At 37.1% G+C, this 144,179-nt stretch overlaps 1 protein-coding gene and 1 long non-coding RNA gene across 2 annotated transcripts; one reads left to right on the top strand and one right to left on the bottom strand.

Moving 5' to 3' along the window:
- The first annotated feature begins 25,484 nt into the window (after positions 1-25,484).
- On the top strand, positions 25,485-98,287 carry LOC131433033 (zinc finger protein Elbow). The gene is made up of 2 exons (XM_058599760.1): positions 25,485-26,885; positions 96,784-98,287. Exons 1-2 carry the CDS (start codon positions 26,826-26,828, stop codon positions 98,104-98,106), a joined length of 1,383 nt encoding a protein of 460 aa, XP_058455743.1. The 5' UTR covers positions 25,485-26,825; the 3' UTR covers positions 98,107-98,287.
- Positions 98,288-109,516: 11,229 nt separating this feature from the next.
- Positions 109,517-115,804, bottom strand: LOC131433029 (uncharacterized). Its single transcript, XR_009230011.1, has 3 exons — positions 115,475-115,804; positions 114,932-115,416; positions 109,517-114,860 (listed from the first exon to the last, which is right to left on the bottom strand). It is a non-coding gene; the product is annotated as an uncharacterized LOC131433029 (long non-coding RNA).
- Positions 115,805-144,179: the final 28,375 nt, after the last annotated feature.

Raw genomic sequence — 144,179 nt, 5'->3', positions numbered from 1 at the left:
CGCTATTGAATGGTTTTGAGATCGGATGTTAACTTTTTGAGTTTTATGTCAAAATTTTTAGTTTTTTTACAGTATCTGTCACACTTGACCTTGAAAACAGAATATGTTTCTATACTTAGATTCCAGACGGTAATAGCTATCCAACAAGCCATAGATTGTTCAAATCCGTCCATTTTCAACGGAGATACCGACATTTTTGTATAAGCGACTTTTTCCCCTATTCCAACAGTAGGAGTTTTGAGCGCTGTATGACAAAGCAATGCTTGGGAGCAACGTGAAACACGATTTTTTATACTGTTACATACAATTGTTTCTAAGTACCAAAAAACTGTGTACAGCATCCTTTTTCATGACAATTTGCCTCGGACCGATTTTAGCACGGTTCGTTTTTGGCAACATAATCGTTCGAATATGGCATATGTAAGCCAGATGATATCAGTATAATCGAGTTGAAAGCAATTCCATAATTATATCGATTTAAACTACTTACAGCAATGAATGCTGGAGGAACATAACTTCCATATACCATACCACTCAGTTCGTCGAGATCAGCAAATGCGTGTGTGACAAATACTTTCACTCAATTTTCTCGGAGATGGCTAAACCGTTTCTTACAAACTCAGATTCATATGAAAAGTACTATACTCCCAAACAAGGTTTCTGAATTACGTTTGGATCCGACTTCTGATTGCGGAACCACAGGATTATATATGAAACGAAATCAAAATGATGCATTTAATTTATCTCGAAGATCTATCTATGATCAAATGAGAGGTCTTAAAATCCTATAAAACATCTTACTATTTAGTCAGATCCGACTTCTGGTTTTGGAGATACAGAGTGATTAGTATAAAAATGTTCATATCACATAAATTAATCAGGTATTTCGGGATGGCAGATTTGGAGAGTCGATTACCCAAAAAATTTATTTCAGTTTAAGCGGTATTCGTTTTTGGATTCGGAATGTACCCCCAAATTTTAATTCGCACTACAATTTCTCAAAGATGTCTACACACTCCTCTGGTGAATTTGACTGATTTCGGCTACACAGATTTTAGAATTCCGATTCTAGTATCGAATCGTTTTTCAAAGCTCAATCATTTTCTCAAAAAGACCAAATCGAACTTCAAAAATAAAAGTTTAAATTAAACGACTTAAGTTCCCATACAAAATTGGTGAATTTTATCCGATCCTGTAATTACAGATGATGAGTTTTTAAAATTCATACCGATATAGAAGATGTAAATTGTGTGGCGTATTAATTTATGGCCATTCGAATCATTTTGGGTTATGCTAGCTCCTGAATACCAGCTCTGGAAGTATCATAAATAATGACGAAAAACTCTAAAGTGAAACTTACTTCGACATCTCATGGAATGTTCAATCGATTGTCACACGTTAAGATTGAAATTCGATACGATTTGCAGTTTAGACATTACGGGGTAATATGTGATTAAAATCTCAGTTTGCCGTTTAAAACGACGATAATTCAAATAATGTCATGAGAACTAAAACACTTAAGAATATCCATGAAAAAACACACGCGGATTGATAAAAAAAAGGTATCATCTCACTGCTGCTTTTTGTATTAAAAAATACTTAACAAAGTTTCCCAAACTTAGTTGCACTTGGTGCATTCAGTCATTCACATGTGTCTTTGTGAGCTTGGGACAGTTATGTAACATTACACTATATTATTTATTCCTGTACTATCAATTCAACCAAACCATTTTCGATCAGTGAGTATGCGCCTTGTCCCACGATCGTCTTATTTGACACAGGATTTGCATTATGAGTACGATTTCAGTCCGCAATACTTTGTTTTCCCATTGTAATTACTATTTAATGGCACACGATAGCACCATGAATACAGAATTCGAGTTTTAGCACCATACGGATAATAGATGTATGTACCAAAATGCCACCCTCTTTTCGGCACCGAGAATAAGTGACTAACGAGGGTAAGAAATAATACATTCTACACAAAGACCATTATTTACTACCCACCAATCATCTTACCGCAATGAAATAAAAAAAAAAGCATGAGGAGAGTATGGGGAAATTATAGTTTATTGCCTCTTTTTCGAAGAGGGAGTTTTTATTACACTAAATGGCACAGGAAACGTTAAAGATTTTGATTTATGGTGCCAATAAATCCAACAGTTTTCCTTCTGACTTGTGAATTTAGGGCCGAGCCACATGTGAAAACGGCAACGCCAATGGCAAACGGTGCTTTTCGTATTATCGGGTCAAGTCCTTCTCCAGAGGTTCTTGGTATGATTTATAGCATATGTCTGCGGTAATTTGAGACTATATGATTGTTTTCTGTCGCGAAACCGGACAAGCAAACATTCATTATTTCGGTTAGAAGGAACTGATAAACTAATTGAATGTTTCGTATCAACCTCGAGACAGGTAGGGACCATTTGTTGGGCTGCTAGATAATAGGAACTTCTAAAACCACGAATATAGTATTAAGATTATGTGCTGAAGGGGTACCGCGTTGGCGGTTCAATGCATAGGACGCTGGTCTCACAAGCAAGTCTCGTATGTTCGAGCCCCGACCAGGAAGGATTCTTAGTGTCAGTACTATCGTAGTACTAGCCATGCAATGATTATGTATGCTAAGAATCGGCTGCGAAGTCTGTTGAAACAGAAAAGCCAAATTCGACAAAAGGAATGCAATGCCAAGACTTTGCTTTTCTGAAGGGGTTGGGAACTTTTTAGCTTGGGAAATTTAAAAAAAAAACACTATTCATAAAACAATAGAGCAATATTTTTTTTATCGTCTCGAACCATTTAATTCACCTATGTAAAACTCCCTATGCTAGTTTCCCTTGCCGCAGTATCCAGAAGACCGCTTGTGGCTTACGAGTCGTACGCTCCCGACGCCTGACCTATTGATGTAATGATGCCTTTCTCATTATCAATATACAGGGTTGCGCAAAGAAATCTGACACATTTTGTTCTCCACTTACACTGGATCCAAACAAATATGTTTCCCTTACTTATACTCATGTCATATACCAGTTCGTACGCAAATTGTCTGTATGTGTGTATGTACGTATGTAACATTTTTTTTGCACTCACTTTTCTCGGAGATGGCTGAATCGATTTTCACGAGCTTAGATTCAAATGAAAGGTCTTATAACTTCACACAAAGTTCCAAAATTTTATTCAAATCCAACTTCCGGTTTCAGGATTACAGGGTGATATGAGCAAACAAATGAAAATAATTACTAACTATTCTCAGAGACGGCTGACCGGTTCTTACAAACTTAAATTTAAATGAAAGGTACAATCGTACCATAAAAAGTTCCTGAATTTTATTTTAATCCGACTTCCGGTTCCGGAATTACAGGGTGGTCAGTGAAAAAAATCTTACAAATTACAAATTACTTCAAATTACCGATTTCAAGAAACTCGGGTTGAAATGAAAGGTCCCATACAAAACTTCCAAATTTCATTCGGATCGGAAGGTTCCGAAATTATAGGGTGCTAAAAATTTTGATACGATCACTTAAAGCGGCGAAACAAAGCACATAAAAAATGCTAAACTGGCCTACTATTGCAATCGGTAGCCGTTGTCATTAGACAGCTAAAGATTAATTTGGATTTCCTTGTTTCCGGTTTTCGATTAACGACCGAAGATTATAGCCATAGACTCAAAAATGGATCCGAGTCACTTTTCTCGAACCAACTGCGATTATAACGGTTCCCGGATTCCGGTTTCGGAAGTACCTGCAATAGTGGAACTTACTCCGTTTCCTCAAAGATGGCCTAACCGACCTGAGTACTTTTTCACTCTGTAGGTTATACCAGTTTATGGATGAACAGTTATTTTTCAAGAATCAAAGAGAATTATTTTGAAGAATATCACACATTTATATATGAGAATAAGATATATATGAGAAAGGCATAATTAAAACTGGTTTATAAACTCGCGAATGGTTGTAACGTACGACTGATTTTGAATTTTTGAATAAGAAATAATCTCTCCATATCATCTCAAAGATAGGGCATTGTTAACTTTCTTTTCATCCTTCAATACAAAATATATGGCGCAATGTTGAGTTTTGCGACTAGAGTTCTGAGGGCAGTCACTGTTCAATAATATTCGATATTACTGCTTTTTTTCTCTACTTTTCAGAAGTCACTAGGCGATCCTGCACATTTCTGCACCTCAAAATTTATTTTCAATTGTTTGCGGGATCGACAATAAGAATCACAGAAACAAAGGTTAGAGTTTTGTAAATGAAGTCGGTGTGAATAAAATTTAAATAAACGGCTATTTGACAAATAAATGCAGAATAATGTTAGCATACATAACATCAAACACCTGTATAAATGTCGTTATATAAATATTTTAATTATATATCAGGCGTTGTAATAAATTAGTACCTTTTTTTCTGCTAAGATTTTTTGTGAGAGCAGACGCGGCAACAATGGGGGAGGGAACCACTTTTTGAACCCCATCAACCCCCTCCACCAAACCCAAAATTTATTGCAGTGGCCATGCCCCACCACCGTAATTTTTTCCGTCATTTTTTCAGTTTAACAGATCGGCTGAAAAGTTCGTATCGTTTCTATGAGAGGGCGCCATTAGAATTAAATCCATACCATTTTCAGTTAGTACCAACCTTCAAAAGGTAGGTGTATAAATTTGACAGCTGTCTGATTATTAGTTTGTGAGATATTGCATTTTGAGTGAAGCTACTTTTGTTATGGTGAAAAAAATGGAAAAAAGGAATTTCGTGTGTTGATGAAACACTACTTTTTGATGAAAAAAAGTGCCGCCGATACCAAAAAATGGCTTGATGAGTGTTATCCAGACTCTGCACCGGGCGAAGCAACAATTCGTAAATGGTTTGCAAAATTTCGTACTGGTCATATGAGCACCGAAGACGATGAACGCAGTGGACGTCCAAAAGAGGCTGTTACCGATGAAAACGTGAAAAAAATCCACAAAATGATTTTCAATGACCGTAAAGTGAAGTTGATCGAGATTCCCCTGAACATATTCACATCTAGTCTTCTTCAGGGCCCGTGAATAAATGTTTCGTGCATTGGTATAATTACGCCAGTGACATTCATTATTAGTTCTACAGAACCTCTTGTACTGTTTATCTCTCTCTCGTTTTAATCGTAAGAGGTCCATTGAGTACCAGCTACTTGAGCTGTTCAAACTAACGTACTTTTCAGTGACTAATTTATTAGTACACTTTTTTAATACGTCCGTAAGAATAGATGCCCTGCGATCCAAATTTCCAGTCAACTGCGTACAATACAAGCTACTTGATACAAGTCGAGACATGGCTTGCTTTGAATATTTTTTCCAACATTTAATTTTCACTGTGTTTTTGCAATCTCTAGGGGTACTCGCTATGGAAATTGCAATTGTCTCATGATCTGAAATCTTGCAATCGGTCTCCACACACGAATAAACTCCGTCAAAATTGGAATATACGTGATCTATCAAAGTTCTGCTATGTCTCGAAATTCTTATAAATTCATTCACAGTTTGTTTGAAACTGAAGAATTCTGCTAACTGTTTCAAGTGATTCGAACTCTGATCACTGAGCCAATCAACGTTGAAATCTCCCGCAATAATATTAAGTTTACTAAAATCTACAAAATTTTCCCACCAGTTTTCTAGAATTTCCAGAAACTGGCAATCGCTTGAACTAGGGGAATGATATACAACTCCATAGTTTCCCATCTGCATGCCTCTCTCAACTGATATACCCAAGAACCAATTATTTCCAACTACTTCGTTTGATAGAATGCTGAACTTAATCGATTCTCTGGCGTAAATGACCAACCCACCCGTGTGTCTGGAATGTGACAAGCAAAACGCAATAGTGTAACCCGGAATACTGAACTGATCGAAAGCATCAGAATCAACTATATGTGTTTCTGAGAGCAAAACTAACAAAAGACAGTTATTCTCCACAAGATGCCGCAATGCGACAAAATTAGTAGATAAACCGGCTTTATTTAAGTACAATATTTCCGATAATCTCCCCTTCGTTAGTTGCTATTCACTTATGTTGTTCTTTCTCGATTCAAGCAGTCTCAAATATACCGGACACTGCTTGCTAAATGCTGGATGGTTGATGTCCAAATTCATTTTACGTACAGTGTTCATTTTCAGACAATTAACGCATTTAACAGTTGAAGTACACTCAGATGTTCTATGTGCAGCATTGCATTTGGAACAATTTTCTTTATTCGAACATTCGGTGCTCTTGTGACCAAACTCACCACACCTGAAACAGCGCAATACGTAGAACGACTCGAAAACCGAACACCTATCCCAGCCGACGCACACCTTGCCAGCGGCCATCAAGCTAGAATAAGTGTTCTTATTTACCTCAATTATAACACTATATTTGTTATATTTGAAGCGAGGATTCTCAAAGTCAGTTACAACTTTTACGTCTTCAATCACAATTTCCTGATTTTGACTTTTCAAAAGATCAATAAATACATCAGCGGAATATCGATCACTCATCCCCACTATTTTCAGTTTTGGTTTACCAGGCGTGGGTACAACAGCATTGTAATTAACTCCCAAATTGCTTTCGATGTTATTTTTTAAAGTCTGAATGTCTTCTCCTGTTGCACACTCAACAATAATCGAACCATTTTTACCATTTTTAAAGTTACTAATCTTGTGTGCCCTTGGATCCAACTTGTCTTTCAAAAATTTTCTTGTATCATCGCTCGTTTGTGACGACTCGATCGGTTTTATCACAATAACCGGGCGAGTCTTACGATTTTTGATGCTAACTTTTCTAATTTTAGATTTCCCTGATAAAATATCTGCGTATGAAATGTCCTTTTTAGCAAAAACTTATTATTTTCGTCATTATCATTGTCAACAAGCATCGTTTCTTCATCATTATTCGACAATAATTTTCGTTTTCGGCAGGGATTTTTGTCAGACTCCGAATGAGTCTTCCTCTCAACAATAATTTTTTTTCTGTTTTTTACAGCCAATTCATTGTAATTTTGCATATTATTTGAAATCGGTAAACTTTTCAAATCTTCCAACTTTTTGGCAACACTGTTTACCAAGCATGCCATCTTTCTCTCGAAAGCTTCATTGGAAGACCTGATCAGTCTCTCGATTCCACTCTCTATTGCGACATTAATCTGTTTTTCGATGCTCTCCCGCAAACCAGCGAACGATTCAGAAATGGATGTTAGTTTCTCCATCTCCTTCTTCATACAGCTAATGAACGAATGAACATCGTTATCGACAATACTAGATACAACGTTACCTTCTAAGCATTCTGCACATTTAAACAATAGCGCCGGTAAATCCGCTACCCAATTAGCAATAGCTCGGGTAAGGCCAGAACAGCTCTGGTGAAATACATTCTCACAAACCAAACATTTAATTCCAACATCTGATATGGCTATGTTCTCCCCACACTTCTTGCATTCCCCCATGCTTCATGAACAAACCAAGCGGCCCGACACACACAAGAGGAGAACAAATCACAGAACAAAAAACGGTGCAAAAACAATACCATAATCATTCAATAAATTACGGAACGACGCCGCTTCTTTGGGCGAACGTCGCACGGTAATTTCGATACTTTTATCAATACAAATAGAAGCATGCACAGAACACACTACTTATCTGTATTTAACACAATTCAAGCACTAATTCAGCACACAATTTTTCACGAATAGGAAATTATTTCACACAATTTTTGCAATTTGATTCTGCACTAAAGACGCACAAGTTGTCATGTTCGCCATTAACAGAACAATCGGCCGGTAAGGTTATGGCGTCTGTATTTTGGGATTCGCATGGTATAATTTTCATTGACTACCTTGAAAAGGGAAAAACCATCAACAGTGACTATTATATAGCGTTATTAGAGCGTTTGAAGAACGAAATTTCAAAAAATCAGCCTCATTTGAAAAAGAAAAAAGTTTTGTTTCATCAAGACAATGCACCGTGTCACAAGTCGATGAAAACCATGCTGAAATTGAACGAATTGGGCTTCGAATTGCTCCCTCATCCACCGTATTCTCCAGATTTGGCCCCCAGTGACTTTTTCCTGTTCTCAGACCTCAAGAGAATGCTCGCTGGTAAAAAATTTAGAAGCAATGAAGAGGTAATCGCTGAAACTGAGGCCTATTTTGAGGCAAAGGACAAATCGTACTACAAAAATGGTATCGAAAAGTTGAAAGATCGCTATAATCGCTGTATCGCCTCTGATGGCAATTATGTTGAATGATAAAAACGAATTTTGGCAAAAAAATGTGTGTTTCTATTCAACGATACGAACTATTCAGCTGAACTGTTACATAGTTTGAGAAGATACTTTCACATAATAAAGACTGTCCGAAAATATGAACGCAACCAAAAACCGCTGCCATTTCGCAGTGGTTCAAAATCTGTTAATTTTTATGGCTGCGTCCAGTTGTTTACACTCTTCTCTAACCACTTGTGCAGTTGTTTTTTCGTTTTCATTAGTTTGAATCTTCGAACCTATAAGAAGCAGAAACAACCAAAACGTAGTCCGAAACAAGAAGCATCGATCAGGCCGAGGGTTCGAAAGCTGTACAATACGATTCTTGCTGGAAATTTGAATTGCATAATCATGAACGACGAAACCTACGTGAAACTCGATTACAAATCCTTGCCGGAACCACAATATTATACGGTGCGAGAAGGGCAAGTGTTAAACCAGTCCGAGAGATCGATTGAAGTCGAAAAATTTGGTAAGAAAGCTATGGTCTGGCAAGCAATTTGTAGCTACGGTACACTTTCGAAACCCTTCATCACCACTGCTTCAATGAACAATGAAATGTACATCAGGAATGTTCACAAAAATGACTTCTACCCATGATACGAAGCCACAAGGATCCTGTTGTCTTCTGGCAAGATCTTGCTTCTTGCCACTACTCGAAATCAAGGGTAGAATGATATACTACCAAAATTATCACTTTCGTCCCAAAAGACATGAATCCACCAAATTGCCCACAACTTCGACCAATTGAGGAATTTTGGGCATTAACGAAGGCACATCTCAGGAAACATCCAAATCAATCGCGAAATAAAAAAGATACACAAGTTGATTAATTAAAAAAAATCGTCATTTTCTGGTCCGTAGCGAACGATGCATCACGTCACTTTTAGGGGGATCGAATATTTTTTCATATATTATCAAGATAGAAATATATTCAGAGACCTCAAATTGTTCATAAAATTCCAGCTGACGTTTATCGACATATTTAGGATTTTTACCAACTTTTGTATGGAGAGGCATCACTGTGCAGTGGCAGAGCCAGAAAAGTGGTGAAATGCAACCCCATGAAAGCAAGTAAATTGTAGAATTACTTCAATCCGAAGAACGTAAATTCTTCTGTCTAGTTCGTTCAGTGGATGATGAAGCGGACCGAACTGCATGTCTTCGAGTTAAGAAGGACACCTAACCGAACCGATAAACAAAATACGGGGACCGAATCCCGCGCTAGAAAGATGATCTATATTCTCCACACAAACAGGAGTTTTGAAACCAGTTTTACGATTTAATAAATTTATTCAGATGTAATGAATTTCGAAATGAATGAACTGCCATTTTGATAATATTATTATGTTTGTGTTATGTCGGCTTTTGCGAAAGTCTCCATGATATCGAAAATAAATTTGTGATTTCTTGCAATTTTTGTATAAATCTGTTTCAATGTTTCAAAACTTGTACATGCATTCTGAAAATGAATCATAAAAGTTCATAATATTTCCTCATTTTTGTAATCGAAGTTTATTTGATGTCAATAAATGGTACATTAAAGAACATCAAAATGGCGGTCATTAAAGTTTTCTTAATGCAAATTACGCTTTACCTAAGAAGTAATAAATAAAAAAAAGCCCACAACAAATGTGTCATGAATGTACTTTAGAACCATCAGATTTGCTCTGAGTGAAACTGTCATCCAATAATAATGCACACACAAAAAACTGGATTTATGAAAGAATTGAGCTGACAATAATGTTTTAAAGAGAATGTCTGAAAGCAATATTTAGGGGGTATGCATGGTTTTATTCTAGTACAAGTTAATCCGATATTTAAAAAAAAAATTTCTAGGTTACATGAAATCTCGACATTTCATGCTATTCTAAGACATTTGGCATTAAAAAAATGTCGATTTCAAAAACTTCATTGCCATTGTTAAAAAGTTTCAAGCTTTCTATTCACAAAACAATTACATCTACATCATCATCTATATAAATATTTCCGAAGTGAAATCAGAGATTTTCCACGATGTCTCATTAATTGAAATCAAAGATGGTCAATGGCTATAAAATTTGTTAAGGAATTGCTGGAAAGTTCGAAAGTAGACAGCCAATATTCTCAAATATTTATCGTTAACAGATAAATAGATTATAAGATGACTAGCCAAACAATTTTTCAGCGAATCGTTTAAACAGATCTAAATAAAACACATGAATCGCCGCCAATTCACTCCTAATTTTGCTCATATCAATATATTTTCGTAACCGTAACAGTTGTTAGATGCGGACACCTAAGAACTGAATTCAGAACCAGAAGACAGCATTTGATGTGTGACTGGAACAGTAACGTATAGTTCGCCCCGAAGAACATAAAACATAACGTAAAGATATCCTCCTTTCAGCGGCAAACACGTAAGATGAATGGGTAGCCAGTCCCCTCACACCGGGCTTAAAAAGGCAAGACCACTAGCTTGGTGCTGTGCGAAAAACAGTAGAGTATTTGTGTATCATTTTATGAATGATTTATTGTATCCTGTCTAACCCTCGTCCTTTCGACAGATTCACTGATTCATCCGGTCGTTTGTTTTGTGTGCTACTTTTTTGGTTAGTCGCTGCCAGGATTCTCTGTTTCTCTCTCTCATGCATGTGAGTTTAGGGAAAACCATCTCGAAGTGGTTCTGACAGTGGCTAAAAGTTGCTACAACCGACAACCGGTGGGTGGTGGAAGATCCGACAGAGAGATTACTGATTTCGAAAGTGCTGCTCCCGGGACTAGCAGGCAGTCAAGGGCGAAAAATTGTTTGCCACAGGAGGTGAACTTTTCCAAGCTCTTCATGTGCGCGGACGATGACGACAGGATGAATGATTTTGCTGATTTCACACAATCACTGAGGTGTTTCTGAAAATGGATAGCATAGCATTTGTTAGCATGATGATAGCATATCTCAAAAGCGGACCTTCCGTATTGGGGGAATGAATCATGCACTGTCATCTCTGGCACCGTTTCAACTTGTGCTACGTAATATGAATTATTAATAGAAAAAAAGGTATGGTCATCCTATCAGTAAACTTTATGGCTATAATTATTTAGAATCAGAAAGTTTCGTATGCTAGCACTCGATTCTAGGCGGAGAATAAAGATAAAGCCATCATTAGTTTCTTTTCATCCGGATGAAACTTTACCGCTACATCACGACTAGTGCCCCGATGTGTAACCGAAAAACCATTAAAATTTTGCAGTTATACAATTGAGCATACTTTCTAGTATTCACGTAAAAGTAAAATTTTTCGATGGTATGAGTTAAATTACATAACCTGTAAATTGAAAACTTTTTTTTTTTATATCTTTTTTTTACCCTGGCTTTAACATCACGGAACGGGCCACATACAACAGTGCAGTTCCGAAAAATTAAACAATCAAGGTAGCAAAGACAGGATCAAGTTTCTTCAATTTATATAAAGCATTGTAAAACTTTGTACACGTCTTCAGTGAAAATTTTCGAGACCGATTCGACTCAAGACTAAATTTAAAAATAAAAAAGGATTGCATTTCTTGCATGAGCTTTTGTTGAATCGTTGTAACTCGAAAACTGTTACTTGAACAAAAAATGATCTTCAAGAAGAAGCAGTAGGAATGTTCTAAATTTGGAACTAAAATAGGTTTATCCATTACAGTAATTATAAAATTAACAAAAAAAGAAACAAAAGTAAAACAGCTACAGTAGAAACGGGACTCGAATCCGTAGCTAACTTTTATCCGGGGAAATCGTTTTGTCAATTAAACTACCCTGTATGTGAAACCCACGAAGAAACAGTCTAACTGAGCTGAGCTGAAATTGATCACCCGTAGTTGCATTTCGTGATTGACCGAATGAGCCGCAATGCACAATGAACCAAGAAAATGAAGCTTGGGAGAAGCAAATCATTTTCACTGTACATATCCGCTCACTCCTAACTTTTCTTTAAATGATCAATAACGACACCGGTACGACCAAAAGGTTGTGCTTCTGAAGGAAAAAGAAGGAATGTTAGTCCGATACTCGTTGTTTCTGGAGACCGCGGGTACAACTGTATCTACACGAGCTTCACGGGATAGGAGATGTATTATTAGGAAGGGAAAGAGAGCCGAATATGTTTTGGTAAACAATATGATCTTAACAAAAGCTGATTTACAATACACAGGAGAAATATAATAAGGTATTATTAGTAAGAAAAACCAGTGTTAATCCACCTTGTGGTGTAATGATGTCTTTCTCATGTATAATATTGTGGTATTCTATTCAAAAATTTTGTCTTCGTTTTTTGAAAGAAACCAAAAGATTGCTTGTGCATTAACTAGTATAACATACAGAATAAAACAGTGCTTTGATTGCGTAGGTCATTCTTAAAAAAATGAAGTGGGTTCACTATTATATGCACTTTCGGCACCGGAACCCGAGAACCGGTATAATCAAAGTTAAATGTTTGTCGCATCCGAAAATATGCAGTATGTCTTGGTAGGACCATAAGACCTTTCAACTGAGCCTAAGATTGGGAATAACGGTTTAGAGTCCAGTTTATAACATTTTGTACGGTTTTTGTTCCGCCAGTTTAAATGACGGAGTACAATATTGAACACACTTTACCCTATAACTCCGGAACCGGAAGTCTGATCCGGATGGAATTCAGGAATTCCGTATGGAACCGGAAGACATCTCATTTGAATCTAAGTTTGTGGAAATCGGTTAAACCGTTGCTGAGAAAAGTGAGTGAGATCCATTTTGGTATATATGACCACTATTTCCGGTACTTCCGGAACCGGATACCGGGAACCAGGATAGCCGGAATCGGTTTGTGTAGTTGCCTACTGATCATGACTATCGATTTGTGTTGTTTTAAGACCAGTTTAGAAATTTTTTTACGTATTTTGTTTCGTCGGTTTACGTGACGGTGTACAATATTGAACACACATACCCTATAACTCCGGAACCGGAAGTCGGATCCGGATGAAATTCAGGAATTCCGTATGGGACCACGAGACCTTTCATATGAATCCAAGTTTGTCAAAATCGGTTAAGCCATCTCCGAGAAAACCTAGTGAGATTATTTGACACATATACACACACACAGACGAACACATACATACACATACACATACACACACATACACACACACATACACACACACATACCACACATACACACACACACACACACACACACACACACACACACACACACACACACACACACACACACACACACACACACACACACACACACACACACACACACACACACACACACACACACACACAGAGACAGAGAGACAGACAGACATTGCTCAGCTCGATGAACTGAGTCGAATGGTATCTGACACTTGGCCTTCCGGACCAATTTTCACTAGTCGGTTTTTCAAGTGATTGCATAACCTTTCTATATGAGAAAGGCAAAAATATAAAATATCTCTAATGCCCCGTTTACACTTCTGCCGCCCGTCAGCACCCTGGGCCCTCCAACACGCTATCAGCATAATGTGAAGGCTTCCAGTTGCTGGTTGTTGCCAGTATGGAATTTTCTGATCGTTCTGAATTTCATGCTGGCGAAGGAATTCAAGATGGCGACGGAATGAAAATAATGTACTTCTCGATCGTATTTCATGTTTTTCGCAGTTAAAAACATTTGTTCGCCTAAAGTGGATCGATATAAAAAATGATACTGATTATTTATTTATATTTATATATTTATTCATATTTATTTGATTTATAATTTTCACAAATTTTCCAGCAAGAAATGGTCAGCAATAACGTAAACATTGCCAGCTGCTGGCGTGCCAGTATACTGGCACCAGCACGAGGGCAACAGTGTAAACGCTACATAAAGAACGATCTCACAAGTATCGTTTCTCTCCCATTCGCATTGCTGTTAACAACGCGAGATGAAACACGACCACTGAAAAATTAATATAAAACAAACACTCGCAATTGGGCCTGCTGCAGACCAATCCTAGACCCTCAGCCTGAATAACACGATTGACTTGTAAACCTTCACACATTCCATAGAAGTCTGATAACACCGATAATGATATGCAGACGGTGCCTCGATCGGTTAATATCGTTGAATTTTGGGGCGGTAAATTCTCAGTCTCCGCCGCTTGAGTAGTTTCAATTTCGCAAAACAACTCTTTTCAATAAATAGCACTCTCACTACTAAACACATACTTGGCACACCCGTACTACTGCTCAAAATAACTGCTTCAACCAAATGTTTAACTATACGTATTAAACAACACATTGAAAACAGACTTTTTTTGAGAGCAGCACTTAGACACCCCATAGTACTCCAAGTGATGCTAACTCCTTTCCCTCCCCACGAAGATAAAGTCTAATTGAACCTAAGAACCGATCATGTTCAGCTTAACTCGAGTGCCACGCAGTACAGTTGTAGTCATATCTCTATGGCAACCCCTCCGCCAACAATCACTACACGTCGAATCGCAATTCTCCGCTTTGCCTTTCATATGCTGAATTGAGATTTTTGTTTGTCTCTTTCGCTACCTTTGGGTTTCACATGCAGGGTAGTTTAACTGGTAAATTGATTTCCCCGGATAGGAGTTAGCTACGGGATCGAGTCCTGTCTTTGCTGTAGCTTTTTCGCAGTTTTCATTTCATAGTTGTATTTGCATGTAATTAGTTCAATTTGTTTTTCTCGTTAGATACTGATCAAATTTAAAACTAGCTCAAGTCGACTCTACGTCTTAACAAAACTTAAATAAATCGACCAAAGTAGGATTCTACAGATAAAAAGAAATAAGTAGACTTTATTCTGGATGAATCAGTTCTCGAAATATTTAGACATGAAATTTAAAAAATAAACTCAAATATCCATAAAAAAAACTAAATGGACACTGCATAATCAGGTCTGGATTACCAATATCAAAATAACTAGAGATTATAAGAATAAAGAATGAGGAAACTATCAATCCAGGGTACTCAAAAACAGCATAACTAAACTTTACATTCCACCACGAAAAGAAGCAATGCGGTGGATCGTCAACTATAAGGAGGCAACCCTATCACGAGGTTGGTAACCCTATCACGAGGTTATGACATAACAGACAGCATACCGAAATATAGACACATAACCAAAATCATCGAAAATTAAAATACAGTACGGATCATTTGCCTCTTCGGTCAGAAAAACTTTCTTACTATATGTACCTAAATTTTTATGTATAACTCTTATGTAGTCGGCTGGGCGTGCACCCAGATTGATTCCTGTACCGTTCTCTGTATCTTGTGCTTCGCTTTCAGATGCTCGTCGTAGTACTGCTTCCACCTGTCGATCGCCTCACGTTCGTTCGTGAGAAGGTTACCACTGGTATCTCTGCACATTTCGGCCTGTGGCGTGTAGCCTTTACGTGAGCGGTTCACCTTTTCATAGAACTTCCGTGTGTCATTTGCGCGGTACAGCTGTTCCATCGCTTCGCGATCTTGGTCTTCCTGGTGGCGTTTTTCCTCCGGGAAACAGTGTTCTTTTATGGTCTGCTTATTTGGTGATAATGAGAGTACATCTCCGACTACAACCCTGGAATAACTTTGGCTGACTTCCTTACAGAGGAGTAGAAAAAATCTCAGTACAGGTTTTATGTTTTATAGAAACAAATAAACGAGTGAGCTTTCGAATGTTTTTCAGTCGGGAACCTTCTCTCGTTTTTTTCTGAGATTTTGGGGACTAACAATATTATGTCGCAGATTGACGGAGCACACGAATTGCTGCCTTAGCGCGTTTACCTCTTCTACAAGTGTTATTATAAGTTTCCATCATTTGCGTTCTTCGATAAGCTTCGGCTTTGTCATAAGCTCCCTCGACAATCACCAGTATGATGGCTTGAAATGAGAGTGGGCTTGACGAAGCTTTTGCTATTTCAAGAATCAGTTATTGTATCCTGGATTATCATAGTAAAGTTTTCATGAGTGATCTTTTCGTTGCAAACACCAACCACGAAATTCGGTTATTAGATAATTTTACTGAGTCGGATGATATTTGAAATTGGAATGAAAGAGGTACTCCACAGATGTTGTATGGGAGACTGGGATTGGTTGGTAAGGTTTCGTTTCCGGAATTCCTGTACTCATTCTGGTTAGACATTTTGATAAACGGTTTGCGCTGCCATGAAGATACAACTTTTGATTGTAAATGTGAATTTGGCAAGGGGAGAGTCACTCAACACAAACTATATTGTGCCTTCAAACAAAACACGTGATATACTGTGAGCCTAAGTGTGCCACTCTGTGCCCCATGAAACAACTGGAAACACTGTTTTTACACAGCTATTTTATGTTAAGATATTGAAATGGAAAAATTTACCTTATCCATTGAAAACTTAACAGCAAGAAGAGATAAAAATTTTAAGTCACTTGTGTTTATTTTACCGTTGGCATAACAATGATTAGCAGTGCAGGCAATACGATGGAAATAGCTACTTGTCAAAAGTGAACCCTTTGTGTGCCGAAACTTGTGCTACTGAATGAAAACGAAAGTGCCAATATCGAGAAATGCACCAATGCATTGAGTTAATGTGTGATTGGCACACTGCTCTAAGCGACCCGCCCCTTGGAACTTGGTCACTACCGAAGAAAAATTATGAATGGGTCAATTCAATCATTTTACCTGGTTTTCTAAGTATAACGATGTGGATTTTGGGCTGAACTTTAGCCAAAACGTACAATTCACCATTTATTCTAAGACTAACCGGATCCCTTTGTATAAAGAATAATAATCAAAAGCGCGGAAAATTTCAAAAGCGCTGGAATTGCGAAGCTGCGACCAAAAATGAAAACAAAAAATGCACACATTATCGTAAACGTCACTAGAACTCAACAGCGCCGATGGAATTTTTTAACAAATCAAAGGCCATAAATCTTTACCACTTCCACAACATGCTCTCTTTCTGTCGGCACCGCCGAATCAACATAATGTCCATCTCGTGATTTGTGTGGCTTGACGGTTGCTTGTGGTAACAAAAGCGATTCGGTCAGAACAGATTTTTTTTCTTAGAAATCCTCGTTTTTCGAAAAGAATCTCATTCTTCGTTCCAAGAAAGCAAACTAAATAACGGTGTATAGGAAATTGATGAGATTTTGTCGGTCATTAAATATTCCCAAATTTAGTAGAGTGTACGCTCTAGTATATAAGATCGTCTGTGGAAGTTCTTGTACATCTAAAACCTTCATGGAATATAGACTATTAGTGAGTTTATTTGTTATGGTACTCACTCGTGGTATCACGGTTTTAACTAATGGGATTATTGTGTTGAATTATTAGGAAATGCTTGTACATCCCAAAACTACCTGTAGTATAGGCCTTACCAGCGTAACCAAGTGAACTAATAAGATCCTTGAACATGGTCCATGCTCATGACACCACATTGACTTATTGTGAATGTTCTTTGGACATCCAAAAACTACCTGGAGTTCATCCCTTAAAACAATAAAGTGCATTTACAACCTTAATATTAACGCTCCATACTCGTGATGCACTGTAGTCCTTGAATGACTGAAAATATTCCTGAAACAGATCAAATATTCCAAGTAGTTCTTGGACCTTAGTATATCTCTTACGGATTTTATTATTTGATTATTATAATTCGAAGCTCTGAAACTCCACATCGAAACAACTGGTATTCTTATTTTAACAACGGGGTGCATGTAGTTCTAGATTTTCATATAAATTCATCGAAAAAACATTTTTTCTAATGCTAAATTGTTATTTTAAGCAGATCGGCGGCACTGCAAAAAAAGTCGGTTTCATTGAAAAACCCTATGTTCTATTTCATACATTCTAATTAGCGAAGATAGATTATGAAGTGTCCAAGAGGCAAACCCCCACTGATTCAAAAACTATAAAAGTTTGCGTTGGTGACTGTTTGATCTGTTTGCGAATGAAATAACAATAAGAACAATGCGAAAACGACTGCTACAGAGTGTCATAAAACGCAATCATAACTTATACTGATTACAACCAAAAACAATATGTATTCTAACATCATATATTAAAAAATGTATATCATCCAAAGTTTGCAAAAATAGAACAAACATAACACTCAGCATCTTTGCGAAGAAAAACGGTCTGAAAATGTCAACGCGACGCAAAATGAATAATGATGAGAAAAAAAATATTTCCATTTCCACGACATGCATGTGCTAGCTGAGTCATGAAGCAGATTCCACGACGTGATAATTGAAATTGTGATACATGGCACCTCATGTGAATGTGAGCGCGGAAGAAAAGGGCCACCAAGCGGAAATTTAGAGGTGCATGTTGGTTCACAGCTTAAACAACATGACAGCAGCAGAATGGTACTCACCACAGTCGTCCGCCTGCTGTCTCTTTCACTCTCGCTCGATCGGAGTCGGCCTCCGCTGATGTGCTGAGCTGTCTAGATAAATAGCAAGCAAACGAACACATGTCATGCCAAACATCGCGCGTGACTTGACATGCCTGACGACAGTGACATGTTACGAGTTTCAACCACGCACCAGCAAAAAAATACGATAGCAAGTAGGACACAGGGTTGACATCGAGTTTGGCTCACATGCAAATTCCTTCGAAGTGCTGGCAGGACTAATATTTATTTTAGGACTAGATGGATTACAATAACTAATGAATCATTGTTGAAAAATAGGGTTACAGTTGACATGAAAACCTTCTGAGTGAAATGTTACTGAAGTTTACTATCAAACTTTACATCAATCTTTTTTTCCGATTTAACAATATAAAGGGTGATTTTTTAAGAGCTTGAGAACTTTTTTAAACAATAAAACGCATAAAATTTGCAAAATCTCATCGGTTCTTTATTTTAAACGTTAGATTGGTACATGACATTTACTTTTTGAAGATAATTTCATTTAAATGTTGACCGCGGCTGCGTCTTAGGTGGTCCATTCGGAAAGTCCAATTTTGGGCAACTTTTTCGAGCATTTCGGCCGGAATAGCCCGAATTTCTTCGGAAATGTTGTCTTCCAAAGCTGGAATAGTTACTGGCTTATTTCTGTAGACTTTAGACTTGACGTAGCCCCACAAAAAATAGTCTAAAGGCGTCAAATCGCATGATCTTGGTGGCCAACTTACCGGTCCATTTCTTGAGATGAATTGTTCTCCGAAGTTTTCCCTCAAAATGGCCATAGAATCGCGAGCTGTGTGGCATGTAGCGCCATCTTGTTGAAACCACATGTCAACCAAGTTCAGTTCTTCCATTTTTGGCAACAAAAAGTTTGTTAGCATCGAACGATAGCGATCGCCATTCACTGTAACGTTGCGTCCAACAGCATCTTTGAAAAAATACGGTCCAATGATTCCACCAGCGTACAAACCACACCAAACAGTGCATTTTTCGGGATGCATGGGCAGTTCTTGAACGGCTTCTGGTTGCTCTTCACTCCAAATGCGGCAATTTTGCTTATTTACGTAGCCATTCAACCAGAAATGAGCCTCATCGCTGAACAAAATTTGTCGAATTTGACACATTTCGAACCGAACACTGATTTTGGTAATAAAATTCAATGATTTGCAAGCGTTGCTCGTTAGTAAGTCTATTCATGATGAAATGTCAAAGCATACTGAGCAAATAATAATGCATGAAAATCATAACCTCAAAAAATCTGAGCAAATACTAATGCATGAAAATCCTAACCTCAAAAAAATCACCTTTTATTTAGTAAGGCACACTGCTTTAGCTTTAAGATCCCGAGGGCAATTTACATGAACCATGTTTCCGATTTAAAACTTTGCATAGTTTTTTTTAAGTGTAACCTAACCATCTAATGCTGGTGATATGAATTCATGTGCATCCAGGTTCGAAAGCATGTGAAAATATCATACACAGCTTTATATTATTACCCATAAATTTTTTGGGTTTAGTATAACTTTCTTCGTTCTTAAAACAGCGTTTGCGAACTTCACATAAGGCTTGTTCGCAACAACAGGGGTGTATATACGTATATCTCTGGAAATACTTCCTCAACAAATAATTTTTTGGCAAAATTATGCGGTTTTTTTAATTGCAACTTTACGAAGCTATGCGGTTCTTTTTATGTGATATATGCGATTTTTTTTGCGTTTTTCCGCGTTTTTCGCTGCATGTATCCCTCGCATGGTAAAAGACTTCATTCAGTCTAATCTAATTTAAACATTTGTAAGATCCCGAGGATAGGATCTACACTGAAAATAATTTGCACGCTAGTATCATGTGCAAGGCATTTGAAATATCACTACTTGTAGAACACATGGAATTCATGAAGATATACACTTAACTCATAAAATGAGTGTAAAAACTGTTGATATTTGGTGGAAATCATACTACATTTATCTGAAATGCACATCAAAACGATAAGATATATCGTTACTTCTAGATTTTATATGAATTTCATATGAGTGTCACATTGTTTTCCACAAAGATTTCAATTGAAACACACTTGACCGAATCAAGTGTTTTGCACATACATTTGTGCTGTACTTATTTTCACTAGAAAACGAAGTGCTTAACACATGTAGTTCGATTCGATAGCAGAACACATCACATCTAAAGGAAAAACACATCAAAGCTAAGTGAAAAATGATCAAATATGGCCTCTTAGTGAATTTGCACATAAAATCTTAAAACAAATCGCTTTGGTTATGTATTGAAATGGAAAAGCATATTAAATAGAAGTGCTATTTACATATGAATCGATCGTACAAATTTTTATCAGTGTAGTATTATATGCAGGCGCGTAGCCAGAGAAAATTTTCGGGGGGGGTTTTAGAACATGGTGATAAATCAACACATGTACAATTTATATCACAATGTTTCCCATGGGCTATAATTTTTTGTTTCGGGGGGGGGTTTGAACCCCTAAACCCCCCCCCCCCCCCCCACTGTATACGCGCCTGATTATATGCATATAAAAAAATCAAATAGTAGCTTTCAAACGAGTCTAAGTCTTTAAAAATCGATTCTTTCATCTGCGAGAAATTTTAGTGCATTAAAAATTTGCCAAGATACGACACATATGAGATTACATATCTCAATCCGGAAATGTTGACCATAACCCTTCCAAATTCGATTGGCATTGCTAGCTTTAAAATAAGTTTCAGTTTATCGAAATTCGTTGAGTTATCGTCGAGAAAATGCAGTCGATGAGAAATACGCGGTCAATCTAACCATTTGATCTTCAAACTTGACCAATGTCATTAGTAGCTTTCAAAAGAGCCTAGATTTGTTAAAATCGGCCAAGCCATCTCTGAGAAAATTGAGCGGCAAAAACATCGTCATAATCCACCTAGTGGTGCGATAATGCCTTTCTCTTGGACAATGCCTTTCTTTTGACTTAGCCAAAGTTCAGCAAATCATTTATGGAATTATCAATGGATTATTTGGTTACTGACTCTCATGGTCTGCAAACTAGTAAAATTAACTAGACAACAAAGATGGCATTTCACTAGAGTGATACACCAGGGCGTAGGTTTCAATTAAACACTGCGGATACATTTGCTACGCTCCACACAACGAGAAAAGCGCACTTCTTCTCAGTGTCCAGACAGACAGACTTTGAGTGCGTGCTTGTGTTGAAAGAAGCTGGTGCGAGAGAATAACATTCTCTTCGCACGAATCGCTCACACGTGCTTTCGCCTAAATACACCCAAGTGATCACTGGCGCGTGATGGTGAGCGAACACTTCTGTGAACTTCAATTAATAGAGAGTAGATCTGGCCTTGCTATGAAAAATTTGCAATGAAAACCGAAAATTTAACGATAAATTGTTTTATTTTGCTGATTTTGCCCACGCTTCTTCTACGCGAACCATACACCAAAGTGCTAACCGGCGAGTACACTTCTGTGAAAGTATCTGCATCCACCTCAGAGAATTTATTAGCTCTGTTCTAGCACTTTGGTGCGATTCAGTGGAGGAGGTAAAAGAAAATAAACAAACGCACTCATGATGCGTGCACACTTTATACAACAGTGGTGAGTATATGTGAAAGAGAAGAGCTCTCGTTGAAGTTGTCAGTGCGAGGGAAGAAATTTCGCTTGCTCTTCGTCACACAGAGGAGATGGACATCTCTGCTAGACAATATAAAGAGGTAGTTTATGAAAAACTAATCTTGAAATTGACATCTACCTCCAGAATCAGAGGTTTGAATATTGGAATATTCGTATGGCATCTTAAAACCTTTCAGTTGAGGCTAAGTTTGTGAAAATCGGTTTAGTCATCTCCGAGAAAAGTGAGTGACATTGTTTTCGCTTTTTTTGGTGCATATTACCCTGTAATTCCGGAACCGGAAGTCGGATGCAAATGAAACTCAGAAACTTCGTATGAGATCCGTAGTGAACCGTAAGAATAAACAGAATGTGACGGCTAAAACCAGGGTTCCAAAGATATTACGCGAATATTTGACGTACGATGATACTTATGTGCAGGATAACTTTACGCAACTTCCGAAATATTTTATTATACTGTCATGCAACGGAACGGCCAAAAGGTATATTTCAGGACAAAGAAAAAGGGTAATTTTCTCAAAAGATTTTTGCCAAAAGAGGTATATAATATAATAAGATAGGTAAAAATATAGGTTTAGCTGTGGTCGATTAAGATTCATCACGAAACGGTAAACAAGGTAAACTCAAAAGTTCGTAGTTTCATCATGCAACCTAATTCAGTAACTGTAATTAGTTTTAATGGATTGCAACGGATGAAGGATGTTAGGATGTTAGGAGATTTTTAATGGAATGTAACGGTCGTTTCGTAAAACGTATTTTTTTCGGAAAGTGCCACAAGTAGGTTTTAGATTCCTTGGGTCGTGCTGGGAAATTGGACGCCTGGTAGTTCTTTCGTCAACGTTGTAATTACTTCGTTTACATCAGATGGGTTACATGTAACACTTCGCACTACTATAGGAAAATTCAATGATGTTTTAAATTTATTTTTCGGGATGGCTGCCCTGATTGGCTTACTTGAAGATATTGGTACAAAAGCGGAGTTCATAATAGTTTTTCTTCGCGCTATACGTTTTTTGTTTTATATCCAAGCGGTCGATATATTATGGATATTTAATTCCCCTTTCCATTTTTGTCTTTACGATAAATAAGTGTATTTGTCTTGGAAACAAAAGTGGAAAAATTAACTTACAAATGATGCGACGGATCTATAGGCAGCCGGCTGTCTTGGATTATACGAGTTTCAGAGGTTTATTTCGTGCACCGCACTTTCTGTTGAGATCGCATTGATTACCAACACATATCCCAGATCTTCTCCCATCCTCAATAACACAAATCCTCGCCAGTGGTACTCGTGGAGATGCAGTGGTACCCGCGATCTCTAGAAACAACGAGTATCGGACTAACATTGCTTCCTTTCCTCAGTAGCACAGCCTCTGATCGTTGGCGGCATCGTTATTGGCCATTTCATGAAAAGTTTTGAGTGAAAATGAATAACCACTCCCAAGCATCATTTTCTCGGTTCATTGTGTATTTTCACTTGCTCGGTCAATCACGAAGTGCAACTACGGGTAGTCTAGTTCAGCTTAGCACAGTAGCCTTATTAAGAGGACAATTAATAAAACATCAATGAACCGAATGGCATGAAATTTTGACAGATGATGGTTACTGACACTGAAAATCTTTCCAGGCCGGGACTCGAACATACGACAAGTAGCTTGTAAGAATCGGTTGATCCAAATATCAATAAACATCTCAAACGAATTATGCAATCCCGCGTACTACAACCTTTTCTCGTATTTTTACCTAAATCAGTCATTTTTCTCATTGGTGCTCACGCAAATCTTTATGTATTACATCTAATCTTTTTTATGTCATCAAACTAGACACATTCAGTATGCATACCCAACGACATGGGTGAAAATATCGAGAACACAAGTAAAACTCCAACGAAAATGGAGCGTGTATATTATAAACGAAATTAACATGACATATTGCTATTTTTTATATGTCACCTTTCGTTGCAAAAACTGTCACTTAATATAAATGATACTCTACTGCTGACATTTTCTCCCTTTGCCGGTCTCGCTTGACAACTTTCTCCCTCCTCAATGACACCTCAGTACAAACCCAACAGTCCTCTACGATGGCGATACAGTGTCACTGATATGCCCGTTGGCTGAGAATGGAGTTCTCGGTCCGTTGGAACCAACAAGCCAGCATGAGAGCAGTTGAAAGAAGAAAAAAAATAGCAAACAGTGCTCGTTGTCAGAACGTAGAACCAGTTCGTGACATGAGTTTTTCCCATAATGACACCGTCAACACATTTTTCAGGAACCGATAGATTGCCAACAGTTCAAAAAGTTCCATGATCCAGATATTAGATATTTAACGATGTTATAGGGTTGAATTAATCAATAAACGATAAATAGAGAAAGTTTCGATGAATCAACACTCAATTAAACCCTCAATAGAACAACTTCATAAATTATTACTGTTTCGCTTCCCAGCAAAAGTCATTTGCCAACATCGAGAACAATAGAGACCAGAAAAGGGCAATCATCACTTAACCTCTTGGCCCAGCACGCTTGTAAAAATGTACATTTCCCAAACCACCAGCCACGACCCGACGTCGGATGCTTGTTTGTGTGAATGAAACGAGGTGTAAAACCGCCAACAACAAAGAGATAACAGCAGCGGCCATAATAAATTTGACGTCACATACATCAACACGTTGCAATCATGGCGAACCGTAAAAGCGCATGTTCCAATCGAAATTTACCAGCTGTGAAATAATCCATTTATGCGAGCGAGTCTCACTCTCGCGAAGACGACACTAACCATAAACATTGCATAGCTCGGTAGAGCCGAGCAATGTTGCTGTGTGCTCTAAGCATCGACAGCCATGTGCTTCGTCGTTGCAACACAAGTGCACTCAACAATCTCAGTTCTAACAAACACTGCTACAAACACAGGCAACAGCGAAGAAGGGGCCGTTTTTGGGTGGGCTCCAGACTATACCCCATACCCCACCCAAACGACTCTTGAGGTGTGATGGAGCAGATTACAATTCGCGTTAGCATCGGTATGTCTTGAGAGCGTGAGCGAAACGATGGATGGTACCCCTCAAACGAGAATGTGTTTGTGAACATTCGATTTGAGAGAATATTCTCTCCATCTCTAGCTCACACAGATACAAGAAAACGTGTAGCTGTAAGGTTTTCCACGAGCGACCGGAGAGTGAGAGGAAAAACTAGTAGTCGAATGTTTTTGTTAGTCGCTGTCAGTTATTGTGATCGTTTAGAGCAGCACAAATGTTATTAATCACTTTTGCATGAAGTCTGCCACACCGGTCGTTGTGGTACGCGTTAGCTCAATACGCTAAGCCCGTTCCGTCTGTCGAGTTGAGTTTCGTTGACTGGCCGCGAGTTCAAAAATCTGCGACAAAAACATTCACCCTATCTCTGTCACACTCGCGACGGGTCCGCGCGATTACCGCCACCGTGCGATGGATGATGCGATAGTATAATGTAATCCTTGGTGATAGCACAATAGACAATGCGGCCCTAATGATTGTCTTTTGAATTCCTATTCACAACCGAGTGTGTATGTGATGGGTTGTTGAATTTATCACCGCATGTTCCCCCTTCTATGGGTGTAATTGGTACTGATTTAGGTTGATTGTTTTTATTGTCATCAGCTAATCGTTGCGCTTGTACCGTTGATCCTATTGTTGTACTACATCAATACAATTCAAATTACAGTAACAAGAATAGTTGTGAATAAGTCCAGTGAAAACCATTAACCTTCGTTATCGCACTGCAATAAAACACAGAGAATATGGTTGCAGCAATTGCTCAGTGGAAATAAAATGTAGACAAAAATGGATTAATTTACATAACTTCAACTAAATGTGGATTTATTGCATCTAAATGGATATAAATCTAGCTCAGGGGATTATAATTTAGTGATTTATGTAGTTTTTATTCCATGTTTTGCTTTGTTTTCGACGACCTCACTCTCTCTATCCCTCTCTCTCACTCGCTGGATACCGACCTGAATACAATGAGAAAAAACGGATTCCACTGGAAAATATTACCCTCTGCAGTGTGAATAAAATTATGGCCGTGATTACTGCTGTAGATAAATTTATGTATTTTTCCTTGAGTCAGAGCACGCAGTGGTTTTATTTACGTGCCACATATCATAAAGCTGTGTGAAAATATTGGGTCGTCACTTAACTGGGGCCCTCGTCAACAACGTTCAGCGCAATTGTGTACATCATGAAATACGGAGCAATAAAAGTGAAGTGAAAGCAAAAGTGACAAATAAACGTAAACCAAAGGAAGTTGGATTTATTACGACTTGATTAATGAGAATTACTTCAACCATGTGGCACAGTGTTAACACTCGAGTTCCCTGATAAGCAGATTCACTTCAATTATATGGTACCAAAAGCCATTGGAAAACAAGTTTCATTATAAAATAAATCCGTAGTCAACGGTGAGAAACATCCGAAAGAAAAACGACATCTTTACTAGTTGAGGAATAACCTTGGAGCGACCAAAATACACCGGAAAAGTTGTTTTGCCAACACCAGTCAAAACAATGTTGACTTCAAGTAATCAGTACATACGGCCGGAATATGTGTCCCCTCTACCAAACACGGTGAGTAACTCAAATGTGTATTTAATGATAAATTTGTATTTATAATGAACAACAAATAATTCAATTAACCAAAAAAAAATTAGGCGGTTGGTGCCCGTTCCTGCTTTCGCATTATCATAGTTTACCAAAGATTAATTATTTTTCCAACGCAAAATGCTCAGTAGTTTGTCTTTTGCTCGAAGTAAATGTTATCATTTAATTGCAGCCATCAAAATAAAGTCAATAACATTAGTATAAACAAAGTCGTATTGCGATTGGCTAGTTCGTATAAGCAAACTAGTCCGCTTGAGTCAATCTAAACATCAAACAACAAGCGCCGTCTTAGTTGAAATAGAATTCCAGAAATGGACTGCACAAGGAACAGTTCTCCTAATAAGGGAAACGAAGCACTTGAACCAATTTGTTCTGATTCTTGATAAACAGCAAATTCAGATACTCATACTACTTTATTATTATTTTGCCGATTATTCGGCTTTCAATCAACGAATTGTGATAAAATACTGGAACCGTTACCCTACACTTTGAACTTAAGCTCAAAACCAGCTCCTGGCGACAATGTGTGTGTTGAAACGTCGACTTCCGGACTAATAACGACGACGTTTTTTCTCGATTTAAGCTATTTAATTCGACTATATCATTACCAACTATAAAACGGTACTATGCTGAATTTTATAATTGGAGACCTTAGGGCATATTCTGTAGTGTTCTAGTTCCAGATGCATAATTTATGTCAGTTGCAAAATTTAAATCTGAATTTTAAAACAAGATAAACTGGCAGCCCCAGCCGTGTTTTACTCGTGTTTCAAATATACAAAAAATAAGAACGGCATCGTAGACCAGTTTTGAATTTGACAGAAGAACTGGTCGAATAAATAAAACTACTAAATAAAACGGTTTGCTGGGGATACGTTTGTTTCAGTTTCAGTTATATTATAGACCACCCATACGAATCTTGCAGCTGCTGAATTTGCTCTTATATTGTTTAATTTGACATTGTTTTTGACTTTCTGGTATATGTCTCAGTTCGTCTATATAACAAAATGTCAAAAAGTTAATGCAGATCCGACTTTCGGTTCCGGTATTACAGTGCGCTTAGTGAAAATTTTCGATTTATTAGTATTTTTGCACAAGCGATGGCGAAATGAGGTGCAAATTTTTATACAACTCACTCTAAGTCCATCTAGTTGGCTGATGTTAATTATTGAATATATAAAACTACATTGAGACTACTAGTCCCCGATTTCCGCTTTCAAAAGCACCGAAAAGATCCAAAAACGGAACTCACTTCGATTTCTCAGCAAATCACGATTTTCACAAATCATGATCTAAATCAAAACTTTTATTGTCTTAAAAAATACGGTGCAATTTTATTTGTATTCGACTTCCGGTTCCGAAACTATAGGCCGATGATAGTAAAAACATTCAAATCGTCATTCAAAATGACGATGCAAAACTGGTACGCGTTGGTACGTGAGTTACGGAAGAAGAAAACACCACCGGCTTTGATCCGTTCGCAGCGTGCTTTGTTCAATTTCGTATAGCGTGCAGGGTTACTCCATTCAATTCTATATTTTTCAGATAAAAAATATGCCACTCTGTAAATCAACTTGTTAATATTATCAAAAAAAAAATGATGACGATGCTTTTCTATAAAAATATACTTATTGCCTTTCTCTTATAGAAAGTTTATGCAATTTCTTGAAAAATAATGTGGGCTAATTGTTCTATATCATTCGACACAGTTCATCGAGTTGAGCAACGTCTGTGTGTGTATGTATGTGTGTATGTGTCAAAAAATGTCACTCATGAAATAAAAAAAAATAGTCACATAGGTTGCTATTGAATTTCATCATGCTTTCATAGGGTAAAGTGTGTGTTAAAATTGCACACCGTCATTTAGAGCGACCATGCAAAAAAGGAATTTGTTTTTCTAGATTTGGCTAAAACCTGATTTAATTTGTAGACTATATTAGTTACTACCTAACGACACGACTTCGGCTATACCGGTTCCCAGTTCCTGGTTCCAGATGTACCGGAAATAGTGGTCAAAAACTTTAAAACGAAACTCACTCCATTTTTTCAATCGATTTTCACAAACTTAGGCTCAAATGAATGTTCCTATAGTCTCATAGGTTAATGTTTAATATCATCCAGGTCCAATTTCCGATATAGAGTAAAGTGTGTTTAATCATTCAGTGCGACGATGCAAAACGAAGAAAAATTCCTATTAACTTGAAATAACTTTTAACAAATTGAAAAGGTTATGTTAGTTCATACCCAAAATAGTTTATTTAATTCAAGATTGAAAAAAAAATTTCTTGGCAGAATCTGTGATATTCTAGTGATATTTTTTTAAAATATAAGTAATATGAGGATGGCATCATTACACCACTAGGTGTATTAAAAAAGGTTTTTAAAAACAGTCTTGAAACCAATCCGTTTCTCTATGGTGTAAAACGAAAGGTTATACTAAAGATATGTGCAAAGTTGAATCAAGTCTATCCTGATTTAACCACATTATCTACTGTTAATTTCTTGAACTGTTCTGGTTCAGGTTCAGCTTGGGTAATAAATTCAAAGGTATTCTTATTTCTTTTAACATCTTTTCATCTGATTCACTTCTGTTTGAATCAGTTTTTGATCGACGGAATGCAAGCAGCATACAAATTATGGAATATTTCTTGTTTAGCTTACTCAATGCTTATCATTCCTCTATTTTACTTATTATTATTGCGAAGGCATACCTAACATGTATCCAAAAATGGATGAGTTTGTGAAGATTAAACACCTGCCCACTATTTTATAGCTTTGCGGAAATCAACGACTAAATACCGTCGGTGACATTCTGTTGTAACAGATTTTATTCAATGTACAGTTTTGAACGTTCAAATAAATTATTATTTCTCCAACGCATGAATTCATGAACGTTTCTTGATGACACAAATAATCATACTTTAAAAATGCCTAAAATAAAAGCGATTTTTCCGGAAATCTACGGATGTAGATCTCCTTAACGTTTTTGGTGTTCTGGTTATAGAAACCATTGCCTACGAAAGCAAGTTTTTTTATAGTAGCTCATTTTTGAGTTAGTTACAATTTTCAACCATACTTACGTTATTCATAAAAGCATGGAGTTTTGCTACTTTATGTTAAAAACCTTTATGCTACTTTTCCTTGTTATACCAACATGATATACAACCTTTCTAGCTGGAAAGAAAAACAACGTCTAACAAACAATGGCTTTCAGAAGAAGCTTTTTTTTTAAATTACTACTTATTGGAATATGAGTTAAAATTAAATTATTAAGATTTAAATTGGGTGTTCAACCAAAAGTGGTGACATTTCAGCCCTATTATATACATGATTTGGTTATTACCATGAAGACATCATTTGCTTCCACAATTCTGAGATTTTTGTGTAGGGAAAGCTTCTTTGTAGGCGACTGCAGATCACTCTTAGATTTCTACCTGTGGCTAACAGACTTGTGTCGTCACGGAATAGCGATTTCTGACAACCAACGGGTAGATTTGGAAGATCAGAAGTGAAAATATTATACAAGATTGGAGCTACGCTGGAATATTGTATAATATTTTAACTTCTGGTTCGAAACACCTGCTCGTACGGGTAGCAATTCAGATTTACAATTCTGATAGCTATCCTGAGAGTACGATCAATTAAATAATTTTGAATCATTTTGATCAAATAAATAGGAAACTGGAAATCAAACATTTTTGCTATTAAACCTTTGTGCCAAACACTGTCGAATGCTTTTTCTATGCCTAGAAGAGCAACTCCAGTGGATAACCGAGAAGATTTATTTGCTTTTATCATGTTCGTTACTCTTACAAGTTGATGAGTAGTTGAATGTTCATGACGAAATCCAAACTGCTCTGGTAAAAAAATTGAATTCTCATTTATATGAGACATCATTCTCAACAAGATAATTTTTTCGAAAAGTTTACTGATAGAAGAAAGTAAACTAATTGTTCGATAACTTAATTTTTCCTCTGGGTTTTTATCAGGTTTGAGGATAAGAATTACTTTAGCGTTTTTCCATCTCTTTGGGAAGTAAGCTGATGATGTGTCAGTTTTGCTTTTTTTTTCGCGAAATGTGTTGTTAAGGGTTCTTATAATTAACAATTCAAATACCATATTCAGGAGTACGCACAATCCATCGGATCCATCAGAAACTGTTTCCATAATTATGACGCTTCTTCATCACCATCAAAACTTGGATCGATTATTTTAGATGTATTGATTGAAGCATCAGTCATTAATAGCAAATATTTAGAAAATATTGGCATCACCAATCACTCTCGTGAGTAATTGACGAGTTGTTTAACGAAAACATTCTCGCAAAATGCAAACAATTATCTTTGTCTATGACAGCTTTGCTGACGATGAAATGTAGTTGATTGATGCACGTCTATAAATTTACAAGCACAACTGATAGGGAAGGTATCAGAAACACTGGCAATTTTGATTTGATATGAAATGTATTCACATAAACAGATGCGTGCAGCTATTATCAAGGATTGAAGGTTTTGCATGCGGGAGAGATAAAAGCAGGTACTTACACGGAATCATCCGCGATCGCAATCCAACTCAAATGTTAGTTTTTATTGTTTTTCAGGTTTTTTGCCTTTCTTTATAGAAAGGTATTAGAATTGCTGGAAAAACCGACTTTCGAACGGGTCTCGGAGACCCATTGGTTATATACCATTCGACTCAGTTCGACGAGATCGGAAAATGACTCTGTGTGTGTATGTGTGTGCGCTTTTCTTAGATATTTGAACGCGCTCAATTTTCTCAGAGATGGCTGAACCGAATTCAACAAAGTTATGCTCGTTTAAAAGCTACTATTCATCAAGTTCAAAGATCAAATGGATGTGACTTTTGGTTCCGGAGATATGATTGTATAACTGACGTAACCGACAAAACGCGTTGTATTTTTACGCGCTCAATTTTCTCAGAGATGGCTGAACCGATTTTAACTTGGGCTCGTTTGAAAGCCACTATCGGGCCATTGATCAAGTTCAAAGATCAAATGGCTGTGACTTTTAGTTCCGAAGATATGATTGTAAAAGTGACCTAACCGACAAAATACGTTGATTTTTACCGCTCTTATATATAAGGGTGCCAATATTTTGGGATCACCTCTGATTTCGTAAAGCGCTAATGCTTGAAGCACCTCTAAAAATGTCCTCATACAAAATTTGAGCTAAATCGGACATGCGTAAGGGGTGCTGCCCGGCGGTAAAGGTTTGAAAATTTTCGATCTTGAAAAAGCACCATAAGGGGGAGTACATGAAATGTCCAAAATCGAAACTGCATGAAACGTCGAGATTTAGTGTCATCACAAAAAAAATTTGTTTGGAAAAAATCAACTTTCTGGGACTTTTGATTTTTTTTTCTAAGTCCCAAAAGGTCGACTTTTTTAAAAAACACTAAATCTCGACGTTTCATGCAATTCTAAGCCTTTTGGTATCAAACTTTTTTTTTCGTTTTCGGAAATTCCATTTTTATTCCGATTGACTACTAAAATTTAGAACGACTGATAGATTTTTGTTTGATTGATTGTAAGTTTATTTGACCACTTGTTTAAAAAAAAATCGACGTTTTTCAATCAGGTGCAAGAATTCTGGTATTCAGTGATGGTTTGGAACTATATGCCTGCATTCGATGTAGGAAAGTTGGTAGTTATCAATGGAATCATGAAGAAGGAGCAATATTTGAACGTTTTAAGACAAAAAAAAGTAATGAAAATAAAGGGTAGGGATCGGCTCTTATTCCGAACAAAACAAAATACATCGCAGAAGTCGTACGTTCTTGGCTTCTGTCAAATAACTCCCCAACAACTTCAAATATTCCCTCAATCACCAGACATGAATCCAATTGCTTGATCCGTTTCGCAAAAACAGCTAAGGTAAACTATTCTTGTAGAGTGGTATGAAATAATTGTTTAAATAATTGTTCAGTTGTATTTGGAGCCACGGCTAATGTTCTCTTAACAATGTCCGTTATGATTCATATAAGTGATATTTAGGAAAGATATTGCGAAATACCCATAGTGGTTTTTTCTGAACGATGTACATTCGAACTATTTCGTAGCGTTTTTGCCTTACTCATATAGCAAGGTTATGAAATCACTTTGAAAGCCGACTTTTGTACGAAAAATGTCTCTATGGGTGAATGCGTGTTTGTAAATATGTATGTAACATTTTTGTGCACCCAATTTTCTCAGAGACGGTTGGACCTATTTTTAAATACTTAGATTCAAATGAAACGTCTTGTAGTCCCATACAAAGTTCCTGGATATCTTATATAAATCTGACTTCCGGTTGAGGAAGTGTAAGTGTGATTAGTTTAATACCACTAGGTTTTTTACGTTTGTTTGCTTCGCCTTTTTAGGTGATGGTCTAAAATCGGATCCAGATGAAGTTCAGAAGTTTAGTATAACTATAAGAATTTTCTAAGTTTGTAAAAATCTAAATTTGTAAAATCGGTCACGTCATCTCTGAGAAAAATTAGCACGCATATTTTATTTTTTAGTACATTTTACCCCACAACTCTGGCACCGGAAGTCAGATCCAAACAAAATTCAAGAATTTTGTATTGCATCTTAAGACTTTTTATTTGAATCTAAGTTCGTGAAAATCGGTCCAGCCAACTACGAATGACCGTCACTTATGATTCCGCAAATTTAATGATATAATTTGAGTAACCGACATAACGCGTTGTTTTTACCGCTTAATTGAATGCTACAATTAAGTTGTAAATCGTCCGAAAATCAAATCATTGCCAATTCCGAAGATATAATAGTACGAGGGGCTTAACCGACTGATCGCACATTTTGCATTGGTTGAATTTATTCAAAGATGACTCAACGAATTTCGATAAACTTTAATTTATTAGAATGCTAACAATGTTGGTTTAATTTGAAAGGATTAAGGCGAAGTTTTTCGGTTCGAGAGATGTAATAATATATGTGACGTACCCGACAATTTTCGGTGTTTTTTAATGATCAAAACTTCTCGGAGATAAAAGAATCTATTTCGCAACTCTTATGACCGAGGATAGAATCTTATAAATTTATCAAACTACTAGGTTTGATAATGCCACTAGTTCAATATTTGGACATTTCGCAGTTTTCAAAGTGCTGCCCTTATAATCCTTGCGCCATGAATTGGAACAATCGGTAATCGAATGGTGCAATATTCGATGAATAGGGCGTGTGGAGCAAAGCGTACCATTTCAGCGTATTCAAATAAATTTGTAGGACTGTCGAAAAATGGGGTCATGCATTGTCATGAAGCCAAACGACTCTGTCGTGAAGATCTTCATTTTGGGGTCGCTTTTCCTGTAATACTCTGTTCAAACGAATCAATTGTCGTCTGTATACTAAGGAGTGTTTGGCACGGGTTTTTATCGAGTCACCAAATTTTCATCTCAGAACCTTTTCGGTTGTCCGGGAAGTTCCGGGATGAACTTGTGTCCTTCAGATTTTGGGTAACGGAGGTACTTTGGTCACTCTATCAAAAGGAAGTACATCGTGACTCATAATTTTGAAGAATTTCCCATTCTTTAACATATAAGGTATAAATATGTACTTCATGTTGATTACAACCAGAATTATAAGCGGCGGGTCAAAATACCTCCGTTACCCTATCTCATGAAAGTAGAATTCCAGTGGATCTATTCTTAGCGTACACGGAAAGAAATCCGTTACTGCTGTCATGATTAGAAAATCATGAAACCAATCATTTTAACTTCTCTTGAAACCATAAGCAAAAAGTCTTCTCCCATGAAAATTAATCATGGTCCGAAAGTGTGTTACTTGAGGAATGTATTTCTTTTAAAGCTCGTAACTCTAATTTTCTATCCGGATATCACTTTGAACCCTCTGCCTCAAGCGATGTGATGGATTGTTTAATATATTAATGGTAAGACAAAAAGCAGACATTGAAAAGCATGAACTACTTAAAATTTTTGCTTGATCCTGAGGCATATTTATTTTATAATTGTGTTGGTTTACCCACCAGCTGACAGAGAATTGACAACATAAAGATAATTAACCGAAGATTGACATCATAAGTTTTAAATTTGGTATGAATATATCTGAATGTATTCTTACATATTCGATGTGACTGTTGTTGTTAAAATTATATTCCGAAAGATAACGTAAACCGAAAAATAATTTCGACTGTAAATTAGAAACACCATCTAACGAAAATTAGATTTTTTTTGTTCAACAAGTTTGATTAATTTGTTTCATAGATATAAGAACACAAGCTGTATTGATTCACCTAAATATTTCAAATAAGACGATTCTTCAAACGATGTTTTGAAAACAAAAAAGGAAAATTCGATCCGCGGTATTTGCAAAAATTGAATATAGAGTATCTTTTTAAGAGGTTTGATTCACACGTGTATTTTCGTGCAGTTCGTTTATGTTTTTCAAATTATGAAACAAAAAATCAAATCTGGAGCAATGAACGCAAGTAAACACGTTATTTTAGGTTTCGTGGATGTTCAAAAATATATTTAAAATGTTTATGCTTCAGATTAGAAGAAATTCGTTGCGCTTTTCACTTTTTTGCTATTCAAATGTACATTATTTGAGACATTAGTTGAAATCGTATAAACAATACGCCACACACTTTCACATCATTCCATTTAATTCATATTTAAAATCTTCATATTTTAAAACATAACGCCTGAGTTTATGTTGCAAAGATTACAATCGTAGCAGAAACACGCCTGAAGTTATACCCAACAACGTCAAATGCGTTACGCTAAATTTCAACGAAATCAGTACAAATGGATCATGATCCGAGAACTTTTAATCATGGTGTATTATCATAACATGAAAATATACTATTTTCCCCAAATCATGACTCGACTTGCTCATTCCTTGAATCGGAATTTTGCCCGTGTAGCTTTTTTTACCTCCAGAACTAACACGGCCTCTAGGCTGGTCCTGTCGGGAGAAAGAATGGTAGGAACTAAAAATCTCCCGGTGGATGCGGGTATACACTTGCTTCCTACGAATCAACAATATAACTTTGCACATCTTAACTTAAAAACTAAGTTGAAATATTAAAAATATCTTGACATCAATTCTCATATACGAGAATAGCTTGCCAGTAAAGAAATTATGTAGAGCAATCCATACATCTTCAATAGATTTGTAATAAATGGATTCTCATGTTATGCATGGTGTACGTGAAACACCAATAATAATTGATTAGCTCATGGGAATGGTTTATAAAACCACTTATTGGATAGCTACCGCTTCGACTCGAGTCTATTCAATCTATTTAGTAACAGCGTAATCTATCGCCATCCACGCTGTGGCACAATTTTTAATGACACATTACACTACTCTTGTTATTACTGACTATAGTAACCAGTCCCGGGTCCTGAACGAGTGAGCCTAACGAAATACCCGGACTGGAAGTGAGGAACAACTGTCTGTCAGATGGCAGTTGTAGTGATTTATGGGATCGTTACAGCACATTTATTCCCGGAATCATTTGTTATCATCCATCACGCACGGTGACAGGAGAATAGCGAACAACAACGTGGGCCATCCGTTTCACTTTTCGTTTGTTTGAGACTCTAACGGTAAAGCTTAGCATTCGAACATAGTCACATAGTGCCTGCGGCAAATACGCACTTAGTTTTTGTCCAGCTAGCTTAGCTTTGGAGAATACATGAAGTACTGATGGTTAAAAATATTTGCCTTTGTCCGAAATGGAACCGGGTGTCTAAAATAGCTATTAATCATTCAAACTTTAATCGCACTGTTTACACTTAGCAGACTGCTCTCGATAATGAAAGACAGAATAAACATTTTTGACTGCTTTAATTACCCGAAAATGATAAAAAAAATCTTGCCACTCATCATAATCATAGCTGTGGTAATTACAGTTCCATCATAGAAAAAAGAATAAGCAAAGAAACTGAAATACGACGCGTTATCAATAATGTTTCACATTTGTTCTACATCAGTTAGAGGTCAAGATTTAAAATTTCAAATTGAGTAATAAATCAACATTTGTTGATTTAAACAGCTATCAGGTTTTATTTTGTTTCGGAATCTTCTAATTACTTGTAAATCTTTCAAATTTTGACAGCAATCGAATGAAACGACCTTCCAGAATAGTTGCGTTACTGATAATGCAATCTAAATTTATTGTTTTATTTTCTTTATATTATACGTCAATCCATACGGATTCATTCACTGAAAGCATGCTGGCGAACACTGAAATTACTTCAGTAGATACGATTTGTCTTCGTTTCATCAGATGTTCCAGGATACATTAAGGTGCTTTTTGCTGTCCGTGGACAAGTTTCCAATGATGGCAGTACAGTTGCTAATACCTTGGAATACAAAAGAGAACTTAACATACTAAAACACAGAAGTACTAAAACATATGTGACATAATGACAAGATTGTAATCCCTACAATAATGTTGTTGAATAACATTAAAATTTATGTAATCCAATGAACAACGAACACTTCGTCGACAATTATTGATAAATGTTGACTTGAGTTCATTTGTAAGTTTTCAATTGATGACACTTGCATTATTTTTAAATGGTGATTGCCCGGCGAACGACCGCAACTTGGTTAAAGCCGGGTATAAATAAACGATATAAAAAAAAAATGGTGATTTGAAATTTTTTTGAATTAAAAAAATAAAAATTTTTATTAACACGAACTGGAACCCTGGCAGGGCATATCTGTATCTCTATTCTATGCAGAAGTGTGCATACTAATGGTGCCATGGGTTTAAGAAAAAAGCAAAACAATGTACAAGAAAACGTTCCTAATTCACCTAACAGTGGGATGATAACTTTTTTTTATAAATTCGCGTGTGTTTTTTGCATGAATATTCTTTGGTGAAAGTTTGAAATTTCAATCACTCATCAATTTGTAATTACAGACCAGTAAATCTGATCGAAAAGAAAATTGTACGAAATCATAAAATCGTTCTTTTCTCTCCAAACGTGCGACAATCGATTAAGCATTCCATGAGATGTCGATGTGAGTTTCAGTTTAGAGTTTTGGATCATTTTTTGCAGTACTTCTGGAACTGGTATTCAAGGACCCAAAACGATTCCTATGGCCATGAATTAACATGACGAATAAATGGTTAAAGCCGGGGTGAAATACATGATAAAAAAACGAATGAATGGAAAATGTTTTGAGCTTAGTTTTGAATCTTCTATAACGATTTGAATTTAAGAAACTCATCACCCTGTAATTCTAGAACCTGAAGCCGAAATCGGATAAAATTCATCATTAATTTATTCACTTGAATTTTTGTTTATGAAATTCTTTTAGGCCATTTTTGGGGAAACAATTGAGCTCCTCTATTATCCGAAAGTATCGGAACCGGAATTCGGAGACCGGTGTAGCCGATGTCAGTTAAATTCTAATAAGGGATTGGAAACCATTTCACTTGATTTCAGATTTTAGAAAATCAGTGTAGCGTTCCTGATAAACTTTTGGGTTCCTTCCGGTTTCGAAAAACGAATACCGGTATAACTGATCGATAATCCTGATTAATTCATATGACATTTACATTTTCACACCAATCACCCTGTTTCTCCTAAACCGGAAATCGGATCTGATTTAAAACAACTTTTAACTGTTCAGCTATCGACGAGAAAAAGGAGCTGTTTCAACTGTTTCGACTGTAACTTGCGTTTTCTTAGCAGGTGCGACTGTTTGAATTTAAATGCACCTTTTACCAGCCAAGGAGATGTGTGCTTCTGTGGCTCAGTCGATTAACAGACGTACTTTGGGATTCCTTGTCGACTACAAAAGTTTTGACTGTGTCAGCATATTTGATTTCTTTCGTTCAAATGACTAGAGGATGTGCATTTCAAATTCTTAGTACTACTTTTAACCATCTCAGTTCTATTTACAGTATAGTTCTATGTTCTTATTGCAAATCAACGCGTCACCAAAAGATTATAGAAAGTACGATCACACGTGCGACCAAAAAGCGTAAATGTTCTCTAGAGCAAACGCAATAACATTTGTGAGCTAGAGTCAAAGTCAAAGTCCTGGCATTACATTCCTTTTGTGGAATTTGGCCTTTCTGTTTCAACAGACTTCGCAGTCGATTCTTAGTGTACAGAATCATTGCATGGCTAGTACTATGGATCCTACTGACACTAAGAATCCTTCCAGGTCGGGGCTCGAACATACGACAACTGGCTTGTAAGACCAGCGTCCTATGCATTGAACCGCCAACCCGGGACAAGAATACAGTCTTAATCAAGAATACGAGTACTTCGGGATTCCAATCGGTATGTTAAAATATTACAAGGAATTACTTAGCTAGCAGCTATAGACCTGGGGTATCCTTTACTATACCAACTAACTCGGACCATAGCTGCTCATCGCCAGTCACTTGATGCACAAATACTTCGTAGATCTTTATCCACTTGATCGCTGCTTCACCTTATTATTCTTTTTGTTCCAATAAGACCAGATCCAAAAACCATTTTCATCGGATTATCGTTCAGCATTCTACTGACATGCCCAGACCATCGCAGACAACTACAGCTGTAACTCTGATTAATAAGTCGTCTCCACGTCCCGTCTTACATAGATTGTTGGCTGGATAGATCGGAGTTGAAGGCGTATATTTTCTTCTCTAGCACTACAGCCAGTACCTCTCCTCCATATTTGAACAACTCGCTTTACAATTGGTCATCCCAGATAGATTAGGTACTGTGGACTTTCCCACTGTCCTCTCGGCAGATGTCAACCTATGACGTTTGGCATCTCGTAAGACCTTCTTGTACAGCTGTTCCATTAGTTCTCGATCATATTGTTCCTGGTGACGCTTTTTTTCTCTCCGGAAAACCAATTTTTGTCTGTTTTGCGCTTATTTGTATCGTTTTTCGATCGCTTCCGTTTCCCTTTCCAAGTATAAAACACTGTTCTTGAACTGTATTTCTCAACTCTTCTCGCATCAATTGTGCAATTGAAAAAACGCACTATGCTTGTATGATGTGAAAAACGTTTCTTGTTGACTTGTTTCACTGCAGTAATAGCCGGAAATGAAACTGCTTAACTTATTATACAGTCAGATGCAAAAGCCGATTTGGAACTTCGCTCTTTACATTCCCAGTCTCACCATCGTGCTCATGATGAAGCTTCGCTGACCCGATCATAGACCTGCACATGACGGCGTCCTTGTCGCTGATGACCAGTTTCACATATCGCCATCGATAGCTATCGCTGATCTGTGCCAACTATGAGTAGAATGCACATTGACAAAGCTGTAATTGAAGAAACAGCCTTTAATCTTCAATACACTCATCTTATTGGTGATGGGGTCTTATTCAATCCCGCGATGGTGCATCTTGTCCAGCGCTTTAAAATCTTTATCTAGTGTACAAGATACAGTCCTAACTCCTAATCAACTGTGATTTGTTGCGTCCACTACCACTGATCTCCCAGTCTTTATTCAGTATGTATAATTGTGTGTGTGTATGGTCACGATTAAAGATAAATATCAAACACTCTACTTGCAATATTTCAAAGAATCGTCGTCATATCCTCGAACGATTTAATCGCACACGATGATGAATTATAAGGTGCCGCATCCCGAGGCGTACTCATACTCATACTCACACTCACCATACATTGTGGAACAAAATGTTATTGACACAAATTAGCACCACCATCAAGAGCCCATTGGCATCAGCATCGGTCTGCCGGTTTCGGTCGGATCCCAGGAAAGGAGATCAAATCTGGCCGCCGCCGGTAAATTATGGCCCATTAGAAACGTCTTTATAGGCACTAAGAGGATTAAATAAATTTCATATTCATAATCAGCGCGCATATATACGATTCATAAATTGCTAGATTTTCAATCGCCCGTCTTTTGCTGATTGGAATGGGCCCTAGGTTCGGTCTCTAAGAAATATGCGTCGTATTAAATGTGGTACATAGTCAAGGCTTGGGTGAACTAGCGTTGCCAAGGTACCAGGCCCTAAGGATTGGATTCTGCAACGTATCAGAAGCGGTTTGCACTTGCATGCAGCACAACGAATAATAAACGGTTAGACTATTTCACACTGTTTTTGTGTGCTGTTGTGTAGCAAAATTGCCGCTCCTTGAACGATGTCTCTCAAAACGCGGATTAATTGACGTGTTGACGTTGTTTGGGACGTAGAATTAACGTCCAATCAAACACTAATCGCTGACAGTATTCGGTCATGAGCAATAAATCATGAGAACTGGAGATATTGTGGGGTCAGCAGCGGTGCCACCTTGACTTCGTTTGTCAGACCAATTAAGTGAGTTGACATTCAACGGGTCCCGCCGGTTTAGAAACTCAGTCAACCGACCGATGAACACAGTGGGGAGCACGCCTCAATAATTCAATCATATTTCCTCAGTCAGTTTGCGCTGTTCGAAATGCGAGAGACCGTTTCTCAATTGACGGTAAAAAGTGATGATATCTTTGTTTGGATTGCACCGACGCGGCTGTGCCGAAAGGAAGACATTCATTAAATGCTAAAAATGACATGAAACGTGCAATTTCGAGCCACGACTGGAGAAGCAGCATACCATAAATAACGCAAATAAAATTAATAAATAAATAAATTCAAGAAACGAGTCGTTGGTGCGGTGCTTTTTGCGGGGCTCAACTGAAGGCATAAAATAATAAAATGAAGGAGAAAAACTCCGAACCGTGGTTCATCCGCCGAGCACCTCCATGCAATCATCAAGGTTGACTTTAAAAGAGACCATAAATTAGCAGATTACGGGGTAAAATATGTGAAAGCGTGTTTATAAATTATAATCACAATATCGGGTAGGCACAAAACGGGCTCACGCGAAAGCCCGGTCCGGGCGGTCAGCGGCAAGCCAGAAGAGAACGAAATGAGCCTTAACACGTGCACATGCAGAGAACGATCGGAAAAGGAAACACTGCCGAGCTGAAGTACACATATGAGCAGTAGTTAGAATTCCACCCCATGGGTCTTTTTTGTCAGCACCACAAATGGGATCAGTGTTGTACACTTGTACATCGCTAGCATGATTTTACAAATCCACACGATGGATCAATGTCATGTACACTAGGAGATTTGTGAACGAACATTTCCATTCCGCTAATCATGATCCGTTTAAGTTCCAGTTGTTTTTGTGGCTTGTCAAATAGTTGACACCTGATAGCGAATAGCGAATCGAGTATATACACTTCCGTAAATATGTTTAGTAATGAAAGCGAAAGGTACGCACATTTTGTTGTGAGAAGCTTTTTAAGCGGCAGTGTTAAAACAGTAAACCATATATATTATTTTCTTGAGCACTCAGAAAAAAAAAGAATTTTACAGGTGACATAATTCTACAAACGATACAATTTTTAACTACTTAACTTATCAAATGACGCAATTTGACAGGATCCGAGTGTTATTTGCAATTACCGCTTCATGGATTTATAAGTATCAATCACTCATCATTCAGATATGCGCCTCGGTGGCTCAATCAATTAACGTGCTTTGTGATCTACTGTTTCTCGGTTCAAGTCAAGCTGTTGGTTAAGGTCTTTTGTTTTTTATTTCATTCGATTTTCAGCCATGTAATTTTTAAATCACCCAATTTTACACATGTTCTTGAATATAAATTAGTGTGAAATACGACGCTCCATTTATGTGCATTTTATAAGATGTAAAATCACAACACTTTTTCGATCTGTGCACTTATTATCCCACATCCTAAGGGGTAACCAATTCATAACATGGTCAGATGCACCTATCAAAATGTAACATGCAGTCTGCTCGCATGAAAAACACCAATTAAAGAAAGTAACGCTTGGAGAAGTAAAGGCAACTCATGAGCAAGTAAATCTATTTAGAAATTTGGAATTTTAAAATTTGTTTATAATCGCTGTAGTGTAAGAAAAGATACAAAACAAAAAAGATAAAAAAATATTCTCGCAATGGTGCGTAGAACGCTTCGTTCTCTTCATCGGGCCACGTTTTGTTTAAGCAGAGTGTATTGATAATGCTGTAATAAAAAAAAACAGCCTTTGATCGTTAATAAACACATCCCATAACTAATTATTTCCAGTTCAATAACCTTCTGCAGTATTGCTAATATAGTGAGAACCCAGCACATTCTCGAGTGAGTGCGAGGCGTATTCTATCTTACTCGCACTCCTCCGCGCACGCTTATGAGTCACTCACAAAAAGGTGCATTTTAAATACGAGTGGTGTTTTCTTTTGGGTACGATGAGTGAGAGTCAGCAGGAGTAATAAATATATTTCAAATTAGGTCTGATCGCTCGCCGAACGTCTGAAATGTTGGCTACAATAGCACTTGGCAGGACACTCTATTCTTGCCACCGGAATGGTTTTAAAGCTTGTTGGTGTTCTCTCTGGCCGAGTACTGCACTCCTGTTGTTTCTGTGTATGAAATTCAAGGTATGTTTTTTTATTATCATTATAATTGCTTCTACTCACAGCATGATCGAACTTGATCAGATTACATATTGATCCTCCGCGCATACAAAAAGCGGTATAAGAGTACGAGTGGGAGCAAAATTGTGACTGAGAGCTAGAGTGCGAGTATTTATGAGGAACAGCGTCAGTAAGAATGTGCACGCCGACGAGTTGACCAACGAAAGAATGAGAGGTAGAATATGCACGATAGGAGTATTCGGTATTTCATCGTCACTCACCGAAGAGCACTGCGATAACGAAATAATGGATGGAAATAACCATGGGGAGCACACTTACACGGGAGTTTTAGATGTAATGATGGCACACGAGAGAGAGTTATCTGCATAATATGAGCGAGCTTAGCAATACTGACCTTTTGGAGTATCTTGTCCTGCACTATAAAACGAGTTCCCAGAACACCAGAACAGCTCTGGTAAATGGTAACTTGTTACGATTCATATTGCTTGCTATTCTCAGGGCTTCTTTGTTGTCCGCCACCTCACATGAGACACAGCTGCCATAGTTATTTATTTCTATCAAGGGTAAGGCTATCGCGCCCTTTCTCGCTTACATCCTCTCAATCTGCTACTACCGAGGGAGGCGATAGCACCCAGATGACACCGGTCAGCAACTAAATACTCTTGAACATAACCGCTCGCGTTCGGGACGGCAGAAGCCAAGTACAGTATTGTGTAGTGAACAATAGAACGATCTCGAAATGAGTGAATCAAACGAACAAAAACTACCGCAGCCAATACAACAGAATACAATTATTGTTGACTTCAAGTAGTGCAAAATTCGATCTTCGATACGAGAGCTTGAAGGTTTGCTTAAGGAGCAAATGCATCTTGATATTGAACGTATGCATTCACTTCAATGCAACAAGACAAATAATTTTGCTTACATCCAGTTTTATAAAGAGTTGGAAGTAATTCAATACACTGAACATAATTATAATGTGCACTACGTGAAGCATGAAAACATAAATTACCAGTGTATGTAGAAGATATTGCTATAGAAGTGCGTTTGCCTCTACCCTTAAGCGTCTCCGATCCTTATATTCCCAAAATCATGTCCCAGTACAGAGAGATATTTTCCATTGAAAAAGAAGTGTGGAAGAACTTTTTCCCCGGTATTCCTAACAACTTACGTTTGCTCGTATGCTCTTGAAGAAGGCCTTACCTTCTTATGTGGTTTTCGACCAGGATACAAAATTTCCGTGTAAATCACTTGTTACCTATGACAATCAGATAAATACATGTCAATATTTCCAAGAAGCCGTTCATTATGGTAATTTATTCTTTCATAGATACGTTTATTTCTTAAGGCAATATACATTAGTTTTTCTTCGCCGTAGTATTCGCCATATATAGCACTTTAAACCTAATATATTACGAGTGGAACGTTAGTATTTAATAAACATACGTAGGTTGCTACTTCCGTATTTAGCCTTGGCAACACCAAGTGTTGCCTGGTGGATTTCACGTTGCCATAATAAAATTTGACATTTTTAACCATTATCATCTTCAGAACATTCTGTCATTTGAGCACTACAGTGAGCTGAAAATTTTATCTCAGCAAAAAAATGTACGAATTCAATTGTGGTCATAGTTCGCTTACCGATGAATTCAAAGAAGTTCTAATATTAGTTGTTTTGATGTGAAAATCTGATATTGGAAGATCGTCATGTGACGCACCGTGAAATGGAGGCAGACTTGGGCATTAGTGTGAAAAGCTTATATGTCATTTTGAATGAACATTTATTCGTGAAAAAAAAATAGTTCGCGTTGGATAATTTGACAATCGCTCAAAAAAGACTCGGCTGGATTGGTGCAAAGAAATGCTGAAAAATTCAATCATGGTGGTTTAAATTTTGTGTACAATATCTAAACAGGTGACGAAACATGAATTTACTAATGCGAGCCTGATTCTGAACTGTACAGCTGAGTGTACGTGTGTTCCAAGAAGAACCAAATCAAACAAATGTTCGCGTTCGAAGCACGTCAAAGAATATGGTGGCTTGTTTTTTTTCAGTATAAAAGGTCATATCGCTACCGTTGTTTCAGAGGATCGTAAAACCGTCAATTCTAATCGGAATATCACCATTTGTTTGCCAGAAGTTTTTCGTGAAATGAGGAAAACAAACGCAAGGCGCAAAGTCATTCTTTATCATGATAACGCATGCTCTCACACATCGTCACAAACAACCGAATATTGTAGCACCCAAAACGTCGAATTGGAGCGTTCAAAAAACATATTTTGGGGGTACCTCAAGAAGATTGGGAAAAATGTTATGAAAATTTATTCAAAATTTTCGAAATCGAAAAAAATTTTTTTTTTAAATCGACTTTTTGGGACTTAGAAAACATATAAAAAATTTTCTAAGTCCCAGAAAGTTGATATTTTCAAAAAAAAATATTTTTTTTAGATGACACTAAATTTCGATGTTTTATGCAGTTTTAAGAGTTTCGGCAACAAAAAATATTTTCGATTTTGGAAATTTCATGTAGTGTGCTTTTTCAAGATCGAAAAGTGTCAAACCTTTACCACCGGGTAGCACCCCTTACGCATGTCCGATTTAGCTCAAATTTTGCATGAAGGCCTTTTTCGAGGGGCTTAAACTTTTGAGCACTAGAACCTAACGAAAATAGAGGTGATCCCAAAATTTTGGCACCCTTATATACATAAGAGCGGAAAAAATCAACGTATTTTGTCGGTTACGTCACATATACCATCATATATCTGGAACCAAAAGTCACAACCATTTGATCTTCGAACTTGATCAATGGCCCGACAGTAGCTTTCAAACGAGCCCAAGTTTGTTAAAATCGGTTAAGCCATCTCTGAGGAAATTGAGCGCGTTAAAATACAACGCGTTTTGTCGGTTACGTCAATTATACAATCATATCTCCGGAACCAAAAGTCACAGTCATTTGGTTTTCGAACTTGATCAATGGCACAACAGTAGCTTTCAAACGAGTCCAAGTTTGTTAAAATCGGTTAAGCCATCTCTGAGGAAATTGAGCGCGTTGAAATATCTTCGAAAAGTGCACACACAGACATTTTCCGATCTCGTCGAACTTAGTCGAATGGTACATAACACTATGGGTCTCCGAGGCTCCGTTCGAAAGTCGGTTTTTCAAGCAATTCTAATAGCTTTCTATAGAGAAAGGCAGACATGTAAATGTAAAGATATAGAAAAGCGATTGAAAGTTTAATTCATAATGAGCAGTGTCTTTTCATCTGCTATTAATCTAAGACGCTATGTTGGCAGAGCCGATGAAAAGTATTAAGTCCAGGAAGATTATTTTGCTTGCCGAGGGGGACGACCCACTACTTTTGAGTGTTCCTCAATTTTTATATAACTGTTGTTTAAATACGACATAATACAGTTTTGTCTATTTTTGCGAGTTATAACAAAAAATTGTTATCTTTATAGGTATTAAAAGTATTAATAATGCTTACCGCACCAAATTTATGGTGGGTAATTTCCCACCTTTGAAAAATTTCAAATGGGTTGAACTACCCACCATACCCACCTCTTTCACCGGCCCTGTATGCTGGCTTACTGGCCTTCCCCGACAAAGACGATGGTTTTGAACAAGTACGTGATAGTGAAAAATCAGAGCAATTGCAATCACTAGTGTTATTCGGTGTATATCTGTAACTACATTATGAAGGAGACGTTTGTAATAATGTCAATTTAGTACAGTTTGATTCTTATCGTCTATGATCCTCATCAACAATCCGATCCTTACCTTTGTAGTTCTTTTTGCTATTTAAGTTAAATTATTTTACAAAAGTCAAAAAAAGTTTTTTTTTATAAAATGCGAATGTTTCACAGTTTGATAAGTGTTGGCGCGTTTTTCGGGATGCCATCGTCATATCAACGAAAACAGAAAAACTCTTGCTGAATCTTGCTATTTATTATGTTAACGCTTCGAGGTTTAATTTAAAACTAAAGTTTTTACATGCTATGTAGGCTGTTTTTATAGGTTGTTTTTTTTTTCTTATTGTTTCTAAGACGGATCGCTGTTTATGTTGATGTTGATACGATAACTGATTATAATTAATTTCCAGAGCGAACGATTTCTTCGCGAACAATAAGTATGGTATGTCTGTTGTAATTTTCATTCCGATTGGAGCTACGTTGAGAATTATTTATTATAGAACGCATTACAAACATCATGTTTCATACACCATTTTAATTTTGGAATAACTATTCATCGATCTAGATTCATAAACCAAAATGAACTAATAACACTGTATCATGAATATCGATATCACCAGACAGCACAAAATTACACCAACAGAAACTTGATGAACTTGGGATTGCATTATTCATTATAAAACCAAGGCTTCGTATTATTCTTCAAGCCCAAAATTCCGAAAATCAAACCCACAATGCTTCTCATGCATAGTTGCTAAGACCCTGGCAGCGTTGGCGAACAAACGAGCACCACTCTTGTTCATAGTTTTGTTCTACCGTAGTTTTCATTGTCCAGGCAAGTCAAACACAGTGATGATACCCGCAGATAAGTGAGAGAAAAAAGTCAAACTCCAACCGAAACTCATAAACCCACGGAAGTAAGTGATTCCAGTACATGTGCTCTTTGCTGTCCTGACCACTATTACACTACATATTTCATATTTTTGTCCACCACTCCCACGTTGCTGCCCACCAGCTGAGTTGTGGGACACCGCAGCATAGAAGTCGCACTCTGCCACCAGTTGGACCGATTACTCTTGAATGTGGCTCTACACGATCGGTTGGACAAAGCGGGAGAAACTTTACGGTGGCATTTGGCTCGGGCGAATCGCGCTTATTTCTCCCCATTCCGTACGGTATACTTTTGCGGTTTTCATGTCCCCGCTTCGTTGATTATATTAAAATCGTATATTTTATGCGCCAATAATTTACTTGGTAATGGAAACGATCTAATAAAACTTGTACTTTATTACCGTAAATTAACAATTTGTTTAAATTATTATTGATCTTTCAATTGGTGAATGGCATTGGATGAATTTTCATTCGATGATCACAACTGTGTGTTGGCTGCCATAAATAATGAAATATTTCATTTTGATGCATTAATGTGTCTTTATCAATTTTCTCAGTTCCACCAGACATCTTAATTACTAAAACTATTAGTTAGAACGCGATCTGCTTTCATATTCACTTCGAGTTTTTGCATCGCTTTGACAGTAGTATTGCAAATTTTCTTAACTAATTTTTTTTATAATATTGCTTTTAGAGCCGGAGCGAAGATTTTGTATCCTTTTTCCTCACAATTCGTTGATTATAACTCGAAATTTCTCTGAATCCCCTGGTTACTAACAACTTCGAAAGGCTAGTTGAGCTTCAATCTCAAACAAGATTCATGAAAGTATATTTTAACCATATGTCACAGGAAATCAACCCTTCAAGATATATTCCTATCCGTGACACCCTCCTAAATTTCCCTGACTCAACTCTATATTTCGATACATCCATGCAGTGCGAAGTGCGTGGAATCGCGGAACACCTACGCTCGATGGAAATCCAAAAATTATTTACAAGTAAGTTCAGGCATATTGACTCTGAGAAAATATTTTACACAGACGGATCACGAATTGAAGAGGCTACTGGGTTTGGTATATTCAACAATAATGTTTCGGCTTCATTTAGGCTTCAAGAACCTGCATCTGTTTATATAGCAGAGTTAGCAGCAGTTCGTTATTTGAGTGTAATCCTTTCTTTATCTCCCAGCCATTATTTTCTCGTTATCTCCCAGCCATTATTTTCTCTTCACAGATAGTCTGAGTGCAATTGAAGCCATTCGCTCAAACGCTGCTGGCAAAAACGAACCGTTTTTCTTGGGCAAAATAAAACAGTGTCTGAACGACATATTGAATAATAATTATCAGATCACAATACTATGGGTCCCGGCTCATTGCTCCCTTCCAGGCAATGAAAGAGCCGATATTTTAGCCAAACGTGGTGCTATTGGGGGAGAAATTTATGAGAGACCGATTGTTTTCAACGAATTCTATAGCGCGTCTCGTCAAAGAACACTTGCCAGCCGGCAAGCTTCTTGGGATAAAGATGATCTGGGTCGGTGGATACTCTCAATTATTCCTAAAATATCGACAAAGGCATGGTTCAGGGGACGGGATGTGAGTAGGTATTTCATTCGTGTGATGTCCAGACTCAAGTCCAATCACTACACGTTAGATGCACATCTCCTTCGAATTGGACTCTCCGAGACTGATCATTGTGCTTGTGGCGAAGGTTATCGCGATATTGATCATGTCGTTTGGACATGCGTGGAGTATCGTGATGTCAGATCTCAACTAATAAATTCCTTGCGTTGCCAAAGTATACTATCCAATATCCCAGTTCGCGACATTCTTAATTGTCGTGAACTTCCTTACATGAAACTTCTTTATCATTTTATTAAGTCCGTTGAACTTTTAATTTAAATTTTATTATATGTTAGAGTGTTTTCTCTTCCATGAGTTCAACCAATACCCAGCTATCTTACACTGAATAAAAGTGATGAACTTATACAAACAAACCTGAAATAGTTATAAGACCATGTACAAAATAAATGTATTTTATTTAATTTAATTTAAAATAGAAACTCGCTTGATAAAAACAGTGTTTAGATTAACTAATGAATACCAACATACTAATATGATATTCGAAATGTATTGGGTTTAAAGTACTATGTATTTGGTTTTTACATGTAAAAAGTGTGTGCGAAATTTGAAAAGAAATTGTGAAGTAGTTTCCGAATTACGATGAACACGGACTTTCAAAACCTGCTTTCGAGAAAAACGCGTTAAAAATTATTATCTATAAAATCGAAGAAAACAATTTATTTTTTGGGGTGCGCGTAGGGTCTAATATCGAAAAAAAAATTATTTTATCTTTGTATTTTTTCATAATAAAACATTTCAAGAATATTTGGTCAAATTCTCAAGTCAATCAAAACAGAACTCTTAGACCTGTGCACCGAGCTTTTGCTTCTTTTCAGTATGAGATAAGGGGCTGTCCATAAAAGACGTCACGCCGCAAGGGGGAAGGGGGTGTTTCATAAAACGTGACCTTTTGTGACAGGGGGGAGGGGGGGAGGTTTTTGGAACCTGACGTCGAATATTTTCAATGAGCGCATTTTTGAAATACCTAATTATATTACTGCTTTGCCCTATTTCCTGAAAAAATCTCCACAATAAACGTTTACATTCTATATGAAAACTATATTTGTTGATGTAAAAGCTTTTTTTTTGTAAATTCGGAAATGAGTGATGCAGGAAATCATTTCTGTTGTGATTAGCAAAAGTGCACGGAGGAGCGAGTAAATTAGCGAAATTAATAAATTTTGCCTAATATTAGTAAAAAAGAAAAAGATGCCTTCAAACAGTTTAACTTAAGATGTGCACTGACAATATGTTCAGTAATTTGATTTTCTAGCAATGATAATAGTATATCATAAGAATTTCTCTTATCTGATTCTGATGCATTTCATTCAATGCAGTTTATTAAATTATACTTAATTTGAAAAAGAGCGGGAGATCAACGATTTCAGACGTAGAACATGTCATGTCTTATCTTGATCATATGTGATTTTACTCCATCAACATAGAAGCTTATCGAATCATCCAATGATTGAACTTTCACTGATCAACTAATAATGAAAAGATTCTCCGGCAGTGATCTCGTTTTGATGAGGTTTTGGTCTTTATTTTCTCAGCCCTTTAAGCTACACTACGGAAATAAAATTCTTCACCTAAAACAATAATATATCTGTGTAGCCCTAGGAGAAATAAAACAGATGATTTAAATGTTTCATCAATTCCAACCAAATACTTTTGTTAATTTATATAATTGATATTAATAAAATAATTCCGATGATTTTGTAGATTTATGGATATTTTTTAATCTAATGACAGCATGTAATAAATCGATTTTTCCCTCATATTTGTATGGTTTGTCATACATATTGAGAATTTATTGAGATGAATTTTATTTATTTTGAATTCGTGACACGTGACATAGGGGGGATGTGGGGTCTTTGCTTCTGTGACAATTTGTGACAAAGGGGGGATGGGGAGTCAAAAATCGTCAAAAAAAGCGTGACGTCTTTTATGGACAGCCCCTAAGCAAAGGTAAAGGCTCATAACTTCCAGAGTTTTATTTCGATAGGCTTGAAAATTTCACGGAATATTCTTGAAATATTTTACTACAAGAAAATACAATGAAAATAATAAATGATTTCTCATATAAGGGGCAGGTAGGCTCTAACACATTTGATAATCATTTATTATTTTCCTTATATTTTCGTATAGTAAAACATTTGAAGAATTTTTTGTGAAATTTTCAAGCCTATTGGAACGAAACTCTGGAAGTTATGGACCTTTATCTATGGCTATCTCATTCTACGAAGAAGCAAGAGCTCGGCGCACAGGCCCAAGATTTCTACTTCGATTGACTTCAAAAATTGACAAAACAATCTTGAAATGTTTCGTTGTAATAAATTATAAAAGAAAAAATATGATTTTTTAAAAATTTTAGACCCTACGGGCTCCCTGGAATAATTAATTGTTTCCATTGATTTTATAGACAAAAAACTTTAAACGCGTTCTTCTCGAAAGCAGGTTTTGAAAGTCCGTGTCCATCGTCATTCAAAAACTACTGCACCAATTTTTTTCAAATTTTGCACACACTTTCTACATATAAAAAACCAGACCCCAACGTTTTTCCTTTCGTTGATTGTTACTTTGGGGAGGTTTAACAGCTACCACCAAAAACAACCACCAAAAATTTAAAAAATTAAAAAAAATACCGCAAATCATGGTTTTCAAAAAGCGTAAATACCGAAATTCGCAAATTGATGATTTTTTCATCGTTTAGACTCTAACCCCTTAAGCCGCGTCATAAGTGCTATGAACAATTGCGTGGGTATGGATCCCACTGGAACTAAGAATGCTCACAGGTCGGGACTCGATCATACGACAACTGGGTTGATAGACCTGCACCTTGAACTATCAACCCGGCTTATATTGAATCAATTTTCCTGCCAATTGATATCGCTTCGTCAGTGATTTGAAAAATTTTCAAATTTACAGATTTGTTTACTTGATATTTTCATTACAAGCAACATTTCAATCTGAGTTAATCATACTCAAATTTTAATACAGACGCGTTAAATCAAATGTTTCAGCACATAAAAAAAATAATCCAGATGGCATAACACATGTGTAAAATCAAATATAAAATAAAAATATAAAACATTGCCACAAAATATACACTAAATTATCTCGAAAATGGCTAAACCGATTTTAAGAAAATTAAGATCGAAATGAGGAAGTCTTACGGTCTCATAGATTGCTGTTGAATTTCATCCGGATCCAACTTCCGGTTTCAAATTTACAGTGTCAAGTGTGTTTAAAATCACATATCGTAATTTAGAGCGACGATGTAAAATACGCCAAAAATCTTCTAAATTTAACTGAAAACTGTTCCAAATTTTAGCTTTCTTTAGTTGCTGACCAAACGAATCGGCTTCGGGTATATCGGTTCCTAATTTAATATTTGACATTACTCAATGATGCAAACATTATCATGTATCATGTATCATGTTATATAATGTATTGAATGGCGAACATGGTAACTTGTGCGTCTTTAGTGCTGAGTCAAATTGTGATAAATTTTGTGTGAAATAGGTGGCTTTTTGTGAAATTTTTTTCAACTAAGCAAGTGACTAGTTGTGCTTTAAACAGATAAGTAGAAAGTGTTTTGTAAATACTTCTATTTTGTGCTGTAAATTGTGTCAATAATCGCCGTGCGGCGATCGCTCAAACAAAGCGGCGTCGTACCGTGGTATATTGAATGCATTGTCTATTGTTTTTGCATGGTTCACTTTGCTTTGATTTCTCCCCCAGCTGTGTGTCGGGCCGGTTTGGTTTATGCATGAATGATGGGTGAATGTGTGAAGTGTAATGAAAAAATAACCATATCGGATATTAGAATTGCATGTTCAGTTTGCGAGAATGGCTATCACCAGCGCTGTACTGGGCTTACGAGAGCCATGGCCGGTTGGGTTTCAGATACACCGGCGCTTTTGTTTAAATGTGCTGATTGCTTGGAAGGTGCCGCGATGGCTGATGTGATGCCAAAGGATGAGGTTCTTTCGCTCATTAGTGATGTGAAGAAGGAGATGGAAAAATTCAAATCCATCACTGATTCGTTTGCTGGTGTGCGGGAGAGCATCGAGGCACACATTAATATCGCGATAGAAAAGGGAATCGATAGACTGATCAGATCTTCCAATGATGCTCTGGAGAGCAAAATGGCCTGCTTTGAAAACAGTGTGGCCAGAAAGTTGGACGATTTGAAAAGTTTGTTGATTTTGAATAATCAGCAAAATAATAATGATTTGGTTGTAATGAATAGAAAGAAAATTGTTGCAAATAGGAAGACTCATTCGGAGTCGGATGGAAATCCCAGACGAAAGAGAAAAGTTATTTCAAATACTGATGATGAACCGCTTGATAATAATATTGTTAATGAAGGTAACGACGAAGTATTTGATAGAAACAACAAAAAGTCATACGCGGACGTTCTATCTGGGAAATTTTCTAGAAAAAGAACGAAAAGCAATAGAAATCGTAAGACTCGCTCGGTTATTATGATCAAACCTGTCAAGTCTTCGCAAACGAGCGATGACACGAGAAAGGTTTTGAAGGGTAAGTTAGATCCAAGAACACATAAAATTAGTAATTTTAAAAATGGTAAAGATGGCTCGATTATTGTTGAGTGCGCAGCAGGAGAGGACATTCAATCAGTGAAAGAAAACATTGACAGTAATTTAGGAACTGAATACAATGCTGTTATACCCAAGCCCGGGAAACCAAAACTGAAAATAGTGGGGATGAGTGATCGATATTCCTCTGATGTATTTATTGACCTATTGAAAAGTCAAAATCAGGAAATTTCGATTGAAGATGTAAAAGTTGTTGCTGACTTTGAGAATCCACGCTTCAAATATAACAAATATAGTGTTATAATTGAGGTTAATAAGAATACTTATTCCAGCTTGATGGCAGCCGGCAAGGTTTGCGTCGGCTGGGATAGGTGTTCGGTTTTCGAGTCGTTTAACGTATTGCGCTGTTTCAGGTGTGGTGAGTTTGGTCACAAGAGCACCGAATGTTTGAACAGTGAAAATTGTTCCAAATGTAATTCCGCACATAGAACATCTGAGTGTTCTTCAACTGAATTCAAATGCGTTAATTGTCTGAAAATGAACAAAGAAAGGAAATTGAATTTAGACATTCACCATCCAGCATTTAGTAAGCAGTGTCCTGTATATCTGAGATTGCTTGAAACGAAAAAGAACAACATTATGTCAATGGAATAGCAACTAATCAGTGAGAGGCATTCAGATATTTTGTATTTGAACATGGCCGGTTTGTCTTCTAATTATGTCGCATTGCGTCATCTTATAGAGGATAGACATCCTTCATTGGTTTTGCTCTCAGAAACACATATTGTTGATTCTGACGCTTTCGATCAGTTCAGTGTTCCGGGTTACACTGTTGCTTTTTGTTTGTCCCATTCCAGGCACACGGGTGGAGTTGCAATTTACGCCAGAGAATCAATTAAATTCAGCATTCAATCAAACGAAGCAGTTGGAAATAATTGGTTCTTGGGTATATCAGTTGAAAGAGGCATGCAGATGGGAAATTATGGAGTTGTTTACCACTCTCCAAGTTCAAGCGATCGCCAGTTTCTGGAAATTCTAGAAAACTGGTGGGAGAATTTCGTAGATTTTGGTAAACTAAATATTATTACTGGAGATTTTAATATCGATTGGCTCAGTGATCAAGGTTCGACTCGATTGAAACAGTTAGCAGAATTCTTCAATTTGAAGCAAACTGTGAATGAATTTACAAGAATTTCGAGATACAGTAAAACATTGATAGATCACGTGTATTCCAATTTCGACGGTGTTTATTCAAATGTGGAATCCGATTGCAAGATTTCAGATCATGAAACAATTGCAATTTCCGTAATGAGTAGCTCTAGAAATGAGGAAGATACGGTGAAAATCAAGTGTTGGAAAAACTATTCAAAGCAAACCCTATCTCGACTTGTATCAAGAAGCTTGGGTTGTACACAGTTGACTGGAAATTTGGATCACAGGGCATCTATTCTTACTGACATATTAAAAAAGTGTACTAATGAATTAGTAACTGAAAAGTATGTTAGTTTGAACAGCTCGAGTAGTTGGTACTCAATAGACCTCTTACGGTTAAAACGGGAGAGGGATAAGCAGTACAAGAGATTCTGTAGAACTAACAATGATAGTCACTGGAGTAGATATACACAAGCACGAAATATTTATTCACGGGCCCTGAAGAAGACTAGATGTGAATACATACAGAGGAAGATCAATCAAAATCAACAAAACAGCAGAGAGTTATGGAAAATTCTCAAACAGTTGATCAAGCCTACACATAGTGCATCGAAAACCATAACTTTTAACGGTATAGAAGAGCACACAGAACAAATTGTATCTGAAAAGTTCAACAGTTATTTCATAAATAGTGTTCAGCAGATCAATCAAAGTATTGAATTGGTTGGTGAACCTGTTGAAATAACACAGCCGATGAATAACTATTGTAGACTTGATGAATTTCAACCAATCACTTTTGAACAATTGAAAAATATTTGTTTCAATTTGGGAAAATCGACTGGTATTGACAATGTAAACTCAAAGGTGATACAGGATTGCTTTCATGTTATCGGACACGATCTACTGGATTTGGTAAATGAATCGTTGTACACGGGGCACGTGCCAGAAGTGTGGAAAGAATCTCTGGTGGTTCCTATCCCCAAGGTTACTGGAACGGATAAAGCCGAGGAGTACCGTCCCATTAACATGCTGCACACACTGGAAAAAATTCTGGAACTTGTTGTTAAAGATCAGCTGATTAACTATTTGAACTCTAACAGTTTGCTAATACCGGAACAATCGGGATATCGTGAGGGTCACTCTTGTGAAACCGCTTTGAACCTAGTATTGGCAAAATGGAAGGAGAAAATCGAAGCCAAAGAGAGTATTTTTGCTGTGTTCTTGGATCTGAAGAGAGCCTTTGAAACAATTTCAAGACCTTTATTGTTGCAGACATTGCGGCGTTTTGGCATCGGGGGAATGGCACATGAATGGTTTGAAAACTATTTATGTGGTAGATCTCAAAAGACTGTTTTTAACGATGTAGTGTCTAGTTCCCTCGGTAATTCACTTGGTGTGCCTCAGGGAAGTGTGTTAGGTCCTATTCTATTTATTATGTATATTAATGATATGAAGCGAGTATTACGTTTCTGTGATATAAATTTGTTTGCTGATGATACTGTTCTGTTCATTACGGCTAGAGATTTCAATGAAGCTGTTGCACGTTTAAACGAGGATCTAAGTTCGCTGGTTCGATGGTTAAAATTTAAGCAACTGAAACTAAACGTCGCGAAAACTAAATATATGGTTATTTCTTCTGTTAGCACCGGTCATGACGCCAATGTGGAAATTGATGGTGAAACTATTGATCGCGTTAGAGAAATGAAGTATCTTGGAGTCATAATTGATGAAAAGTTAACATTCAAATCTCATATCAATAACGTCATCAAGAAGATTGCCAAAAAGTATGGTGTATTATGTCGTTTGAAAAATGACTTAACGACCCATAGTAAGATTCTTTTGTATAAAACAGTCATTTCACCACACATTGACTTTTGCCCATCCATTCTGTTTCTTGCTAATAACACACAAATCTTGAGATTACAGCGACTGCAAAATAAAATCATGCGATTAATTCTAAAATGTAGTAGATATACCTCGTCAGGTTTTCTACTGAACGCATTACAATGGCTTTCAGTGAAACAGAGAATTTACTACTTAACCATGGTATTTATTTTCAAGATATTAAACGACATGCTGCCTCGATATTTGTGTGATCGAATTGAAAGAGGAACTGATTTGCATAGGTACAATACTAGAAACGCATCTGATGCTAGAACACCAAGCTTTCTGTTAGCCAGATCGCAAAACTCATTGTTGTACAAGGGAATAAGTTTTTTCAATTCGATGCCAAGAGAAATCAAGCGCGCGGCGACATTGGTGGAGTTCAAAAGGTTATGTATTTCACACATAAAGTCCGCTTTGTAAGCAAATATTTAGTTAGTTAGTTCAAATTTTTTAGATTTTTTATTTTTTTTACGTATTACGAAGATTGTATTTTCTTTTTCTTTTTATATATTATTGTGAGACGAATTAAGTTACTATGTTCGGTATGATGATGATGGATTTTTAGTTTGTTTGAGAGTTAAAAATAATGAGCAGTCTACAAACGTTTGAGCCTCGCGCGCGAAGCAGGTAGTGACTATTTGGAAAGCGAATAGGACTGGCCGAAGAGCCTTAGCATTCAGTGTGTTAAGTTTGCTCTTGACCTTGATCGCAAGGTTTGATTAATAATTTAAGGAATTGATTCGGGAGATTAATTGGGATCGACAGTTGTTGATGGAATTGGGCTTGGCTCTGCTCATCCGCAGTCTCGTTACTCCATCGTAGCTGATGTGTGTAGCGATGAACTGGTCCGGCGGGAAGGGCCAGGTGAATTACTGTCTGATACTGGTAAAGATATCGGGTTCGATTCCTGATGTGATCAAGGATCTTCCCGGGTTGGAAATTTTCTTGATTAACCCTGGATAGTAAATCCGAAATATTTGAATGTTATTTTGTGGTCAGTCGTTCTTTTGAAGAAGAATCAATACCTGCTAGATTGATCAGATCGTTTTGTTTTGTTTACTGGTTAAGATATGTGCAAAATATTAATTATCATTTAGATAACTCGTTCTGCTCACACCTTTGTAGGGGTATGAGGTGGGACCATCATCATCATCATCATCACGCATACGGTAATTTGGACAAACGTCCTTCTCATTTCCAGAGGATCAATGTTAAGGAGACGTCAACGTCCCTTATATGACGACAACTGCGTAGGACCGTTTCGAAGCTAAAATCGCAAATCTTACCTAACATAATTAATGTCGTTTTCGTTTTTAAATTGCACTACACCGGTGTAGCGAAAGCTGCACCTAAACCGTTCGTTTTTACCAATTGCACTACACCAGTGCTACACTTTTTCTGCACCGATACCACTGGTGTAGCACTCATCAAAAGTTTGGTGTAGCTCTGTGCAATGGAATCGTTAATTGTAGTCAATGGTTACTGTTTATGTTTTCGTCATTTTTGTTCGTTTATTCATGCCTCAGTGTAGCACTGCACCGGTGTAGTGCAAATTAAAAACGAAAACGCCATAAGTTAAACTACTTCAATTCTAGTGTTACCATTTGCGTGATACGGGTACCATACATTTGTTTTAGATTCAGGTGTGGAGACAGTACCAGCGAGTAAGATCGTAAACATAAAAGGTCGCGGAACTTGGTAAAGAATCTCTCCAAGATCTTTTACAAGCTCTGTCCGCGTTGGTGAATGAGCTGAAATTTTATGATTTGTGCCATTTTTCGGTTAAATATCATAATGCCGTGTTTTTGAACACTCAAGTCCATAATGCACTAATTTGAAAATGTTTCCAGTATTTTTTGAAACTCTAGGTAATCCGAGATGCTGCATTGTTCTCTGTTCAAAATTCTGAAAATCTGTATCGCTTTTTTATTGTGATGACAACATTGATATTGTGAGACGTTACTTCTAACTGATGATGAAGCATACATCAGACTAATACTAGAATTTAGGCAGATTGGACTAGAATTAAAGGTAATGAAGGTAATTTACGCGAGAAGAAAGTGCTGCGAAGAAAAAATACTTCGCACTATGAATATCGATACACGGCTACGATGTCGAGATGACAAATTCGTGCATTTGGGCTCACTGCCCGAGCAAAGTCAAACATCAAAACGAGAGCAAATCGAAATCTTATTATGATAGCAACATCACATTGAAATCTTAATTTGATCTAAGCTCATCAATTTTTCAATTGATATCATATTATGTTATCATTTTGCTCTTACTTTTAGAAAAAAAACTTGGAAGGCAAATATTTTGGGAAACTCCAAAAATGATTATTCAAAAGCAACAACTTAATAACTGCATCAAAATAGGACTAATTCCATTAGGCGATACAAAAATGCAAAAATAAATTTTAATGGAATAATTTTTCCTTTAATTCTATGTTGCGTTTTTCAAAAATGCTTCGTGTGGCAGTTGTCCGGAACCTAACCATGATCAAGGATAAGATTTTTCTCAACACTTTTGCAGCTTTTACACCAATAATCCTCTATATTTTTACTTGCGAGATTATTGTTTTAGCACCACATATCTGGAGGACATTGGATAGGTTGACGATCATTGGTGCCACGTCTATCTGAAGCTAGTTCATCTCCTTTAGCGATCTCCTGGCATACTGAGCCTTCACCAGATCCGGCCAAAAGGCTTCATTCTTTTTCGAGAACGAATAGCGGCTTGGGCATTCTCATCTCGCTGATCGTCAGCCACAGAAAGACCTTCGTCAGGAACTTGATATGAAAAATACATTTGACGTCAACGATTTCCTTCTGGTGGGGTACGTTAAATATCAGATTCTCTAACAGTTTTCGCGTTTAGTTAAAAAAAAATATGTTGAATGTTCTGACTATTATTTTCGGTTGATGTTTTGACCGTTATTGTCTGTGGTTCAGAATTCGAGTATCGGTATTGCCAAAGTGATTGTTTTTTCGTGCATCAACTAACAAGTTTTTCGAATAATACGCTCTTCTTTATATCATACTAGCCGAATTACCCGGCGTTGCTCGGAAATGTTTCGTAAATACAAGGCGGCAAAAACAATTTTAGGAATTGTTCTGACCATTGGAATACTCAGAGCGTAGTGAAACACAACCTATTTCCACGTAATCACTTAGTTGCTAGAAATATGCAGTACTAGTCAAGAAGTATAATTTTTTCATAAAATACGATCAATTCACTTTATACTTCCCATGTTTGGGGCACTTGCTACACTCCTTCCTTGAAATAACCCTTTAATCTATTTTGATGTGAAGGTAGTATCTGTATTAATCAAGAAGTATCGTTTCTCGTCTAATGAATTTTACATTAAACTCCTCTTTTGTTAGTGAACTTGCAACAGCTCTCTGCCCTCTGAGTAGTGTAAAAAGTATCTGTGCTCGTCAAAAAAAGAGAGGGGGGGGGGAATGAAAATTGATTTTCCAGACTCTTTTCGCCTAGTCTATATCCTCCGGCTTCCCTCGTTTGTCGTCAAATAAGATAAATTTAATAATAAACCTCTTTTTAGAGGCACTTGCTACAAACTCCAACCTTTTATTCACCTGTGCAATGAATATCTGATCTCGACAAGAAAAAATAATTTTATTACCACCTCTGAATTGCAAAAAGTATCTCTGCCAAGTTTGGTGATAATTTACTGAGTTGTTATGGAATCAATCCGATATTTACAAACAATTGAACTGAGAGCTTCTTCAACAGACATTTGCAATCTTTTCACGCGTATAAATATTCTTACGATCATCTCTTAGTTGTAATAAATATCTGTGGCTGTCGAGAAATTTCGATTTCGTAAAACTCGAAACATTTTGACTCAAATTCCCCCTGTTAGCAAACACTTACTGCAACCGCCACCTCTCCCACCCCCCTCCTCATTAAAATATCTCCTATAAGAACGTATGAAGAGCAAGAATTACATGTGCCAAGAAAGTTAAAAATCTATTGAGTTGTTTTGGAGTTATGTTCGATCATATATACAATTTATCCTTTGCATATTTCAGTTTAATCTCCTGTTAAAGACCCTAGCTAGGCCTCCTACCCCATAAAAATACACTTATGACCATCTCTGAAGAGCAAGAAGTATCTGTGCTAAATTTGATAGCAATCCGTTCAGTAGTTTCGGAGTTATAACATTAAAAACATTACACCCCCCTTTTCGAAGGCACTTGCTGCATTCACCCCTCGTCAATTCTAAGGTATGCAAAATGTTTCTATGATCTTCAAAACGTGTCGATTCTCGTCAAGTTATGTGATTTTTTTCAAAACCACACAAACCCCCCCCCCCCCCCTCCCATCCCTTCTTTTTGACCCAACCCTTAAAAAACATCTCTAAACAGTTTGAACATTTGATTGCATTTTAGCGCCACCAAATCAAAGAATTTTATTAACTGCAATCAACGACGTTATAAATCATCATGTTTCAGAGATATAGCGTAATATGTCTTCTATCAGAAATTTTCGAGCGCTTGGCGAATAAATTCCTAACTAACATATTTTTCATAATGTAGACCTTGACATCCCGCACAACTTTCCTCAGAAAAAAAGCTTTGAAGATTTCAGGTTCTGAGCTAGATCATATTTTAGCACACTAGCTCCATATAGTACAGCGATTTTGCATAAATATTTGCAAAACTTAGAAAACTAGTTTGAAAACCCTATTCTCAAAGTAATTCGCTTAATGATCCCGAATTTAAGTCTACACAAGAATTAAAAATTTGCTAAATCAGTGTGATGCTGTCTGTGAGCAGAAGTGAGATACTCGTTAATTGTCCCAATTAGTTGAAATAAGTAAGATATTTTTTTGGAATCGAAATAACATATGATCTGAGATTGCTTATTGTCAGATTCCTAATTAACGTTTCCAGTAAGCCTTTGCTGTAAAAGACTTCACTCTAAAGCGCTGAGGGCCCTGAGCCTAGAAATTCGTATTTCAAAGTGATTACATACTCGAGTAGAGTGAGATCAAATAAATAACTCAATTTGTTATTATGATGTTCACATGCTACAGTTTCTGGATACGAGAAAGACAAAGAGCACATTTTCATACCTATCAAATAGCCGCACTTCCATTCACGATGGTTGCGGGACGGATGCGACGAAACGAGTGTGCGTCGGCTAAAACTACCTGTATACAGCTTTGTGAATCAACACTGCTTGTCATATGATCGAAAATTCTCCTTCTACTCACAGCTTAACGTCACAGTCCATAGCATTCGCAGAGAGTTCGGAATCCAAATCACCTAGGTTCGAAACCCAAGTCTCTCTGTGTGGGAGGTGTTGGTGCTTTTGACGCTTTTTTTATTGTTGCAAGTAATATCGCCTAAAGGTATACTATCCCGGGTCTTTTGCCCAATCTATTTTTAGCTTATGCTCGCGACTTGTTTGTTTTCAGTGATGTCTTTTTAAAGCAAATCAATAACTGATTATGCATTCCAGTTTTGTTTTCGTTGTTTGGTAATAACTTCAAATTGAAAACTAGTTTTGCTATCAACAAGAAAAAATCTATATCTTATTTAGATTTCATTTTGCTTTCGCTGTTAGCAAAAGTAGTTTTCTTTTTGCTATCATCGGGATATCTTTTTGCTTTCGATTTTGATGTTTTGCCACTTAAAACGACCAAAACAACAGCAAATTGAGTAATCGATAAATGCGAACATCACAACATCAAAATGAGTTTTCTATTTGATCTCACACTCTGCTCGGGTGGTGATCGCCAACAATCGGAATCGGAAGAAATCTGCTGCAATCCATTTGCTGATGGAAATTGTAAAAATAACTAAGTAAGAGTTTCTCACTCACTCTTAAAAATGAAGTTTACACTTGACTTATATTCAACCATGCCGAAATTTCTTGGGTGATGACAGTTAACATGTAAAAATAAACATGTCTGTTTTGATGACAGCCTAAGTTAAATTAGGTGTGAAGTTAATGATATGATTAATTTTTACTTGCTTTGAAATGTAAATTTAAGTGAATTGCGATGCTCCTTTTATGTGCATCCATAGGGACGTAGATTTACACAATTTTTTCTACACGGAAAGAAATCCGTTACTGCTGCTATGATTAAAAAATCATGAAACCAATCATTTTAACTTATCATGAAATGATAACATAAATGAGCAATAACTCTTCTCCCACGAAAATTAATCATGGTTCGAAAATGCGTTACTTGAAGAATGCATTTCTTTCAACGCTCGTAACTCTAATTTTCTACCCGGATATCACTTTGAATACCCTGCCTCAAGTGATGTGATAGATTAATAGATTAATGGTAAAGCAAAAAGCAGACATTGAAAAGCAAGACCTACTGAAAATGTTTACTTCATCCTAAAGCATGTTATTTAATAATCGTGTTTTTTACCAACACAACATAAAAATAAAGATAACGAACCAAAAATTGACATCATAAGAGACACTTTTCATTTGACAAACATCAATGTTACATTTTGTTCGAATGTATTCTTACATATTTGATGTGATCGTTGTTGCTAGAATAATATTCCGAGGCCTAGCGCTTAATTCGATTGTGAATTTGGAACACCATCTAACGAAAATCAGAAAAATATTTTGTTCAACCACTTTGATTAAATTGTTTCATAGATATAACAACACAAGCTGTATTGACATTGGCATAGATACATTCTTTTATTGCAGTGAGAGACGAAAATGCTTCATCTCTCTTCGTTTGTTTTGAATGCCATTAGGGATGGTACTCGGAAGGCAAAGTATCGATACCTAGGGTATCGGGATACCGAAATTTTGGGTATCGATACAAGGTATCAGAAGGCAATAAAGTATCGATACCTGTAAGTATCAATTGATACTTGCGCAGCAACTATTTCGAAATAAAATAAAATTGTCGACTATGGCGTTATTTTATGAAGCACAGAAAGGTTTTTACATAAATTTGTTGTGTCACCAGTATACGTATATTTCTTGTCACATAGATTGCACTTCGCCTTTCATGAGTTTTGGTCCACGTCAAAGAATTTCCGCAAGCCACTTTGTGTTGGAGCCATGATGATTCCACATTTCACCTATTTTCTCAAAAATTTTCATTTGTAGCCTTATGTCGATACACGGATACTACACTAAAAGCCTATTCCTATTGAGTATTTAGGGATTTTGTTGGTTTGTGCAAAATATATGCTAAGCTAGCGGTTCAAATTGAACTGCTAGACGCGAGATGGCAGTTCAATTTAAACTGCTTTAAGCACTGATAAATCTAAACGAAACTTTTTTTTTTGCTATTGGATGTCGTTGTCACCCTTTTTCTAGGGGAAGATGAGTTTCCATTTCCATCCAACGAGGATCGGGGGTCACTTTGTCCGCGGCTTATCTCATCTTCCATTGCTTCATCGTCGGTGTTGTGTGTGATTTCCGCTTTCTTTTCGTTTTTCTTGTTGATCGTAGTCTTGGGCTCGTTGAGAGTTGCTGTAGATGCGCCTTGTTTGGTTGAAGTCGCTGGTTGGTTGGAGGGTAAGTTGTTAACTGTAGCTGGTGTACTTCGTTCTATAGGGGATACTGATAGTTTCGTTGAAGGGGATGCTTCATTGTTGTTGGTGGCTGTCACAACTGTACTGGGGTTGCTTGGGGTTGGTGTGAAGGAAGCACCGTTGTCCTTTGGTGTGGTTGTCTCCTTGTCCAGTTTATCACATGACTTACCGTAGTGAACCGCTTTTTGGCAATATTGACATGTGGCCATCTGACATAAGAATGTATAGGCCTCTTCAAGCGCATGCGTAACAAACTTACGCCATTTAGAATACCGGGGAGTTCTTCCACTTTTCTTTTTCGATAGAGAGAATCTCTCCGTATTGGGACATAGTTTTTCGCATATAAGAATCGGTGACGCTTGAGGGAAAAGCATACACACGCACTTCTATAGCACTATCTTCCATATATACTGGAATGTTGTACTTAATGTTCTCGTGCTTCACATAGTGCACATTGTTATTGTTATTGAATTGCATCCAACTCTTTATAAAACTGGATGTAAACAACATTATTCGTCTTATTGCATTGAAGTAAATGCACACGTTTAATGTCAAGATGCATTTGCTCCTTAAGCAAACCTTCAAGTTCTCGTATCGAAGGTCGAATTTTGCACTGCTTGAAGTCAACAACAAATTGTATTCTTCCGTGTCGGCGGTATCTTTTGTTCGTTTGGTTCACTCATTTCGAGGTCGTTCTATTGTTCACTACACAATACTGTACTTGATTTCTTCCGTCCCGAACGTCAGCGGTTTTGTTATATCGACCGACTTGGATGATATGTGAAAACGAACTGAGAGTAGCCCTTATGTGCGTGGTTTGCTCTCATTGAACTCTCTTTCAGTGCACTCGAGGGACGAAGCGAGATTGTCGAGAACGAGTTTCAATGACGGCTAATACACGTCATACCAATCCATGCACGAGACTGGCGCTTCGTCGAAGAAAAAAAATGTTCCATTGGGGACGGGTATAATCTATACCTTTCACGCAGGTGTAGTCGATACCTTTCACGCAGCCCACCTGGGTTCGATTCCCAAACCCGTACACAGGCTTATGATTTTTTTCTGGTTAATACCCCTACAATTGAAACAAACAAAAAATATTGCGTCGTAATGGAAATTGACTTTGGAATCTGTTGCGATACTGTAAGTATCGAGACTAAAAGTATCGATACTAACAGTATCGCTCTGATGTGATATCGATACAAAAAATACCCGATTCTTGAAAGAAAGTATCGATACCACAAAGTATCGACTCGGTATCGGACATCCCTAAATGCCATTCTTTATGAACGAGACAGTAAAAAAACAAAGATGAAGCTGTTGGATTGTATTCTTTCATTGAAAATATGTGACAATTTGATGATACTTCTGTAAGAAAACTGACGAGAGTGCATGGTGTAGCTCGAGGGTGATTCAAAACGAAATTCCATGTTTTCTGGCACCATAATCCAGAAGAAATATCAAGCATACCCCGCTTTGCCCACCATTCCCCTATTAGCATCTGGAGTGCCTAGTCACAAATAGACATGAATCAAGTTATCGGAAGACTTGTACTCGATACATCAAAGAACCTCGTATGATCAAGTTGAGAGGTAAGACATATTCATATTCAGGGCCTGTTGACAGTGGATCGCGTATCAATTGTACATCGACCACGTGGCTCCCCTAATTCTCTCTTTGCGTCTGCATGCTTAGGTAACCTTGTTGACTCGATTTTGTTTCTCTCCTCTCTTCTCCTTTTTCCGAAAGGTACCAAGAAATTAAAGCGAATAAAATGGTGGACGAATTTGAAGTAATTGTTTCGTAGAAATATATAAGACCTAATTTTTATCGCAACTACATATATTATTTTATGTACTAATCGTATCTAAACTACATTATCTAGATCTTGTCACGGTAGATTTATTATATAAACCTTAAATGTCGAGATAATAGATGAATAAAAATACAATTCGAACGGTCAAGTCATGGATTCATTTTGAAAATTTTACAGAATATTCTCAACTTAATTTCAAAGACATTGTGAGGTGGATTTTTCGATATGCATCACCGTTTCCAAGATAATTTAATTTAAATTTGATTTTGATGACCAATAGAATCTAACTAAAAAATATTTGAAGCAATACCAAAAATTTTCTGCTGCTCAAACGTCCATCAGGTACTGAAAACCAAAGTGCATTGGTACTGAACCGGCTAAGTTTTTAATTTGAAACATCTGGCATAAAACGATGCTAGCTTACTTAAATAACATACTAACTTATGAACGCAGTTTACCCGATTTAAAACAACAGAAACTTGATTACGAGAAAATATTTCAAGTTGTAAAGCCTTGAAATCCCGCTTCGCTACGGTTTTTTTTTTTCACCAAACCAAAACATGTCAGATATTGCTACAATATAAATTATATAGAAAATGACAATGTTCGGATCCATCGTTAATATACGATGCAAGTTGGTACAAAAATAACGAATAATAGCAGCAGAAGCTCAAACTGCGTATTAAACCAGACACTGGAAATTTGACTTAATTAATTTACACAGCTAATGAGCAAACACACTCATAAATCTGTGAGACTCAAGTTCTGCATCCGTTACGAATTTTGGCAGAATTCCGCCTTCGAGGCAACAGGGCTATAAGATGTTTGACGGTCAATAAAGTTTGATTAATCTCCTGCCACAGAATACCGGAGAGCGGTTGTGTTGTTTCGCATGCGGTTGATTTGCGTTTATTTCGAGTCGCGGTCGTGGTCGCATAGTGTGACCAAGTGTTTGATGTGTCTTCCCCCCGGTACTTCTGAAGCAATGCCGCGAATGTCTACGTAAATAAATAATAGTGTAATTCTCCACCATGCTGCAGTCAACACGTCTCAGTCTGACAGAAGGAAAACCGAAACATTAGGAATGGTTTAATTTGCCGTTAAATTAAGTCATGTTTTTGTGAGCAATTCGAAACGCTCAAGCAAACAGCCGAAATTCTTTCAGTCAAAAGAATTGGACGCCTTTCAACAGAAGCGTAACAAATGTCTTGAACATTCTATCCGTAACAGTTAATCGTAAATTATTTATGAGCTGACTGAGTGCTTCGACTATGGGAATGTTTTAGAACCGCAGTGCGTTGAGGGTGGCTAAAATCACCTTGTCGCCATTGGGTAAAGCTATAATTAAATTCAGTTCTCGATGTTTGTACCACAGCAAGAATAGCTTAACACTCATTGTTCGGTTCATACTCAGCTGTCTCTTGTTGCTTTCTGTCTTTTAGCTTATATCAGTGTTCCTTCGGACACCGTCAAATGAATATAAACGACGAATTAATAAAATAATTTATTCTCACAGCTCATTTCTGGGCCTGGAAGTGAGCGGTAAAAAAGGCAATATTTTTGTAAACAATCATAAATCATATGATTTATGACTGCTATTCATTAAAACAAATTGGTTTCGCCACAGATAATGACAGTTGGGTCGTTTATTTTAATTCATACCGTAGGATACACAATGGAAAATCGATAACGGGCCCAACCCCACGGTGCCCGGCAAAGCTAGCCGAATGGGTTTCATGCTCGATAAAATGAAATAAATCATTATTGCCTCTCTTTATTGTTCGCTTGGAAAGGGTACACAAATATGGCATAATCATCGAGCAGGAATGGAAGCTGAGGAAAGCTTCCGAAAAATAATCAACATTCAAAAGCTTCACGATTCGTGATTCATAGCATCACGAATCAAGCATCTTATTGCGAACAATGAGAAGCCAAGACAAATAAAATTTTCATAATGTCTTCGAAATTAAGAATGCTGGGATTACAACTCAATCATTACGCGACAGCCGTACGGAATTCTTTAAGTACAGCCATAATTTCATTTTTTTATTAAATATTTTATTATTTGCATCAGACTTCAATTTCAACCGTTAGCTGACACCTTTCCAGTTGTTAAAATGTGGAACTTAAATAGAATTGAACGAGATTATATCATTTCGCATAAAGCCGTTTCGTTTATTTATTTCACAGAAATTTGATCAACCCAAGTATCGTTACAAGATGACATTACTCAGACGAAATTTTGTGAAATTAAATCAGTCATTTGTAATTAGCATTAAAAATTTTCCTAATGATGCCTTCAAACTCTAGATGAAAATGTTTCCTATTAGCTACTTCCCAAATAAATGGAAAAACAGTAAAGTTATTCTGATACTCAAACACGAAAAAAAAAACCAGCAAAAACTTTCAGTTCTGCTTTTACTATAAGAAAGCTTTAAAAAAATATATCTTGGTAAGAATGATGGCTCATATATACAGGGTCCGCCATGTAACTTTTTTTTTAAATATGCAATAAAACACAAACGGTTCATCCGATTTCAAAATTTCTTTTTTCATATTAAAGTACAATCCTTCCGGTTAATTGTGGAATATAATTTCATCATTTCATTTCTGGCTGGTCTTGCAGTACGCCATACGGTCGGTCCAGTTTTTTTGTACATTTTCGATTGTATGCAGCTTTATTTCAGCTATGGCTGCACGAATGTTGTCCTTCAAGGCTTGAGTTTTCTCTTGCTTGTCCACATAACATTTATCTTTGACAGCCCCCAAAGATAATAGTCTAGCGGTGTCAAATCAAAGCTCCGAGGCTTCCAAACGAGATCAGAATTTCGACTTATAATTCGATCTTCGAAGACTGTGCGCAGAAAATCGATCGTAGCGTTGGCTGTGTGGCACGGAGCGCCGTCTTGTTGGAACCAAATGGTGTCCAAGTCTTCCTCTTCAAGTAACGGGAAGAACCAATCGCTAATCATGGTGCGGTAGCGCTCACCATTGACCGTGCGACGGCTGCTGCATCATTTTCGAAGAAAAATGGCCCAATGATGCCGCCAGACCAAAATCCGCACCAAACCGTCACTCTCTGAGAATGCCAGCTTCTCTATGATAACATGCGGGTTTTCTGTACCCTAGATGCGTCATCCGAGAAGATGATTTTTTGACACACATTCCGCAACATTACCATGATTTTCAAAGTAAATCTGCACTATTTTCACGCTTTCCTCAAGCGTATACACAACCATTTTCGTTCAGCGGAAGGATAAAACTAAGTTTCTGTCAAATCAGAAGTGACATTAAGGTTACCAATGTCGAAATAACCGCTAGTTCATAAGTATAAGTAGCTAGATGGCGGACCCTGTATATGAGAGTTCTATTTGTTACCTGAGCAGTTTTGATTTCGGTTTGAACATTCAACTACTCTCCAGAGAGCTTGTTAGAGTAGCAAACATGATAAAAGCAAATAAATGGAATTATCCACTAGAGTTGCTCTTCTAGACATAGAAAAAGCTTTCAACAGCGTTCGGCACAAAGGTTCAATATCAAAAATATATGATTCCCAGTTTGGTTGTCAAAAATTTCTATTCTGTGATGATACAAGTTTGTTTGGCATAGGTAGAAATCTAAGAGTGATCTGTAATCTCCTACAAAGCAGCTGAAATATTTTTAACGGCTACCCGTAATACTGGAAAATTGCACCAAATGCGTCTAAAACACAATTAATTATTGCTTCCTCTATACCTTCTTAAACTTAACAATAATTGCGTTATCAAATCGAATTAACATAGTCTGATCGAGTAAAACATTTAGGTTTGACGTACACAGTAAAAAATTAATTGTGATATCACATCAAAATCGCTGCACATCATTGTTTAAGTAACTTGTTGTAATATAGCACACCTATACACCTTATTGAAACGACGTATGAGTATTGATGTGATTAAGGAGATGTACTGTACTTATTGTAATGTAGCACGACGTGATAAAAAATTGCGTGACGGCAATCGATGTGACCACAAACAATGTGATTCAAAACAACGTAATTGCAAACGATGTATTTCGTGAATATAGGTATTATTATGAACTTATTTTAAACATTTACAAAAACATAAAATGTGGGATTTTATATGAAAACAAAACATATAAGGTAGGATAAAGTAATTTTTATTCCCATTGGTTGGAAATCATTTCGTTTGAAATCGAAAATAACTCAGTTTCGAACTTTACTGCTATCAACTGCAGTGGGTTGGGAGCTTAGCTACAAGCGTAACTTGCATTCTTTTAAATGCATTACTAATGCCGTTTTTCATTAAAAAGTACTGGTGGCGTAGATAACTCTGGTTTTGCATTTTCGAGCATAAATGCAATATTATGATGGTGTTTCATTGCTTGATTGAAAGAAAAAACATCGAGCTCTGATACCGGCACTGGAAATAGAGGTTATATTAGGGAAAATCAGTATGAATAATTTTCTGAGTAATAAATCCGTGCCAATTATAGCGTTAATGATATTCTTCATTACAAAATATTTCATATTACTTACCCAGAAAACGGAAAAATCTTGTAAGTTTTCCCTGAACTTACGAACTTAGCTCTTAGCTCACGAATGGCCAACAAAGTTTGACACAAACAGCATTGCACTGGGGAAAAAATATAGTGTAATATCACACAATTTTTAGGGGAAGTATAGATGTGCAATAATTTCAACGTGTTAATAAATCTAAAAGTGTAATAACACGCATTTCATAGGACAGTATTTTACACGAACAGAATTATATCGACGTTCTCATGCTTGATATTACATTATTTGATGAGAATTGTTTACTCTATAACTTCGATTGCAATATTATGTCGATTTGCACACAAGATTCAAACAATTTGATGTTTATAAATTCAGTACGTTATTTTGTTGTAATAATAGAAGATTGGGGTATTATCACTTATGAAAATATGCAATATTGTCTCCAATTAACGAGTACGTCTTTATTTCAAGCACATTAGTAAAAATTACATCGAGGATTATTACAACTTTTTATGCTGTGTATATAATATATGATTATACAGAAGAAATTTAGACGAAAAGTTATAAATTTATTAAATGTTTATGTCATCTTATGAACTGAAATTCTATGCTCTGTTTTAAAAACATAATGTTAATTTATAAACAAATGTTCAGACCAGTCAACCTTTATGCAATACCCATTTGGACAAGTTGTTGTTACACTAATAGAAAGCACTTCAAAGGATTCAGAAAAAAACTTAAAGCGTCGTCCCTGGATTAGTACAAATGAAATGCACAGACTTATACATATAAAACCATTAGATGTGATGTCACATTGTATTATATCGATTCGCTCTTTGTATTAGTAAGTTTATAGGTTCCTATCCCCTGCTACAAATTACAAGTAGGTTTATAAAAATCACAGAATTGCAGAAGAAAATGATGTATAGAAGTATATAGAAAATGTATAATAATCCATAACTATGAATGCACAACAATGCATGATAGTTATTTAAAATGTTATGTAAAACCCTTCTTAATCCACCTAGTGGAGTGATAATGCTTTTCCCTTCTTTCATAAAAGTCTCATGAAAATATATTTCATACTTTTATTACATAATTTCGGACACTAATTTTGACACTAATTGATTGAGATTGATTCGAGTAGTTCACAAAAGCATGCTTCAGTGTTTATGTCACACAGTCAGCATCATATTTCCAAACGAGTGCTTCACATTTGCGTTGCCTATTTGTATGAGAAGAGTGATGCTGATCTAAAACAAAACCCTTCTTAGTCCACTTAGTTGAATTTTCATATATCTCGAAAAATCACTATAAGAGGGGGGGAGGAAATTTAAGATTTTTGGCATAAAAAAAATGTTCGATTTCGGAAGTTTCATGTACCCAATGGTGCTTTTTCAAGATCGAAAATTTTCAAACAAACAGCCCCCCTTACTTCATGTCCGATTTAGCTCAAATTTTGCATGAGGACTTTTTTCGAGATGCTTAAACTTCTGAACAAATGCGCTTTACGAAATTAGAGGTGATCCCAAAATATTGGCACCCTTATATACATTAGAGCGGTAAAAAACCAACGTGTTTTATCGGATACGTCACTTATACAATCATATCTCCGGAACCGAAAGTCACAGCCATTTGATCTTCGAACCTAATCAATGACCCGACAGTAGCTTTCAAACGAGCCCAAGTTTGTTAAAATCGGTTCAGCCATCATTGAGAAAATTGAGCGCTTATAAATATCTTCGAAAAGTGCACACACACATACATACACAGACATTTTCCGATCTCGTCGAACTGAGTCGAATGGTATATAACATTATGGGTCTCCGAGGCTCTGTTCGAAAGTCGGTTTTTCCATCAATTCCAATACCTTTCTATAGAGAAAGGCAAAAATTACACGTTGATTACTACATCAAACTATTCTTCGTGTAAATTTTAAACTCGCGAATCAGGAACAGCGGATACGTTTTATTGAGTAATTTTGCGAGTACTTTCATCTTATGATTCCGCTTTAACATGCCTGCGGGAACTGTCCATAGCCATAAAGCATTCATCTTACACTTGTAGTAATCCTCAAAATAGTTAGGTGATCCTACTAATGAGATGACTATCGGTATGATAACCCTATGCAAAGTGTTTCAAATAATTTGGTTGAGTTGATTAAATTTTAATCACAGGACTTTTGCTCGCATTTCTGTCAAAATGTGAACAAAATAGGTTGTCTAAGTTGAAAATAGGCTGTCTGAGCTCACTGAAATAAATCATTTACTATATTCGTACTAGTGAATTTTCCGCAATCGGGCCATCAGCTGCGTTCAAACATAGTTTCCCAACGTGTTTCTTGTTGCCAACACGCTACCAACTGATTGCACCGCTCCGCCACCGTCAACCCAACCGGCTCCCTTCCGGCTTCCCTTGCTGCTGCAACGGCGATGGACGGCCCGTGGCAAAGTTCATGCTGACAAGTTGACAGCAACAACGCTAGCTTTACTCAACTCGTCACTCATCAAAGCAGCAGCCACCCGTCCGTCGCCAGATGACTTTCCGCTTCAACGCCTGTCACATAAACTGCGCTTCGAAAAGGCGAACAGGGACAGCCGGGATAATACATATCTCCTATAGAAATATCGCTTAGAAAATTTTATTCTGGTCGGTAGTCGTTTCGTGATAGATAAGACCACACCTGGGTGTGATTTCCAATACATAGGAATGAAAACCTGTTTTAACCTGAGAGAAGCAAAAGGTCAATAGTTCTATAAAATTGATAACAAAACATATTATCCCTCCAGATGCGTTTTACCCCGAACACTTCTACGCTTCGCGGCACCGTCAGTTTTGTTCAGTGTGTTGTCGCTGCATTTATTGAATATAATGTAAACCGATGTCTCTAATGACAGCAATAACCGCATTTCATTTGTACAAGATCCAGTCGGATGACTATTTTTGAAGCAATGTTGTCGTTTGATGATGTCCTATGAATGATTTTTGTATTTCTAGACACAAATCAACGGCGATTTATTTGCATCCACACCTACCTATGCACCTGATTTTCGCAGTGATTTCCCACGAATGAGGATCGGTTCTTTTTATTTATTGAGATCTTCACAAAAACGAATGCCGAAGTTTTAATATGTTCTAATGCAAGAATGCAAGTACTACAAAATAATGTTAACGCTGTAAAAGCGTGACGGTGAAGTGCGGATAAACGAATTGTGATGTCGAGAAAGGTATTTCCGGTACAACATCAATCATGAATTGACAACTCTCAAGCTCAGCCATGTACCCTGATGATGAATTAATTCTTACAAAGCGTGGAAATAATTGCGATTACTGAAAGATTGCGCGGCGGATGCAGAAATGAACGCCACGATCACAATTACAGGCTATTATTCATCTGATCCGCGTCGGTCCGAAGTATAGCTTCAATATGGACTTGCCCTCTATACTTCTCCGGAAGCCTCCTCGCCAGTATCGTTTATCCAATAATTTATACAGCAGAGATTTCAATAAAATCTATTAATATATTGCAGTTTTCTACCGTTGAATACGCCACATTAAAAGCTATTATCAATAAATTACGACCGTATATATTATTTAAATGCGATGTTTTATGGCTTTTGTATGCAAAGGGTCTTTGTCGCTTTTGAGCACACTCACGGTGTTACGGAGAATGGCGCTGGTGCTTTATGCACTGTCCGCAAAGCAGACAATATCGAGTGGTTAATGTATTGTGTGTTATTGATATTGCGCTTTTGTGCGGATTATGTTTCCTCCGTTCGCGGCCGGGATCGATTTATCCATTTCACACGACGTTCACACCAAGCTCATTTACCTACCGCTACTGGCTGTTACAGGCAATCGTAGAATCTGTGTCAGTGTGACTCGAACGATTTTGGACTGTTTCAGTTACTAAAAAGCCCAAGTTAACAGAGTAATCTCACACACAGTAAATATTTGCTTCTTTCTGCTCTCTTGCTGATGTTTGTTCAACTATTCTAATCAAATGAGATTAATTATCGATATTTTGATGATTTTTTTCAAAAACCATCAAAACATTTCACGTATTACTTAAATGGAAGTCCAGAATACAGTATCGATCAAAACGATTAAAATCTTTATCATAGAAAATAAATCTGTAACTTTTTACTGTGTACTGAAAAAGCAAGGTGATTTATTTCAATAGACAAATGAACAAAAAAATCTCACATTTCGTCCTCGATTCATCAGTGCATTGGTGGACTATGTTGAACGGCTAATAACATATCGCGGATCAACTAAATCGGTGCAAATGCGTATTTAGCAAAAAAAAACATTAGCTTAATGCCTGCTTGCAGATTATGTTGATCAGTGAGCAGTTCAACATGATTTTCTAATACAATGAAACGTAAAAAAATATTTAAAAAGTTATGTGCACTTTACACAAACTGGTTACCCACGACGTACCTAAACCCTTGAGTGAACACAAAATTAGTGTTTTGATTGAGGGCATTAAAAGATTTATGAAACGGGACTTGAAAATGATCGTAGTAAATTTTAAGGTATCTGCACCTCGAACGGTCTCCTGTGAATTTCATAGTTTTTTGCATGTATTCACGTCAAAAGTTGTCGCTACGAAGAAGGATGAGGATATCAGTGTGGATCATCGAACAATGTCCCATTTAGATAAAAAAAATAGTTGATCTAGGTATTCTAAACAAACCGCTTTGAAGAATAGATTAAACATTACAATCTTTTTAATATCAACGCAACTCTACCCCATAAAAATGTAAGTACGTACGGTCCTCTATAGTGTGACGGATAAAACAATCGTTTCATTAAAATTTTCAACAACATGTACATAAGTTATTTGTGATTTGAAGTAATTGAAATGTAACTGGTATAGGATATAAAAAGCATGTTGGGCCGGCTTAACTTTTGAACACGTTTTTCTCTAAGCAAAGTTTGTTCAAGGCCATCGTCCAAGTACCATACGTGCGGGTAGTTTTAGGAAATTTTTTATGGAAATTTTGAAAAATTTGCCAAAACCAAAAACATACAGACCTCTGAGAAACTTTTATCTATCTGCAGGGCAAAAGTGGCTTAAAAATTCGGAGGATTTTCCGAGTGTTATCCAAAATAGCTATGCAATATGAAAGTTTTTTGTGATCAAAGGTCTGTATGTTTTTGGTTTTGCTAAATTTTTCAAAATTTCCATCGAAAATTTCCTAATACCACCCGCGCGCATGGTACTTGGACGATGGCCTTAATCTGCAACAACTATACACAGTACGACATTATATAGATTTACACCTCGGTTGATACACATAAAAAGAGCATCACAATAGATCCAAAATACAACACAAACGTAAAGAATTTAGATTGCTAAACCGGATATAAGTAGACGATAAATTAATAATAATAATTTAGATTGCTTTGGAAACTTTTCTGTACTTAAATAAACCCCAAGAAATGTGGAAAAATTTCATTGCTTTCTTTGATTTAAAAAAAAAAAACTGTGGAATTGCTGGAAAACTCGACAGTGTTATTTACATTCTTAGAAAAAATGAAACTCACGGTTGACGTAAATTCAAGCATGATGTAATTTCTTCGGTGATAACAGAATATTGATTATTTTATCGAGTTCCAAAACCAAATTACGATCTCTGTTGGATATGGTATGACATTTCTTGATGGCCAAATCGATTTCGAAAATCTTAAATGCGTTTGAATGCTACTATTAGGTTTTTCGATAAGTTCACAATACTAATAGCGGCCACTTTTTGTTCCAAAGACATAATGATGAAAATATTTTAATGAGATTATTTAAATGGCAAGAGAAATGCATTATAACACCACTAGTTGGATTGAGAAGAGGATTTTCCTGACTCTTATAGAAAGGATATGCAATCACAATGCAAACCGAGATTTGAGCCAAGAGAGACGAGTGTCATATATTATTATTATTATTAATATCATTCATTTTACCCCGACTTTAACCTTTTGGTCGTTCACCGGGGTCATATATTATTCTAATCAGTTCGTCGAGATCTCAAAATGTCTGTGTGTGCATGTGTGACAAAATATGCACTTGATTTTCTCATAGATGGCTGAACCGCACAAACATAGATTCATATGAAACGTCACACTTTTCCATAGAACGCTATTGAATTTTATTCCTATTCTTCTTCCGGTTCTGGAGTTACAAGCTGTGTTAAAAATTGCCAACCGTCATTTAGAGCGACGATGCAAACAAAGGAAAAATTCTTCTAAATTTGACTTATAACCATTTACCTATGGAAAAGGCTATGTTAGTTTATTCCCAAATGAATTTTTCAACTTTTATTCAAGTTTCAGATTTTTTGAGAAGAATACTCTAACGAAATTCATGAAAATTTGAGTAATATGAGATAGGCGCCATTACACCACTAGGTGGATTGAAACAAATTTTATATATTTCTTCCTGTTTATCGTGTAAATTATTTAAATGTGCTCAGATCTATGATATTTTTTTTATTTTTCTCGCTTATTTAAACTATCATAAATTTTCCAGTTTGGTAATTTTAGAACTGTTGCCTAATACACGAAACCCTATATAAAATTATAGTTAAAGCTACAGTCAAAGTTCCTGAAAATGGTTACTCCTGATTTATTTTTCTACTGAACTTTTTGCTGGACAAACTATGAAAATAATCATGCAATCAAAACTCCAGTTCTTTCATCAACAGAAATTAATAAGGGTAGTCTCACTTATCTTAACTCATGTAATCTATTTCTCTCAAGCATGGTATCACGAGGGAATAATTCCAAACTTTTTAGGACATAAACCAATATTTTTACTTCAATACTCAACTCATACTAGTGGTTACAGCCTTATTTTTTATAAAGAAAACAACCAATTTTCAGGAATTTTTTTTTATCCAAAAGTTGACTTTGTATTCTATACATTTCACCACCCCAGTAAATGACCATTATGGGTTAAGGACGAGATTGAGTAAACGACATAATAGTAATTAACATTTTGTCCATCGTTCAGGATAATAATGAATATCATAAAGAAAAACTTTCATTTCATGCGAGTCAAACCATTCAAAGAGTCATCGATACAGATGAGTGTTGGTCAAACGAGGCTAGATCTGGAGAGTGTAGTGGGTGCGATGATATTTTCCGATTAGATTTTTTGAGTGTTTTTTGCCTTTCTCATATAGAAAGGTTATGCAATCACTTGAAAAACCGACTAGTGAAAATTGGCCCGGAGGGCCAAGTGTCATATACCATTCGACTCAGTTCATCGAGCTGAGCAATGTCTGTGTGTGTATGTATGTGTGTGTGTGTGTGTATGTTTCAAATAATCTCACTAGGTTTTCTCGGAGATGGCTGAACCGATTTTAACAAACTTAGATTCAAATGAAAGGTCTCGTGGTCCCATACGGAGTTCCTGAATTTCATCCGGTTCCGGAATTATAGGGTAAAGTATGTTCAATATTGTACACCGTCACTTAAACCGGCGAAACAAAAAACGTAAAAAAATTTCTAAACTGGTTTCAAAACTACACAAATCGATAGTCATTATCAGTAGGCATCTAAACAAACCGATTCCGGCTATCCTGGTTCCCGGTATCCGGTTCCGGAGGTACCGTAAAGAGTGGTCATATATACCAAAATGGCTTTCACTCACTTTTCGAGAAGAGTTTGTGTGTCATGTTAACAGTTGGTGGCCGTACGAACCAACTTAGATTATACCGGTTCTTGGGTTCCATATCCTTTTCTTAAGGATGACTTACGCAATCAAAGCACTGTTTTATTCTGTATGTTATGCATAAACAATCTCTTGGTTTCTTTCAAAAATCGAAGAGAAAAATTTAGAATTGAATGCCACAATATCATATGTACATGAGAAAGGCATCATTACACTAGGTGGATTAAAACAGGTTTTTTTTCACTTGTTTAGCGGTATGTATTTTTGTGTTGCAAAATTACATTGCCATGTCTTCTTATTCCAGCCGTTTTTCGAACAACACATTATTTAAATTGATAATTGTTGACTGTAGCATTCTATGTGAATTATTTCACAAAATTTAAATAACTCTAAGTTTTCCCCTTGTAAAATGACTTCCAATGGTTAAAACCGGAGTGAAACAAAACAACCATAATCATTTTAATAATAATAATAATAATAATAATAATAATAATAATAATAATAATAATAATAATAATAATAATAATAATAATAATAATAATAATAATAATAATAATAACAATAACAGTAATAATAATAATAATAACAATAATAATAATAATAATAATAATAAAATAATAATAATAATAAATTCTATGAATCGCCGTGGCTACAATTTAAACATTATCCGATATGCTGAAATGGAATTCCAAGAAGGAAATCGCGATCCACTCCGATCTACTTACAATGAGTGAGTTATTGAAAACAGGCATTGCCTCCTCGAAGTCCGGATACCCCTATACTGGTAGTACCGATCGTGTTAAACATTTCCTCTTTCGGTTCATGGTGGCAAATTAGGTATGAAACAAACCGCGCGATATTATCATCATCAGTGTAGCACGCCGTGATGAAAAATACGTGCGCTGCTGATTTACTGCAGTTGGCAGTACTGACAGACTATGTAACTAAAAAGGCTTTTGAAATGTAATGTCAATCAGATCCATGTGAAGGGCCTACATTTACGTGCATGTGCAGTGGATAAACTCTCAATTGCCATAATGACATTAATGACAAGAAGCCTAGGAATAGAGGGAAAAAAACTTCATAGCTGCTGGTCTGCACATTAATTGAATTACACACGAAACGTATCAATCAAAATGTGTCAATTAACGTAACTAGATTTTTATGATCATTATAGGTAGATACTGATACAAGCGGCATTTATGTTGAACTCACCCGCCGTAGGGCAACGGAATGGAACGTAGTGCTGAATTAATTAGCATCCAATTTAAGTCATGATACGGGCATAACGTGCAGTAATCCAATGCATGCAACCGAATGCATCGGATCGAAGGAGATCATGTCAAAGCAGGCGGAGTTCTTCCATACAGCTCACCACAAACGCTATATGGGCGAAGCAGGCTGTGAATGTGACTGGCCAGCGCTTCCAGTTTGTGTGGCGGGTTTCAGATATGTATAATTCAAGGTGTTTCACGACCGACGTAAATCTTGTTTTCGTTATTATATTTTTATTTTCATAAGTCATAAATTAACTTTACGATGACAGCTGAAAGAAGAATTTAACCGTATAACCTTTCGGTTCGTTTCAGTAATGGATTGGGCAGTGAACAGCGCTACTTAGTTGAAATCCTGATACGGCGACTGACTAACTGACTGCAGACTTCTATATTTACATAATGATTTATACAATGATATGAGGTCTCATTTGTCATTCGAACTAATCAACATATAGTATCGGGTGTTATTATTACGTCTTCATGGGAATCTCCTAAATTCGACGATAGAGTTTTTCGATTTTGAAATAAAAATGTAGGTATGTATCAGACATAAAAATAAATTGAATTAAACGAAGATTCAGTCAGTGTTCTGGTATAGTAGGGGATTCCAATTCCAATAGACTCCCCCTGCTATATCGTCAGAAACACTGTTTCACTGTTTTGTGCGCAAAAAATCATTTAGCCTTAACGGGATGTAGTAGCAATCATATAAATGTCCAAAGAAACATCTTACCGCCACAAGTGTTCCCAATAGTCGATCCGATGCATACCTATTTTGCCAACAGAAATGTTTACGGCTTACATTTCACAGCAACCGTTTTTTTTTCATACTTTAAAAGGTACGTATCGTGATGCTCAGTCACTAAAGATCATGTGACCGTTGCTATGAAATCACTCGAATAAGAAACGCAGTAAGACAAGTTAGCGTGAAAATCTTGCTTGAGTATGATTGATTGCTGATTTGCTACCAAACAAAGCAAGGCAAGATAGAGTGCCTAACTTGGAATCGAGTCACAATTACGTCGAAACTTCGCCTTCTCCGGCATACAATTAGTGTGCGCTGATAGTCCGTCATGTAAACTCCTCGTTGAATGTTTGACCGTGTTTCACAAAATCAAAATGACGCTACAAGAAAAGCCTCCTTTATCCACACCTGACGCGGTGTAATAATTTACGTGAAGATCCGCTCAGTGGTAGTAGGAGCCCTGAAAACTGAATAATGTAAGCAAAACAAACCCCTGTTCCGTCAACACCATCATGGGATTTTAAGAAACAGCATGAACGAGATTGTTTGTACACAAAACATACCATCAATTTGAGCTGTTCCATTCCATTCATGCCCAAACCGTAGTGGAAGCTAGACTAGTTACTTGGCGGTGCGTTCTATTTCGATGAAAGTTAATTAGTTTACGTAATTGGAGCCGATAGATCAAACGACCCGCCCACACAGGGCCGGTTTTTCCACTTTCATCTCTCTTCGCCTCATTTGTACCGGCGAGGCACGAATCTTTCATTTATGATTATTGTACCATTTCATAAACTTTCTGCTGTTTTATGGGGAAATAAAACGCAGGAAAACGCAGTCCAATGCTTCATTATAAGGCATAAAATTTACGACTTGTTAATTTTAAGGTTCGGAAAGCACGTGTGTGTATGTGAGTTTGTTAGCGGCTTAAATTCAGAAGAATTTTGCATTCGTGTAAACACCGTCACTCACTCACGATGCAACACAGCAGCTTTATTACACATCTATTGGCAGGAGAGCGGAAAATCCACCTTAAAAGCAAATGAAACTGACGTGCGATAAACCGTGGAAAGATTTGTTGGGTCGGCTGTGGTTTTCGCTCGATAGATTAAAGGAAATCAACCCGGTGAACCGTGAAATATCGGTTATGATTTATTCGAAAGAGAAATAAACAACATTGCCCCGTTGGGGCAGTTGAGCGATTTCAGCTCTACAATTGGGTTGGAAGGAAAACATAAATCATTCGTCTATCAACAAGTGATGTAATTTTTATCGCTCCTGACTCAAGCTGTTCGTTGTTTGTGAACTTGATGTAGAACACACAACTCAATGCGATCGGAAATCGATTGCACTTTGTGAATGCTGATGGACTGGAGTGTAACCAACGAGCTACTGTTGAGTTGGAAAATTTTCATTGAACAAGAGTATGAACACGACTCGATAGATAGAAATATCTGACCCTCAGTTAGACAGTAATTGAGTTTCGATGTTCGATACGTGTTCGAACAAGGCAATGAAAGTTAGATTTTCATTTCCTTTACTCAATAAAGCGTTTCAAGTTTTGTACAATTTTTTACATGAAACGCTCAATAAACAAACGGTGCCTAGATATTTCGCATTGTACACTAGATAAGTAAATACTGTTTGCATTGTAACTGTTTTATGTTAACAATCTGCTAACTTTCGTTTTTTGTTATAATCGATTTTTAACACTAAGTGGTTCATCCAAAATATCTCTGCAAATTGACCTATTAGGATATTAAGTTTTAATCGAGAGCATTTCGACGTTTGTTAAACGTTGAGCGTACAAATAAAAGCAAAAATGGATCATGATTTGCGAACATAATTTCTTTTCATGTTATGAAAGCCTGATCATCGTCTATATAGCTTTGATTTAGTCAAAATGATGCTTCATACATGCATAACTGAGTTATCTTAGAACGATTAACTAAGTTATTTGGTGAGAAATTAACAAACAACTTGGTGAATGTGCTGGGACTAGTTTTATTTCGCATGTGTTTTCTCGGTCCGTTGAAATGGTCGATGTAATAAGAATTCAAGCATACCAAACAGATGGCAGCAAAGATGATTGACGAGTCTATATGTGAAAACCTTTTTTAATCCACATAGTGATGTAATGATGCCTTTCTCATATTACTTATATTTTCAAAAATATCACTAGAAGATTCTGTGAAGATTTTTTTTTACAATCTTGAATAAAATAAAGAACTTTCGTTGGATATAAACTAACATAACCTTTTCTATTTGTAAACAGTTATGTCAAGTTAATAAGAGTTTTTCTTTAATTGGAATCGTGGCACTATATGATTTAACACACTTTACCCTATAGTTCTGGAACCGGAAGTCGGACCAGGATGAAACTAAACAGCAACCTAAAAGACTATAGCAAATTTCATTTGAGCCTGTTTGTGGAAATCGATCAAATCATCTCTGAAAAAATGGAGTGAGTCTCGTTTTAGAGTGTTTGAACTATTCCCGGTACTTCTGGAACCGGGAACTTGGAACCAGTATAGCCGAAATTGGTTCGTTTAGTAAGTAACTAATATAGCCTACAAATTAAAGCAGTTTTAAGCCAAATCTAGAAGAATTTTACCCTTCGTCGCTCTAAATGACGGTGTGAAATTCAATAGCAACCTGTAGGAATACGCGATTTTTTACTTTATGAGAGACAATATTTGTCACATACTCACACACATACACACAGACACATACATTGCTCAGCTCGATGAACTGTGTCGAATGATATACGCTTTTTTACTTAGCCCTTTCAATGTGGCAACGCTATACGAAATTGAATAAAGCACACTGCGAACGAAGCAAAGCCGCACGTACCGTCGCGTACTAGTTTTGCATCGTCATTTTGAATGACGATTTGAATGTTTTGATACTCATCGCCCTATAACTTGGGAACGGGAAGTCGGATCAGGATGAAATTGCACAATATATTTGAAGATAATTTGAAACATGGTTCATGAAAATCGGCTTAACCGTTGCTGCGAAATCGAAGTGAGTTCCGTTTTTGGACATTTTCTTCACTACTATCGGTGCTTTCGGAAGCGGAAACCGAGGACTAGTAGTCCCAAAGTAGTGTCATATATTCACTAACTATCTAGATGAATTTAGCGGTAAGTTTTATAAAAAGGTGCACCTCGTTTCGCCATCGCTTGTGAAAAAATACTCATGAAATTGAAAATTTTCACTAATCGCACTGTAATACCGGAGCCGGAAGTCGGATCTGGGTCAACTTTTCGGGGACTTATTAAAAAAATTTAAGACCGGTTAAGAAATTTTCGAGAAAATTGAGTGCTCATTTTTTTGTGAATTTGAATATATTTCCTTGTCATTCCGAAACCGGAAGTCGGATCCAAATGAAATTCAAGAAAATTGTATGAGGCCATAAAACCTTTTAGCCTATGTTTGTGAAAATCAGTTCAGTCATCTCTGAGAAAATTGAAAGTCGTCGGTCGGAAAAGTCGGTTTTCACAGCGATTGCATAACCTTTCTATATGAGAAAGGCAAAAAATAACAAATATGAATATTTTTTATGACTATAATTAGTTTCTAGACCTGTTTTGAAAATTTCGTATAACTAAATTAACGGCGCTTCTAGAAAATACTTCTAAATGATTGTAAAGATGTATGTAGCATCATGCACACTATTTTATTTTGTCATTTGCACTTTAATTGTGAAATTGGAGACTCTAATTAGTAATTTAAAACTAAACAAGTCGATCAGAAACCTACCTTTAAACAGACTTCCTATTCAGGAACATTATTCGGAAGCTGAAAGAGGAAGAGTGGCAAAGATTTACAAACACATCAAACTGTCGAAGGTAGCATATCAATATCTTGTTTGTCATTCTATCTTTTCCTGTAGCTTAGAAAGTGTCATTTACATAGTGGCCGGAATCATCAACCAGGAAATTTATGTGCAGGAGTATCTGGATAAACACTGTTGCCCTTCATCAAACAACATAATTGTTTCGTTCCTGCCAGTACAGTTGAAGAGCCATGAAGTGGTAGGCCATCTTTGTCTAGGAACATCAACACACGTTGACAACAACAGTTGTCAACGAGATTCACTTCTGGATAAATGGCGTTATTCGGCGAGGAAAGGAACAAAGTAGAGATGGGCAAAACAGTTCGTTTGAAAGAACCGTTCAGTGATGCAGAGTTCTGTTGAAAGAACTAGTTCTTCAGAGCCGTTCGTTCGTTCTATTCATAGTTGGTTTGTTTGTTCAAAGACTAAACGAGAACTTACTTTTGCAAGCTTAAACGATGAAAAAAAGGTCCCTCGAAGTAGAACTGAGGTTTCGTCAGGAAACTTTCTTATTAGTACCGTTCTTGAAAAAAGGTAGAGCGAGTTCATAAAACAAAAAAAAGATCCCTCGACTTTGAACTGAGGAACTGCCGTTCTCGAAAAAGAACTATAGCTCGTTCATTTTTTCAAAAGAACTAGTTCTTTTGAACCGTTCGCGAACGAATTGCCCATCTCTAGAACAAAGTGACATTTTAGCAGAATCGATCAAGCGCTCTCTGAGATCTCGATATGAGCTCCATTCTGGAGACTTTTCAGAACTGCTTTCGAGGCTTCCGGAACCACACGGGAAAAATTCCGATTCAAGAAATGAGCACAACGAGTCATGATTTGGGGAAAAGTGTATTTTTTTATGTTATGATAATATACCATGATTAAAAGTTCTCGAATCATGATCCATTTTGACTGATTTCGTTGAAATTTAGCGTAACGCATTTGACGTTGTTGGGTATAACTTCAGGCGTGTTTCTGCTACGATGGTAATCTTTGCAACATAAATTCAGGCGTTATGTTTTCAAATATGAAGATTTTAAATATGAATTAAATGGAATGGTGTAAAAAGTGTGTGGCGTATTGGTTATACGATTTCAACTAATGTCTCAAATAATAGACATTTGAATAGCAAAACAGTGAAAAACACAACGAAATTCTTTTAATCTGAAGCATCAACAATTTAAATATGGTTTTGAACAACCACGACACCTAAAATAACGTTTTTACTTGCGTTGATTGCTCCAGATTTGATTTTTTTTGTTTCAGAATTTGGAAAACATAAACGAACTGCATGAAAATACACGTGTGAATCAAACCTCTTAAAAAGATACTCTATGTTGAACTCTTGCAAATACCGCGGATCGAATTTTCCTTTTTCGTTTTCAAAACATCGTTTGCAAAATCGTCTTATTTGAAATATTTAGGTGAATCAATGCAGCTTGTGTTCTTATGTCTATGAAACAAATTAATCAAACTGGTTGAACAAAAAAAAATCTTATTTTCGTTAGATGGTGCTCCTAATTTACAGTCCTAATTATTTTTTGGTTTACGTTATCTCTCGGAATATTATTTTAACAACAACAGTCACATCGAATATGTAAGAATACATTCAGATATATTCATACAAAATGTAAAACTTCGGATGTCAATTTTCGGTTCATTATGTTTATGTTGTCAATTCTCTGTCAGCCGGCTGGTAAACCAACACAATTATAAACTGTATATGCCTCAGGATCAAGTAAAAATTCTCAGTAGTTCATACTTTTCAATGTCTGCTTTTTGTCTTATCATTAATCTATTAAACAATCCATCACATCACTTGAGGCAGAGGGTTCAAAGTGATATCCGGATAGAAAATTGGAGTTACGAGCTTTAAAAGAAATACATTCCTCAAGTAACGCATTTTCGGATCATGATTAATTTTCATGGGAGAAGACTTCTTGCTCATGGTTTCATGAGAAGTTAAAATGATTGGTTTCATGATTTTCGAATCATGACAGCAGTAACGGATTTCTCTCCGTGCATAATTCGGAGACCAAAAGAGTTAAATTGAAGTTTCCGAATCACCAACTAAGAAGACCAATTGAAATAGTAGTGAAAATGAAGATTTTGTGACTGATCTTCACTTATATGAAGTTTTGAGATTTCTAATTCTAGAACCGAAAGGTTATAGAAACCAGTCTGATCAGTCGAATACGTTTTGACCATTTTGTCTGGCACTTTCTGAACGGAAAAACAGGCAATTGGTGCGGCCTACCCCGATCAGAAACGCATATCAAAATTATATTAGAATAGTAGCTCGTTTTGATGTTTGTACCAAAACAGATATATAATTAAGATGTAAAGTTTTCCATCCCATAGATTTATTAGATTTAAAATGCGCCAAAATTTGATTTTTTGATAGTGGTATTTATTTATATATAAAACTTTGATCAACAAATTTTGTAGTTTGATTTTGATTAAATTGATTTTTTTAATAACTACAATTTACGATACACAATTTGAAACAAATTAAGATGCAACAATAATATTTTACATAAAAAAATCTTAGATATGATCAGACATAATCGATACCAATGTTTTATATAAAATCTTGATATTTTAACAGCTATCCATAGTGAATTTGTATCAAATTCAGATAGGTTTTATATTAATTTTTTATTTATCGAAGACCATAAACAATAAACTATTATTTATAAAATCAAAATTTGATATTATTTTGAAAATCACATCTGATCGGGTAAGTGAGTTATCATTATCTAACAAGTTCCACAAATTGTGAAGAATTTTGAAGATTTTCTACCATATTGCGACATTAATTAAACGAAATTGTTCTTACACGTATCACCCTATAATACCGGAATTGAAAGCCGAAAGAATACTGATCAAATTCAATTAACATCAACTTGACTGCAGGATCTTTGTTTTCAATCTAAGTTTGCGTAATCAGATTTGGTCAAATGAGAGAAATCAATATTAGTTCCATTCCGAAGTCTTTTTACCACTTTCTTTTCTTGCTGAACCGGAAATTAGACAACAGTGAATAAAAAGTAAGTTTTTTTGGTCATCAAGTAATACAGTAAATGGTTATAAAAGGGTCCCCTTAAGAAAATATTCATATATTTATATACGTATTAATATCTTTTCTTCGAGAATGTGGGTAGTTCATTGCACTACGGCTGAGAAACATAGTTTCACAAGATTCTGATAGAAGTGACATTTTCGATCCACCGAATGTTACATTTTGTTTTAATGGTCGTTAGAAATCTATGAAATAATATTTTAAAACGGAGCATACTGCACAATCGAGAATGGAACATTAAGTCTGCAGATTGACTGTTATGAAAAATCTAATATATCAAATATAGGTCCCTGTTTTGGCATAAAAATGCCTTACTCTTCGATATACGGGGCCGGGTGTCAATTAAAAGTTCAAAAAGCAGCCGCGTACCCTTTTTCTGTCATAATTTTGAACTTTAATAATTCAGTCATTTGTTGATGGATTGTTATAATTTAACAACCAATCGATTCGGAAACTTTTAACTTAAATGTGTAAGGCAACGTCGTTAGCATACTGTTTTCATCCACCAATCTCAGCTGACCAAATTGACGTCATTTTTTTGTTCGGCATAGGAGGCTTTGCGTCATGTATAAAAAACACCGCATCATTCTGCGTAGTGTGAATAGGAATCTATAAATGTTTGCTGCAAATCGTTTCTTGATTTCAGTTGATGCTTGACTGTGAATGAAACAAATAGCTCGTCCAGTGAAGTGATGACTAGATTGTATATGCGTTCGCTCGTTGGATTGTCGCATTTGCTTACTCTTCAATATACGAGGCTGGGTGTGAATTTAAAAATGCGAATCTAACCGCGTAACCGTATTCTGTCATAATTTTGAACGCTTATAGTAATTTGTTGATGGATCTATAAATCTATAAATATATGTCCGAATACATTTCTGCTTCAGTTAACCACTGGCTGTGAGCGAGCATGCCTCGTAGGCCGGTGAAGGTGTTTGAATAGTGAGTGGTTGGAAGTCACATCCATTCGCTCGCTGGATGGTCACTTTTGTATGTGTGCGATGTGTTCAGTATAGTATAGTAGGATTTTATTTGATTATTCGGTAACTATCAGGCCAATTTAGAATTATCAGCGATAGATTTTTCGGACCTGATTTGAAGCGCTATACTTAAAAATGTTTTAATTTGTCAACGGATCGGTTGCTTACTAAAATCTCCATTCCCATACGAACAAAACGATGGCACGCAAAATGTGGCTGAACACAATGACATAGTTAGAAATGATATAGTCTTACGAAGCATAATATTCTTCTTCTGGTCTAATATTGCTTCTAAGAACGACGTAGACGAAATCCAGACTAAGTGTAACAAAAATATTGCAATGCAATGTGAATCGAAATTTATGAATAACATCAAGTTACAATATGAACAAAATTTCGGAATTTTGTTGCGTATACATTCCGTATATTCCTAATATGCCAAAGCGAAAATCAATGTAAGTAACTAAATATTTTGTGCCGACTGTTTCACATGTTTTCTTTCTCGTATTATTGTCATATTATTTACCGACTTTTTCCGAAGATTATCGACGATTTTGAAGAATGATTAATAAAATTACACCATTACTAAGTTTACTGGTACAACATTTTCCGTTAAAAATATATAAAATCTGCTTTTGAATCGATTCACTGTTTATAAAATTAATAAGTTTGTACGTTTCCCGAAAAATATTACAAAATAAAATCATTTATTTGTACAGTTTTAAATATTTAGGTTGCTTGTATCTAAAATTGAGCTTTCAACTAGCATTGAAATCATCATAATAGATTTCTAGTTAAAGGACGTTATTCAAACACTTAATAATGTGAAAATTTGTGGAAAGGGATCAAAACTGAATTGAATCAGACCATGTCAGCTTGGAGCGAACTCAAACTACAGTCCAGTAACGCCATCGCACGGCATCACATTCAACATATCATGCCAATTGTATTTTTCTCCCCTTCTTCTATGAACGAGATTAAATGCGGACTCGCATGAGGGCGCCATGCTCGCAAAAGAGGATGTGTCCAATGATTTGTTCGGGAAATGTGAGAGCTGGATATCTTGTTAATATTTCATTTTTAATGTAATAGTGTTCGGCCGTGTCTTGCATACAACCCTTTCACGTTTACATCATGAATAGAGCTTATTAGCTTTTGATAACAAAATGTTACAAAATTGAACGCGAAAACTGACATCGAGTGGCTTCCTAATTATTTTTTCAGCTTATTCATATTTTGCAACAGGCAACAACTGCCTAGCAGTCTTGAATGCCTAAAAATGAAGGAGGGCGTTCTAGTCAGGAAGGACGCTTCATATTACTTTACCCTAAATGCGGCGAAGTAGAAGAATTTGCTGACCAATTTTACGGAACAAAAAGTCATTCGGAGTCAGAAGTCTAATCTTCGAAATTCGAACATTTTGTGTAAGATCCAAAGACTTTTCATTTGAGTCTACAATTTTAAAACTCCAGGTGACCAAAAGTTTATGTCCTGCGTCAACAGTTGTGCCTATTATGGACAAGCCGTGAAAACAAATTCCATCGTAAAATATTTTAGTTATTGTACAGGTTGATTGTACCAATAATCATCTCTTTAGTAAAGTCGTCATGTTATGTTGCAGATTACTCAATTGACCCAATGACTTAAACAGATCTCACTCTATTTAATGGTTGCAGTATATCAGATGAATACTGGAGCTGAGATGAACAGGAACAACAATATTCATTGAGAAGAAATAAAACAACCGAATATGGGGATTGTAAAACCATAGTGCGGATTTTTTTATACCGTTCATAAGAGATTTTGAGCCTTCGTAAAATATAAACGATACTGGTAGAACGATTTCAGTTACAAAAGTTATTCGAATAAAAGATCAAAAGTTTTATAGTTATGCCCTACTCACAGTTTATACCATGTTTAGGTAAACCTTCTCAACTAACTTGTTTTATATAAATCAATTTAGCTTGCTTTCATCACTGTCGACTTGGAACGATCTTTCTGTCCATTCGTCAGCTCCCAATTAATCTTTCCCGAACAAGACCGACAGTGGAGCTGAATGGAAACCAACGGTAGCTGTCAAGTTTGTATTACGATGTTTATAAAGCGCATATCAATCGCACCATTTGGCGGCAAAGGTTAATCGGTGTTGAAAGTGAAATGCCGTGTGTATGTGAGAGAGAGAGAGAACGGCGTTGATGGTGTTGTCGGTGGCAGAGTCGGCACCTTTATGCTCCCGGGCGGTCTGTCTGTGGTCTGGAAGTGCGGCGTTTCCCTTTTGCTTCATCACTCATCATTCCATTTGCTCCCTAACGCGCTTTCGTTGGTCTGCCCACTTGTACGCACCGTCAGTCAGTCGATTCATCCAAGCCAGTGGGCTGTACACGACTAACCAAACCATCGCAGCCATTCTACTTGTAGTACCCAGTTCGCGTCGAAGCCAAAAGTGCAGATGAATCGCATTTGTTTACTCGGCGATCCAGCCTTTGATCATCCGCCACCAGCTTTACGCGTCTTATTCGCTTCTATCTTCAGGCAGCCCGTCATTTCCTTTCATACGACTCGGTTTCGCCTTGTTTTGTGTATATTATTCCGAAAGACAGGCCGCATAATGTGAGATGAAATGGACCGCAAAAAGCAGGAATAAAATATATCTGTTTCAAATGATTTGTGTTTACATTATGAACAACTACCCAACTTTACTACTTATTCTTGTCAGAGGAAGAACTTAGACCCGTGTGTATTGAGAAGTGTGAATGAAACGAATGAATGGTAATTACTTATGGATACATGCAAGCTTACTGATTATGTACTGACGTTTTCCATTGATCTTTTTCTTTTAAAAACGACGATCTGATAATTACTTTGTGATTCACATTGGTGTTTAATAGAACTGTCACGTAACGTTAACAGCCGAAATAGTGACGTTGTTAGCAAACAAAATTCCTGTATTTGTTACCGAGTAAATTTATCACGCAATGAAACGCTAAAAAAAATTATGAATTCTCTTTGTTTTATTGTTCAGGAACAGAAAAAGAAACGAAACAAACAAGAATTTAAGGGATTATAAGAAACCAAATTTTGGACTTATTGAAAATCTTCAAATCAGGGTTGTAAAAAAGTCGTCTTCCCGTTCACACGATCGCCAACTCGGAGAAAATTAAATGAGTTTCTTTTGGGAGTGTTTACCGCTATTTCTGGTACTTCTGAAATCGGGTCTCGGCCACCGGTAAATCCGTAGTCAGCTCGTATCGCCAGCAACTAATATGGCCTTTTGAGCACAATTAAAAAAAATATCTCTTTTTTGCATCGTCGTTTTATACGATAGTTTGAAATTTGTTTTAATCCACCCAGTGGTGAGATAATACCTTTCTCTCGTAATCCAAACACTCTAATTGTGTCACAATTTTTTCATCAGGAGTTTCTGACCCCAATTCTTCAGCGCTTACGTTGCATAGCCGACAACATTCTCGAAATTAAAAGTTTCAGGAATAATACATTTGAACTCGATCATTACTCGGTTGCGTAATTTCTGAGACCATTGAATGGTAAGAAATAAAGTGCGTTTTGTCGGCTATATCACTTATACCGGAAGTGTAAGCCATGTGTTCTTCGAACTTTATCAATGACTCAATCAATTTTCAACGAGCCTAAGCTTGTTGAAATCGATTCAGCCATCTCCCAGAAAATTGAGTGGTAAAAAATCTTTGAAATGTGCACACAAACATATACATACAGACATTTTCCCATCACGGGTTTGTGTGATCATCAACTTACAAGACCTGTGAACTAGTGGAATTTACTTATTATTTCTGAGCTTTTGCAAACTATCGAGCTTTCAGTTTTTTCACTCATTTTCCTGTAATTCTAGAACCGAGGGCCAAATCCATATGAAATTAAAAAATCCTTTGCAATCCACCTATTGTTGTTATAATACCTTTCTCTTACCATTTAAATAGTCTCATTAAAACATTTATAAAATCCTATCTATCTTCAGTTCGCTTTCACATCTCATCCAAGTCAGTCGATATAACAAAACCGCTTACGTTCGGGACGGAAGAAACCAAGTACAGCACAAACGAACAAAAGCTACCGCCGACACGAAAGAATACAATTGTTGTTGACTTTAAGCAGTGCAAAATTCGACCTTCGATACGAGAACTTGAAGGTTTGCTTAAGGAGCAAATGCATCTTGACATTAAACGTGTGTATTTACTTCAATTCAATAAGATAAATAATGTTGTTCACATCCAGTTTTATAAAGAATTGGATGCAATTCAATTCGCACAAGACAATACCAATGTGCACTATGTGGAGCACGAGAACATTAAGTACAACATTCCAGTATATATGGAAGATAGTGCTATAGAAGTGCGTGTGCATGATCTTCCCTCAAGCGTCATCGATCCTTATATTCACAAAACTATGTCCCAATACGGAGAGATTCTCTCTATCGAAAAAGAAAAGAACTTTTTCCCCGGTATTCTAAATGGCGTACGTTTGTTACGCATGCGCTTGAGGAGGCCTACACCTTCTTATGTGACTTTTGGTCAGGAAACAAGAATTCCGTTCAAATCACTTGTTACCTATAACAATCAGATGGCCACATGTCAATATTGCCAAAAAGCTGTTCACTACGGTAAGCCATGTGATAAACTGTACAAGGAGACAACTACACCAAAGGACAACGGTGCTTCCTTCACACCAACCCCAAGCAACCCCAGTACACCTGTGACAGCCACCAACAACAATGAAGCCACCAACCCTTCAACGAATCCATCATCATCCCCTATAGAACAAAGTACACCAGCTACAGTTAACAACTTACCATCCAACCAACCAGCAACTGCAATCAATGTACAACAAGGTGCATCTACAGCAACTAGCAACGAAAAGAAGACGGAAATCGACAACAATTCCATCGATGCGGCAATGGATGACGAGACGAATCACGAACGAAGTGCCCCTCAATCATCCCAGGAAGCAAATGGAAGCTCCTCTCCCCCTAAAAAAAGGGTGAACAACGAGATAAAACTCAAAAAAAATTATTTAAAAAATGGGCTCAATCGGCCACGTAAAGCTTGTACGCAAACAGGCATGAATAAAAATATCTTTTAAATAAAAAAAAATCCTATCTTGGGCCATTGGTATTGTGAGCTTGTCAAATATTCTAACAATAGCTTTCAAAGCTGTCTAATTCTTCCGAAGTCAACTCAGGCATCTCCGAGAAATATTGGTGAATTAAAAACACTACCGTATTTGATACAAAACATATATAGAAAACCAGTTTTAATCCACCTAGCGGTGTAACAGTGCTACAAGAACTCGAGTCTCTCAATGCATGAACCGTGAGAGAATTTTGCTATATTTCTTCGCTTCACTTCATACTCTGAGTATTTCACGGCCCTTAAAAAAATTCACAGTCTGATAATGATCGTTGCTGTGTGGAATTCCCTAAGAGAGAATCGCAAGTTGACAATCATCGCAGAAAATCGAATCGATGATTCAACTTGATGATTCTCATACTAGGTTGCAATATTTCAAAACCCTTGTGTGGAGCATTCACAGACATTTTCATAGACACAACTTATACAAAGGTTATATGCACATAGTTAGAATAAGCGGCAATAGTAAAATGATTCTATCGCAATTATCAACTGCTTGTATAGAATCGGATCGCGAAACAAGAATAAACGACCGTTTGTTGCTTCAGAGAGGATCCCCACAGCAGCATGCTAACCTTTGATTCTCAGAAATGTCATCGAGAGAAATTCGCTCTCGCACTGGTGTCGATTCTATGTTAAATGAGCCATGCCGGGTTTTTGTTGTTGCGATGATATCCGTCTCTCTTTGATGGCACTGATTCAATCGTGTGAAGAGTTGCCAGTGAGCGTTCTTTGATACGATAAAAGCCATCCTTGATACATGGTATTATTGTTGAATCAGCTGCCTAAAACATGTTTTGTGATTTGATTTTTAATCAATTTTTGTCACAGCATGTATTGGAAGTACGTTTTTTGGGTCAATGCATTTATTTAAAAATCAAAGGATTTTAAGATTAATCAAAGAATTGTCCATCACTAGTTATTACTTTTTCTTACCTCTCAGGAAATTTTCGAATTCCATCTCAAATAAATGTCTCGTGTTTTGAGATGATCCAAGTTTCAAGTTTTCGATTTTTGTGAAAGAAGTAAACCGATGACCTGCCAGATCGTGCTGCATCCGTCGGAACAACCAGTAATCAGAAGAAGCAATGTCAGGAGAATACGGCGGGTGCGGGAAAATGTCCCACTTGAGTGTTTCCAAAAAAATTTTTCACAACTTTTACGACATAAGGCCGAGCGTAGTCATACAGGAGAATAACATTATCATGTCTTTACTTATATTCCGGCCGTTCTTCTCATAATGCACGACACTCATAGTACACAACACTCTTTTGGTCCTACCAAATGCACAACATGAACTTCGAACCATAAACATTCGTTTTTGGTGTTGATGTGCAGGTCGAGGGCAACAATTGTTCGGACATAGCGTAGTATTTTTTCTTCTTGGGGTTATCGTTGAATATCCAGTAACAAAACGATGTAAAAAAACATGCTGCTTGCAAGTGAAAAATCGCCTTTTAATGTCTCTCGGTTTCAGTTCATAAAACACCCAACTGACTGGCATTTGAATCATTCTCATGGATTTTAACTGTACAGAGGCTGCAATTATTCTGTAAGCTCCTCTTGCGTTTGACTCGGCCTGTCTTTAATACTTTAATCCATTCATGAAACATCGAAACCATTCCCCACATGATTTATCAGTTGGAACATTATCACCTCAAACATTAGCAAGCATTTGATGTGTTTGAGCTACACTTTTCTGACAATTCAAACCAGAAAACAAAAATTTCCCGCGAATGCTGCTTAGTTAACACAAAATTGTTCATAATTAAAAAGCAGACGAAAGAAAGGCATTCTTACACCACTAAATGGATTAAGAAAAGGTTTTTTCTATACGTTCACTTTTTTTAAGAACGGCTTAGCCTTAGGCTCTCTTCAATCTTCGAACTTCATTCACAATTCCAAAGTACCTTTCAAACGAGTCTGAGCTTGAAGATATCAGTTTAGTCCTTTCCGAGAAAATTGAGCGAAGAGAAGAAATATGCGTTTAGTACCGAACTTGATCAATGAACTAGTAGTAGCGCTCAAACAAGTTTGAGAAAAAATTTTCGGCCACTTCCGTGAAAACTGAGCGGGGAGATAAAATACACGGTTTGTCGGTTAAGTTACTTATAATACAACGGTTTTGAACCGGAAGTAATAGCGAGTCCATCTTCGAACTTGATAAATGACCCAGTAGTAGTTTTCAAACGAGCATAAGCTAGTTGAAATCGGTTCAGCCATCTTCACGAAAGTTGTAACTAGGGGAACGTGCCACTTGAGCCAATTAGTTCTGATTTCTGATTCTGATATTATTATATCTTCAGAACCGGATGTGACAGCGAGTTGATCTTCGAATTCGATCAATGAACTAGTAGTAACATACAAACTATACTTTACGTCTGTTAGCAGAAGAAAAACCTTGCAGCGTCTTCTAATTTTCGACATATTAAGCAACACTTTTGACTGCGCAGAACTGCTAATACTTCATTGAGATAAACGCGTCGTACTGAACTCTTTCGACTAAAAAAAAACAACCCACTCAATGTATGTTGCCGTCTATTTAATGATGTTTATGATAATTTTGATTTTCATGAGTCGTGAGTCATGAGTTTATATTAAGAATTAGGACTTTAGAGAAAATAAATTTCTTCGGAAATATCTATAAAATAAAAAATATCGGTTGTGTCAATTTTGAAAACTGTCTGTATTTATTATGTCTCAATCCCAAAAAGTTTTCTAGAACATCAAATCATTTGGATTGCAATTGATATTTGCAAAGACACTTGATGAACAAATTTAAGAAGTTTTAACTGTCATTTGCCAGCTGTCAATTGACATGATAGGTTGAATGTGATGCCGCGCAATGGCGTTGCTGAACTGAAGATTGATTTCGCTTCAAGCTGACAGGGTCTGATTGAAAGCAGCTTTGTTTCTATCTCACCATTTAGTTACACTACATGATAGTAGGGCTGAACATAAAACTAATATACGTTTTCTTATTTCTTTTGATTGCAGTTCGATTCAAAGACCAGTCCGCTGGCCTTGCTAGCGCAGACTTGCAGCGCCATTGGTTCTGACTCACCAAATCCAAAATTACTGGCCAATATCGAGAAAAGTACAAAAAATAATCGGGACAAGCTTTCACCCGGCACATTGTCAAATTGTTCGTCAAATGACACACCAAAATCAAGCTTCAAACCGTATGAAACATCCAATCACGAGCTGACCAAATCTCCGGATGATGGCCGACAGATGAGCTCGCGGAACAAATCACCTAAGCAGTCTAGCACATTCCACCAGCAGTCGACGAACAATCGTTGTGAATCAAACCAAAGTGCGACTTCATCTCGAGCTTCTCCAATGAGTAACAATCACAAAACTCCTGGTACTCTGCAGTCGAATCAGGAGCAAATTAATAGTCCAAACTGTGCCTCATCCAAAGATTCACCGACGATCAATGATGAACGGTTGAATAACCCTGTGGCTTCTAAGGCAATTCCTGAGACACCTTCTAGACCTCTCAACAGCAGTAGTAGTGAATGCACAGCTAAAGTGACATCCTCAGTACCTTCACTGGTATCAGTAGGTGCGCCATATTATTCGGGATATGGCAACTACCCAATGGATCTTGTGACTGCTAGTGCACTAATGAATCCTCATCATCAAATGATGAAAGCGGCCGCTATGAATCCTTATTTTAACTACTCTAAAATGAAAACTCCAGATTCGATGATGCCAGTGTGTCGGGATCCATACTGTACAGGCTGTGCCTTAAGCTCTCACATGTTGGGGAAACTTGGAACATCCGGATGTCCAGCGGGATGCACTCAATGTGATCACCCGGGCAGCAAAAGTTATTCGTCAGCTGCTGCTGCCGCCACCTTAGCCGCCAGTCAATCATCTGCTGCCATGTATGCTCATGCTCAACTCGCTGCACTAGCAGCGGCTTCCCAGTTACCCTACGTGTGTAACTGGATCGGTAGTGATTCATCCTATTGCGGAAAACGATTTGCTGCCTCGGAAGAGCTCTTTCAGCATCTTCGAACGCAACACGCAGCGGCTGCCTCAATGTCCGAAGCACTGCTAAATCCAGCAACAGCAGCGGCTGCAGCAGCAGCATTACCTCCGACACATCCACTATTCCAAAGATCCTATTCAACACCTCCACTAAGTCCACTATCAACAGCCCGTTATCATCCATATGGAAAACCTGCCTTCTTTTCTCCTGCCTCACTAGCCGGGCTTTCAATGCCACCACATCCATCTCTAGCGCAATTTTTCCATCCCTATTCGTTTTATGGAGCGCGGTTAAACGGGTCAAACAATATGCACCCATAAATTTTATAGTTCTCGTCAAATCTGTTCTAAGTTTGTACATAGTAGAACGTTTTTATAGGATGTTCAAAGTCGAAACTACTTCTTATGTAATAAACAGAAAAAAACTGAACTTTGTCCAATCTCTAGGCACTCTATTGCAAAATTTGAAGAAAAAAAAGAAGAGAAATACAATTATATTCTTGAGCACAGGTCTTTAATAAATTTCATAAAAAATACCACCGCCATTCCACTGTACAGGTCATTTACATACTCACGGAACATAGATTAAAACCCGTTGATATCTGAAATGAATGATGTTCTTCACCGACAGCTATAAAGATCAGAAAGATGTAAGTATCTGCCTACTTCAAAAGAGCCAACATCAGCAATGCGTCCTTCATCGGCTTCATCGAAAACTGCTTGGACTGAAAAACCCACACATCTGGTCGGGTTATAAATTATGCGTTACGCCATTTCTCTTGACGCGCACTAATTGCGATACTAAAAAGCTCACCAGCGGCGACGTGACGTTGGTCATAAATTATCTTTACGCTGACTGCTGACCGGTGGACAAGCAGCAGAACCATCGTCAGCTTTTCGGCAACAGATCATAGTGAAATGCGGTAACGGTGCGAGTTTGGTAAGATATTTTCGTACAAGCGGATTTTTTTTCTTTTCAACAACGCATTCAATAACATGATCATAATGACAAAATCGGTAAATCAATTTAGAATTAATTCAACCAACTATTGGATAAGATCATTCTTTCATAACTATGTTCACTTTTCAATCAATATATACACATAAAGAAATAATGAAATTTACATGACATGTAACAGTTCGGCTGAAAAGTTCGTATCGTTTAATAGAAACACACATTTTTTTGCCAAAATTCGTTTTTATTATTCAACATAATTGCCATCAGAGGCGATACAGCGATTATAGCGATCTTCCAACTTTTCGATACCATTTTTGTAGTACGATTTGTCCTTTGCCTCAAAATAGGCCTCAGTTTCAGCGATTACCTCTTCATTGCTTCTAAATTTTTTACCAGCGAGCATTCTCTTGAGGTCTGAGAACAGGAAAAAGTCACTGGGAGCCAAATCTGGAGAATACGGTGGATGAGGGAGCAATTCGAAGCCCAATTCGTTCAATTTCAGCATGGTTTTCATCGACTTGTGACACGGTACATTGTCTTGATGAAACAAAACTTTTTTCTTCTTCAAATGAGGCCGTTTTTTTTTAAATTTCGTCCTTCAAACGCTCTAATAACGCTATATAATAGTCATTGTTGATGGTTTTTCCCTTTTCAAGGTAGTCGATAAAAATAATACCATGCGAATCTCAAAATACAGACACCACAACCTTACCGGCCGAGTCTTTCCACGCTTTGGGTTCGGTTCATCGCGTGCAGTCATCGGTAACAGCCTCTTTTGGACGTCCACTGCGTTCATCGTCTTCGGTGCTCATATGACCAGTACGAAATTTTGCAAACCACTTACGAATTGTTGCTTCGCCCGGTGCAGAGTCTGGATAACACTCATCAAGCCATTTTTTGGCATCGGCGGCACTTTTTTCATCAAAAAGTAGTGTTTCATCAACACACGAAATTCCTTATTTTCCTTTTTTTCACAATAACAAAAGTAGCTTCACTCAAAATGCAATATCTCACAAACTAATAATCAGACAGCTGTCAAATTTATACACGTATCTTTTGAAGGTTGGTACTAACTGAAAATGGTATGGATTTAATTCTAGTGGCGCCCTCTCATAGAAACGATACGAACTTTTCAGCCGATCTGTTAAATCAACAGTAACATGCAATAGACATGGGTCGTATCGAAAGTTAGATTGAAAACCATCATCGATGAAAAACTAAATTGAATTGCATTAAATTTTCAATTAATAGAACTGTATCTTTAAATTAAGGTTTAGTTTTGAGATTAAATTATATTGAAACGTACAGAATTGTAAAGTAACTTTATGTTTAATTGTCTGCTCCAAATATGTGCATGAAAGTAGATGTAAGTTCACAAAATATTTTTATCTGTGTTCAATACTACGATATTTCCCCCTCTATAGATAAAAAATGTAATGTAATAATGCTACAAAATAAAGAGAGCTGTGCAGAACGACTTTGTAGTATTGATTTCAGCATTATTATAAAAAGTTGAAAAAGCGACATGAGTTAATGAATACACAGAGAGAAATAATGAAAAAGTACACATATAAAAACATATTGTGAATTTGCATCTATTTTCATGCACATATTTGGAGCGTACGTTTTAATATAATTTAATCGCCAAACTAAGCGTTAATTCAAATATACGGTTATATTCATTGAAAATTCAATGCAATCCGATTTAGTTTTGCATCGATGAAAGTTTTCAATCAAAATTTCGATTCAATCCATGTCTATTCCATGTTACTATTGATGCAGTGTGTTTTAAATGATCTACCTAAAAGCGTTTAGTTTATGAACATAAAAAAATATACTCAATTTAACTGGGGTAGTTAGTAGAATTACTTGAACAATTTTAATTTTTTGTACCGTTAGATTCTACTATATTAATTATTAGCCACTACACGTTCATAAAGGTCACAAAACTTTCTTCGAAGTATAACAAACGTTACTATAACCTCAATTTACGCGAATTTAATTTGCGCGACCTTTTTACGCGTTTTATTTGAAATAACGCGATTTTTTAATATAATTTACGCGATGATCGCATAAAAAAAGGTTTTTGCATAATGAAAGAAATCTAAACTTATAAACATATACATAACAGTCTAACATGCTTCAGGGAATTGAATATTGTGAAATGTACATTAATGAATTGTTTAGTTTCAATGAATCTAATTAAGATCGTGGGCATCCATGAATTATCTGGAAAGCAAATATTATATATAATCACTTTTATACGAGGTCTGTTCAAAAAGTTCCCGGAATTTTTTAATTGCGCGCGTCTGGAGAGTCCGGTGGTCAAAAAATTTTTTTTATTGTGTTGGTACATATGTCCCTAATGTATGGTGAAATTTTCAGCTGTATTCTGTCTTGTAGCGGCTGGTGTAGACGTGTTTTTTGAGCTCGGCGATTTTTGTTAGTTTAAACAATGGAAGAATTGAAGAATTTGTATAAGGTATAAGCGTATAAGCGTTTCCAAGATGGCCGCGAAGACGTTGAAGACGACGAACGCTCCGGTCGACCCAGCACGTCAATAATCGATGAAAATGTGGGAAAAGTGGAAAATATGATTATGGATGATCGCCGAATCACTATTAGAGAAGTTGCTGATGAAGTTGGCATATCAGTTGGCTCATGACATCATATTTTTTCAAATGTTTTGGGCATGAAACGAGTGGCAGCAAAATTCGTTCCAAAACTGCTGAATTTTGATCAAAAACACAAACGCATTACCATCGCTCAGGAGCTGTTAAACGACGTCAACGACGATCCAAATTTACTTGAAAGGGTCATAACTGGTGATGAAACATGGGTGTACGGTTATGATGTCGAAACAAAAGCACAATCGTCCACGTGGAAGCACCCAACGTCACCAAGACAAAAATCGCCGAGCTCAAAAAAACACGTCTACACCAGCCGCTACAAGACAGAATGTAAACAATGAATACAGCTGAAAATTTCATTACATTAGGGACATAAGTACCAACACAATAAAAAAAAAATTTGACCACCGGACTCTCCAGACGCGCGCAATTAAAAAATTCCGGGAACTTTTTGAACAGACCTCGTATGACTATTGAGTGTGGTATGTACTCGTAGTACTATTCACAGAAAATTGACATACTGTGATAAGATCTGTAGAAGAATTTGCACATCCAAAACCTCGTCTGAAAATACCCTAAGGTCTACCAACATAAGCGATGATCCATCCAAAAACTACCTGAAGTTCAAGCCTTAATGTCTACCAACGTACCAAAGTGCATTAACGAACGTATCGTTCTCGGTCCATATTCGTGATGTCACATGCGATCAATAGGACAACTGTGATTGCTATAGGCCACATAAAAACTACCTGAGTTGTAGCTCTACGCCTATGCAGCATTGAAAAATTATGCACAAACTACTGAATGTTCGTGTAGATCTTATGACCTGTTTTCACTGTAGCTCTTGGACGACTGGAAATGTTCCGATAAAAGAAAAAAACACAAAAAAAACAGTATGTAGCTCTACGACTATGAGCCGCATTGAAAAACTACACTTAGCCTGCTGAATGTTCGAGTAGACCTCAAGACCTGTTTTCACCGAAGTTATTGGACGACTGGGACGACTTACCTACCTGTAACAGCTATAAATAGAAAAATAAGCAATGTGTAGCTCTAAAAGTATGAACCACAAACAAAACAGGCATTAGCCGTTGTAGTTCTTGCTGTGACATAATGTAGTCCTTAAGGACAATACTCAAAGTAGTTCTTAAAAAACCTGTTTTAATCCACCTAGTGGTGTAATGATGCCTTTCTCATGTACATATAATATTGTGGTATTCTATTCAAAAATTTTCTCTTCGTACTTCCGGAACCGGATACCGGGAACCAGGATAGCCGAAATCGGTTTGATTAGTTGCCTACTGATAATGACTATCGATTTGTGTAGTTTTGAGACCAGTTTAGAAAAATTTTCACGTTTTTTGCTTCGCCGGTTTAAGTGACGGTGTACAATATTGAACACACTTTACCCTATAATTCCGGAACCGGAAGTCGGATCCGGATGAAATTCATGAATTCCGAATGGGACCACGAGACCTTTCATTTGAATCTAAGTTTGTGGAAATCGGTCAAACCATCGCTGAGAAAAGTGAGTGAGATCCATTTTGGTATATATGACCACTATATCTGGTACTTCCGGAACCGGATATCGGGAACCAGGATAGCCGGAATCGGTTTGATTAGTTGCCTACTGATAATGACTATCGATTTGTGTAGTTTTGAGACCAGTTTAGAAAAATTTTCACGTTTTTTGCTTCGCCGGTTTAAGTGACGGTGTATAATATTGAACACACTTTACCCTATAACTCGGGAACCAGAAGTCGGATCCGGATGAAATTCCGGAATCCCGTACGTGACCATGAGGCCTTTCATTTGAATCTAAGTTTGTCAAAATCGATTCAGCCATCTCCGAGAAAACTGAGTGAGATCAATTTTGGTATATATGATCACTATTTATGGTACTTCCGGAACCGGATACCGGGAACCAGGATAGCCGGAATCGGTTTGCTTAGTTGCCTACTGATAATGACTATCGATTTGTGTAGTTTTGAGACCAGTTTAGAAAAATTTTCACGTTTTTTGCTTCGCCGGTTTAAGTGACGGTGTACAATATTGAACACACTTTACCCTATAATTCCGGAACCGGAAGTCGGATCCGGATGAAATTCAGGAATTCCGTATGGGACCACGAGACCTTTCATTTGAATCTAAGTTTGTGGAAATCGGTCAAACCATCGCTGAGAAAAGTGAGTGAGATCAATTTTGGTATATATGATCACTATTTATGGTACTTCCGGAACCGGATACCGGGAACCAGGATAGCCGGAATCGGTTTGCTTAGTTGCCTACTGATAATGACTATCGATTTGTGTAGTTTTGAGACCAGTTTAGAAAAATTTTCACGTTTTTTGCTTCGCCGGTTTAAGTGACGGTGTACAATATTGAACACACTTTACCCTATAATTCCGGAACCGGAAGTCGGATCCGGATGAAATTCAAGAATTCCGTATGGGACCACAAGACCTTTCATTTGAATCTAAGTTTGTGGAAATCGGTCAAACCATCGCTGAGAAAAGTGAGTGAGATCCATTTTGGTGTATATGACCACTATATCTGGTACATCCGGAACCGGATATCGGGAACCAGGATAGCCGGAATCGGTTTGATTAGTTGCCTACTGATAATGACTATCGATTTGTGTAGTTTTGAGACCAGTTTAGAAAAATTTTCACGTTTTTTGCTTCGCCGGTTTAAGTGACGGTGTACAATATTGAACACACTTTACCCTATAATTCCGGAACCGGAAGTCGGATCCGGATGAAATTCAGGAATTCCGTATGGGACCACGAGACCTTTCATTTGAATCTAAGTTTGTGGAAATCGGTCAAACCATCGCTGAGAAAAGTGAGTGAGATCAATTTTGGTATATATGATCACTATTTATGGTACTTCCGGAACCGGATACCGGGAACCAGGATAGCCGGAATCGGTTTGCTTAGTTGCCTACTGATAATGACTATCGATTTGTGTAGTTTTGAGACCAGTTTAGAAAAATTTTCACGTTTTTTGCTTCGCCGGTTTAAGTGACGGTGTACAATATTGAACACACTTTACCCTATAATTCCGGAACCGGAAGTCGGATCCGGATGAAATTCAAGAGTTCCGTATGGGACCACAAGACCTTTCATTTGAATCTAAGTTTGTGGAAATCGGTCAAACCATCGCTGAGAAAAGTGAGTGAGATCCATTTTGGTGTATATGACCACTATATCTGGTACTTCCGGAACCGGATATCGGGAACCAGGATAGCCGGAATCGGTTTGATTAGTTGCCTACTGATAATGACTATCGATTTGTGTAGTTTTGAGACCAGTTTAGAAAAATTTTCACGTTTTTTGCTTCGCCGGTTTAAGTGACGGTGTACAATATTGAACACACTTTACCCTATAATTCCGGAACCGGAAGTCGGATCCGGATGAAATTCAGGAATTCCGTATGGGACCACGAGACCTTTCATTTGAATCTAAGTTTGTGGAAATCGGTCAAACCATCGCTGAGAAAAGTGAGTGAGATCAATTTTGGTATATATGATCACTATTTATGGTACTTCCGGAACCGGATACCGGGAACCAGGATAGCCGGAATCGGTTTGCTTAGTTGCCTACTGATAATGACTATCGATTTGTGTAGTTTTGAGACCAGTTTAGAAAAATTTTCACGTTTTTTGCTTCGCCGGTTTGAGTGACGGTGTACAATATTGAACACACTTTACCCTATAATTCCGGAACCGGAAGTCGGATCCGGATGAAATTCAGGAATTCCGTATGGGACCACGAGACCTTTCATTTGAATCTAAGTTTGTGGAAATCGGTCAAACCATCGCTGAGAAAAGTGAGTGAGATCAATTTTGGTATATATGATCACTATTTATGGTACTTCCGGAACCGGATACCGGGAACCAGGATAGCCGGAATCGGTTTGCTTAGTTGCCTACTGATAATGACTATCGATTTGTGTAGTTTTGAGACCAGTTTAGAAAAATTTTCACGTTTTTTGCTTCGCCGGTTTGAGTGACGGTGTACAATATTGAACACACTTTACCCTATAATTCCGGAACCGGAAGTCGGATCCGGATGAAATTCAGGAATTCCGTATAGGACCACGAGACCTTTCATTTGAATCTAAGTTTGTGGAAATCGGTCAAACCATCGCTGAGAAAAGTGAGTGAGATCAATTTTGGTATATATGATCACTATTTATGGTACTTCCGGAACCGGATACCGGGAACCAGGATAGCCGGAATCGGTTTGCTTAGTTGCCTACTGATAATGACTATCGATTTGTGTAGTTTTGAGACCAGTTTAGAAAAATTTTCACGTTTTTTGCTTCGCCGGTTTAAGTGACGGTGTACAATATTGAACACACTTTACCCTATAATTCCGGAACCGGAAGTCGGATCCGGATGAAATTCAGGAATTCCGTATGGGACCACGAGACCTTTCATTTGAATCTAAGTTTGTGGAAATCGGTCAAACCATCGCTGAGAAATGTGAGTGAGATCAATTTTGGTATATATGATCACTATTTATGGTACTTCCGGAACCGGATACCGGGAACCAGGATAGCCGGAATCGATTTGCTTAGTTACCTACTGATAATGACTATCGATTTGTGTAGTTTTGAGACCAGTTTAGAAAAATTTTCACGTTTTTTGTTTCGCCGGTTTAAGTGACGGTGTACAATATTGAACACACTTTACCCTATAATTCCGGAACCGGAAGTCGGATCCGGATGAAATTCAGGAATTCCGTATGGGACCACGAGTCCTTTCATTTGAATCTAAGTTTTTGGAAATCGGTCAAACCATCGCTGAGAAAAGTGAGTGAGATCAATTTTGGTATATATGATCACTATTTATGGTACTTCCGGAACCGGATACCGGGAACCAGGATAGCCGGAATCGGTTTGCTTAGTTGCCTACTGATAATGACTATCGATTTGTGTTGTTTTGAGACCAGTTTAGAAAAATTTTCACGTTTTTTGCTTCGCCGGTTTAAGTGACGGTGTACAATATTGAACACACTTTACCCTATAATTCCGGAACCGGAAGTCGGATCGGGATGAAATTCAGGAATTCCGTATGGGACCACGAGACCTTTCAGTTGAATCTAAGTTTGTAGAAATCGGTCAAACCATCGCTGAGAAAAGTGAGTGAGATCCATTTTGGTATACATGACCACTATTTATGGTACTTCCGGAACCGGATACCGGGAACCAGGATAGCCGGAATCGGTTTGATTAGTTGCCTACTGATAATGACTATCGATTTGTGTAGTTTTGAGACCAGTTTAGAAAAATTTTCACGTTTTTTGCTTCGCCGGTTTAAGTGACGGTGTACAATATTGAACACACTTTACCCTATAATTCCGGAACCGGAAGTCGGATCCGGATGAAATTCAGGAATTTCGTATGGGACCACGAGACCTTTCATTTGAATCTAAGTTTGTGGAAATCGGTCAAACCATCGCTGAGAAAAGTGAGTGAGATCAATTTTGGTATATATGACCACTATTTATGGTACTTCCGGAACCGGATACCGGGAACCAGGATAGCCGGAATCGGTTTGCTTTGTTGCCTACTGATAATGACTATCGATTTGTGTAGTTTTGAGACCAGTTTAGAAAAATTTTCACGTTTTTTGTTTCGCCGGTTTAAGTGACGGTGTACAATATTGAACACACTTTACCCTATAATTCCGGAACCGGAAGTCGGATCCGGATGAAATTCAGGAATTCCGTATGGGACCACGAGACCTTTCATTTGAATCCTAGTTTGTCAAAATCGGTTCAGCCATCTCCGAGAAAACCTAGTGAGATTATTTGACACATACACACACACACACATACATACACACACACACACACACACACACACACACACACACACACACACACACACACACACACACACACACACACACACACACACACACACACACACACACACACACACACACACACACACACACACACACACACACACACACACACACACACACACACACACACACACACACACACACACACACACACACACACACACACACACACACACACACACACAGACATTGCTCAGCTCGATGAACTGAGTCGAATGGTATATGACACTTGGCCCTCCGGGCCAATTTTCACTAGTCGGTTTTTCAAGTGATTGCATAACCTTTCTATATGAGAAAGGCAAAAACAGTCTAAAAAATCATTTAAAGAGTTGTAATAAAAAAACTTTATTTAATGCTTAATATTTAGACACCGATGTATATTTCAAACTTTATGTCATCGGTATTTTCTTGTTTCAACATGGTCTACAACTTTTTTGAAAATTTGAATTTTCTATCTCGTAATATATGCAAAATATTGTATCAACAAACAAAAACTCTTCTGATTACATGCAAAGCTCTATAATCAACTCCTGAAACACAAACAAAATAAACGCGTGCTTTAATAAGATTGAGACCACTGTGGGATGGAAAGATCAGTATGACTAGAGACGGTGTTCTGAAAAGGGCTAATGTATTTTTGCATGCATTTTATTCAAACTGTTGTATCTCTGAAATTATGAGTTGTACAAAAGAGCGTCTATGAAGAAGAAGTAAGAAAATGATTTCGCACTTAAAAAAATACACTGCAAAAAGGGGATTTGAAAATGATCGAAAAAAATAATATTTAAAAAAAGCATCTTTTAATTTTTGGAATATTTTTATTTTATACTTACAACTAATACTACGGTTCCACCTCGGAAGCATCCCTCGTCTAAAAACACTTATCCTTATATTTTCCGTTGAGGTTGTATGACAAAATTTTGGAAGAATTGCGTTCGGTTGTAATACCCCTCACCCGACAGAAAACCCGTAATTGAAGAGAGTTATTTTTTTATACTTTCCTTGTTATGTCACAAATATTATAAAATCATAATTATGTAATACCTGATGCTAAAGTCGTACTTGAGAATTTATTACACTGTTGTATTTGCATTTTGTAAGGGGTGTAAGTATTCAATTAGAGATAGTTGCTGGAAAATCAGCGATACGAGACAGATGCGCATGTCCTTGTTGAAGTGAACTTATTCTGGCCTTAGCAAAAAATCTCTCGAATTTTGGGTTATGATTTCTCATCAGATCGAAAGTTTTACATAATTTGCTATGTGTTTGACCGAATATTACAAACCATTGAAGAAGCAATAACCTAAATGTGTGCCAAGTGTCGATAAAAATACTCAAAGCTCATAATTTTTATTTCAACATGCCTAATCAATTTCAATTTTTATTTCAACATGCCAACATCATACAGACAAAAGCATTATTCGAATATATACTAAGTTCTAAAACTTTGTAGTACATCATCGCCTCTTTTTTAGAAGCGAGTTGCTGCAAATTTTATAACTCACCAAATGTGGTCAACATTTAAACACATTTTCTACCTGATAAAATTTCAATGGAGGAATCCCACTGTAATTGTCATATTTGTCACTTCGGCCACGAGCACTAACAAATGAAGTTAATTTCAAGCCATTCAGAAACGTTTTGGTCTTCGGCCTTTTCAGTTTCAAATTTATGCGGAAGTTTAGAAGCCTACTAGAAAGACTGTAAGAAAAACTCCGGCGTAAAGCAAAGCCTGGTATTACATTCCTGTAGTGTGATTAGACCTTCTGTTTCAACAGACTTCGCAGTCGATCCAGAGTGTACAGATTCATTGCATGGCTGGTGCTACGATTCTACTGACACTACGAATCCTTCCAGGTCGGAGCTCGAACATACGACAACTGGTTTGTAAGACCAGTGCCCTATGCATTGAACCGCCACCCGAGTTAGAGCTCCGGTGTAACAACACACAATTTTGATAGCGTGACATAAAACAATTTTCCGTGGTCATAGATTCAAGGGTATAAAAATAAACAAATTATCCATATAAATATTAGTAGAAGTATTTTATTTTGAGAAAATTTTGATAGAAAATAAAATTTTAGTATTGTTTCAAATATGTATAGCATTTTTAGCGATTCTTACGTTTCCCAGTTTTTGTTTTTCTTCAAGGAAATTCGGTGTCCGTGAAAAATTTCCTTTATTTGTCAGTCGTGTAATAGCAAAGGAGATTGAATAGGGGAAGATAGGGTAAAACGCACCCCGAGGCATAATGCACCTTTTGCTTTTGATGGAATCTACAAATTTTCTTCAACTTGCATGCAAGCTACACATCTCTGATTGCTATAAAGGGCTGTTTGGTTGATAAGGCAAGAGTAATCATCCCAACCGATTCAACTCCTCCATCTTACCCGATTCGATCTACGGTAGCTCGAAAGCGGGAGTGTAAGTTAGGTAACACTGATTTAGCGCGTTCCCCCTAGTTAGTATGCAAGTGGTTAGAGAAGGCGGCAGTGGTGATTAATAAAGGAAGCTATATGTCTCACGGAAATAGAACCATTATAAGTAGACTAAAGAAGAGAGTTAAATAAAATAATTAATTATAACATTTTCGGGTTGTGCTAAAACCAAAAATAAAGTTAGCATAAATTATTCTGCAAAAAAAGGGAAAGAAATATTCAGTTCTTGCACAATCTCCCTCATAAAAATGGTGCCGTGACCAGGATTTCGGAATCAGGAAAGTGCAAGATGAGGATCGATGAACAATTGGCTTGCTGGTGCTTATGTTTATGCTTGGAGTTATATTTAAGGACTTGCAGAGCCTTGCGCGAAAGTTGAGGTTCGAAGGATTCATTCTTCAACTGGCGTGGGTACGCCATCGCATATTTGCTACTAGTTTCAAGGACTGTTCAAGCAGGAACTCGGGTGAGTACCTGTCCATTAAGCAATACAACTGTAGTGAGGTGCTCCTGGGTCTTTTATCTCTCTAAGAATCTACTACAATATTTGGATTTCACTGGATTCTGTTAAAACTACCTACTGGATAAAGCTAGACGACTACAGCCGCGGATATTCAGAGCGATTGTGGAGGTGCGAGAATTCATTCTTGTAATAAATTGCTACAAGGCCTGTCTGTGACAGGTACCAGGTGAGTACCTGTCCAGTAAAATTCAGTTGTCTCGTGGGTGCTTCGCTTGTATTTCAATTTCAGAATCCATTTTATTATCTGTGGAAATTTCTCATCAAAATGGCGGAGAAAAAATTGAAGGAAAAGTTGCGCAAACGAGATCAGTTGTTTGCATCCGTCACCCGTCACGCTAAGTATTTATCGGAGTACAAAGATGGTTCGTTAACTGAGGTCAAGCTTAGATTGAATAAGCTCAACAAAAAATGGGAGGAATATGAGGAGCTACAGGATATCATAGAGTCTCTGGATGAGACGTCTGAAAAGGAGGATGAAAATGACAGTGCTAGGATAGCGTTCGAAAAATTGTTCTTCGAAACAAGTGCTGGGCTACAAGGACTTTTAGAAGCGGCTTCCTCATCCGCGAGTGAAACCGACACGTTGATGACGAAAGCAACGTTTGGGCTAAATGCTGGAATTAGACTTCCACAAATTGTTCTTCCGGAGTTCAGTGGCGATTATAATGATTGGTTAACATTTAGAGACACCTTCGTTGCACTGATTCACGAGGCGGAAGGATTGACTGCAATTCAAAAATTTCATTATTTGCGATCAGCTCTTAAAGGAGAAGCACTTAAATTGATTGAGACTATAACGTTGACTGCGAACAGTTATGAAATTGCTTGGGAAACAGTGAGGAAACGCTACTCCAATGATTATTTATTAAAAAAAGGCATATGCAGGCTCTGTTGGACTTTCCTAAAATAAAAAAAGATTCATCAACAGCCATCTTGAGTATTGTAGATGAATTTGAACAACGAACAAAAATTCTACAGCAATTAGGAGAAGAGACTGATCGTTGGGGAGCACTCCTAGTTCATGTGCTTTGCTCTAAACTTGATGATGCTTCGCTCAAGGCTTGGGAAGATTTCGCAGTTGAATTTCACAACCCCAGTTACGGTCAACTTATTGATTTCTTACAACGACGAGTTCGAGTGCTAGAAGCCATCCTGGTTGACATGAGGCAATCACCTGCTTCAGTCACAGCGGATAAAAGAGCAACAGCGCATAGAACTGCATCGCATTCCGCAACCGAACAGACACATCCTAAGTGCCACTGTTGTGGAGAAACACACTTATTGGTCCGCTGTCCGACCTTTCATCAAATGCCCGTTGAGGAGAGGTTGAAAATGGTCAACATAAAGCGCTTATGTAGCAATTGTTTCCGGTCGGATCATTGGGTTCGAAATTGTTCCTCTACATATACCTGCAGGAATTGCGGAAAAAAGCATCACACTATGATCCATCCTGGTTTCACTGCAGCAGGAAATGTGGCCAATGCCGTCACTGTAGAACAAGCTCCATACGGTTCGGACGAAAGTTACAGATTATTTTCATCTAGCGAACATGATAATTCTGTAGTAGCAAATTCATCGAGTGTTGGTTCAACTTCGAGGCACACCCAGGTATTGTTATCAACCGTTATAGTGGCTATACCTTCTATGACTGGGAAAAAGGTACTCGTTAGGGCTCTTTTGGATAGTGGATCCCAAATCAACATCTGCAGCGAACGCTTATGTCAGATTCTCCAAATGAAGCGTAAGCCCGTAAACATACCAATCTCAGGGGTAGGACAATCTGGTGCACGAGCCAAACATTCTGTGATGATAACCGTCGACTCCCGTGTTTCAACGTACTCGCGATGCATGAGTTTTCTAGTGCTTCCATCTGTAACAAGAAACTTGCCGGTAACAAATGTTGACACAAAGGGCTGGAATATTCCAACGACGGTGCAACTGGCGGATCCCACGTTCAACAAATCGGATAAAATCGATCTGCTTATTGGAGCTGAATGGTTTTATGAATTTTTAGTATCCGGTGCAACGACTAGAATGAGTCTTGGACCAAACTTACCGATACTAGTCAACACGGTTTTCGGATGGATAGTTTCTGGCAGAACAACAAGACGGAGAGATAAAGAAGTACTTTGTCATTTGGTTTCTGAAGATAGAACCATGGAAATGCTAGAGCAATTTTGGAAAGTTGAAGAGCTCTCTGATCAACCAGCATGGACAAAGGAAGAAGCTGATAGCGAGGAGCAGTTCATTAGAACTTACACTCGTTCGCGCGAAGGGCGCTATATAGTCAAATTACCAAAAAGGATAAATTTCAAATTCATGCTAGGCGATAGTGCAGAATCAGCTTTTCGTCGTTTTCAACACCTGGAAAGACGGTTGCATCGTGACCGTAAGTTGAACGAACAATACGTTAGCTTCATGGAGGAATATTTAGAATTGGGTCACATGAAAAAGATTATGGAAATAAAAGCGTTCACGGATATTAAGGAAGGACAACGGGAGGGATGCTTTTTACCGCATCATCCAGTTGTAAACGAATCCAGCACAACCACTAAAGTTCGAGTGGTTTTCGATGGATCTGCGAGAACGTCTTCCGGATACTCACTAAACGATGCATTAGCGAAGGGCCCAGTTATACAGGATGAACTTCTCATACTTCTTCTTCGTTTTCGAAAACATCGAGTTGGACTAGTGGCAGATGTCGAAAAAATGTATCGGCAGATTTTGGTACATCCGGATGATAGAAAATATCAAAAAATATTTTGGAGATCCGATCCAAATAGGCCGATCGGTATTTATGAGTTACAAACAGTAACATATGGGCTCACTCCTTCCTCTTTTCTCGCCACCCGTGCGTTACAACAGTTAGCAGAGGACGAAGAAAATTCCTTCCCATCAGCGGCAGGTGCAATCAAGAAAGATTTCTACGTCGATGATTTTATTAGCGGCGAATCTAGTGTAGAAAAGGCCATCACAATGAGAAGGGAAATGGAACAAGTTATGAAGAACGGAGGCTTTAAGCTTCGTAAATGGTGTTCTAATTTTTCTCAAGTACTAAGTCAAATACCTACCGAGGAGTTGGGAACTCGCCTCAGCGTTGATTTCAAGATTGAATCCGGAGAGCATGTCAAGACCCTAGGCATAACTTGGGAACCATCAACAGATAAATTCAAATTCAACTTTGTTTCGTCTAGTAACCATGCGCCTTGGACTAAACGCAAAATTCTCTCCGTCATTTCTCGTCTATTCGATCCTTTGGGAATGGCGGCTCCTGTCATCGTAAAAGCAAAAATAATCATGCAAGAGCTAGCATTGCTTCACGTAAAATGGGATGACTCCCTTCCAATGCAATTCGAATTTCGCTGGAACGAATTTTATGATCAACTACATCTTTTGAATGAACTGCAAGTAGATCGTTATGCTTTCATTGAGGAAGCTATCGCGACCCAGGTTCACGTATTTTCAGATGCATCAGAGAAGGCGTATGGGGCGTGTTTATACATCCGTAGTGAAAATCAATCCAAACAGGTTAAAGTTAGACTAATTGCAGCAAAATCACGGGTTGCTCCCCTCAAACGATTAACATTACCAAGACTAGAATTGTGTGCTTCTCTGGAAGCAGCGAAATTATACTCCAAAGTTATCAAGGCAATGGGAATGACAGGATCCAAATCTTATTTTTGGTGCGACTCAACAATCGTGCTACACTGGCTGCAATCTCCTCCTAATACTTGGAAAACCTTCGTAGGGAATCGCGTATCAGAGATTCAAACCCTTACTTTTGGGAATAGGTGGAATCATGTTTCCGGAAAAGAGAATCCCGCAGATTTGGTATCTAGGGGCATGGCGGTAGAGACGTTTTTACATAGCAATTTGTGGCAACAAGGGCCTGAATGGATTCGCAATGAAAAAGAAAGTTGGCCAATGAACTATCAAGTAAACAAAATTCCATCGGAAGAATTGGAAATTAGAGAGCCTAAGATCTCCTTGGCTGCTGTTACCGATACTAATGCTTTATTTAGCCGCTTTTCAAATCTGTTCACACTGCTGCGAACTGTTGCCTACTGCATTCGTTTCGTCGGAAATTGTCGCTATCCCAAAACCCGGATAACCGAAAATTTCATCTCGATAAAGGAACTAAAACGTTCTAAATTGACCCTTATCAGGTTGGTTCAGCGAGAGCAGTTCCACGATGACCTTAAGCTTTTGGAATCGAATCGGTTTGTCTCTCGCAAATCTACAATTCGACTATTAAAACCATTTTTGGATAATGATGGCATCATAAGGGTTGGAGGACGGCTGCACCATTCTGGAGAGTTATACGATGCAAAACACCCAGCTATTCTCCCTACATCCCATCCTTTCACCAAATTGATTATTCTTCATTATCATCAGCTCAGTACCCATGGTGGTCATCGGTTAACGTTGGCGCTAGTGAGACAAGAATTTTGGCCATTGCATGGGAAAAGAGCTGTCAAGTCAGTTCTGAGAAACTGCTATCGATGCTTCCGAACAAACCCGGTTCCTGTTCGGCAACCTTTAGGGCAATTACCCGCTGCTCGAGTTCGGCCTAGTCGTCCTTTTACGATTACTGGTGTGGATTACTGTGGTCCCATATATCTTAAACCGCTCTACCGAAAAGCTGCTCCTGGAAAGGCATACATAGCGGTATTTGTCTGCTTTAGCACAAAAGCAGTGCATTTAGAACTGGCTACTGACCTAACAACTGCCTGTTTCCTGTTAGCACTTCGTCGATTCATAGGACATCATGGATTGCCCGCAGAAATTCACTCTGATAATGGGAAGAATTTTGCTGGAGCAAAACACGAATTATATGAACTGTATCATACGCTCAACAATCCTGGTAGTCGAAAACGCATAGCCACCGAATGCGCTACTCAAGGAGTTAAATGGGTCTTCATACCACCTAGAGCGCCGAATTTTGGTGGGTTATGGGAATCCGCGGTTCGCTGTGCAAAATCTGCAATTAAAAAAGAATTGGGACACCATCGATTGCATTTAGAAGACATGCAAACTCTTTTAGTTCAGATAGCGGCTGCCTTGAACTCTCGTCCTTTGACCCCGCTCACGGATGATCCTAATGATATAGATGTACTTACTCCGGCTCACTTCTTGATTGGAACGAGTATGAAGGCCTTACCAGAAGAGGATTTAAGCAACGTTAACCTGAACAGGCTCGATCACTACAAGCAAACTCAATATATTTTTCAACGATACTGGAATAGATGGCGTAAAGAATACTTATCGGAGTTGCAAGCATCAGAGCAGAATCGTACATCTACTATCATACGCCCTGGTTCAGTAGTAATTATGTGCGATGAGTACTCCCCTCCCGTTCAGTGGCACCTTGCTCGAGTTATTAACGTACATCCAGGTCCTGATGGAGTAACTCGAGTCGTTACTATACGGACAGCAACCGGAATTTATACCCGGCCTGTATCTAAAATATGTTTGCTACCCGATGACTACTGCACAAATACTTCTGAAATGCGTTCAATTTCGCATGCCCCGGAGGGAAGCAGTTAAAAAAAAAAAATACACACTTATTCAACGCCTGCTCAAACAGGCTCACCAGGTGAGTCCCTGTCCAAGAACTCTATTTCATCGTTCATTGCCACCTGTATCTTTTTGTTGTTTCATGTCTGGAACGATATAAACTGTACCTTTGAGCACCACCATGGCAACATTCCTACATCGCAAGAAGTCACTTTTTGGAGATATCAATAAGTTGGAACAACTGAAATGAGCATCCAAACATCCCACAACAATGGTTAAAATGGATACCACCATACCTCCGTATTGTTTCTTTGCTCCTGCTTGGAAAGTCTTGTTAGATTAAAAAAAATTTATGATAGGATTAAGTTAAGCTAAGATTTTGATTTGTTATTGTTTTGAAATGTGATTTCAAGGGGGGCGGCTATGATGGAATCTACAAATTTTCTTCAACTTGCATGCAAGCTACACATCTCTGATTGCTATAAAGGGCTGTTTGGTTGATAAGGCAAGAGTAATCATCCCAACCGATTCAACTCCTCCATCTTACCCGATTCGATCTACGGTAGCTCGAAAGCGGGAGTGTAAGTTAGGTAACACTGATTTAGCGCGTTCCCCCTAGTTAGTATGCAAGTGGTTAGAGAAGGCGGCAGTGGTGATTAATAAAGGAAGCTATATGTCTCACGGAAATAGAACCATTATAAGTAGACTAAAGAAGAGAGTTAAATAAAATAATTAATTATAACATTTTCGGGTTGTGCTAAAACCAAAAATAAAGTTAGCATAAATTATTCTGCAAAAAAAGGGAAAGAAATATTCAGTTCTTGCACAATCTCCCTCAGCTTTTCTCAAAAGTTACCAATTTTTTTCACTGAAATTATAGTGAAACTGAAAGTCCGCCATAACAACAAATTACTATAAAACTTTGGTAGCGATGGTTCAATCATATCTGAAAAAATTATAAAAAACCAATTATGTCTCTGTTATAAGTAATTTTTGATGTTCATTCCATAGTAATTTTCTATGTTGAGGAAGACGATTTTAATTATGTAACCAGTGAACTTTATTGCCAATCATTCGGGTTTTTAAAATAAGTTCTAATACAGACGATTAATTTAAAATTCTAATACAGACGATTAATTTAAAATTAGTTCTAATACAGACGATTTTATAGAAAAATCAAAATAATAATTTCATAATTATGTAATACCTGATGCTAAAGTCGTACTTGAGAATTTATTACACTGTTGTATTTGCATTTTGTAAGGGGTGTAAGTATTCAATTAGAGATAGTTGCTGGAAAATCAGCGATACGAGACAGATGCGCATGTCCTTGTTGAAGTGAACTTATTCTGGCCTTAGCAAAAAATCTCTCGAATTTTGGGTTATGATTTCTCATCAGATCGAAAGTTTTACATAATTTGCTATGTGTTTGACCGAATATTACAAACCATTGAAGAAGCAATAACCTAAATGTGTGCCAAGTGTCGATAAAAATACTCAAAGCTCATAATTTTTATTTCAACATGCCTAATCAATTTCAATTTTTATTTCAACATGCCAACATCATACAGACAAAAGCATTATTCGAATATATACTAAGTTCTAAAACTTTGTAGTACATCATCGCCTCTTTTTTAGAAGCGAGTTGCTGCAAATTTTATAACTCACCAAATGTGGTCAACATTTAAACACATTTTCTACCTGATAAAATTTCAATGGAGGAATCCCACTGTAATTGTCATATTTGTCACTTCGGCCACGAGCACTAACAAATGAAGTTAATTTCAAGCCATTCAGAAACGTTTTGGTCTTCGGCCTTTTCAGTTTCAAATTTATGCGGAAGTTTAGAAGCCTACTAGAAAGACTGTAAGAAAAACTCCGGCGTAAAGCAAAGCCTGGTATTACATTCCTGTAGTGTGATTAGACCTTCTGTTTCAACAGACTTCGCAGTCGATCCAGAGTGTACAGATTCATTGCATGGCTGGTGCTACGATTCTACTGACACTACGAATCCTTCCAGGTCGGAGCTCGAACATACGACAACTGGTTTGTAAGACCAGTGCCCTATGCATTGAACCGCCACCCGAGTTAGAGCTCCGGTGTAACAACACACAATTTTGATAGCGTGACATAAAACAATTTTCCGTGGTCATAGATTCAAGGGTATAAAAATAAACAAATTATCCATATAAATATTAGTAGAAGTATTTTATTTTGAGAAAATTTTGATAGAAAATAAAATTTTAGTATTGTTTCAAATATGTATAGCATTTTTAGCGATTCTTACGTTTCCCAGTTTTTGTTTTTCTTCAAGGAAATTCGGTGTCCGTGAAAAATTTCCTTTATTTGTCAGTCGTGTAATAGCAAAGGAGATTGAATAGGGGAAGATAGGGTAAAACGCACCCCGAGGCATAATGCACCTTTTGCTTTTCTCAAAAGTTACCAATTTTTTTCACTGAAATTATAGTGAAACTGAAAGTCCGCCATAACAACAAATTACTATAAAACTTTGGTAGCGATGGTTCAATCATATCTGAAAAAATTATAAAAAACCAATTATGTCTCTGTTATAAGTAATTTTTGATGTTCATTCCATAGTAATTTTCTATGTTGAGGAAGACGATTTTAATTATGTAACCAGTGAACTTTATTGCCAATCATTCGGGTTTTTAAAATAAGTTCTAATACAGACGATTAATTTAAAATTCTAATACAGACGATTAATTTAAAATTAGTTCTAATACAGACGATTTTATAGAAAAATCGTCAAATTTATCGTCTCATATTTTTTAGGGCAAAATGGCCCGAATTGTGTGAGGCAAAATGCTCCAGAATCCGCTTACAAAAATTATCCATAAGTTATCAATTTAATAAATTATAGTGAACAATCTTCCACCTGGCAAATATGTCGTCAACGAAAAGTCTAAAGCTTTCTTCAAATAAGAAGAAGAAGCTTTATGAGGGTACATATTGCCCCGTGGTTGTCATGAGCTTTAATCCGTTGTTTTGACGAATGTTTTCCCGTTGTTTAACATCATCCTGCCTCTATGTTCAGATTATCGCACTTCGCATAATTTAAATTGAATGTTTTTCATGTTTTCCACGATCGGGCGTCATGCCCCGCATATATTTCTATAGAAAATTTTTAAGGGTTTTGGAAAATAAGATATTTCATGTGTTTTTCAATGCATTCAGCGAGTATTTGTACGTAATTTTGAGAAAAAATGACTACGGAAGATAGTCATGCATGAAACTCTTCCGTGTTATAGCAACATTTCCTCAGGGTGTACGTTTTACCCCATCTACCCCTAACAGTTTTAGGGGAAGTTGAGAGGCACTCGGTTCATAGTAAACAAGATTCTTAAGATTAATCTGACCATGTCTGAGATGTTGTTAAACGCATTCCAGGATAGTTGAGAAGGTGGAGTTCGAGTTCTGTTTCTGAAGAAAACATTTTCCTTTTGATTACTTTTCGTCACAACGAAAAAAAATCACATGAATCTCCAGGAATCGTCGGTTTTACTGCGGCCTGGTGGAGTTTTGATGGGTCCGGCAGTCCAGTAGTTTCTTCTAAACCCGACACTGTCGAGTGAGGCCCGAGCAGATGACAACTCTAACTAAGATAAGAATTTAATTTAATTTGAATTGTACCTATCAAATATGAAAAAGCCACAGCTACAACAAATTTTTGAAGAAAGTAATCATATAATCACTCAATATGATTCTACAAACCGAGAGCAATTGGTTTGTTTGGTGAATCTTCATAAAAAAACATTATTGTAAAAACAACAATGCAGTAAATGATTTCGATTAAGAATTTCCACTCAACTGCATCGGAGAAAACTGTTTACTGCTGAGAAGAATCAATAGCGAATACTCATTAATAGCTCAGCCACGATGACGGAAGATAATTCATGGTTTAGCAGTAGTTTTCGAGAATCCGTTTATGGAGGTAAATTTGAGGAGGTAAAATCAATGAATTTTAATTATAAATCCAAAATATAGAATCTTCATTTCTAAGAAGTCTCTTTGCATAATCTTTTCGGGAGTGATCCTTACGAATGACCATCGATTTATTGATATTCTACGAAATGTTCTGGTGTTTCGCATGTTCTTCAAACGAACGAGTCAGTGTCGAACATCAAATTTTCAATTCAAGTTAAGAAGGAAGTTTTTATTGGAGAATTTGTGTTACAATGAGCACGATTAATAGGGATCACATTGAAATCAAATTTAATTGGCAAAACGACTTCCCAGGATAGCAAAAGCTACGAGTTCAACGTCTGTCTCTGCAGTAATTTTCTCGCGAATTTCATTTCGCGAATTACTTCGATTATTTAATAGCTGCGAGTTAGAATCCCATATCTGCGGTGTTTTTTTCGCAGTTCTTCTTTAAATACTTTTAATCAGTCATTTTTCAAATCTGTTTTCTCGTTAGTAGTCATGAAAACCTAAAACAAACACAAGGCAGCTATACTTCATAACTAGTCTAAAACATGGCAAGATCATTCCATATCTTTTAAACGAATCCAGTTTTGTGGAAATTATTATTCCCATCTATTTAAAACATACATCACAACACAGTTTTCGTTCCCCATTTTTCATAAAATATTCAAACTATTGATTACCTCCGGCTGATGTCCCTTGCAGTTCAGAACGATGCATTCGGACATGATCGAATTAAGTTGTCATTACCGTTTCTCATATTGCATGAGAACAATAGACAAATGAAACGCACCAAACTGGTAATAAGGCTTAAGCTATATGCAATTCGACGTGTTTTATGATAAGAATCCTAAGCCCATATATCTAACCAAACAACCTTTCGTCGAGACCTATCTCGCTAAGGTTAATTAAAAATAAAAGCTCCAACCATTTCCTCTGCCTGTTTGTATCAGCGACACCATTAACTGAAGTTAAATGGTGTAGAAATATATTTATTAATATGAAAATAACCACTCAAAGCAGAATCGTCTTATTTATGACCCCCAAAATTTAAATTAGTTTCGTAATAAAGATACTTAATTTTGTCGTCGTTTTGCTCGTTTCTGGTGATCGTCTGCAGCCGAAATGTCGTTAAAAGGAAGCCGTATCTCCGTACTACCGAACGAGCTGGCGATTTTCACTCTTTCTCATGTTTACCGACCACCGACACAATATCTCTCTTCACTATATGTGTGGGGTGCTTTTCGGTTCCTTCGACCCTGTCGGAACCGACCGTGGACCGGGCTGCAGTAGTAGGAGCACGCAGTCACTAAAAAGACGTATAAATTATCACGATAAATTAAAGCTGTTATCCGAAATGCAGACGAAATGGTTTTTTCATTCGATATAAAACGTAAATAAAGTGTTTCCATAAAAATTTAAAACTAATGTTTGTTATGAAAATTTAGTGGATGCGTATAATTTATTAGCATTTCATTGAAATGGAATGTGTTAACCCACTCTCGAACACCAAGTCTAGGACAGGAAGCGAACAGAAAATCACTTTATCGTGCGGATAATCTGGCTGCGGATGGCTCTGAGATCTAGATATTTACCAAGTATATTTCATATGAGACGACGACGACAATTGATCAAAGCAAATGGTATTGTTGTGTTAGACAGAATCTGATATAGAAACGAATACGCTTATGCTGGTTTTTTTTTTTCTAACCTTAACATCGATTGACCAAATAGAAAAAACACACATAACGTAAGTGTTATTTGTTTGTGTTCATTTGTCTTATTGTCGCTTCCAAACAATCTTAACTTTATCGGAATTCGTTAAGGCAACTCCGATAAAATTAAGCAACTAGTGAACATTGCTCAAATCTATTTTCTATCAACGGAAACTTAATAATTTATCTTTGTTAATGAAACAATACATTAACACAATCATTTAAACGTTTTAAAACCAATTCTCAATCAAACATTCGAAAACTGATAAAAATCGACACTCAATACTTAAATTGCTATATTTTAAATTGTGAATCACTTCAAGTTTCACTTAAATAAAATCGTGTTCAACACATACCACTTGAGTTTAAGAAAAACGTAAAGTTACGGGAACACTTACTCTCTTACAAAATGGAATGAAAATTTTCTCATTACTATATTTTTCCAATCCTATTACTATTGGCAGTACAAATTAATTCGGTCTGTTTTTTTATTAGATTAATTAGATCAAAGTATCGTCCATCTATAGTAACTTACCTTATCCCACCTCTTCGACAATGTTGTGTGTCAATGTGTCGTCTTTTCAGGTGATCCATGTTCGAAGCCAGTTTTTGATTTCTGCGAAAGAAGTAAACCGATGACCTGCCAGATCGTGCTGCATCCGTCGGAAGAACCAGTAATCAGAAGGAGCAATATCAAGAGAATACGGCGGGTGCGGGAAAATGTCCCACTTGAGTGTTTCCAAATATTTTTTCATGACTTTTGCGACATGAGGCCGAGCGTTGTCATGCAGTAGAATAACTTTATTATGTATTTGCTTGTATTCCGGACATTCTCATAACGCACGGCTCAAACGCATCGCCTAGTTATAGCAGCTCATAGTACACAACACCAGATGCACAACATGATCTTCGAACCATGAATATTCGGCTTTGGTGTTGATTATTTAAAAGATATTTTATTCAGGCCTATTTGCGTACAAGCTTTACGTGGTCGATTTAGCTGAGTTTTAAGATAATTTTTTTTTTGTATTGGATCTCGTAGTCATTCTTTTTCCAGAGGAAGACGAGCTTCCATTTTCCTCCTGAGAGCCGATGAGGGGCACTTCGTTCGTGGTTCGTCTCGTCATCCATTGCCGTGGTATTGTTGTTGATTTCGTTGGTAGATGCGCCTTGTTGTACATTGTTTGCAGTTGTTGGTTGGTTAGATAGTAAGCTGTTAATTGCAGCTGGTGTACTTTGTTCTATAAGGAATACGTTGGATGGTTTCGTTGAAGGGGATGCTTCACTGTTGTTGGTGACTGTCACAAGGTAGCACCTTGTGAAGGAAGCACCGTTGTCCTTTTGTATAGTTGTCTCTTTGCCCGGTTTATCACATGGCTTACCGTAGTGAACAGCTTTTAGGCAATATTGACATGTGGCCATCTGATTGTCATAGGTAACAAGTGATTTGCACGGGATTCGTGTATCCTGACCGAATGTCACATAAGAAGGTGTAGGCCTCCTCAAGCGCAGGCGTAACAAACGTACGCCATTTAGAATACGGGGAAAAAGTTCTTCCACTTTTCTATTTCGATAGAGAGAATCTCTCCGTATTGGGACATAGTTGCGCGAGTATAAGGATCGGGGACGCATGAGGGTAGATTATGTACACGCACTTCTATAGCACTATCTTCCATATATACTGGAATGTTGTACTTGATATTTTCATGCTCCACATAGTGCATATTGTTATTGTCTTTTGCGAATTGAATTGCATCCAACTCTTTATAAAACTGGATGTAAATAACATCATTGGTCTTATTGAATTGAAGTAAATGCACACGTTTGATGTCAAGATGCATTTGCTCCTTAAGCAAACCTTCAAGTTCTTGTATCGAAGGTCGAATTTTGCACTGCCTGAAGTCAACAATAATTGTATTCTTTCGTATCGACGGTAGCTTCTGTTCGTTTGGTTCACTCATTTCGAGATCGTTCTATTGTTCACTGCACAATACTGTACTTGGTTTCATCCGTCCCGAACGTAAGCGGTTTTGGTATATGCAGCGCCCTTAGCAAATTTTCCTTCGAATTTGCAAGTATTGTAGAAAAAGTAGGAAAAATGTGAAGGAAACTCTCATATCAGCGTAGCTGCAATTTTCAGGTATAAACTTTGTTATTGAAGCGTGCACATTTGCGAGCATTAGTCATCGCAACGATGTTTAAGAAATATTGTTATAAAACCATAGATAGTTCCGAGCATTAGTCAGCGCAGCAATGTTGTAAAAACAAAGCTATTGTTATAAAACTGTAGACAGTTCCAAAGTTATTTTCACGGATACTGGTCACTGCCTCTGGCATAGTGACAGTGGTCTCGGTTTTCGGTAGAACTTCGGAAGAAAGTCGGATGAACTTTCTACTTAGAATCACAAGCTCGGCTTGTACTAAAATCTTCGGGCTTCACCCGAAAGTAAATGTTAGGAGCTTAAAAACCCATAGTTGGGAAGAGTTAGTGTTCAGTTCAGTTTTAACGCGTGCGCGGTAAATAGCCGTTAGTCTCGGGCGTCGGCCCGTAGACAAATTAAGTAGTCGTTTCGCGTAGTCAGTTAGTTAGTCGGCCCGTGGACTAGTTAGTTAGTACAGTTTTAAAGAGTGAACGGTAAATGGCCGGTAGTCTCGTGGATTCGACCCGCAGATAAGTTAGGCCGTCTCGTCCGAGTTCTCGTGTTAATAAACGTTTTCTTTAGTGATATCAATTCGGGTATAAAATCGTCACAAAGAAGAGAATTCGCAGAATATGAGTGACAGAAACAGTTTCTGAATAGTGATAAATAAAATTAAATATCGAAGTTGTAAGCTGACTCTAAGGAATAAGATAGATTGCGTGAACCAAACATATAGCACAAGAAGCATAGACCAGTACAGACCCACTGTAGTGTCATCGAGAAAAGATAACGAGTGGTAACAGTTTTGCGAAAAATTTGCTACAAGACGTTATTGTGAATTACAAAACAAATAAAAGTTTAAATAAGAAACAAATTTATTATTTTTCTAACTGTGAAAAAGACCCATTCCCTTTTCGTTATTTTTCTTCCGCCGCCGCTCGGCCGAGGGGATTGCATATATCGACTGACTTGGATGAGATGTGAAACCGAACTGACTGGTGTTGATGTTGAGGTCGATGACAACAATTGGCCGGGCATAGCGTAGTGTTTTTTTCTTCTTGAGGTTATCATAGAACAGCCATGTTTATTTTTCATTTCAGTAACAATTCGAAGTGAAAAACCCTGTCTTTGTTGTGTTTGAATCAGCTGCTAATGTATTTGAAAAGTCGCTTAATAGCCTGTTCGCACTACACCGGGACGACCGGGACGGGACCATCCGGGACGTTTTTTTCCTCATCGGCGATGACTGAGCTGCCGGCGTGGGTATGTATTGGAATCCCGGATCCGGGATATAATCCATTTGGTTGCCGCCGATATTTCTCGCCGAGTTTTTTGCACCGTCGGCGCTAGAAAAAACTCGGCGAGGAATATCGGTGGTAACCAAATGGATTTTATCCCGGATCCGGGATTCCAATACATACACACGCCGGCAGCTTAGTCATCGCCGATGAGGAAAAAAAACGTCCCGGATAGTCCCGGATGGTCCCGTCCCGGTCGTCCCGGTGTAGTGCGAACAGGCTATAAATGTCCATGTCTCTTCTAATTCTTTTGGTTGTTAAAAGTTAGACCTGTCTTCAACGCTAAAATCTTCATTCTTAAAACGTCGAAACAGTTCTCTATATGATTTATCAAATGGAGCATTATCACCACAAACATCCACAAGCATTTGATGTATTTCAACTGCACTTTTCCTCCAATTGAAACAGAAAACAAAAAAAAATCCCGCAAATGCTGCTTAATTAACACAAAATTGCGCATAATTAACACAGTGAAAAACAAGGTTTTTTTTTTCTAAAAAACTCAAAGCAATATGAACTGAATAAATAATGACATATGTCTAAACTCTTAAATTTTTCGACATCGGCTGTTACTGTTCAATGGCCAGAGCCATCTTTTGAAAACGGGCCGAACTAATTTGTACTCCCAATCAGAGCTGCAAATTTTCAGTCAAGTCAAATGACCTTGACAGACTGACTAAAATCATCGTCAACTGTAATCGGTACGGTCAAAGTGTCTGTCAAATGAGATACTCGATAGTTCAATGACCAAGTAGAAGTATACTCAGTCAAAGACAGGTGACGCATTTTGTTCTCTCTCTCTCATTCTCCTATTCCCTGTTGAAGTAAAAAAATTTCATGAGAGTACTAACATAAACATAAATTGATAAAGTTCATTGTTCTTTGTAAAAAGTCATTGGATTTCGGAGTTTATTGGTGTATATGAATTTAATTCAATGTTTATGCTGCTTGATTAATATTTCGTCACATCGTAATCAAGCAGTGACAGGAGAAATGAAGATAATATCAATCGCATCGGCAATCAATGAGCGTCCTGGTGAGTATAATATCAAGAGAATTTAAGTTATGACAGGTCGGCTCTCAGACAATCAATATATGATGATTGGTAGAGCCTGGTTGGCAGCAGTCCAGTGAAATAAACTTTCCAATCGTCGTCGTGCAAAGTTGCTCGTTGATAGTGACATTTAGCAGCTCTGCTCCCAATACAATATTCAAATTGAAATACGTCTGCTATAGTCATAGCTATAATAATCGAGAACTTTGAATTTTAATTATATCGTTGAAATCGATGCATTGTATGCGTTTTTAAAACACAATGATTCGATTTGATACCAGCACAACTTATAGAAGAGAATAATTTTATATAGTAACTAAATCTTTGAAAGTTCGATAAATTCATCATTTTACCAGTTTTCGGTTAAAAGCCACATTGAATTCTCAGAGACAACCGGATCGATTTTAATTAAGTTTTTTGAAACATGATGTGACATAATTGTACATGACACCTTGTGAGTCACACAAAAAAATCAATTCGTTCGTGGTGGATGTCACAAAAACCTGTACCAAGCAAATTTACTTCATCTTCCAAATGTTGTAATGTGATAACAAACGGTTTCATTTATTTCTTAGTAATAACGGATTTTCGATAATTTCAGGTTTCGAACTGAAGTTGATCATGAAAAATGTTTAGTAATTAATACAAAAGAAAGTACACAAAAAGAAACAATCACTTGCTGATACGGGTTTCAAAGAAAAATCACCGGGCATTTATATGAACTTACTGTTCACAATCTCTAAAAATTTGAAGTTCAAAGACAGATTAAAACATTCGATATCAGTTCGCTCGTACATCTCAACCAAGTCAGTCGATAAACCAAAACCGCTTTCGTTCGGGACAGAAGAAACCAAGTACAGTATTGTGTAGTGAACAATAGAACGATCTCGAAATGAGTGAACCAAACGAACAGAAGCTACCGCCGGTACGAAAGAATACAATTATTGTTGACTTCAGGCAGTGCAAAATTCGACCTTCGATACAAGAACTTGAAGGTTTGCTTAAGGAGCAAATGCATCTTGACATTAAACGTGTGCATTTACTTCAATGCAATAAGACCAATTATGTTATTTATATATCTATAAATTTATAAAGAGTTGGATGCAATTCAATTCGCTAAAGACAATAATAATATGCACTATGTGGAGCATGAAAATATCAAGTACAACATTCCAGTATATATGGAAGATAGTGCTATAGAAGTGCGTGTGCATGATCTACCCTCAAGCGTCACCGATTCATATATTCGCAAAACTATGTCCCAATACGGAGTGATTCTCTCTATCGAAAAAGGAAAGTTGAAGAATTTTTTCCCCGGTATTCTAAATGGCGTACGTTTGTTACGCATGCGCTTGAGGAGGCCTATACCTTCTTATGTGACATTCGGTCAGGATACAAGAATACCGTGCAAATCACTTGTTACCTATGACAATCAGATGGCCACATGTCAATATTGCCAAAAAGCTGTTCACTACGGTAAGCCATGTGATAAACCGGACAAGGAGACAACTATACCAAAGGACAACGGTGCTTCCTTTACACCAACCCCAAGCAACCCCAGTACACCTGTGACAGTCACCAACAACAGGGAAGTATCCCCTTCAACGAAACCATGCAACGTAACTCCTATAGAACAAAGTACATCAGCTGCAGTTAACAGCTTACCATCCAACCAACCAGCAACTGCAAACAATGTACAACAAGGCGCATCTACAGCAACTAGCAACGAAATCAACAACAATACCACGGCAATGGATGACGAGACGAACCACGAACAAACTGTCCCTCAATCCTCGCAGGAGGAAAATGAAAGCTCCTCTCCCCCTAGAAAAAAGGTGACAACGAGATCCAATAGAAAAAAAAATTTATCTGAAAACTCAGCTATTTCGGCCACGTAAAGCTTGTACGCAAATAGGCCTGAATAAAATATCTTTTAAATAAAACATTCGATATCCATATCGATATCTATGTAGAATCGATGTTTCAATAATCGTTTCCATTGATAGATATGCAGTCTGAGAACATAACTTAAAAGTTTCAAAGTCGTCGTACTTTAAATATTTTCGGAGACACCGTTCTTTGAATTTATTCTTTTGAAACACATAAACTTTGAAGCGTGTTTTCTCGAAATCGTCCGTTCACACGATAAAAATAAAACTAGTGATCCAATAGGCACGAATCTGTTTTTGCCTTTCTCATATAGGTAGGGTATGCAATTACTGTGAAAACCGACTTTTGAATAAAGGCCCGGGTCGATTTTCATATACCGTTAGAGTCAATTTGTCGAGATCACAAGTTCTGTGTGTATGTATGTGTGTGTGTATGTGACAAATAATGTCATTCAATTTTCTCAGAGATAGCTGAACCGATTTTCACAAACTTAGATTCAAACGAAAGGTGTCATGGTCTCATAGCTTGCTTTTGAACTTCATCTCTATCGGATTTCCGGTTCCGGGATTACAAGGTAATACAAGCAAATCTATTGCAAAATGCATACTAGGGTGGAACAAACTTTTGATTTCAGCTCCACCGAACTTTTCTGTTTCTTTTGGATCCCATAAGAACTATGCGAAATTTTAGCTCGATCGGTGAAACTATATTTTAGCACCCGAGGTTTAAAGTTTGTATGGGATTTAGTATGAGGAAATTGACTTTTCACTAAACAATCGGCTGAAGATCACTCCATTGACTCTTAGAATCAGTGCGTATGTAATTTTAAAGTTATCAAAGGAAAACCGACACAAGCGGCTGTCCATAAAAGACGTCACGCCGATAGGGAGAGGGGGGTGTTTCACAAAACGTGACCTTTTATGACAGGGGGGAAGGGGGGAGGTTTTTGGAATGTGACGTCCAATATTTGCAATGAGCGCATTTTTGAAATACCTAATTATATTACTGCTTTACCCTATTTCCTGAAAAAATCTCCACAATAAACGTTTACATTCTATAGGAAAACGTGTATTTGTTCATGTAAAAGTTTCTTCTTGTAAATTAGGAAATGAATGATGCAGGAAATCATTTCTGTTGTGATCAGCAAAAGTGCACGGAGGAGCGAGTCAATTAGCGAAATTAATAAATTTTGCCTGATGTGAGTAAAAAAAAAATATGCCTTCAAACGGTTTAACTTAAGTTATGCACTGACAATTTTTTCAGTAATTTGATTTTCTAGCATTGATAATAGTATATCATAAGAATTTCTCTTATCTGATTCTAAGTTTATTCAATTGTACTCCATTTAAAAAAGGGCGGGAGATCAACGATTCAAGACGTAGATCATGTCATGTTCTATCTTGATCATATGTGATTTTCCTCCACCAAGATCAAAGCTTATCGAATCATCCAATGATTGAACTTACATAAATCAAGAATCATTTTAGCTCAAAATCACTACCCATTGTGTGACGGAAGATCAGTATCGATATTGATCGATGTGATTTAAAATTCACTGATCAACTGATCATGAAAAGATTCTCCGGCAGTGATCTCGTTTTGATGAGGTTTTGGTCTTTATTTTCTCAGCCCTGTATGCTACACTAAGGAAATATTATTCTTTACCTAAAACAATAATATATCTGTGTACCCCTAGTAGGAATAAAACAGATGATTTAAATGTTTCATCAATTCCAACCAAATACTTTTGTTAATTTATATAATTGATATTAATAAAATAATTCCGATGATTTTGTAGTTTTAGGGATATTTTTTAATCTAATAATAGCATGTAATAAATCGATTTTTCCCTCATATTTGTATAGTTTGTCATACATATTGAGAATGTATTGAGATGATTTTTATTTATTAGTATGGAGATTCTTTTTAAGTGACAAACCATGTTCCAAAACTCACTGTAAAGACACAAAAAAGTTCTAGCTTTTTAATATGAAGGAATTGGTTTTTGGTACCTTCGACAATGTTTTAGATAAACTCAAATTCAATAACTTTGCCGAAAACATAAACTCTCTATCTCATATAGTTTAGAAGAGATGAACGGTGCTATTTTATGCTAACAAAAAATAATTTAAAATATTGTTCTGTGTCTTTACAGTAAGTTTTGAAACATTGTTTGTCACTTAGAAACAGGCCTTCCGAATGCTCATGCGTGCACAAATGCGACAGCGAGAGCGCACCGAAAATGTGTGTGTCGCATATATATCCTATGAGCGTGAGCGCCGACTAAAAGAGCAAACCAAAAGCGTGTACGAGACGCGTAGGGAGCACATAGAAACGGGATGCGCTGCTTGAAATTTCAGAGCATCGCATTTTCTTCTGCGCGCGACTCGTGCGCTTTGGTCTCACGAGACAGCGCACGAGATTTTTTATGAGTGCAGCTTGTGTGCTATGTGAGCCACAGTAAAAGCTGCTGTTATTATTATTTGTTCGTGTCTAGAGCGGTTCGTGCGACTTGTGTCCTATCCTAAAGAAAGAGATGAAGAGGATGAAAATAACATACAAACCTCTCGTAGATCGCATGAAACGAGCGCGCCGCGCTATCTCATGCGACGATAGCGCTTGAGCCTCGCTCTTGGCAGAATGCGATGAGACTTTATAACGAAGCGTGCATCCAGCGTTGCCAGGTTGCCAGATTTGTCTGGTAAATGCCAGATTTTTCTCGTTTCGCCAGACACTCAAACTAACCAGATCTATGGCCAGATTTTCCAAATTTTCCCAGATTTTTTAAATTTTCCTAGATTTTGTCAGATCTCGCTAGATCTTTACGGGTTTGGCCTCTATACTACTCTAGGTGGGAGGACCTTTTTTTCTATTTTTTTGCTCACTGAAAATGAAGCCCGGCAAAAATATCCTTGTATATAGTAGACCCAGACAAATCCAGATAAATTTTTGAGTTTTGACAGTTTTTTTAAAAAATAACCTGGCAACTCTGCGTGCATCAGTTTCTGGTGCGATACGTAAATGTGCCAAAGAGTTCTCTTGAGAGCGCAAAAGTACGTCGCATGCGCGTGGTTGTCTTATGAGAATGAGAATTTATTTGTCTCAGCGCAAAATAAAGAGCGCGCGTGCATAAGGCCTGCTTAGAAAGAATCTTCATTCTAAGCTGAATAACTATCGTGAAGACATCAAACAACCCGGATCAACCGTTTTAGCATAATGAAAGAAAGCAAAATCATATTACCACCACTAGTAGCAGTGGTGCTAGATGTATTAAGAAATGAGCCATTGTCCGGACCTGGTGTCGGTTTTCTTTTAATTCATTTTCCGCAAATGTCGGATTGTTTTGCAGTCTTCAAAAGGTTTTTTTCTCGTTAAACTTCCTATGGAAATTACATATGCACTGATTTTTAGAGTTGATCTCCTAATATTATATACATAATATTACATAATTCTTATGGAACCCACAAGAAAAACGAAGCTAATATTTTACATGAGGGAAAATAAACATTTTCATCTTTTTCCCATACAACCTTGACCCACCCTAATGCGCACTCAGTTTTCTAGGAAATTTCTTAACCAATTTTCACAAACTAAGATGCAAATGAAAGGTCTTGAAATCTTTTAATAAGTCCCCAAAAATCCAGTTTTCTCCAAAACTAATATTGGCGGTTCAAGTAAGGAACTGGTAGAACACTAAGGGACTCTAGGAAAAAGAGTCTCCTCCAATAACATTGGTGACTCCAGAAAGGAGTCACTCGCCAGTAACACCCACTGTAGCATCCATCAGAGCTATCTGAAATCGTTCTTTAAAATTCTTCTTTGTTCCTGGATTTCGAGAGTTTGACGGACCTCTTGACGATTTACCAAAGGTTTTCGATTTGCTTGAAATCTAGGGACTGCACTGGTCATTGCATGCTTTCATCGTTTTTTTTCCGGACACTATTTTTCAACTGTAAGTGATATATGTTCCGGATCATCATCCGGCAAGAATAAATCATCACATCTGCGCCATTTGTCGTCAGATTCAATCAAATTGTATTTGGTTTTGTCTGATCACTGAATATTACACCTTTTCATTTCATTTTCGGGGCCAACATAGTCCAGATGGTCCGTCGCTAATTTGACTTGGACTTAGAGATGCTTACGGTTCAGTATTAGAACTTTCCAAAGGGGGTTGGACCGAAGAGCTGGGGGACACGAGAAATCCCAGCTCATTTCTGATCTTCGGTTTTGACTTGAACGGATATTACGAAGCCGTATGATGTGAACATCATTAGCTGTAATCTTATGGGGTCTTTCAGATATCATATGCAATGATGGTCCCAGCATGGTCTAATTCATCTCTGAAGTACTATAAATCTGCAAAACGTTTGGCATTCAGAAAACTTACTAATCGTCCTTCGTTCACTCTCAGAGCGTATTACGTACATCTCAACAATAAATACAAATATCTGAATGAAACTCTTTATACTGCCTTTCAACGCCGCATTCAGAACAATCTCAAAATCAATCCAAAAAAAATCTGGAACTACGTCAACGAACAAAGGAAGGAGACAGGACTACCTACCATCATGACACTCAACGATGCTGAAGCATCCACCACACTCGACATCTGCTACTTTTTTCGTGAGCACTTCAGTAGCGTTTTTTTCGCTGAGAACTTAACCTCTCAACAAGTATCTGAAGCTGCCAAAAATGTCCCCATTCGTTCTCCAATAGGTGGTCACTGGTCATCACACCTTCCACTGTCAGATCATTGTGTTTAGAATTGAAGCTTTCATCGAGTGCTGCACCAAATGGAATTCCATCCATTGTGATAAAGATGCTTAGATAATTTATTGTTACCATTATCATTATTGTTCAATTTATCACTATACTCTGCTTCTATTCCAGATTTATGGAAAAAATCATATGTCTTTCTTGTTTATAAAAAAGGAAGCAAAAACGTTGTAGTTACCGTGGAATATCAGCTTTATGTGCTGTGTCTAAGTTGCTTGAAAATATCGTTCTCGATTTATTACTCACAACTACTCAGCTTATATATCGGAGACCTAACATGGCTAAGCGATCAACGTCAACAAACCTAGTATCTTACACGTCCTTCATCATACGTACGTTACAAGCTCGTTGGCAAGTTGATTCTATCTACACCGACTTTTCCGCAGCTTTTGACAAGATTAACCATCAAATTTTGATTTCCAAACTTGAAAGACTCGGATTTACTGGCTCTATTCGTGACTTGTTACACTCGTACTTGACCGACCGTGAAATGATAGTTAAGATTGGAGATTGCACGACTTCACCTTTCACCGTCATCTCTGGTGTCCTTCAGGGTAGTCATCTAGGACCGTTCCTCTTTCTAATTTATTTTCTAAATGATTTAAATTTCTCGATAGAATGCAAGAAGCTATCTTTTGCGGATGATTTTAAGCTGTTTAACATTATTAAAAACACTGATGACTTAAAATTTTTGCAAATGCAATTGGACAATCTTTCAAACTGGTGTGAGGTCAACAAGATGATACTAAACCCTTCAAAGTGCTCCGTTATCTCCTTCAGTCGCAAACGCTTGATTGTGAGCTTCGATTATAATATTTCAAATATAGTTTTAGATCGAAGATCGTCAGTCCATGGATCTAGGAGTTTTATTAGATGTCAAATTGACTTTCAAGGAGCACAGAGAATTCATTATTTCTGAAGCTTCTAGGCTTCTTGGTTTCATTTTTCGTATTTCCAAGAATTTTGGCGATATTTATTGTCTAAAAGCACTTTACTGTAGCTTGATACGCTCGACTCTAGAGTATGCATCTGTCGTTTGGTCACCTTTTTATCTTCGAGACATTCAATGCCTTGAATCAATCCAACGCAAATTCGTCGTCTTCCGTGGAGAGACCCATTAAACCTTCCGAGCTACGAAGATCATTGCTAGCTGATTGACCTAGATTTGCTCTCTTTTCTACGTAACGTCTGTAAGGTAATTTTTGTCGTTGATTTACTACAAACTCGTATAAACTGTTCAGATCTTCTACAATTGTTACACTTAGCTATTCAACGCCGAACTCTTCGTTTTCACCCATTTCTTAGAATGCCCTCATCTTGAGATAACTACGGCTATTACGAACCTTTGACTAGTATGTGACGCCTATTTAATAATTGCTCCAATGTATTTTACCTTCATCATTCTTGTAATGCTCTAAAAAAGCTGTTTCTCAGTTATCATTGAGACTAACTAGAATAGTTAATTTAGTATCAGTTTTCTCTCGTCATTGTATAATTTCTAAGTTTTAGTCTTAATTTATTATGTATTATGTATCATTTGGATCATTGTAATCTGTTGATGAAAAAGATGAGGAGGTTTTATGCCTATTGGAGAGAAAGTTTTAACTTAACTAGCTCCACTGGGCTTTTCCCTGCTCAACAATAAACAATAACAATAAACGTATGTCACAGTTAAATTTTATTGCTGGATCTCGGCCAAAAATGCTGAGAGATCGGTACTCATCTCGGGAAAATAATAATTACAGAGAATCTCGGCAATACCAAATTTGTTAACTGTCAATTATTGCCGAACTTGTCAGCAGTAATTTTGCTGTTAGCTCGGCAAAAGCGATTATAAACGAACAATGAATTGCCTAGTAATCGGTAATCGAACGTAGAAAGGATTGAAATAAATATCACAAAAGCTACGGTTAAGGGAAATGGGGTGTTTTATTGATGTCCATTTTCATGCAGTATACAAAAAAGGAAAGCAAACTAGAAAAGAAAACATAACGGTTAAAGACAATTATTTTCAGTGCTCTTCAACGCATATACCTGTAAATAAGAAGACCACATTTGTTTTTATGAACACTAACTAATTTTCTTAATAATCAACACTAAAAAATCCGAATAAGCACAGTAACATGTGAGATTGAAATGATCACAGTATGTATTATCGAATAGAATGTTTGTTTCTAGCCAGAAAAGAAAAGAAGATTCCAGCCATTCGATAAAAAAACCCCACCACTGGAATATAGTTGTCAATGCATAACATATTTCATAAATGTACGAGTTTAAATTTAAATAACGGTATATTTATTGAACTGAAGCACAAAATGTGTTTGCGATTCTTGTTGGTTCTCTGTGTAGCTGAAGTTGCAGCCCCAATGTTTCATGCAGTAGCGTGTCACTGTCATCTAGAAAACTCTCGTTTTGAATGTTATTTTACGGATACAAACGACATCGTGTATTGAATTTCAATAAGGCTGTCCGCTCTTGGCATCCGTGTAGCGTAGAATAAATCCGGTTGTCACCGACGTAGACACCGCTCAATGCGATTTCATTTATACGCAACTAAGGACAGGGAAAGATATATGGACATACCTTCAAATAAGTCACCAAAACAAAGAGGGTTTTTGGTATATTTCATTGTAAAACATTGCTGTTGCTATTTATTTGTGATTTTTGCTAATTCTTAGACATGGTGAGGTTAAAAATGAAGCGTAACTGTTCATTTCTGGCAATCTCTATCTCACCATAATTTACAGTTTTCAATTTTATCCTATTTTCAAAGCACATGTAGTACCAATTTACATCATGTTCGAACAGTCCGAAATATTGACCGAAGGCGGATTCTTTTTGTTGGTCGTGCAAACTTGACATGCATTCACGGCTATCACCTTTTTAAGCATAAAGGCTAACACGTTCGTCGCTAGCACGCCTGTAGTACTAGGAACCGAAAATCTTGACCAGTGGTTTGTTAACACTTCTATAGAAAACAACTGGTGCAAGTATTGTACACAAACACCTGGGAAACCCGAAGCGGTCCGGTTCCGACCTGCAAAAGTACAGAATATTCCGAAAACAAAAGTTCATCGAGTGCTCAAAACCTACAAGGAAACCCTGAGTAAAGAAAGGAATCATCAGGCCTTCGAAAAATATGGAGCTAAGAGCCGCCTGCTACGCAGCAAGGTTTTATGTTGCGTTGAAATCAACCCCGGTATTTCGATCCGAGGTGTGACCAGAGAGTAGAACGCCATTTTTCAAACGGTGCGAAACATCCTTGCCAGGGAAGGATACAAGTCGTGCAAAGCCAGTATCATTCATCCAAACCAGCACATGAATCAGAACTCCGCGGCTAAAAATTGAGCAAGGCTCTAACTCGACTCAGTTCGTCGAGTACGCAAAATGTATGTATGTATGTGTGTATGTACGTATGTATGTAACATTTTTTTGCACACACTTTTATCGGAAATGGCTGAACCGATTTTCATGAACTTAGACATAGGTAACATCATACAAAGTTCCTGAATTTCATTCGAATCCGAATCCGGAGTTACAGGGTAATATGAGCAAAAAAATAAAATAATTTCACTAGCTTTTCTCAGAGACGGCTGAACCGATTTTCACAAACTAAGATTCAAAAGCAAGGTATAATTATGCCATGCGAAATTCCTGAATTTTATTTCGATCCGATTTCCGGTTCCGGAATTTGAAGGTGACTAGTGATAATAATCTAATTTCAAATTATTTCGCCACTTTTCTCATAGATGGTGTGACCGATTTTTACAGTTTTAGGTTCAAATAGAAGGTCTTATAGTCCCAAATAAAACTCCCAAATTTCATCCGGATCTGACTTCCGGTTCCGGAATTATAGGGTAAAATGTGTTGAAAATTTGATACCATCACTTAAAGCGAAGAAACAAAAAACCTGTTTTAATCCACCTTGTGGTGTAATGATGCCTTTCTCATATCAATTATACTATTATTTATAATACAGTGGTATTTTTCAACATAATTTTCTTGAATCGGTTAAGTTGACCGTTTACTGATAATGATTACCGATTGGAGTAGTTTTGAGGCCAATTTAGAATTTTTTCATGTTTTTTGTTTCGTTTCCGTCTAAGTGGCGGTATAAAATTTTTAACACAATTCTCCCTAGAATTCCGGAACCAGAAGTCGGATTCCATGAAATTCCATGACCATGAAATTCAGAAATTTTGTGAAGAACCATAAGATAATTCATTTGAATCTAAGTTTGTCGAAATCAATCACGCCATCTCTGAGAAAAATAAGCACACATTTTTTTGCACATTTTACCCCGTAACTCCGAAACCGAAAGTGATATCTAAACTAAATTCAGAAATTTTGTATGGAACTATGAGAGATTTTTTTGAATCTAAGTTTGTGAAAACCGGTTAAGCCATCTTTGAGAAAAGTTAATGCAAAAAAACGTCACACTCACACACACATTCACTACGAACTGAATCGAACGGTATATGACACTCGGCCTTCTTCAGAACTTTAGAAGTCGGTTGAGCCGTCAAGTCGTGCTAGCAGCTCAACATAAACTGCTACGCACTGATGAGTCAAAGACGAAACGTAAACGAATGTGCTAGTTTTTTTGCATGTTAGTTAATGGCCATACGAACTGTGTTTTATTATCTGATGATTAAATGATTCGAATTTCTTTAAACCGGTATTCGGTTCCGGAAATACTGGAAGTAATGGTCAAAATCTGCCTATACCCAAATGAGGTGGGCCATACTCTAGAGAACCTCGTTAATTCAATTTTGTAAACATAAGTTAACTGACATTTTCGGTACAATTTCAAAATCGAATGTTTACCTCGAGTTTGTGCACCGGCTAGAAAAAATTCATTTCACCATTTCATTGTCAATCTATGTATAAATGGCATAAACATCAATGCCAGCCATATATTTAACCCCATCTAAAATAAAACCCATGACGTGCTACATCGTACAAACAGTTACTTTACAATTGATTGATGGGAACACAATAATAATTTTCTGTGGCAACGACTTTTCATTCAGTCGACAGTGCAAAGGGTCAGTCAATCACGGAAAGCCATTTTCACGCCACCACCGATGTATGTCAAAGCGTCGACCGAGGCAATGAATTAAAAACCATTGTAGTGCCTAACGAGCTGCGTGACTGAAAAATTCAAAATCTCGTTCATTGGCTGACCTCAATAATTATGACTCTCACACCACGCTGACACCCAGTTACGGTGAACAAGTCGGCGCAAAAAGAGGGTTGTATGATGAAAACCAAAAGGCTGTCATGGGCAGACCTCCCTCGCTGATAGCGGAACGGTAGTTTCAATCTATGAAATTCAAGTTTCGCCTCGAGCGCAACTTTGATTAGTGTCCAAAAAATCAAAATGATTATATGGATTTAATTATAACGATCGCTGATAGCCATTAACGGTGTCCGCCGATTGCCCCAAACGTATAAATTATTAATTAGCCATCATCAGCCTGGTAGCTGCCGAGTGACCGAAACCTCAACACAATGCCACGCCATTCCATTAACGTGTATTTCATCGACAAGTGCTCTACGCTCGAAATGTGGGCCGTGATGGTGCGGGCTAAGCTATCAACATATTTGAAATGCATGTCCACACCCGACATGCCGTCAACGGATCTGTTGAATCATAATTAACTCGTTTTCGATCGAATCGTTTTAATGGTAAAGGTTTTCGGCATCAACCCGTCCTCGTTCACTCGCTTCTCTAATATCTCCGACAGTGTGCTATGCCACATACATATGCCAGAATATGAAGAGAAATGACAAAACTCAAATTTAGTATAACCTACACCCTACAAAAAAATCAAATAATTTCGCATCTCAAATCAAATTCACAATCAAATGCATGAGAAAAAAAATTCATCGAAATATTCGGATTTACATCCAAAAGCATGTCCAACACAAATCATTTACAACTTGTTCAACTTAATTTTACAGGGAAATTTACAAAACGCTAAAACTTCCATCTTAATGAATGTAATATTCTGCTTGAATTTACGTCATGCGAAATTTTCATCTTTTTCTCAGAGTGTTTGAGTGTGCTCGTGGCTACAACGATAATAATGGTAGATTGTATACTTAACATACCGATTAGGTGGTTTATTATCCAAATTGCAAGTATCGGACAGTTAAACATTAGAGGATACACACCAAAAAAATTTGAGTTTTACGGGTGACTTGATCTTCCAAACGATGTAATTCATAAAGAACTAATATGTCAAATGACGGAAAATTTCATTTGTAATGACTTAATGTTAGATTAACATGGGTTCGACTGTAACTTGACTGTAATCATTTAAATGCCCCTTTTATCAGCCAAGCAGATGTGTGCTTGTATGGCTCAACCGATTAACAGGCGTACTTTGTGATCCAATGATTCTCGGTTCAAGTCGCGGCGGTCTTTTCTTTTATTTTATTTTTTATTTCAATGAATTTTATGTCATGTAATTTAAGACACAATATTGAATGTTCTTCCACGTAAATTTGCGTGAAATGCGACGCTCCATTTAAGATGTGAAATCGCAGGGTTTTTTCGAAGTGTATAATAGTTTTCAATCAATAACATTCAAACTGTCGCTTTAAGTATACGCTCTCGATGAAAAATCGTAGAATTCATGCGGAAAAAGTCAGCGACCAAAACGACTAAATGCTGGAAAATCAAATCTGATCAAATTACGGAAAGATCCCTCATCACTCTATCATAAATATAGCATCAATATCGTAGCCACAACATAATAATCATTGAAATTAAATAATGTTTATATTCATCCATTACCACAAAATTAAAGCCTCTTTAATCGAAACAATAGAGCAAAATGAGTTTCCAGAATCTCCTCAATTTAAAAAGCACTCTTGTCTTTCAACAAAAAGTAAAGACTTCAGGGTCCGCCATGTAACTTTTTTTTAAACCTACAATAAAACACAAACGGTTCATCCGATTTCAAAATTTATTTTTTCATATTAAAGTACAATCCTTGTGGAATATAATTTCATTCAAATGGCTGCCTCGGCTGGCCTTGCAGTACGCCATACGGTCGGTCCAGTTTTTTAGTACATTTTCGATTGTATGCAGCTTTATTTCAGCTATGGCTGCACGAATGTTGTCCTTCAAGGCTTGAATTGCCTCTGGCTTGTCCACATAACACTTATCTTCGACAGCCCTCCAAAATTAATAGTCTAACGGCGTCAAATCACAGCTCCGAGGCGGCCAAACGACATCCGAATTTCGACTGATAATTCGATCTTCGAAGACTGTGCGCAGCGTTGGCACGGAGCGCCGTTTTGTTGGAACCAAATGGAGTCCAAGTCTTCCACTTCAAGTAAGGGGAAGAACCAATCGCTAATTATGGCGCGGTAGCGCTCGCCATCGACCGTGGCGGAGACTCCTGCCTAATTTTCGAAGAAAAATGGCCCAATAATGCCACCAGACCAAAATCCGCACCAAACCGTCACTCTCTGAGGATGCATCGGCTTCTCCATGACAACGTGCGGGTTTTCCGTCCCCCAGATGCGACAATTTTGCTTATTAACATACCCGCCGAGATGAATATGATTTTTTGGCAAAAATAGGCGTCTTCTTCAAGCTGATCGCAAGCACTACTGCACAATTTTCACGAGTTCTTCAAGCGTATACACAACCATTTTCGTTCAGCGGAAGGATAAAACTAAGTTTCTGTCAAATCAGAAGTGACATTAAGGTTACCAATGTCGAAATAACCGCTAGTTAAAAAAAGTTAGATGGCGGACCCTGTATGGCTTTTGTACAAAATATGAAAAACTGTCGTTTTTTGTAATCTTTTTGTGTTTCGACGAAACGTACTGAAAATTCCCCTGAACTAACAATCTCATGTTTACGTCGACCGAGTGTCATCACAAACCGGTAAATGGTTATAATGACGACGACTGTCAGTAATGTATCATGAACAGAGCTCTATATGACCTTGACAGACTAGCTAAAATCATCGTCAACTGTAATCAGTACGGTCAAAGTGTCTGTCAAATGAGATACTCGATAGTTCAATGACCAAAAAGAAGTATACTCAGTCAAAGACAGGTGACGCATTTTGTTCTCTCTCTCATTCTCCTATTCCCCGTTGAAGTAAAAAAATTCCATGAGAGTACTAACATAAACATAAATTGATAAAGTTCATTGTTCTTTGCAAAAAGTCATCGGACTTCGGAGTTTACTGGTGTAAATGAATTTAATTCAATGTTTATGCTGTTATAATATTATTTAGTCACATCGTAATCAAGCAGTGACAGGAGAAATGAAGATAATATCAATCGCATCGGCAATTAAAGAGCGTCCAATATCAAGAGAATTTAACTTGTGCAATATCAAGAGAACTCAACTTCTGACAGATCGGCTCTCAGACACTCAATATATGGTGATTTGTAGAGCCTGGTTGGCAGCAGTCCAGTGACATAAGCTTTCCAATCTTCGTCGTGCAAAGTTGCTAATTAATAGTGACATTTAGCAGCTCTGGCTGCAACACACTTATGCCGATCCTCAAAACTGCATGAAAGCAAAACCGAAATGCATAGATTCCCCTGGCAAAGATTTTACCCATTATCATAAATGAAATAAACCTAGATTTCCCACTGCACGAAGACACTGACATTGCTGTAAGTAGTAAGTAAGTAAGTAAGAAGAGGGTGTAGGTTAGGGTGGGACAAGGTTGTATGGGAAAAATTATTTTCTCGCTCCACCAAACTTTTCGTGTTCCTTTTGGGTACCATAAGCACCATGCAAAATTTTAGCTCGATAGGAGAAACTATATTTTCGCGCCCGCGGTTCAAAGTTTGTATGGGATTTAGTATGGGAAAACTAACTTTTAACAAAAAAATCATCTGGAGGTCACCCTATATACTCAAAAAATCAGCGGGTATCTAATTTTTGTAGGAAATTTAATGAGGAAGAAAACCTTCGAAGACTGTAATATAATCCGACATCTGTAAAAAATGTTATTAAAGAAAAACCGACACAAGGTCCGAACGATGGCTCATTCCTTAATATATCTAGCACCACTGCTGCTAGTGGTGGTAATATGAGTTTGCTTTCTTTTATTATGCTACAACGGTTGATCTGAGTTGTTTGATGTCTTCACAATAGTTGTTCGGTGTAGTTTGAAGATTTTTTTAAACTTAAAAACCATGTTCCAAAACTCACTGTAAAGACACACAAAAAACTAACTTTTTTATTTGAAGAAATACAATTTTGAAGTCTTCAACAATATTGTTGATGCACTCAAATACTATAACTTTGTCGAAGACATAAACCATCTGCATCATATGGTTTAGAGGATATGGATGATTTCATTTAATACTATGAAAATAACATTGATTCTAAGTTTTTCTTTTTCTTATTTTTCTATCGTCCATATCTTCTAAACCATATGATGCAGATGGTTTATGTCTTCGACAAAGTTATAGTATTTGAGTTTATAAACAATATTGTTGAAGACTTCAAAATTGTATTTCTTCAAATAAAAAAGTTAGTTTTTTGTGTGTCTTTACAGTGAGTTTTGGAACATGGTTTTTAAGTTTAAAAAAATCTTCAAACTACACCGAACAACTATTGTGAAGACATCAAACAACTCAGATCAACCGTTGTAGCATAATAAAAGAAAGCAAACTCATATTACCACCACTAGCAGCAGTGGTGCTAGATATATTAAGGAATGAGCCATCGTTCGGACCTTGTGTCGGTTTTTCTTTAATAACATTTTTTACAGATGTCGGATTATATTACAGTCTTCGAAGGTTTTCTTCCTCATTAAATTTCCTACAAAAATTAGATGCCCGCTGATTTTTTGAGTATATAGGGTGACCTCCAGATGATTTTTTTGTTAAAAGTTAGTTTTCTCATACTAAATCCCATACAAACTTTGAACCGCGGGCGCGAAAATATAGTTTCTCCAATCGAGCTAAAATTTTGCATGGTGCTTATGGGGCCCAAAAGGAACACGAAAAGTTTAGTGGAGCTGAAATAAATATTTTGTCCCACCCTAGTGTAGGTGTTTTGATCAATACATACTGTGGTTGTGTAAAATGCGCAGGCAACTTTATACAAATATTTTAGGAACATTTACGCATTCATTTCTCACCAAAGGCGCTTTTGGTGTCACGGGCTGTTCAATTGCATAACTGTTACACTAGGAAATGTAGATGTATTTGAATTATTCCATCATGCTATGCCCATTATCGAAAAATATCTAAGAATTATATCCTTATGAAAAATCTTTATTGTATTTATGATACTGTAGTTTGATAAATAAATAAAATAACAGATTTTTTTTTGTTTTCTACAAATTGAGCTAGGGAACCTCTTTGAAAATCCCGAGCAATATAAACACTAAATACAATCAAAACAGTATGAGCGAAACTAATTTGAAAGGTTGCCAAAAATACACGCCGGAGGGTCGCGTCTTTTGATAGTCCATATTTAACGAATTTTGTCGATATAAATTAAACTCAATTATCAATTCTCATCGCAATGTAAACAGTCACTCACTTGTGAATATGTAAATGATTGTTGAACCGAACACATATTCGCTGCTTGTAAGGTAAAACCATTTGTAATGACTCCCCATATTTTTAAATATTATTTATACACTTAATTTGAGTACAAAATAGAAAACAATCTATAAACAAAATTACCATATTTAACCTATGAGGGACTTTAACAAAACTCAATTTTGCAAACAGCAATAAGTTTTGCTATCAGGCGGTTGGCGATACTACCCTACATGAAACACGAATTAAGATGCAGGTAATAAAGCATAGCCTCACAAAACACAACGACCCATTCTACTTGAATAAATTGTCCGACGTGCTTCACTGCCTTTGATGTTAAATTTCAACAGCGCATGTTTTACATTCAAATTGATTGATTACCATTTTAACTATCAATTACTGAGTGATTTACGTGTTCGCCATCAATGGACACAATAGAGAAGCTAAATGTGATATAAACAAATCAAGTTCGAGTGCTTTTTGTAATTGTAGGAGGAAACCGTGCACATCATGCATTCAAATGAACAAACTTACTGTTGCTTGATATATTCCTAAAAAAACAGCACTTACTAATTTCGAAACTTCTATTATGAATTATATAAACTGATCAAATTAAGTCTCCAACAGATAATTCAATTTCTATTAGTGATAGCTTCAATTTTGATTTTGTTTTTTTGTGAATTTTTCAAAAGACCGCATCAGAAAGTGAATTTTTTTCTATTTACCTTGGCTAGTCATTTCGAAAGAATCGTATAACAATCGATCAAACACCAAACATTTTCCTTTGGTTCAGATTATCATTTTCTGAAGTTTCATCGAATTCGAAGATGCATCCTTATATTGAAAATGAAGTCCGTAAACCAATTTTGGAAAACTTGGATTCAAATGAAAGGTCTAACGATTTCATACGAAATTACAGAGTGTTAGGTACAAAAAATTGAAATTTCTATGGTGGTTTCCTAATATGTGAATCTGTAAATGAAGCGAATTTCGAGAAACTCATGAGTAGATTGTAGTGCATCTCGGTAATACCGATCATCAGTACCCAGTTCTGGAAGTACCGAAAATAAGGATTAAAAACTC

The sequence above is a fragment of the Malaya genurostris genome, chromosome 2 (assembly GCF_030247185.1).
Source record: "Malaya genurostris strain Urasoe2022 chromosome 2, Malgen_1.1, whole genome shotgun sequence".
In the NCBI taxonomy this organism is placed as follows: domain Eukaryota; kingdom Metazoa; phylum Arthropoda; class Insecta; order Diptera; family Culicidae; genus Malaya; species Malaya genurostris.
Note: the sequence above shows the minus strand (reverse complement) of the source record. Positions and strands in the feature narration are given on the sequence as shown.

Excerpts from the sequence above, each read along its gene's own strand:
- LOC131433033 (XM_058599760.1), top strand. The coding sequence starts at position 26,826 with ATGTTGACTTCAAGTAATCAGTACATACGGCCGGAATATGTGTCCCCT. Across the intron at positions 26,886-96,783 it reads TGTCCCCTCTACCAAACACG|TTCGATTCAAAGACCAGTCC; the intron begins GTGAGTAACTCA and ends TTTTGATTGCAG.